Raw genomic sequence first — 121896 nt, 5'->3', positions numbered from 1 at the left:
TGTAAAAACCCAAAAATATCTTGAAATCAAAGAAGAGTTGAGGGTAATGCAAACTTCTGTCAAGACCTGATGAATTTTAAGATCACAAGTCTAAAACGGGTACATTTTTAGAGGCATTGAAGGCAGGTGGCAAGTCAGGTTGATTCAGAGATTGTGCCCCCGGGCAGAATGACGTCGGGTAGTGGCAAGATCGATGAGCGATCGCACAGACTGATAGACCAAAGGCGAAACCCAGATAGTTGGATATTAAACTTGGATTTTATTGTAATTCTTTAAGAGTGTGATCGGTTGTGGTCGGATGGGAGATGGCTTACAGAGACAGTTAGAGATACAGATATTGATGGGCATACAGCGAGCGTTAGAGATACGGGTACGGCTACGAAGTAACATGGAACACACTGGATAGGATAACCTGGGGGATGAGGGTTAACATTATCGTTTAACAGTTAGACATAGATTTGATTGGGCTTCGTTGCCGTTTTGCTGTTGTTCCTCTCACTTGGCTTTCACATTGTTAGTCGGCTAGATTTATTTCCCGTATAGTTTTGCTCTGGTCAAAATAACACAAATAACATCTGGACCTGGACTCTTTCAACATATTCGACATTTTCTTATTATTTCTTACGTTTGTTTTAGCACAGTTTGTGGGAGTTTTCTTTGTTTGTTGCTTGCGGTTTGTGGACATACACACATATATAGATCTTTAACTTGATCAATATCTTTAGCAATATACATGAATATATATATCTAGAACTCTATAATTAAATGAGACTTTCTGTCTGGGCTTAGTTAGGTTTTCAATGGATTTTGTGGTCCGTTTCTGCCTGCAGCTAAGTTCGGTTTGCGATTCACTTTTTGAGATGATGGTTCATCGTTGATCGTTAATCGTTCCAGGTACTTTCGTAGCGCATGTTGTGTTTAAGTTCTTTGTTTTCGTTAAACAAACGTTGTGTTGCCTACAACTAAAAGCTAAAAATGATGCGTCCGGGTTCAGGTTAAGGTCAGAGGTCAGAGGTTGAAATGTAAAAATGTGAAAATGCAGATGCGCCACTAACGAATGGATGAGTCCTGCGTGGATGAGAGCGATGGAGGCTTTCCGATGATGTTGATCTACTTTTATGATGTTCTATTAATAAGATATCTCCGCCCTTTAGCTGCAGGCAAAATCGAACCCACAAAGCCAATACTTAAACTCAAACGTGACTCCTTAAGGTCATATTTTGTGTAGAGAATATATATATATTAGAGAATATTAATCGAAAACAAACAAACAAATCGAGAAATAATACAAAAATAAACGAAATTTACAAGCGAAGACTTTCCTTTCGTCCCCCGATTGGTTTTTGGGGGTTAACATAATGGACTTGATTGCATTTTGCCATTTACAATTAGGGCTTACAGGTAACATTTATGGTTACGAATTACATTTAACATCGAATGTGGCAACCCTGGTAGCTTCTTCACTCGCCTGACCTGAGTGGTTGAAACTTGTTTAAGTTTTTCGTTTTTGTTAATTTTTTTGAGTTTTTTTTTTTGGTTGGAAGCTAAACGTAATATCAATTGTCGGCGAGTGAAGTCCTTACCATAAAATCCTTAAGGGTTACTTTTTTGCGTGTGCAAGGGTTTTGTGTGTGTGTGTGTGTGTGTGTGTGTGTGTGAGGTAAACTTCGCTTAAGGTATGGTCAATACAATTTTTGATTTCAAGTGAAAAGGCTTCTTTCTGGTTACAATGCTTAACAATCATATTGGGGATTTTGGGGTAACATAACATTATGGTAGACTTGGTTCAACTAGAGAGAAATGTGGTGCTCAAGAATCTTGAAGAGCTCATCGGGTTCGTTTACATGTACATGGGTGTTATAAATAGTTGGTATTCCGTATTTTAAATAGATTTTATTCATTGATTATCGTTTTTCGGTATCGTTGGCTAATTCTTTAGTACAAATCGAGGCGTTTGCGATAACGAAACAATTTCAAAGCACTTGTTGTGAAGGAATTTGTATTTGTTTTGATTTTCATTTGGGTTTGATGTTCCTTAGGCCACTTTTTGGTGTTCACAGCTGTTTGTACACACACTTTTGTATATATATAATTCTTATATCCGTGTATAGGTATCTATATATATATAAAACCTCTGATTCAAATCGTTAATAAAGCAATAGACACACACAAATATATATGTTTTGCTTTGTTTTAGTACACACTTGTATATATATTCTTCAACTTCTACCATATGTATATAATATAAATTACAAAAGTTTTTCTTCGTTAAACTGTAATAAGGCGCAAGTTATAAGGAGTTTGCAAAGTTTAAATTTTAACAGCACTTTAAGGTTTCGATTCCACCAATTCATACATCATACATTTTTCTTTTCATTTTTACATATCTTGTATATATATACACATATAAATTATTTAATTATTTTGTTGTTCTTGTATATGTAGATTAGTTTTGAAAAAGAGTTAATTGTAATTTAGTTTTCAATTGAAAGTTATTTTTTTGTCGTTTTAATTTTTGATAAAGGCAACAGCTTACACAATTTTTCGGTCATCGTTAAACATAGCTTACAAAGTACGGACACAAAAAAAAAAAAACAAAAATGCATACATGTATTTTGTTTAAATAGTATTTATATAGGGTTTATCACTGACTATGCCTAGGTTTTAGAAAAAAATATCAAACGTCATTATATATCGCATGGGCTTCCCATTTCTTCTGCTGCTTTTGAAATCTTAACATGAATTTCCATCCTTTCTAATCTCTACCGATTGTTTACACATATATAAGCATAGTTAATATAATTTTTGAGGCTTCGTTGGGAGCAAAGAGCAAACAAAAATACGATTGGAAAAAGAGTTGAACAAATTAAAATTAATAATTACTGATGCGGATGTGACTGCTCGCAGTTGATCACTGCTCTACTTTTCTCGATTTTCCGTTTCTTCTTGACTTTTCGCATGCTTGCAATGGAATGTTATCGATATACCTAGTTATCGTATCAAAAGTTTGGTTATGTACAGTTGTGCAAGTGCTACTTCTCGCTGCGCGTGTGTTTGTGTGCTCTGATTCTTCTGCCTTTTTGTCCATCATCCTACGTTCTTTACTCGTTACTTCTTAAAACTCTTTAATGATAGTTACTTGTTAATTGTTTCTGCTTCTTGCTTCATGAGGTAGTCAAGCCACAGGCTGGATGCCGCTCCAGGCGGACTTGGGATCAAAGGATCAGGGTTTTTTATTGGGCGAGGATGGTCTGGGGTTGGGGATGATATTCGAGTGGTCCTTGAATGGATCGTGGGCTCGGGTCCCACTGCTATTGGAAGAACTTGGATTCCGGGGGTTTTTAATATAAATGAACATTTTCTTTTTTAAAATTGTAAGCTAGATTTTCAAAATATTAATGAAATCGTTTTAGTAAGTGCAAAAGAATACGAAAATCTGAACCAAACGGTAAATGTAAAATATGATGAAATAAAAATAATTTGGACTGTTTGAAAATACATTTTCGAACATATCCAGTATTAAGTAGAAATGTTTTAGAGCTTTGGGTAAAGTATTGAAGGCATACATTTGGACCGGATTGGATGGGAACTTGGTTATGGGGGTTTAGGGGACTGCGGCTTCTTCAGCTTCTTGTTCTGTTCTCCTGCTTTTACTTTCGCTTAGTCAATGAGTGGCGGTTAAGATTAACATTAGTATGGGGATGATGGTCTAGCACCAGTAGTCTACATGGGCCCAGGCCGGATCCTGCTCCTCTCCGAGTTGCAGCTCCATTTCGAGTTCGAGTTCCACCTGCCGATCAAGTTGTGGACTAGCTGGTGGATCCTCTTTCTCCAAAGGATCTTGCTGTTGCTGCTGATGTTGCTCCTGTTGCTGATGACCGCTGGACTGGTCGAAGGCCAGGAGCAGCAGGTCGCGGTCTCGATCCCGCTCCCTGTCCGGCGCCCTTCCTCACGCCAGGCAACTGCCGTTGCTCATAAAGGCGGTGGCCGTGTCCAAGTCCACATACTCCCCGCCGTCCTCTACGAACTGGGAAAGCAGATCGGTCGAAAAGCAGCCGTTCTTCAGCAGCACCAGTTCTTCGGCAGCATCGTAGGGCGTCACTCCCACACCAACGCCCACTCCAACACCAATGTTGCCGTGCTGCAGGCCCTGGTGGAAGTCCATGAGGTGGTTGTTGTTATTATTATTATGCCCGGTGTTCCCATTCGTGTGCACCACGCTGGCCATGTTGATGCCATTGATGCCCCCGCAAGGCGAGGGCAAAACACAGGCGTGCTTGATGTCCGGGAATCCATCGCTGGGCTCAAACAGGAACCTCTCTGCACTTAATGCGGTGGTATAGGGACTCTGCGAATCCACAAGCTCGTTCTTCACAAACTCAATGGCGCTGCTGGTGGCGTTGGTGGGCGTTGTACTGGTGTTTCTTGAGGCATTACTGCTGCTGATGTTGCTGGCGTTGCAGCTGACGTTGCTGCTCATGTTGCTGCTGGTGTTGCTGCTGCTGTTGTGGCTCGGATTATTGCTGCTGCTCAGGCCATCGCAGTTGGGCACGTAGTCGGACATCAGGCTGGGACTGGGATTGACCTGTTGCTGCTCCACGACGCTGTTGCCGGCGGGATTTAGGGCCTGCTGGTAGCCGGCGTGCTCCAACTCCTGGGCGCTGGGCGAGGGCTTGCAGTAGCCAGTGGGCAGTTGCTGGGCCATGGCCGCCGCTGTTTTGGAGCTGAACTTGAAGGTTGCCATAGAGGGTATGCTCTGCAGCCGCTGGTTGTTGCCGGAATTGGCCACCTCACTGCTCACCGTGTCCAGGTCCAGTTCGCTGAGATATTTCTGGGCCGGCGATTGGAGTAGTTGGTTGGGCAATTGGCAGCTTTCGGCTCGCTGGCAACAGTGCGATTGCAGCATGTCCAACAGCTTTCGGCGTTCGGTTTCCAGCAGGCGCACTTGGTTCTTAAGCTCAACATTCTGGGTGTCCAGGAACTCCGACTCCTTGATCAGATTCTGGGTCCGTTCGCGCTTCTTCATCCGGCACTTGGTGGCGGCGATCTTGTTCCGCTCGCGACGCCTCCGCCGGCGGTCCTCGTCCTCGGGTGTCAGCCCCTTGGGCTGCGATTTGGTCTCGCTATCCTCGTCGCTCGACTCCTCGCAGTCGTCGTCCAAGTCGTTCGCGTTGCTCATGTTGCCGCTGTAGTTGTTGCTGCTGCCGCTGTGCCCGTTGTGGGTGCTGCTGCGCCGCGAGTACTTGGAATGCGGCTGCTCCGATCCGGAGCTGGAGTCGCAGGTGGAGAGCTTGCGCTTGCTCTGGATGGAGAGTTTCAGGCCCTCCTTGATCAGGCGAGAGCAGGTCTGCAAAGGCAGGAAATAAGAGGAAAGCGGGCGGTTAGAGGGATTTATCTACTTGATTTAAGAATTTAAGCATTTATGTTACTACTTATTTTTTGTTTTACAAATTCTTGTACTTTTGTTTTTAGTCTGTGAACATCCATAGCGAACTTGTTAACCCGAAAAGTGGCTTGTAACCAATTACCAAGTAGTTGCCACAGAAGCTCTCCAAAGAAGGCAGTCCAAGTTGCTCAAGACAGGCAGACAAAATCGGATTCGGATCTTAACTCGCTGACATTACGAACAGATTTTGAGCACTAGATCGGTGGTGGCTTTGGTTTGAGTCTTGAGTTTATCAATATAAATTTTTTCGATATACGTCCTAAAAAGTATAACTATTTGTATTACTTTTAATGAGCTTTTGTTTTGCAATACGGGATCTTCGATCTAAACTAAATTAAACTTCAACTCCGCCATCCGAAATATGACACTAATCTTATCTGGGGGTCTGGAATCTGCAATAATCTTTTATCACCTGGTCAGTTTTCCCTGTGAAAAGGTGAGAAGTTGGGAAGTGAGAGCTCGACACAGTTTCTCAAGAGTTGGACGACCTTCGGGGGCAGGTAGGTATAGATATGACGAATCGCGGACGAATTTCTTGGGACAAGACGAGGAGTAGATTATCTCCAGCGGCATTCGCGGCTGTTTGTTTGTTTATTTGCCCGGTGATTTACTCCATCTACCTTGATTACGCTTTGGCGTAGGGCTTGGCACCTGGATCTGGGCTTGGGCACACTCGATTGGTACATGAATTATAAATATTAAAGCGATCAGATAAAATCTGCGACGGTCGCCACGCCCAAAAAATCTCCACTCTCTCTGCCCCGACAAGTGCATGCGGCGCTTGATGAAATCCGCGAGATCGGTGGGTGGGCAGCCCAAAAACACAAGTAACCTCGATAGCCTGCACTGGGCCATTTCCATTTATGGAGCTCAAAACCCGAGACCGCGACAGATGGTCATCACACTGTAAACTTTCGTTCAACGCTCACTGATTGACTTCACTCTGCAGACTGCAGACTGCAGTCTGCATTAAGCTGCATAAGTTAATGAAATGCCCTAAGTGGACTCAAAATGGTCACTAAAAGTGGTTTCACTATTGAAAATCAATTACAAGCAGGTCTTTAAAATAAAGGCCAGACTGCATTGTAAAGGGAGTTGGTACAAAATCAAATTTAAATCACAACCAATAACCAATTATGTGCTAATATATTTGCTAAAAAATAAGGTCAATAAGGAGTCTAAGTTTTCATTTAAATGAGATTTTTAAAGTTTTAAAAATGTTACAATTTTCAAGCTATCGAAAAATGATTATATATTGCTGAACTGATCTTCATATATACATTTATAATATACTTCAGTGCTATACATTTTCTCGATTTATTAAATCCATTAATGGGGCTGTCAAAACTGTGCCTTCAATTAGTCCTTTTAATTCGCAGCTCATTGAAATGTCGACCAGACCGACGGTCTTTTTTTGTCCCTTGTTGTTGCAGTTTTTTTTGCGGATTTTGTTTGTTTTCGAGAAATTGTTCGGATGCCACTGATTGAACGCGCCCTTTTTTTCAATTTTGCCTTTGCGCTTCTGTTAATTTTTTGGGCATCAGGTTCCATTTGAATTTTAGGCACGCTACGCTTTATTTATTGACCCAGAAATCAGATAAATAAATTTTGTGTTTGAAAAGCGACAAGTAAAGAATGCCGAAATCCAAACAACAAAAAAACCAAATCATAATAATCGCATGCGCCGTATTCCCCCAAAAAATCCAAGTCGCTGGCAAATCGGAGCCGATACATGACCATATGGTCAGCGTCGCCTCGAAAAGTCGGGCAAAAGTCTGGTGGAAAATTGTGAAACTGCGTCGGGGGAAATGGTGCTGGAGATGATGTGAATGGAAATGGGAACGGACGGTTCATGTTGCGGCTTCGGCCAAAGTGTCTGTATCTTTGTATCTGTATTTTCGTATCTTTGTTTCTATATTTGGCTGACTTTGCGGAACGGCCGAGCCTTTCTTTGCACTTCGCATCGCTGCAACTTTAGTCGTAAAATTCGCCCGAAAACGTATTAAAGAGCCAATTTTTGGGCTGGCAAATTTGCATTTTGTTTGGCTTATTTGCACTTTTGCACATTTTTCACTCGTTTTGTTTGCCGTTCTTATAATTTCTCCTTATTTTACATTCTCCCCTCCCCATTCAATTTGCGTTCTTTCGTTTTCGGCAACATTTGTGCAAATATTTGGCGTGCAAAGAAAGAAGCACAGGGCAGGAAACCTTTGGACGAATCCGGGTACGATTTTCAGGGTTCAACTAGGGGTCAAATTACCTGCTAAATTCATTCTTAAATCACAATGAATCAAACTTCGCTCTTATACAATTGGTAATAAACCGCCAACACTGTTAGCCAGACTTTTATGTCATAGTAAAAATTAAAATGAATATAATTATAATAAAATTTGAGTAAAGACTTTAAAACCTTTAAGCTTTTTTTTCGTAAGCGAAAATCAATTCATTAAGTTGGAAAGAAAAAAAACACAATTTTGGCAACATTGAAACGTGTCTGCTTATTTTGTTTATATGTTTTTTCTAATGATTGATCTCTCTTGTCTTAATGATTAACTGATATTTCGTAAAAAGCTGCGTAAACCTAATGGCGTTTGTTTTCTAAATTTAAGAAAGTTATTTCCGAAAATGTAGTTCTAAATATCCCATAACTTGATCTGCGTACACATAGAAAGTCTCAAGTCTCTAGATTTTTGACGAAATGGAAACTGACGACCGTAGAACTGGAGTCCTCATTAAGTACACTTACAATTTAGTCGCTTAAATTTATTTTACTTATTCGTATTTCACCGACTCATGCACTTGCAGTTTTAATCTGGCTTCAATCTGGTCGCTTCAATTTGGCAAGTTTCATTCATTCATTTATTCGATGACTGTTTCGCCCACGCAGCACACGCCGCCGTGCAAAATCGACCCACGCACTCTCCACTGACCATTGGTCTGTCCGTCTGTCTGTATGTACATTTGTCCGTAAGTCTGTCCGCCCGCAAGTCTGACCGTCTGTCCGTCCGTCCGCCTGTCACCGACGTGAGTTTCGTGGGCGTCAATTGGGAGACGCGGCGAGAATTGATTTCACTTTTGCGGTACTGCGTTCGAGTATCTGCATCTGCATCCGAATCCGAGTCTAAATCGGGCTCTGAAATGGTGTGCGGTGGGGAGAATCACTCTTGACTGGTTGGCTGACTGACATTGGCCTTAATGAGGCACGTAACTACAGCTGCCGGTGGTGTCAACTTCAGCGATTAATTCCACATACGAGCGAGCTGCAGCCGATCTCTGTGTTCTGGGTTGTGCAACGAACGCATCCCTAGTAATCCCCCGCTCCCAGTAATAATTGGCAGGTGTCTATGTGTACCCGGTCTCTCTATCCGTGTGTGTGCAAATGTGATTTACGATTATTACTTGAAACTAATTTATTGGCGTTGGGTCGGCGTAGCTTTTAATTGCACCAAGTAGAGAGAGGGTCATCATATTTTGTTTTTCAACAAATTTCTCGTAAACTAAACCCGGTGCATTTTTCCCTTCTACTTTGGTGGATGACCAGCACCATTAAAGCGTAGTTAAGTGAAAAAGGTTGAGATATTTTAAAAACACACAAAAGTTGGAATAAACTGACATTATAGCTAGCTAGTACTGGTGAATTGCTTCAAAGGAAAACCGATTTAAGCCCATCATTACTTAAGCTCTCGCAGTCTATGATTGGATTAGGGATTAGGGACTCCAATTACCTGTTGGACACTGGGCGTGGTGGCCGTGCCCGCTGGCGATTCGAGCGGCGATCCGGAGCAACTGGAATGACTGCTGTCCTGCGAGTGCGACTGCAAAAAAATAAGTATACGGACATTGAGTATACGCCGCATGGTACATCCACCTGGGTATAAAGTCTCACCTGCCCGTTGGGATGTCCGTTGAAGTGGCGTACGGAGACCACCGGCGTGGAGGCGGCACTGCAAGAAGCCGACGAGACGGCGGATGCAGAAAGGCGACCGAAAGGGAAGTTGTCCAGCGGATTGGTCATGGCAATCAGCGAGTTCAGGATCTCGGGTGTCTTGGGTGTGTGGCCGCCCATCAGGAGGCCGTTGCCGTCGACGCTGAGCAGCGAAGAGGCCGGTATGTTGGAGTTGAACATGGCTGACTAAGCGGCTAGCAGTTGCACACACGGGAAATTAAACAAAAACTAAGGCGAACTAAAGTTAAACGTAACGAACTGGCTCTATCTTAAGGTGTTTTCTTTTCTTTTGTTATGTATTTTTAAATCACAGATGAAGGCCTTCGCGTTGCATTGGTTGGTTGGTTGTACTACCCAACAAGTTTTCTTCTATATCTTTTCCTTTTCTATATATATTTTATTCAGAGAGGGTTTTCTGGAGGCACACACTTGGGCTTAACTCTTGCGCTTATCACAAGTTCAACTCCCTTTGTAAACTCTTGAGTTTTTCTTTCGGTTTATTCGGGTTCTTTAGGGGCAGGAGGAGTATGGCCGGTCCATTGGTTCCATCGGTGCAGATCCCCGACTTTTGTTGTTGCTCAGAGCGCAAAGGCCGAGCGAATGCGTTGAACGTCAAAAAGCCGGCACCTCACTTCACATCGGCAGCGAATCTGCAAAATTCACAGAGACAAAACAGAAAAAGAGAGTGAGAAGAGCGCCAGATATGCACTTAGATATATAGATATAAAGATATTTAGAGGGGGAGAATGAGAGAAAGAAACGGAGAGACTTACGAACGTAAGTGCACCATGTCACCGTAAACAAAGGCAATTAAATTATAAAATAAACTCGGCTAAATTGATTTATGTAAGTCTTGGCGGCTTGGAGACTCTCGTGCTCGTGTCACGTGATCTAGCTTACAAATCAAGACATCGTGCCCAATCACGCACGGAGGAAAACCCCACCGACCCTCTCGCACATATTCAACGTGCTTCAATTAAGCCATTCATGGCTAATTAAGACCGGGCACACTTTTCATACAGCGCTAAAAATCGGGTGGGAGGGTGTCAATATTTGCAACTATAGATGCAATATATGAAGGGGCTTTCTCAAGAGGGTTTTTCAGGGAGCGCAAAACATTAATAACATTAATAACGGGTTCTGCGAGGTGAAGGTGAGCAGAAGGAGAAAATGCAACGAAATTCCTCCGCGGCAATTGAAACGGAATTGAAATGCAATTGAAGGCAATCATCCATGAATTCGCTTGACTCCCGAGAACCCCTAAAAAATGAATGGAAAGGGGGAAGACTGCGACGCGGGGCTGGACATACCGATAAATGTGTGGGGTTTTACAATCTAAAATTTGAATTGAAGCATTACTGGAAGCCATTTGAAATTGAAATTAGTTATTTAAATGTTATAAGCGCAGATAAATAAGGTATCTTTACCAATTTTTAGTAAATTAGAATTGCTCAAAAAAGCTTAACATAAATATGAAAGTACATTTGGGAGTGTTCAAATTTAATTTTTAAATTAAAATCAAATTAAAGGCCAAGATAATTTTAATTGAAATGCTGGCCAAATATTAAAATTGAGTAGAGAACATTAAATAATGAGTTTGATCACACGGTATTTCCCAGTTTATCATTCTCTTTTCTGCCCCAAACTCCACTTCACTTAAATGGAATTTTTTTAGAGCTGTTTCCCCCGAAGTTTTGTGGCATTTTGAAGATTAACTATCTGACAAGGGGCAAGGGATGGTTAATGTGGTGGTGGTGCGAAAGGGGGTGGGTCAGTGGCATGGGAGGGGAAGGGGAAGGGGCATGAGGGAACTAGTGGACGGGCGCAATTTCCCTCAAAATGCAAATTGAGCCTGTCAGACTTCAAAAGCCGAAAAACAGAACACAAAAATCTTATTTCGGTTTTGTTCGCGATTTCTGCTGCTGTTGCCTTTTGGCCATTTATCATATGGCCAGAAGCGTTTGCACTTGTGGTGGTGAGTGTGCTCATGTGTGTTGTATGACATGCTCTATAAGTTTTAGAGCCCCCAACCCCCATCACCCCTTTTTCGCCGACCCGTTTCAAACCGAAAGTCAGTGAGTAGCGAACAGCAAAACGAAGGCAGAATAAAGAATTATGATTTATGACTTTCGCATGTTTCTTTTTTGGGGGGCTTGGGGTATGTTGTTTTGTTTGTGAGAGCTTTTAATGCCTTGCTGCCTTTGAAGAGGCTCTTTCCTCCGTTTCCACTGCAACAAAAGTCACTTTTGACATTCGCCTCGCACAAATCGCGCACCACATCGCTTTTAGCCTGGCTCTTGTTTTTCACTTGGAGCCCGGCTTTGATGCCAAAGCTTATTTTGACCAAATGCGGCGAACGTCAACGTCAAAATACGCATGCGTGGCCTCCCCGAGAGAACATTTGGGGTCAGGGCAGCCCAAAGCCAATTGAAAACTTCAACTCTCAAAAGAGAGCTGTTTCCCAAAAAGGATGGCAAAAAGTAAATTTGACAATGAACTTTAATATTATCTTTATCCATTCATTTAGTATTTAACTACTCGAAATCCCCTATTGTTCGACCTTTTTTGTGGCTTAGTGCTATCTTACTAATGAGTTATCTTTTGGTAATGTCGCCCATAAAATATGTATAATTAAAGCCTCCAATACGATCTTAGGTTGCCCATGTTCAGCTGGCTCAAGATTGCGCATACGTCGTGTTGATCGGTCCAGCACTTTTTAAACTCACTAACTTTGACAAACACCCAGAAGGATTTATCAGCACCTCTCCCCGGTTGCTTTTAGTAGCACTTGCCACATTGACATTCCTCAGTTGTTTCACTGCTACTTGAAAATAAAGCCATTTGCGGCTGATTTGTGGCTGGCATGTGAATTGTTCACAAGTGTGCGAGTTTTTGCTGCCGGTCGAACCGATTGATGGCCACCAGATCGAACAGATTGAACAGCAAATGGCAAAAAGAGAGACAGAGAACAGAAGCTTGCGCAACGATCGATGAAGATATATGGAAACATCGTGTGGAGATCGGATCACTGCGGTGTCCCACCACCATCATGAATATGTGATAGAGCGGTGCTTGCGAAAAAAATGCCACAAAATTCCTGTCACTATTTAACTAATCAGTGCGTACTCAAGAATTTATCGATCGGGTAAAAAAAAATTCCTTATTTTATAACACTAATAAATAGTATTGTAAGCATAAGCATAAATTATATAAGTGCACTACTAAACAAGTTGTTTAACAATCTAATTATATGAGCATTAAAAGTTATCGATTTAATCGGCATTTATCGTTGTGGTTTAACCTATCGATAACCTACATTTGATTCACCAGCCATATGTAGCCAAAAAGGATCGAATTATTTGCGACTAATTTAAAGTCTTATCGATTGGCATGCAGTTTGATTCATCAACCATTGTTGGGCGATGTCACAACTGATCGGTGCACGTCGCTATCCGAAATATCCCAAAAGTGTGGCCGATAGGTGACTCAGACACCATTTTGGATTCCCGTCCCATTTGCATAAGATTAATACAAATGAATGAATTGCGAACCGGTGCGATTGCACAACGAGCATTATAATAACAACGCTTCATAATTGCGATACATAATACTTCGATCGAGGAGCACGGACCTGCATTTATCATCGGGGCGTGCGATGTGAAAACGCTGCAAAAGTACATTAACCATTTGAGTTATAATATATGGAAAATATAAATTATGTCCGTACATCTGCAACCACGAACGTTTATCGGGGTTTGTTTGGTTTGTTTCACTACGTGCCTCGGTCGCACTCCACATTTCACACGAGCCAATAAGTTGAAGACAGGGGCAAGGGCAGCGAAAACAATGCCATGCGACTTAGAAACATGTTGACTTTTTCAATAACTTTTTACTTGGAACAGATCAATTGAAAATAAGGCAGAGTCGGGCCAAAAAACTTTATAAAATGTGATTTTAATGAAATTTTGGAATCATTTTGATAAAGGTCATTCAAACAAGGAGGAAAGTTTCTTACAAATGGTAGATATTTTCAAAAATAACATAAAATAAGAGAACATATCTGGAATAAAGCACCGCGATAATCCAATAATGTGCAACCAATTGAAGCATCCACAATCGGGTGTCTCAGGTTCCTTGGAATCGTACAGGGTTCTCTTCTGGTTTTCTAGTTTTCTGGTTTCCTCTGCGTCATCGGATTCCATTTTAATGTTGTGGGGGAGGATTGCTCTCCGCGTTGTAATATAATGAAAACTTTGCCAACTTTGTTGTTTCTCATCTATTTTGTGTTCTGTTTCTGGTTTCGATTTTCTTATTCATATTCCGAAATGGATTTGAGCAGAAAGTTGCTGGCCATTATGTCATGTGGGTGTTTGTGTGGCGGTATCTGTATGTGGCCATAAAAATAAACTTTCATTGTTGGAAGACAATCGCTGCTGCTGTTGTTGTTGTGCCTTCTTCTTGTTCTTTTTTTTGCTGTCTTGGTCGAGCTTAATTAAAAGCATTGCTAAGGCGAAACACAGAAAGGCCAAAGGCAAACACGCAGCGTGTGGCGGCGAGTGTACGTATCTGATAGATACGAAAAATGGTACGGTGCCATTGTCAGCTGTTTTCCAATTAAGTGCCACTGCAGCCAGGGGGCTGCAAATCTGCTCGAGAATGGCACGAAATTTACACTTTAATTAGGCATTTTGATAGTGTATCTATCTGCCTTTGATTAGTTTGCTAAAAGGTGGAGGGGTGGTGGCTTCGTAATGTGGGCAGGGGCGTCGGGGTCGGGGGTCGGGGTATACCTATAAACCCCAGTTCGGCCATTAACATAAAAGTTTTCGAATGGCCAATGGACATACAAGATTGGGAGGGGTGTATTTCTCTCCCCACCCGAAAATTGGCCGCGTGGCGATTCAATTAATTTATTATTCACTTAAGAGCGCCACGGGCAAACAAAAAGGGCAGGGGACGGTGATGGCATAAAAATGTTATAAAAATTAAGCCCACACTGGGAAGAAGTAGAATCCAACTGGCTAAGAAGTTTTCGCACATTCCAAATGCGTCCCACTGTCGTGCCAAAAACGTCCTGTTGGGGGTGGTGCAAATGGTGGGTAGATGGGTGGGTGGGTGGTTGTATGGGGGTTTGGTAGTGCACATTAACTTATGGAGAACGCGTGGCGCAAATTTTATAGTTATAAACATTTCCGTGCACGTTCCGAGCGTTAAATTTGAGAGACAAGACAGACACGCAAAAATATAAATATGAAAATTGTTCGAGAAAAGAAAAGGAACAAAACGAAACCGAAGTCGGGAGTACCCTGAGAATTCGGAATTTAAGAGTTATAGATAGCACTTCATGCTTAAAATACTATATTATTACACCTAAAAACTACATAATTATTAAAATTTTTTGGAAAAACTTGTATAGTACTTGAGTGATTTGTCAACAAATCCATCCTAAAACTGGTCATAGTTCCTGATGAAGAGTTCTACACTTATGTTTATATTTATGCCCCATAAGCATATACTCGCATAGCCATCGAGGGTATGGCAGGCCATAAAACTCAAACTGTCAGCAGCGGAGAGAATGAAATGCCTTGAAAATGGAAAATTATGGAAATGAATTGGTTGACAGAAGGATTTGAAGAAGGGAAGCTGGAGCTGCTCAAAAACGCAAATGAACGGGGGTAAGAAACCTTACAAACTCGGGGTGGAATTGGAGTAATGGCACACAAAAACTTGGATGCACAGTATAAGTTTATCGCTTGGAATGCGGATTGTGTAATCGCGAATGGGAACTTGCCGTATATGTGTATCTTGTGCATCCACCTGCAGACGACTGTTCCGTGTATCAGAGGCATCGTTAGTCACTGGCCTCTAGATAAGCGAAAGAAAAACGAATTGTTTGCGTCCAGGGGAAATACGATTTTACGCGGTGTGCGTGCAAGGACGTTTGCAATCGGAACATTCATTAAACTTTGTGTTTTTTATCAGGCTTATCAGAACGCTGCGTGTCAACTACGTCTTATCGGTGGAAAACACGGGCGAATCTTATCTGCAGGCTGTGTTGCTGCTACCCTCTTCACTCGCTTTTCTCCGGCTCTCTTGTTCTCCTGTTCGATTTGGCGGAATCTAATTAATTTCCAGAGCTAATTCCCTTTGTGACATCGTAGCGATTTATGCTGATTAAGGTGACATTATCGCCGCTGCTCGCCGTTTGCGTGTTCTTTTATTTATTGTTATTTATGGCCACTCTTAGCTCTCTTTGTGTGTAGAATTTTATCAGAAAGCGCGTTTACTTTGTTTGCTGTGTGGTTTTTCGGTGTCTTTTCGTCTCTAAAGTCATTAAGAGCACTTTTCGCACCTCGAAATGGCCGTAAAAAATATGTATTCATAACATTTGTACTAGTATGTATCTGCCAGATGCTCTCGGCCATGCGACAGCTGTCAGTGCGAAAGCAAAAGATCTCTGCCACGGAATTTTCATCATCATAGCAGCGATCATCGTCGTCAACTTGCTGATTTTCATGGAGGAATTCGCATTTAAAGTCTTTATTGTGTTTACTTATTGCGAACGGGAATTGAGAACGACCAAAATGGAAACTCAGATATACAAATATTCAAACAGCTGCAAAGAAGATCTAATAGAAAATTCTGTGCTGGCGACGCTGTAAATACAAAAGACACAGGCGTCCGACAAGGGGATGGCGGAGGGGGCAGTTCGTGGCCAATTCTTGGACTGCAACAGCGGTCAGCTGTTGGGAGTTCGGGGAAATCCCCAGATCGGAGTATAAACAGCATGCAATTCATTTCTTTGTGCATTACGGGGAAATAGCAAATTCAAATACCACTTGATTGTAGTTAATGTATTGCTACATAAATTTAAATCGTAAACCTTAACAACGAACTAAATAGACTAAATTACAATTTACCATGATTCTGTATTCAAATTTTATTTGACATATATTCATATTTGAAGTCATATTTTTTTATACTTTTCACTTTTACAATTAAGTTTTCTGATTTCTGGAATTCACGCCTAATTTCAAAGATTGCCTGAAAGCCTATTGAAAGCTATATATAGACGAACTCTTTGCTTTTCTGCCCAATGAATGGACTCGGGGAGTGCCAAAAAAAGGCAGTGAAAAGGGAATTGGCAGAATTATATGATAAGGACAGGGAAGAGCGAGCGACATCAATTAGCGGACAACGAATGTGTCCCAAATGTATTCTCTAGCCCAGCCCAAGAGGCCACGCCCAGAGCACCTAGCGTGGGGCAGCTGAAGGACAACACACACTCATCCACATTATTGGAAACCCCCACACACTCGGATGGCTGGCATGTCCTTGACACATATCCTGCCATTTACTCAGCACGCACATCCTGTTCGAGTGTGTGAGTGTGTGAGTGGGCCAGCGGTCGCCTTGCGGGGCTTCACCAAAACTTGGCCCTAATCCATTTGAACTATCCCCGTTCTCCGTTTTGTAGCCAACTCGCTCCCCTGCCTTCAAGGATAATAACACGAAGTCTCCTACTTTGTGGGCCAAGCGCAAGTTCTGCGGCTTCGGCTTCGGCTTCTTTTGGCGCATGTGAGTGTGTGTGTGTGGAGTGCCGTAATATAATCCTAATGGAATTTACACTCAAACTTTACAAAAGCAGGCAACAATAGCGAGGACACTGCGTGTCCTTTATCATTTGAGGGGCGAAGGGATAGGGATCTTCTTGCAGGAGGAAGCAACCGAAATAGTGGAAGGCAAACTGGCACAGAGTTAAAATTACATCCGAATTGGGCTTAAGCATGGAAATAAAAAACAACAACACAGGGCAATTTCAATGAAAAGTTCTTAATAAAAAGTTGAATAGAATAGAAATTGTTTTATCCAATTTCGAATATGGATTGGAAAATATAATAGTTACTCAAGTGAGATGAAAATTCAACTGATCTTATTGTTTGAAATAGGCAGCAGTTTATAAAATAGGGAATTATAATAAAATGTTAAATTAATTAAAAAAGGTTAACAAGAATTTTGTTGTTTAAAACACTTCTAACAATTAATTTTATTCCATAAACCCATAAACTAAATTGTTCAAAACTTTAAACTTGAAGCCAAGCACGAACATATTGTAACCAATTGTTGTCTCGCTTGAGTTGCTTGGGGTTTTGAATCAGATTTAAATTTGAATTTAAGATACGAAGGTTAAGTGCATTAAGGCGCAACGGAAACGAGACCAAATGTTGACCCACAGCGAAAAACAAATAGAAAAATACGAATTTTCTTATTTTTTCAATTTTTTATTTGGCTTCTCAGTAAAAAGACAAATTGATATATACTTTGAGAGAGAGGGATGCGTGTCTAGGCGTAGAAAATTGTGATTTTATTTGATTTGATTTTGAAAACAAAGCCAAGCAGTATCCTTGGACTAACTTGTTCTTAATTCTGCGTATCAGGCTGCCACAAAGCCGCGACATGGACATGTCCTTTTTCTTTTGGGTGTGTTTCACCAGGACCAGCAGTCGGCAATCCAAAGACCAGAGGTCGTTAATAGGAGCGGAAATGCTGGCGCCGACATAATCATTTAGGCCTCCACCCTCTTACGGTACAATTATGATAATTGAGTGGACAGAAATACGAAAATACGGTGCAGACAGGTTAAATTACGCTTAACTCGCCAATAAATGTGGCAGATTCCTGTCCTGGGCACTAGCTCTTTTTTTTTTTTGATTGATTTGCACGCGAATGCATCAAAAAGTGGGGTAGCCCCCACAAAACTCTACAAACGACTCGACTGTGGCGCCCAATTGTCTCGAGGTCCCCGAACCCCCTTAAATTGCCATCGTCCTTTTTCCCCATGTAATCCACGATGTTTTCCTTTTTTCGCCGCACCTAGTGACGCAAATAGTTCAGTCCACCTCCTTTTGAGAAATAAATTGATTGCGTGCTAAAAATTTGTTGTCTTTGATTGATTTTGATTCACTTGGCTGTGCGTGTCGCCAGTGCGTATGCGTAATATTTTATTTAATCTTTCTTTTTATACCCATACCTTTGCAACGCAGTTAAGAGCACATTTCCGACAAAATGTATATATTCTTGATCAGCATCACTAGGGGACTATAACTATATCAAATAGCCAATTTTTAAATTGGTTTGTATTTTTTGGTCGATTTTTCGTCCACTTGAAAAGTGGCATATTTCTAAAGGATCTTGGTTTAATTCTCAAAAAATCTGTGTTCAAATCTTGTGTTGTATCTTTGGATCGATTTTTTCGACATTTCTAAAATGTTACCCCTTTCTTAATTTTCGAAAATGGCTTTGCTGAAAAGTGGCCTAAAACCTGCACTTCTAAGTTTTCTAAAAATCTATGTTTGTATTTTTGGAAAATTTAAGCCGGATTTTAGCAGCCTGCAAATCAATAGAGAGCCATTTTTGCTCGACCTTACTTACCATTAAATGCACAAATCGCCGGGCCGAGCTGAGCTGAAATGAAGAGCAGAGAAGAGGAACTGTTAGCAGTGATTAGCGTTTATTGTACAAACACGATGTGCACGGCATGGATTTAAAGCGGTACTGAAACCGAAACTGGGTTCAGACTGAATCGCCGGGCCCATCAATAATTGCGGCTTACTGCCATCTATTATGTGTGTTTACTGTGTGTAAAGACGATTGATGGTTATTGATTAGGAAAACGACCCCCGCTCTGTCGCATGCTGGATATATGGTTTTTATTTTGTTGTAATGGATATGGACTTTAATGCGACTGTGTGGTTATATGGATATGCCATGAATCATCGCGAAAACAAAAGAGGAATCAACGCTTAAAACACAACTTGCGTAGGTAGCGCCAAATCAAGCTAAAACAAAAATTAAGTAACTCAAATAAGTTAGACGACTAAAATCGGACAAAAAATTTAAAAATGAATAGGAAAACCGATATAGTTTCGTGGGTTCTCAAAATATTCACATTTGTTGTACAACTCCAAGGTTATATGGCTTGTCGATGTTTTCATCCTTTCTTGTTATATAAGGATTTGTAATAAGGATTAAACATTTTAAAGTGTTATGAACTGCAAACAGATTATGGCTTAGGAATTCACCCATATACTCTGCTCACAAGTAAAGGGTGCGAAAAGCAAACCAAAGCTCGAAAGCAACTAAGCGGAGACCAGGCAGTCGACTGTCCATTAATTTGGCTAACATCTTGGAGGCGATTTGTTTGCTTTGTTTGGTGGCTGGCAGAAATTCTCTCTGAGATGAAACTTTGTGTTTGTTTTTGCCTTCCAAAATCGCCTTCGGAACAGCTACTTCATTTGCATCAATGGTGTGTTATTTACACTGAATATTGCATCTTATGTTTGCGCTCTTTAATGTAATTAATTTGTTTTGGTTTCGAGTCGGACAAAGGGATGGGGGACAGATATATCTGGCAACGGCCGCCGTTTCGGGATTTTAATTTTTGTTATTTTGTGCGAATTTTCGCGTTGAGTTCGCATTGAAATGTACAAAAAGCCCAATTAGGTGCAATTAACAGCAATTTTGTTGCGCTTCTGGCCAAAAAGGAGTGCGCCGAAGCGATTTTAAATGCTGTTGAAAGCCTGGTCGAAGAGAAAAGTTTAATTGAGCCTTTGGTGAACGAAAAAGTAATGCGTGAATTGAATGAGGCGTAAAGGATCATTTAGGAACGGGCTCATTAAAACAGTTTGGTATTCACGCAGAGTATTTTTTGGAGGAGGAAACCTTAATAGTGCTGATTACTTTCAACTATATGCTGATTAAGTGAACTGCTGAAAGTAACTCAATTTGTGTGTTCAAAGAAAGGGGAATTCAATTTGGAGGAGGAATATTACATGTCTCATTTAAGAAAATATAAAAATATAGAACATTTAGAATTTGAAGATATGAACTAGAGACTAAGAAAACAATCTAAATGAAAGGAAGTTCGCTCAAAGTCAGACTAAATGGTTAAAATCCTGTTTAACCTGAATTGGTTTTATATTGTTTGGAAAGTATATATTGGCAGCTTGCACAAAAGGTGAAGCAATAAATATCGGATTTTGGTGTGGAACCATTTAAACTCTAGCATTGAGTTAAGTCTGATATTGAACAAACTTTGAAACATGTGTACCCAACTCGTTTGGCATTTTTTCCCTGACCAGCAGGCTGTTAATTTGCAGTAATTGCCGGACCCAGCTGGGTGCGATCCATCAGATGGAGAACCGGGGGAAATGGGAATGTGGATGTGTTTTATGGCCTCGTCAGCGGTAATATTCAATTCAAACCCGTAATATCGAACATCAAATGGGAATCGGAATGGAAATGGAAATGGAGATGCGATGCCGTGACCTTGACTGCATCCCAAGTCGACGTTCGGGGCTCTCCTAATGAACGGATAATAAAGCTAGAGATAGAGTCTCGAAATGGAGAGCAATTTGTGTTGCTTTAATGTACATTCGGGGCAATTAACCAACAATGACAGCTGCTCCACAACACACCGACTGCTGTAGTAAAATTTCAATTTTCGGCTGCATGCTGTAGGAGCGATAGAGACGGCACGGCGGCACACATTAAAAATTATTTAATTAAGTGATTTTAATTTCGCTTATTTCGCCGTTCGCCGTTTTCTGCTTCCAACCACTTAGACGCCGATGCTGATTGTCTAATTTCATTACTGTAGGCAAAGGGGGAACTGTTTCGTTTCGGGGACTTGGAGCTCTCAAAGTAAATGAATCGATGAATGGCAGTGTGCCAGGCGAACGTTCGTTTTGACCCACTGTGCGCGCTTCATGTCAATTAGAATTTAGAATTTGACCTCTGCGCACTAGTTGCGCGGAAGGGAAGAGTCTGGGGCAGGGACCGAATCGAAATCGGTTCATTGCGTGGGACTGTCCGACATAAATCACACTTGAGTGCCGCCAACATTCGAACCTGAACAGAAATAATCGCTTAATTTGCCACCGGGCAAAGTCCACTTGAAATTGCATTTTCATTTATAATTAGCGTTCGACTGGCGCCAAAGGAAAATCGTAAAATTGTCAAAAAAAACAAGATACAGCTTAACAAAGTAACATACATATGTGTAAATATATGGATAGAGAATATTCTAATTTTTCAAATATTCAATTCGATGGGCCCTTTTTTATAAGCATAAATCATACTTTTGTATGCTTAATCTTTAAAACTTTTTTTTTATTATCGACTATCCGTTAATTAGGGTAAATGGGAAGTTTGATTTACACCTTAAGTATATGTGATTCAACCCGCACAATTATTTTTTAGTACAAATTTGCTTTTTTATTTAACTGTATAGACTGTACCATATCCGAACCCTTGGGGGGCATCACCCCTTCCCGCTACTCCCCAAATCTACCTTGATTTATCGGCCACGCCGGAGCCCACCGTCATTATCAGAAAACGGGGCGTGGCCGGGGCTTAAAGGCCCTCGACTGGACGACCTTCGTTCGGCGACTTACAAAAAGCGTTTTACACTTCGGATTTTTGTGTTTTGTTTCTGGCTGTCGTGGGCTTTTGTTTTGTCGGATTCTAATGCTTCCGGTTCCACTCCTCAAACTCAGATGTGTGCTGTAAGTTGAAGGCCTTGCCGGCGATAAGATATGGCCATAACGCGGTGGAGCTCGCATTGATTACCTGACTTGGCCTGACCAATTCGGTGAAAAAGTGCGATGGCAGTGGCGACCATTAAAAAGTCATTACAAAAGCACAGCACACATGCAAGTTGTTTTAGAGAGGGCTATTTGGGGGCAGACTACGGCAAGTACCTGGCATAATTGCAGAGGGGCATTCAAAAGGTTTGCACCGCACACGGGAAGTTTCATGCCCAAGCTGAGTTTTGGATTTCCGCTGAGAGTCGTCGACATGTCTGCCCCCCTTTTCGGGGGAACCCCCTTTATAGAGCCCCCGTGTTCCAGTGATGATCACTTAAAGGGCTTTGGATTGACTTGTACTCGTATTTGCCCATTGATAATGAACGTCAATTATCGTGTGCCTGTTTGTTTGCTTTGCCTCGGTTTCGGGCCAAACTTATTTTTTGCTTTTTTTTTCGTTCCCGGTGCCCCTTTTTTTTTGCCCGGTTTCTTAAGCCCAAGACAGCGCCAACAACTCGGAAAACCCGTGATGTACATATGTAGTAACTCGTCTAGGTCGACCGTGACTCAGTTTGGTGAACAATTTGTCAAATATTTGCCAACCTGATGCATTTTTCCCTGTCTTCCACCTCGGATAACTGTAGCTAGAAAAGAAATCGATAGATAAAAGATTTCCAACCTGGGCTAATATTAAATAAGTAATTTGCCATTGTGAATTATATTTTCTCAATACCCTTAAACAAATTAATACAAAATCGCAAAATTTCATATATTTAAAAACACACTTGAGACATATTATGGCATTAGTTGCTACTAACTACTCTAAAATGTACTGTAATTTATTTTTTCTGTCAATGTAAACATTCAAATTAATCGCCAACCACACCATAAATTGTGGATGCTTTGTGACTTCTTTGATCTTTCACCAAAAGAAACTAAATGAAATTTATTTGACACCTGAGAAGAGAATCATCAGATCACATAAGAACTAGTGGCACTTGGAAAGCCATTAAATGCCAGCGAACTATGTAAATATCCGACAATAAATTCGGCGAAACATTGGACGATCTTGGCTCGCTTTGAGCATAAATCTTGAGACATAGAATCGGTATACATATATCCAAATATCTATCCAAAGGCGGAGGGTGGAATGTAGATGCATCTCGTTGGGTGCCGCCTTTTTGTGTTGTCGCGGCTTAAATCGTCCAGCATTATTACAGTATTTGATTGATTGATTAACTTGCAGTCGGTAATTGAATTGAAAAATGACCGCCGGGCATGTGCCGTTGACGTGGGCGTGGCACTTGACGATCGGTCGTGTCGACGCAGTGTTTTTTTTTTGTTTTTGTGCTTTTGTCGTTACAACAGTTGTTGCTTCAATGTCGCCGCTTTTCAGTTGCAAATTAAAGCTGACAATGCAGCAGAAATAGATACGGCCAGAGCGTCGGAATTATGTTTAGCACTAGCTACATACATATATGTGCACATCCGATCTTGATGTGATCTATTCGTAACAAAATAGAACAATCGAATGTCCCAGAGGTGAGCTGAAAAAAAACAGCGAGTATATTCGCGAACACATCCACACACATTCAACAAAAGCCATAAAACAATCGTAAAAATGAGACAAGGGAATTGGAGAACGGGGCTCGTAGAGAGTCATACAAAGCAACCACAAATTGACAAGACAATCAGTCTAAAGTCAAATCAGTCAACGAGTTTGGAATGGTGGTAGATACATAATAAAATTGGTTTAAAACCAAAAGTTGCGTAAGGGTTTGTTTAGTACTGAGAAATGTAAATAAAAAAACATCAATAGTAACCAAAATTCATACACGATCTACAACAAAATACGTTAGCGAAGTATTCTTAAGAGTTGTCCAAAAATCTTTTCACGTAATTTCTGTACGATACGAATTTATTCTCACCGCCATCAATTAACGAATGAAGGTAGACCTTTCATAAGACTTTTGGGTTGGGGGTATTTGTTATGTTGGGTACCGCCGCCTCGCCATGGTTATGATTATCATTATGATTATGAGACAACAAATATTTGACTCTAGTGTGCGTTTTGCTGGTTCGAGCTTTTTTCGTTGGCTTTATGATATTTTAATTTATTTTGAATTCCAAATGAATTGCTTATTGTTTTTAATGGAGGTTCGGATGGGCTTGTTTCGATTGTTAATTAGCATAGTAGACACAAGTTGAACAAAGCTAGGAAATACAAACTAAAATAAATAGAGGTAGAAGTAGAAATATCCGACTGTGCGAGGGAAACAATCAAAAGAGCAGGGGAAAATGAAAAAATACTAAAGAGAAACTAGTTTCGACTAATGAATGGCGGTGTGCGTGAATGGGAAGTTGCAGATAGAGATGGAAAAATATATAAAAGAAGTATAGAGAATATGGCAAATGAAATGCCAATGAACCAAAGAGGCCAAATGGATATTTTTCTTTTATTTCTCTGCCGCTCATTTGATTTGGTTTGCATAATTTATAAATGCTTTTGGCGTTTGCCATTTGCCAAATGCAAAAAGGAGGAAAACGATTCCGCACCGAAGACTTATGGCCACTGGCCATTCGAAAGTCGCTGGTCGGAAATGGAAATGAAAATGGGAATAGGAATGGGAATGGGAATGGGTATGGGCGGCGAATCGGGCGTGGACTTGCAATTTGGAGTGAAATTGGGTTTAGGATCGGGTTGTAATACCGGACTTCCAAATAGGACAGTATTTCAGCAGGGAAGCTTGTGTGACTAATAAAAAAAACTTGCTGGCGAATTTTTCTTGGTCGAGCTTATACAAAAATATCGACGTCTCCCACACACAACCACACACACACTGAGCTAGTGCCAGAAACATATACACCCACAAACATATACACTCAGAGCAGCAAAGTGTAACGAAGTTAGAAATCCACACACCGAAATAAAAAGCTTTTAACGCCCACGCCAAGGCCAGAGCTAATTTGCATATCTCGACGCGCATACACGAAACCCGAAACAAAAACCTAAAACGCCAAACAAACAGCGAGAAAACGGCGAGTCTCGGTTCTGCATGCTCGTAAGAATATAGATACGTACATACTAAAATACTAAACTGGAGACAGCTCAATAAAGTCCTCGAGTGGATGGAAGGCGCCAGCTGGTCAGGAACTCGGTCTGCTGAGCTGTTGATAAATCCGAGGCATTTGTTAGGGTCACCAAACGGACTTAGCGTATATTTTTTAAATGTTCATCTAACCTTTAAATATATATTTAACCTTAACCTTATATTTGTATTTGTGTTGACTTGAAATGTCAACGACCTATTGGCTTTAGATACTTTTGGATCTATTGGTATCCGTTAAAAGAAACTCGTATGTGAATATTTATTAGTTTGAATAAAATATGAGGGTCACTAATTGGTCTAAAATGAGTTAGAATTCTATACAGGCACAATCGAATTCAGTTAGAAGTGGAATAAAAAAAATAAGTACAAATAAAAATAAAAATTGTATTCGGAGTCACCAGCTGTACGATAATAAACCTCTTTCTACGGAACAACCCTCTCTAGGAGTGATCGCGGCAGAACCCAGCCCCGAATCGGAATCCCCAACTGGACTTGACTGAATTTCGGCGCCTATGCTGCGGATGTCCATGCTAATGTGTCCGCTAGATACCCTAGGGTCGACCATGTGCGTGTGTAACTAAATACAATGCAAATTTCTTTCGACTCAATTACTCAAAAGCAAGAACAACAGCCGTCGAAAAACATTATTACACAAACACACACACGACCACAGCGGCACATGCAAATTATATATATATTACACCCCCATGACGTTGCAGGGGCATAATTAATTAGTTGAACGGGGCACGGGACTTGCACCGACTGGACTGCTCGGGTTCTCGGATTCTCGGATTCTCTGGTTCGAGTCGCCCTGTTTTCGGGTCTTGTGCTATTAGGTCCATATTGTGCGGAAAAGCCAGTGACTGCGGGGCAGCAAACAAACATCGCACAATAAAAACGAGACGTGGCCAAAAAGAGGCGAACAGTGTTGCCGAATACAGTTGTGGAAAGTTCTAAAATAGCCATAGCAAATTGTCTATTTTGGAGTAACACAGAATTTCCGGAATCTATTTTTATTTGGGTCTATATTCTAATTGTGTATAACTTGTTGAACACTTTTTAGAAACTTACCAAAAATGTATTTTTTCATTTAGAAAGCACCTAAGCATATATTTATTATTTTTTATGTCTGAAAATAATTCATAAGTTTGTGTATTTAAGTGGCTTCAGTTCGTTCTTCAGTTGCCTGCCTTGCCAGAGGTTTTCTGTTCTAGATTTTGAAAACAGAAGACCAGCGACCAGCTGGGAGTGACAGCTCTGGTAGAGGCAGCTAATAAAATGGATTCTCGCCGGACTTCCTGGCCATATCATATTACCAGCTCTCTCTCGCCTTTCATTTGTGTCTGTACCCCTCTTTGCCTGATGGACATGACCCAAAAAACAACAACGGGGCAAGTGACCCATAAAGCGCGATATGCAGCAGCGAAAGTGATGGGACGGAGAAAGAAAAAGAGAGCGGACGCGGACAAGAAGCCAAACCTTCGGGCCAAGCCCTCGCCTCGCGCACACTGCATTAATATGATTAGCAGGAAGATATGGCAGGCTACAAGCAGGCGGTAAAAATGAACCTGGGCAGGAGCCAATGCCATTTCCTGGAACGCGCCCAATGTCGGTGGAAGGTCATTCTCGGGCACCGTGGGACGGCGGTTGACCTACCATATGGCCAAACTGCCATACCACCGAAAAACACACACGATACCGAAAAAACAAATAAAATTCATTCACCAGCTTTGAAAGAATATCTCGGAGTGCAGCCCACGTGCATTAAGCCAAAATATGGAGGGGCTGCCAAGAGGTGTACATACAAACATACATCTCGTTGTGTGGGCCGACTTCAAAAACACCAGCTACGGAAGTGCAGCCACCAACGTAACCGTGAGAGTGGCTGGAAGTACAGTGAGCTCTGAACAATAATGGATTTAATATCTCATGCAAGAGAGAGAAGCTAAACATTAGTTTTAAACTAAAACCTCTTCCAGCTTTCGAGAAATCGGGTCTAAATAGAAAATACTAATACTAATCGCACATTTAATTTTTTTAATTATTAACATATTTTTAACAAAAATACTCAAAAGCTTATCTTATTTATAATTCTATAATTATTTCCAAATTTAATATTTCAATTTCTTGGTCGATTCCAATACATTTGTGCGAACTCAGAGTGAGAATTTTTTATTTAATTACTAAAATACTCAGATTGAGTGCACTGTAAATAGATAATTCTCCTCGTCATCCGTTTAACCCATGACCAACCGGTTCGAAGGTCTTTCTTTCCTTAAATTCTGATTAGTTGAGCTTTATTAGCTTGATTCCCGATTAACCCACACCTAATACGTTGGGTCTTCCTGTCAAACTATTTTTAAGGAAGTTTATTAAACCTGATGGTCATTTATCACCCGTTCCGTCCAACAGATTGCTTGAACATTCAATTTCCCTATGCAAATTAACAGCAGAACATTTTCGGACTGGTATTTTGTGCTGCTTTTCGTTGTCATTTTGGCTTTTTGTACTTTTCGTGCTTGGACCTTGAACAAGGTGAAGTTGATTACTGAGTTATTGTTGCTAATGCTGATCGCAGCTATTGTTGCCGACATTTTGTTGTTGTTTTGAAGTTCAAAGTTAACGAAACGAGTCGAAAATGGGAGACGCGGTTAAAGAGGAAAAGAAAACGAAAAAATTCACACCTCCGAAAAGCAGTAAGATGAACAAAATAAAAGAAAACACGGCGTATAGCACAAAGATGCAGCAATCAATCAATGATCGTGAATGGCCAAAAAATTAGTAAAAAGAGAGAAGAATGGGGTAATGGGGAAGCAAAGCAGAGGAAGTTTTCATCAGAAATGGGAAGTTATTGATGCACCCTGTCAAGTTTAAAGGCTTGGAGAAATTTGCACCGTGGTCCTAATGTCGTTTTTTTGGATTTTATTGTGTACTACAAATTTTGAATACCTTTGCAGAGGGTTACATCATTTCAATCAAAACTTTGCAACACAGTTAAACAGAAAATCGAGTTGCATTTTTCTGGATTTTGGATATTAAAAACACGTTCTTTTTAAAACTATGTTTTTAAGTGTTTTTTGTTGTAACTATACAATCAATTTCTGGTGGATTTGGAATATTTAATTTGTAATTTTGTAACGAATTCAACGAGGTACGACATTCCAAGATCTGACCACTATTTCCGAGGGTTTTGACCAAGAAACCAAAATTTTAGTGGTTTTTTTTTGGAACGATCGAAAAATATGTCGGAAAATTTACATAGCTTCATTGTTTTTAAGCAGAGTATATGCTTAAAAACAATGAAGCTTGGATTAGTTTTGACTGTTTTACTAAAACCATCTCCAGCTCAATTTAAATTTAAATTCACAGCGCTCTCTTCCATTCACTGAGAATCCATTTAAATTTTTGTGCAATTTTCATTTTGTTTTTGTAGCTGCTTACTTTTATATTGCGCAATGAATTTGTGCCGCATTTAGATACAAATACGTATACATACGGCTACAGATACAGATACATTTGAACCCGAGCACGAGGTGACAAATTGCCTTTTGATGTTGGCAACGCAATCGGGCGACCTTGAAGCTGCATCTAACCCCGGTTATCTGCCCCACTCCCCCAATCATTTTTCAGCAAGCAATTTGTTTTGTCAAATTTTTCTTTGTTTCAAATAAATTACGAATAATTTGAGAGTTTTTTTTTCGTTTTCGCCGACAATCCATAAAAAAATTACTTTAAAAGTCAGGAAAAATAAAAAACGAGCAACAAAATGCTTGAGTTTTCCCATATTAAAGCAACCTTCAACCTATACTTCTCCTCTTCGTGCTCTTTTAATTATCATTTATTCAAAATGCAAACTGTTATTATATTCTATTATAAAGAACAATCGTTCGTGTATTTTTGGAACAAACTACTGTGTTTCATCTCGTCAGTTTTTTGGGCATTTTATTTTGTCTGTATTTGCTGTCTGATTTTATGGATCAAAAAGCGTAACACCGACAAATCATAAACATTCGACAAAAGCGCCCCCTTCTTGGCCATTCCCCCTTTTTCCAGTTCTGCCCATCGCAGCGGAAAGTCATTAACAGTGAGCTCCGATTTGGATTCGGATTCGAACTTGGATATGGATTCGGGCTTCTAATGAGTTCGTTAGCCATTTGTCTTGCGGATGGAGAGGGAATATATAGTCGCGAAGCAAACTTTTTTTTTTTATTTAGAGATATTTATACATATGCACATGTAAAGAAGTTATAGATAGGGGTGCTCAAGAGGAATGTTCAGTTAATGTTCATCATCTTGACCTTGAAAACCCTTTTGAAAGAAAAGTCTTAGAAGTGCAAACCCTTATTCATATCTGGAAAGCTGTATATTACTTTCCTTGTTAACATGTCAAATGAAGGATCTTACAATAAAAATTTGTATTATTATCTTTGAAATATCAAGAGCTATTCATTTTTTTCTGTGTACTTCTCAAAAAACCTCTTGAAATCTCCCATTTATTTTCATTTCGATGCCTTAGGAACTTGAAGACGATCTGCCTTTGCGGCATTGAGGGCAAACATTTCCAAACATAACCACGCCCACAACTTTACAAGCTCTATAGTCGCAGTTAATTTTTTGGGTATTTAGGTTTTAATAGCCCACGCTTTTCGATTTTTCGATTTTTTGGGCTTTTTGCTCTTCTACTTGAGGGCTAGAAAACATGTTTTTGTTGCTGTTTCTCTGCCTTCCTTGCTTGCAATCGTGAGAAGCAAATAACTTATGGTTGGAACTTGGTCCCTGAGCACAGTTTCCTAACGCTGTAAACATTTTAAGTTTAAATCGAAATTAAATTTGTCGTTCTCGTGCTACGTGCAATGAAAGCAAAAGTTGGGGTAGATCCCTGATCATCCCCTCTAGCGACGCCTCTGTCCGTATTTTGGGCCATTAAAGCGCAGCAAAGCGTGTCGCCGACTGCAAATGAAACGACGAAAAAAAGACAGAGAAAAATATAAGCAGTAAAAACCTTTGTTTTTACTTTAATAATGGAAATAATTAATTATTTTTTTTTTACTTTTGCTTTGTAAAATATTTTGGAAGGTAGCTTTCGGAGCATTTGCAAAAACATATCAGCATGTACTCAATTTGTATGATAGAAATTTTTTCTTATTCTCATTTTCAAATTTTATGTAGTTTTTTTTATAAATTCAATCCATCGAGCGGGTCCTGTTAATGGCGAGGGTGATACAAAGAGTCGGGGAGTGCGTATGTTTCAAAGGGGGTGTCAAAAAGGGGGTGGATGTAAACGGACGTAATTTATTGATCAGCATATACATACAAAAAAAAACTAAAGAATATAACAAGAAAACGGCTAAGTAAAATGGAAAAAAATAAAAGCCAGCGCATAAATAAATAAATAAAAGCGACAGCGCATAAAACAGAAAAGAAAGAGAGAGAACTTGGCGTTCGTTTCGGGTCCCCTCATTATTTTTTGGCAAAAATAAATTAGAATTAGATACACACATTCAGATACAAAGACACAGATACTGTCCGCCAAGAAATGCGTAGATACAAAACACAAAACCAACGACAACACATTTCCAGTTTAGCCAAAAATCGGGGAACTTGGGGGCCGGGGATACGGTCTCACATATGGCTGCAATTAAGTAATTTTTGGAGCAACAAAAACGTAAAATAATATTTAGACGATACATAGAAAACGAGAAACTTCCCGAGCAGCTAAAAAAAATAAAGAAATACGAAATTTAATCTAAAACGAAACGAAAAGTCGACAATTAAACCGAAAAATCTTAAAGAAAAAAAACAGTGGGGAGGCAAAAACCGACCCCACATCAAATTTTGTGTATTTTACTTCCCAGTGCCTCCATTATTATACCCCAAACAGATGTGTTCAGCTTGCTAGCACTACAATTTTACAAGACTTAAAGAACGCAGCACAAAGTGTAAATGCAAATTGGACTAGTTCTGAAAGAACTCATCAAAATTGTTTAAAACCCATTTGGGTTTTTTTTAGACATAGCTTAAGTTTGGATACCAAATTGTTAATAAAAAAAAAAAACAATTGATATCAGCGATAGTAGAGGTCTTCCTCGTAACTTCAAAACTGTCGTATGCATCATTTAAAGGGGCTATAAACCACTACAATATCTGTTGCTTTGAGGTTTATGATGTTATTATCAGCATTATTGTAGCTTTAAAAATTAATTAATATTCTAATTAGAACGTATATTAATTTTATCAAATTTTTAAGATCAAAAGCCTAAGCTGAGTTCATAGTTATATTATTTAAAAACCTATAAAAAAGAGAAAATACACATTTTGTTGAGATATGTAGAAAGCAATCAGAAAATCTATTAGTGTGACCGCAACTATATTTTCCCCTTTGGAACGTTGTTCGCTAACAAGAGTATTACATACGGTTGGTAACACAGATATACATAAATACACAGTCAGATTCCCACTTCTTCTTCTTTTTACTTAGCTGTTTTCACTCCAAAAATTGCTGGTCCTATTGTTGTTATTACTTTTTACTTTTAATACTGCCGAAAAATAAGCAGCTACAGCACCAACAACATCAGAAAGAGAAACAGAACAGCCGTAAAGCCAAAAACAAATTTAATGTGCTTCAAGGTTAGCCGACAAGCAGCGACGTCGACGTCGAAAGCAACGCGCACGAAACGAAAAAAAAAAATTAACAAAAAAAAAACATGGTACAAAAAAGGAACAACAAAATTTACGCCAAAAAAGAACGCACAACAAAATAAAATTCGTGATGAATTTTAAACAATAAAAACAAACAACAAACAAATGATCAGATAGGGATGTGGTGGGGATAAGTGGTGGATGGCTAGCTGAGGGGAGGTGGGTAGAGGGGGAAAGGTCCAAGGAGAGGTTAAGGCAAAGGTTATACGTAAATATTTTGGGGAAGAAAAAGAAGCGATTACGACTACGAATCGAAATTGGAATATGCCAACAACAGTCTTTAAAAACCATCGGTAATCAATCCTAACTCATGTCGATACCGTTGTAGTGGTACTTGAAAGGAGATTCCCTGTGATTATTCGTAAAGTTAACAGGATACTAACTCACTAAACTCTAGGATATGCACTGTGCGTATGGATTCTTCTTTCGCTTCTACAGCTGGTTCTTCTTTTAAGATTCAGTTGAGGAGAGTTGTTGTTTGCGAAGCATTTTCGACTGTCGACAAGTTGACAAATGGCAAACCGGCTTGGATTTTAGCCAAGCTCAAACCACTGACAACCCCCCTCTCAAAAAGCAACCAACACTCATTCTGAATGTAGTAAATATATAAATAAAATACTCGTTAGCAAATCGAAATGCATACGAAATTTTAATAAATTTCGGCTGACCAAACGGGAAAAGAAAGCGCGTGGGCGAGCCGGCATCGAATCGGGAGTTGCGAGGGATCGACGCATCGAGGGATAGGCTATAGGGTATGTACAAACATCAATTGGTTAATCAATTTGCCCAAAAATGAATTGAACGAATTAAGCTGATTACCAGCCGACGAATGCGGGCGTGGAAGTTTACCCTTCCACTGGGTATCACAAATATTGCCCAGTGTTTCCTTTGCCTTTATTCCATTCAATGTTTCACTCCATCAGCTTGAGTTGATTCACAATTACTTAAACTGCAAATTATATATACAAAAATTGTAATTTCTTCAATTTACTATAATTACCCACCTCCATTTCTTAATTGATTAAAAAATATTGAATATAAGTTTAACGCATTAAACAGTTTTATGGCTTACTTCCTTTTTATTGGTTCTATAGCTATATCCTTAGGTTTAGTCGTCTAATAGACATCCTTGGCGTTCTCGATGCAATGTTCACAAGTGTTTTGAGGTGGTAGTCGTATGCCGATTCCAGTTGTTTGTGTTGCATCAGTCCCTGGGGTTTACTTGCTAATGCATGGCCCACAACTCTGGCCACCCAATGTCTACTCATCCCCCTAGTTAGCTATCGCATATGTAGTATTGGTCAAATCTGTTGAAATGTTTACATTTACCGCATGCATTGCACACTGACAAACAGAGGGCTAGGGGCTTTGTGTTTGTTTGCGGTGACAATTTTCATTGCTTTAGGAGCACACATGTGCTTGCAATTCATATGTCGCACATATTTTTGTGGAAATTATTCACAAAAATGCCCGACAGTTTTGTGTCGTTCGACACAACTTGTGACAGCCATCTCCTCCGCATAGCATCAAATGGGTTTCGTATTCGTATTCGTATTCGGGGATGGCAGCGACCGAATAGCTGAATGTTGGATTTGGGATTGGGATGGTTACGCTATATGGTTCGCTGCTCGACTGAGGGGTCGGGGTCTCAGTCGCCTGTCAAGGCCATAAACTAAGCCCAACTCCCAGACTTTCAGCTCTAGTCCGGGCTCATTAATGCGCACTATGTATGTGCTTAAAACGCCATTTGGGCGTTAGCGGAGTGTCTTTCCAGCTGTCTCTCTTTTTGAGCACAGAAGTGGATCTCAAACACTCGAAAAAACAGCTCAGATTCCTTAGTCCTGTTACACCCCATCCTACAGCAAAATATTGAAAAATAACTATTGCAAATATTTTTAAAATAAAACATAGTAGTAGCTTATCTTCGGGTTACTTTTCCAAATTTAGAATTGCATTAGAAAATATTAAAAATGCCCTCTGATGGGCATTGGTTTTTTTCGCAGTGTGCACACATTTTCAAAACATCTTAGTGTTTTTGTTTTTTGGAACACTAGACCTCTTCTTGGAGCCCCTGGAAGTGCCTCCCCCTTTGACGGTGACTGTAAATACTGCGTATGTTGTGGACTGCCAACAATGGCCATCATTCATCGCTCATTCACTGGCAGTCGCAAAAAGCTTTGGGGCACAGAGCGTGTACATTGTACACACTGTACACAGGGGCAGCCCCCCTCCCCCATGGAAAAGGGAAAGGGGCTGGGGTGGGTTGGCCTGGATAGGGGTGTGGCATTTTCCGCAATTCTCTGGCATAAATTTGCTGGCGATAAAATGCGCAACGGGCAACACGAATCGGGATAAGTCCTTTGGCCTCCGAGGCCTGAACTCCAAGGGGGTTGCTAGTCCGCAGTTGTGATAGTTGTTGCTGTTGTTGTTGTAGTGCGCGGGGTTGAACATAAAAACATTTGTTAATGAATGCATTGCAAGAGAGACCCGAGAACAGCGAAAATTGTCCATAAATCCAATTGGCAATGGTGTTTTGCGAATCCGTATCTATGGCATTTAGTATCTGTGAGTGTTGGGGCCTTTGCGAATGTCTGTGTGCCTGCAGCAGCTGATTAATAAAGCCAGCGAGCGAGTGAAAGAAGCAAAACACCTGTTAACCCCGTGTCTGTGTTCCTTCTTCAACGATGAGTTGGCACTAGGCGTGCGAATGTATCCGTATCTATGTGTCTCGGAGAGTATTTATGTATCCAATGTTTCACTCAGAATAAAAACGATTCTTCGGGGGGAATTAATACTTCAATACCGAACCAAACTAGATTATATACTTTTTTTTACAGTCCTAAACCCCTATCTTACCCCTTCAGTCATTCATTACTAGCATTTCTTGTGAATTCAATCTGTGAGTGTGCTTATTAAAGAACAAGTGATTCCACTATTACTTTGTCTATCGATAGAACTTTGGATGGAAGCGCTTTCTATAATGAAGAACTGCGAAATCCATAATAATATAGGGGTACTTCAATATTCCTCAAGGAATTCTTGACATTGGGTTTGTAAAGATTTTTCATATTGGTGTTACGAAAGTTGCACCCTGACCCGCGTGAGACCTTTGGTCGCTGCTCCTTGAATTGGGGGAACCTCCCCAGACTTTCCCAGTTACGAGGGATGGTAATATCGTTTAGGGGATAGGAGGCATTGTTTATTCGCGGTCACTTTGCGATAATGTGCAGCAACGTGTGCGGAAAGTCACGTACTTGAGAGACGGTCTAGAACTGGGATGGGATGGGATGGGTTTTCGGAAGTATCTCACCTGTTGTACAACCTCCTTCTCCAAAGGTGGAGCTCTGCCCTTCTACTGTTGATTGTCTCCGGTGTGTTTCGTTGGCCCTTCGGCAGACGGACACCTGTTTGGGTCTCCTTTGGTTTCAGTTTCAAATGGGTATTTAGCACAGGGGTGGGGGCTAACACTTGTGACACTAAAGCGTGACGCTGTTGTAAGGCATTTTGGTAGTAGTAGTAGTAGTTGTTGTTGTTGTTGTTTAAAGCACTTTGTGGATTCAAAACTTCAAAAAAATATTGTTAAATCTTTTCGATTTTTGATTTTTATGGAATTCATATACTTTTTTCATAAATATCGTAATTAGCACTTGCGTATCGCGAATTTTTGGGGCTTAGTTTGTATTTTGAAGGGGGTTTTGTGTTTTCGGTTTGTGTGTTTTTACAGTTTTCTGTTTCCGCAGCGAATATGTAGCGTTTCAGAGTTGCTTACACGATGGAACCAACACGTTGAATAAAAGTTCGAGCGACGTTCAAATTCGCTTAAAGCCAATAAGTCAGCCAGTGGCAGCGACGCCAGCTGCGGCAGCGGCAGCGTGCGATTCTAACGGCGAGAGAACGAAACGAGTGGCAAAGGGCCGAGAAACAAGGCGAAATGAAACGTTGTTTTAGTTGTTGTTTTGTGTTCTAAGTCGGAGCCGCCATAAAATCTAATAAGAACGCCAGTGGTTGTAGTCGGTCGAGTGAATGAAGGAGGCGTGGGGCGGAGCGGAACGGGGTGGGTTGGTTGGTTTGAGCGGCGCAGTCGGCGGCGGCGTTCCGTTCGAGTCCGGTACACGCAAGGCACTAAAGTGTAGTCTGCTGCCAACCGACCGACTTACCGTCGCGTCGTTACGACTGCCGGACCGCCCGGCGGAACGATTGACAACGGGCCGCGCCAAACAAATAAACAAACGCACCACAAACATCGCACAGGGGCGTCCTTACATCCAGATACACTGTTAATATTTGCAGGGGGTACATATAGAGATAAAACGGACGATATAAAAAGCTCTCTTCTAAAAAAGGGTACAGATTGGAAAAATCGATATCAGTATCCATTTACAAAAACAAATGTATCGTATAACTTTGTTATGTAAAAATTGATAAGCCAACATAAATAAGTTTAGATAAATATAAACTTAAATCGAAACTGTGACATTATAATGAGGTTGCGGGTTGAATTTAGGCTGACCAATAAAGTCGGAGAAGTCTAAACCGAACTGCTAAAGACGTTTACGAAAATACTATGCCGAATTAACAAAAATGAGTTGGCGAGTTTACCAACGGAAATTTAAACCTCTGCATGATCAGCCTTATTAGAATCATGGAACGGAGACATGCGTAAACTTGCATGCTGTACCGGACAATAAAATATTCGCATCAAAATACTAAATATGCCATCCAATACACAAGGCAAGGTTAATGAAAGACAAGTATATAGTAGACTGTGTATTAGTTTAAATCTTATATTAGTTAAATGGACAATCCTAAAGACCCTGCAAATTAAGTTTAACTGTAACCTAATCCCCATTTTGAGACGCCACTGACGCATGGAAGTAGATGTGGAATTGGAACGGCAGCGTAGATATCCGAAAATCGAATGTGTGTGTGTTTGGCTGTTCTTCGTTTTTTGGCTTTTCAGCTTTCTGGTTGGAGCCGAGTCGACAGCAAAAGCCAAAAAATCTTAGTTGAGAAAGCATTTGAATTATACCAACCTGAAAAATTCTCATAACAAGAAGAGGACACAAGATTTCGATATAAGTCTAATCTTTTTAGTGTAAAATCATTTTGACTGATTAATTTTCAAAATTTTTGGTTTGGCTTTTGAATTTGGCCGCTATTTGTGAGACCCACCACCTCCCACGCCAATCAATTTGGGCGTTCCACTTGCTTTCAGCACTTTTGGCAGTGTCCACTTTTCTGGCGGAACGCCTGGAATGGGACACGCATTCGCATTTCAAATGCAGCAGCGTCAACTGACGAAGTGACCTTGAAATTATTATTTTTTTTTTATGCTCCTTCCCTCTTGCTCGCTCTCCCTCAATTCAGCCCACTGAATTGCAGTAACAAAAAGTGCGTTTATTCGATTTTTATTGTGGATAAGTCCTTCATATAATTTATTAATTCTTTAAAAGAGTAAATTTATTATTAGCTATCATTATCAATTATCGATAGCAGTAAGTTTATAGGCAGGAAGAGTCTTTAAATGCATAAGTGTTTCTGGACCTTTAAAGACTTAAAACTGATTTAAACATTGAATAGTGGATTTCTTCAAGTAAAAGAAGGCAAAATTTCTATTAGATTACATACAGTGGATCGCAGCTTATTTCGTGCAGTTACCTAAAAAAAGTTCAAGTCGTTATTCCAGCTAAACTAAGAAAGATAACAGAAAAATTTAAATGCAGTTTTTTAAAAGGGAATATTAACTTGTTTATTAAATTAAAACGATTTCCTTAATCGTAAAAACAAAATAGTTATTAAATAAAAACAAAATGTGCAGGCTTTTTTCATGCCGCAGCTTATTTCGTGCAGTTCATTCTTCTTAACTTATTATTTGTAATTTAAAAGCTAATATTTGGTATGTCCTCATTTCTGGTTCAGGACAGCTTTAAGACGATTTCCCAAGGAAGAAACTAACTTTTAAGTGGTTTCCACTGGAATTTTTGGCCATTCTTCCATAAGAACACTTTACATGTCGTTTTTGTTCGAAATCTTCCTCTTCCTTATAGCGATGTCCAATATTTCCCATAAATTTTTGATCACATTTAAGTCTGGAGACTGTGCTGGCGTTAAGACGGCATGAGGGCAGTTCCAGACAAGATAAACCTCCACAATTCCTGCTGAATGCTTCGGATCGTTGTCCTGGTAAAATCGAAATCGGTCGCGAATGCCCAGTTTTTCAGCAGTTTGGAGCAGGTTTTCCTTATGAATCTGTAGGAACATCTTGGCCATCCATGATAACTTCAAAAAAAATCGAGGTTGCCCCGCCAGAAGCTGCCATACAGGCCCAAACTATAACATGACCCCCGCCATGCTTGACCGTAGCTTATAGGTGTTTGCTTTCCAGCTCTGTATTAGGAACAAGGGAGCATATTCTTCTTCCGATTTCATTTTGGAATGACGTGTTATTTGCAGACGAGTCAAAATGTAAACTTTTTGGTTTAATATGTTTGGCGGCGACCTAATACAGAGCTCGAAAACAAACTCTTAAAAGCTACAGTCAAGCATGGCGGGGGTCATGTTATAGTTTGGGCCTGTATGGCAGCTTCTGGCGGGGCAACCTCGATTTTTTTTGAAGTTATCATGGATGGCCAAGATGTTCCTACAGATTCATAAGGAAAACCTGCTCCAAACTGCTGAAAAACTGGGCATTCGCGATCGATTTCGATTTTACCAGGACAACGATCCGAAGCATTCAGCAGGAATTGTGGAGGTTTATCTTGTCTGGAACTGCCCTCATGCCGTCTTAACGCCAGCACAGTCTCCAGACTTAAATGTGATCAAAAATTTATGGGAAATATTGGACATCGCTATAAGGAAGAGGAAGATTTCGAACAAAAACGACATGTAAAGTGTTCTTATGGAAGAATGGCCAAAAATTCCAGTGGAAACCACTTAAAAGTTAGTTTCTTCCTTGGGAAATCGTCTTAAAGCTGTCCTGAACCAGAAATGAGGACATACCAAATATTAGCTTTTAAATTACAAATAATAAGTTAAGAAGAATGAACTGCACGAAATAAGCTGCGGCATGAAAAAAGCCTGCACATTTTGTTTTTATTTAATAACTATTTTGTTTTTACGATTAAGGAAATCGTTTTAATTTAATAAACAAGTTAATATTCCCTTTTAAAATACTGCATTTAAATTTTTCTGTTATCTTTCTTAGTTTAGCTGGAATAACGACTTGAACTTTTTTTAGGTAACTGCACGAAATAAGCTGCGATCCACTGTACATATGAAATTTTCTTGAGGGGCTCAAAAAGACCCTCCGCATACGTATGTTTGCAAGTTTATTCCATGTTTTTTAACTTAAAGCCCATTTGTTGCACAAACTTCAAGTGAATCGGCGATAAAGCCTATGAATACACATAATTATTGCATAAATGGCAAGAACAAAAAAAACATCACGGAACTCATGGTCTGTGATAAGCAAGCTACTGTTATCGGTTATCGGTAATCAGTTATCAGTTAACGGTGCATGAAAAAGACGGCGAATGGCAGACGCAGAGGCAGCGTGGACGTGACAAAGCTCAACTAGGGCAGTTGCAAGGAGTTTGAAAAGGAGTTTCTTATCAGCGATCGCTGAAGGGTTTGCTGAGTGTGTGGGTTGTGCCTGCGGATGTGGTGAGGGGCGTTGTAAAGTGGTATCAAAACACCGGCAAAAAGAAACGCCGGCTACAAAGACGCACAAAAACAATAACAAATGGTCAATGAGGTGGGGGAAAGAGAAAGAGAGGGAGAGCTCATTTCCAACCGGCTGTGTTCCATTGCCATTTCGTATCAGTCCGCACACAGTTTGTTTGTCCCACTCACGTTTTCACGCGACAGCCGAAAGAGCGGCGAAAAGCGAAAGCTTCGTATCGAATCGTGCGTCTTCGGGCCCCAGTGAATGTACAGTGGGGTCTAAAAATAGACCCTAGTTCGCATCATGCACAGCCCCCATTTGCTGGTGATCACGTCATCCGTACGCTGATTGGCCAGCGCGCTCCATTAGAAGCAAGCACAACAAGAAAAGCAATAACAAAACCCACTGGGGCAGCAACAACAACTTCGAGAAAATACAAGTATTCCAACACAGAAAAGTTCTGTGTCGCCGTCGTCGCTGTTGGCATCTAATAGCGAATTTATAAAGGAATAAAATAAGCATTAAAACGCGCTAACCGGCGCAGGCGAGCACATGGGTGGCGGGAGGAGGGTTCGCAAGGGGGGCACTGGCAGTGGCATATGGAAATTGTTGCAGCAGACGCGACTCCCGAAGTGTGCCAAAAAGTGCCCCTTAGAAAGTGCACATACTCGGGCATGCTAGAGCACATACGGACACAGTGGAGGTCAAGCAAATAGAACTGTCAATAAATGTTCCTTAAAATTTTTTTGCGCTTCGCATTTTGTCAAATCAATTTTTCAAAAATTAATTTAAAAACCATAATTAATTAATGGCCATTTTTTATATTTGTTAAGCTAATCCGTGTTGACCTTGACCTTTAGGCCATTTTTTAAAATTTGAAATAAAGAGAATTTTTTTAACAAATATTTTTTGAATGTGTGCGTGTATGGGTGTGTGGCAGCACCCTCACCTCCACCCCTTTACCCAGCATCCACCCACACATCCACCTCACCCCTTGTTAGTAAATTGGAATTGTCAGCTTTTGTTGCTGCCGTCGCATTCATAGCTAAAATTTTGCTTTAATGAAATGCTAAAACTTGTTATGTAAAGCAAAAACAAATTGTGCTTACGATGGGGTCGACCTGTGGAATACCCCATTAAATCATACATAAGTAAGCCCACCGAGCTGTCTTATGTATCTTTTAGAGAAAACCTACAGGGTAAGTAACGCAATTTCAATAGCAATTGCAGTTCGCTCTCTGCATATGTATGTATGTATATGCAAATAAAAATTAATCATTGCAAATAACGAAACCCATAAAAAATCAACTTAACAACAATTTAAAGTGTCTAGGTGGCAGGGTCGCCTTGTTGATACCCAGCAGCTGCCGCACACCCATACGACATCCGTCTCTACGCATACTAGTGACTTGGTTTAAAAGCTATCCCAGTCCGCATTTTATATAGCCGAAACAGCGAATGCATATACTATATAAACATTTTTTACAATGTTAAAAATACGTTCCAAATTTTAATAAAAACGAACGACTATATCATATAAATGTCATAAGAAAGATCAGAAAATGAATAAGAAGATCGGAATAACTTCAATGATCAACTATATCGACTACATCAATTAACTTAAAAATACGATAAGTAGTCGATTTGCAAATATGTTTTTTTTTTGTATTTCTTTTACGGTTAATTTTTTAACAGCTTTTTTACAGTAAGACCGTAGCAAACTCAGTTTGGATGAACTCTGAAAAATTGGGTTACACTGGAAATTGAACAATTAACAATCAAATTTTTAAAGCCCCCAAATCGGAAAACTTTGTAGGGACATGGTAGATGCATTGGACGGTATATACCCGAAAAGCTTCTCAAATCTAACCATACACGCTGCAATAAAACAAGCAAGGGTATAAAAATCCGAAAACTTTATCATTTCATTTATAATTGGAAAATAATATGAAAATGATCATAAATTCGTTGTTTTTCTAAATATATGATTTTGAAAATACATGTGCAATATTGCAGTGTGTTTTAGCCGGTTCGAGGTCAGGGATAAGAACAATTAAAACTCATTAAAGTGTTAGTATTTTCAATATATTTCTGTTGCACATCGGCAATCGACTATAGGGAGAATTTGAAAGCACGTCTGCCCCGATCGACGTGGTGTGTGAAAATGAAACCTCTAAAATGTTGATAAAAAAAACAGAAAAATGTACATTTTTCCGGATTTTGGCAATCAAAAACATATTTGAACACACATTTTTGAAGGGTTTTTTGTTGTAACTTTTTTTTTACTGTTTTGTGCAAACCTTACAATCAATTCCAGGTTGTTTTGGTAAAATTTATTTTTTCATCGATTTTTGCATTTTTCATAAGGTAAAACTTGATTTTTTTGCGAAAATTGGTCCAAAATAAACCTTTTTAGCTGAGATTACCAATGGATTGAAAATTTTGTACCGAGTCCAACGAGGTATGACATTCCAAGATCTGATCATTATATCCAATCGTTTTGATCAAAAAACGCATTAAAAACTTGGTCGATTTACTAAGAAAGTTATAACTGCAAGGGTATTTAAACTGGCCAAAGTTTGATTTGGTTATTGATTTCTTCAAATTTGGCACCGCAATTATCCAATGCTTATAATATTTTAGAGGCATTAGGGTAAAAGTTGTATTCAGAGTAACTCTTATATTTAACAAAACGGAGATGGATTTTAATTAATTTATCCTTAGATTTAATAGTTGTCCTTTGGTACTATTGAAGTTTCCAATATAGAACATATCCAAACGTCAAAGTTCAAGGAGATTTAAATACACCCATGTATAGCTAAAAAAAGGTTGAATAATATTTCACGAATAGCTCGCCATTCAGGACGTATATTATTAATTTTACGACTCTTCTCAGTTAGTCACTGGCGTCCAGCCCCCTTCAAAGCCTCAAAGCCGTGGGCAAAAATGGCGAATGAGTCTGTGTCAGTAATTAGACATAGCTTAAAATAGTGTCGCATAAGGCGGAGAAGCGGGGTGCGCGAAGCGAAAAAGCGAAATTAAAGGCGAATTTGCATACTGATCAATCGGCCGATCGACGGGATCACAGTGGGAGATCTCCGGGGAATTCAGGGAGACGGGTTCGCACAATTGCGACTCATAATGTAATGAATGCACTCCGGGCGTCGAGAAGCGGAAATGCCGGATGATCTAATGTGATGTGTTGGGCCAGATCAGGGCCAGGAGATAATCACCGGCCAGAAGCCATCGATCAGCCCTCGCATTGTCTTACGGCTTATAGCTTATGGCTCATAGCCCATAGCTCAGACCGCTTCCAGTCACTTGATTTATCTACCGTGTAAGTGTCCAATGCCAAGCCCAAAACCGAGTTAGAACACACACGACGACAATGGCAGTGACAACTACAAGTTCCCCTGTGGGCAGGGGCGGGGGTTCCCGGGAGCCCGAAATGGGGGTTCAATGGGAGCTGAGCTGCCGAAATACCTGACTGATCACCGATTGTCACTCCCCACTGGTTTTACAGCCGGACTTGTTTACGGACGAGGCTTTTGGTGGTCCACGGTCTACGGTTTGTGGCTTACACAGTCTATATCTTGATAGACCGCTAGTGGCTTCTGGATTTCGATTCTATTGTTTTCCTCTTTGCTGTCGAGAAGTTGTCCAACTTCCAAAAAAGGTTTGCCATAGTGCAAAGTTAATTAGATATTTTTTACGAAATAATATTTGCTGACTTGTTAATATTGACAACAATATTCGTAGTGAACGATTGATGGTTTCTATCTGGTAAGAAATTTTCCAAGATAAATTGTAATACTTCAATCTCAGCATTACGAAGTTTAAATATCACCTGAATTACTATATGAAGTCAATGGCTTATTGATTAGTTATCTTTCGAAAGAGTACAATTAAACTGATCAAAATATTTCACATGTCTAACAATAAACCAAACTAGTGAATTGTTTAAATATATCGTTTCTTGATAAGATTTAAGAAACTCTGCAGGATTGAATGACACAATCTTACGGTTGCAAGACAAAAAACCTTCACAAAGTTGATTACTATCAAGCTTGGCAAGAACACTCTGGTATTTCTTATCAGCTCGTATCGATTTGAGCTTTGAACGCAATAAAATCAAAGTCAGTATACAAAAATGTTTCTTATCAAATCAATGACGTATGGCAGCTAATTATTCACTTAAAGTTCGTAGCAATCAAATGTTTTCAATTGTAAATAGTATATAAACTAACGGAACACTCAGAAACGCACGATGTTAATTTCGTATTGGCCGCTAATGTCGAGGGTGATTCTTCGTCGGTCTGAAGATCTAGAATCTCTCTACTGGCCTAACTCTTTTTGTCCTTTGTCTGTGAATTTCGATTAGAGAATCTTGTTTTTCCGCCGCAGATATGTATATATCGACATATATATCGCTGGCGAAGCGATCGGTGTAGAAATCGGAGATCAGTGCGACGGAGATTAACACGTCGAGGCGTAGCCATTGTCGCGCCGGGTTAAATGACACGATCGATGGCCAACCTGTCCCCAAGTTCGAGCCACTAAGCGGCGGTTATTGATTAGTGCGCCTTGGCAGCCTCTTAATGCCCAGCGATTCGGGCACATTAATCAAGAGACTGCCTGTCAGCGGACGAATCGGAATATATCATAACAAATATAGGCACCACCGAACGGAGTGGTATGGAAAAGTCATACTGCCTCTGCCTTCTGTCTTGGTGGGCAGCTGTGGCACAATGTGGCACATTGTTTGCTGCGTGCATCCTCTCGCTTCATGGCGCTTTGTTTATGGCTCACGCAAGACCATAAAAAATTCTTGGCCCAGTTGGGAGCGGGATTCCGAAAAAGCTGGAGAGAGCCAACGAGGCGTATGACTAACGTCAAGGAATACAAAGTAGCTGAGAAATATAGTTGAAAGTGATTGAAAAACTCGCTGCACTTTCGCTTACAGAGGCCTGCATTCTAGCAAGTAAGACTCTTAAGACGTTACTGACTAATTAGCACTATTAATTAATAGTTAGTGAACCTTTCAAAATAATTTTTTTTATAAAACGTATGAAATGTGCTTTTTTTTTGTCGGAAAGGATATAAAATATTAGTCACACGGCTCATCTTTCTGCTATACCCTTGCAGAGGATTATAATTTTGGTTGGATGTTTCTATCGCATTCAAGGTATTTATCTCAATGTTTTGAAGTGGGCAAGTGAATTTTGATCTTGGAACCTATAGGCAGATGACTGTCGACGGATCTTTCCCTGTTTAATCAGTGCATGAGTATAGTGGGCATAATAAACAAGCACTAGTCATAAAATCATAGTCAGCGTTTGAAGGCAACCAATGACGAATGGAAATGATATCGAGTACGGACCACCTGATGGAGGAAGTACGCAAACGAAGTCGACGATACCTCGGACCGGACTTCTGCTTGGATTCCGGGAAATCCGCTGAGTCGATGCAGCGATATCGCTAACTGATTCTTCACTTCCTCGAACTCCTTGCGGAACTGCAGCCTGGGATGCACTATCCTAAACTGCAAAAGGAGAGGGTCTGAGGCAAGGCAAACACTATTGTCTGTGGGCAGCAGCACGCGAGAAAAGCTTCCAGCCATTCCTTTCTAATTTTCGACTCTGTGTGGGTTGACAGTTTCCTGGAAAACCGGATCAATAACATAGGGCGGCCACACGACAGGCAACGCGTCACCCTGCAGCTAGTTCTTCAGTCGGTCAATCCCTCCGTTAACCAGTCCCCACGGCCACCCATGTCGCCCCTTATAAACTTCAATTATAATTTAAGCAAGCAGACATTAAGAACAGCAACCATTTCAAGTGAGAAGGTGGGACTCATCGATTCAGAGATACCCTATAGTTTGTTGTGGTTCTTTGGGTTTCGAAACGCCCTTCTTTGAAGTATTTTAGCTAATATTTTTGCCCACTTTTAACCGTATACCAAAACTATGCCATCTTCTAAAAAAAAAGCTAGAAAAAAAGAATCATCCACCTTTAAGCTTATACTTATGATCTCATTTGATGGGTTTCTTGGTTTACAATATGGTTTTTCGTTGTGACAGCTTATCAAATAGTTCCACAAATTGAGCCTGCTAGTCGTATTTTAGCAACATTTTAAGAGTACCATTAAAGCACCTAATCTGGGAATCCCAGCCTTTGACTGTTACAAACTTGTATCATATCTCTGAAGAACTGGCAACAATGACAGTTGGCAACTGGTGACCCATTTCTGTGGTCAAGACTGCCACACCCGAAAGCTCTTCCAAGCATACCTTGAAAGCGAAACTCTGCATTGTTTTGGATCTACTTCGTATCGATTGACGGGGCTGCCCCACGCTCCGAAAACTCCAACCACTATTCCGAAAAAAAAGAACCATGGGGCGAGGTCCTGCACGCAACACGAAAACTTTCTTTCACATTTTTTCGACGCCCGCTTTTACGATACCAAATTACGATTGTATAATAAAGCGAATGGCGGGGAGGGAAACAACGCCGCCGATGGAGACATTGCCGGAGCTCGGTCCTGGGACCTTCCGGATGGTTGGTGGTGGTACCGTGGGTGGCCCTCAGTCCAGGTCCTGGCCAAGTGGGCCGCCATTTTGTGTGCAGACTTCTGGCGCCAGTTTTATGTACTCGGCGAGCAACACGCGTTCGCGAACAGGCGGACATCGACGAACGGACAACGGACAGGGATATGCAGGGTGTCAGCAGTGCTGCTCTGTCTAGCAATTCCAATAGCTAGGATATTTTTAAGTAACAATTTTAAATTCAAATTCAAACCGAACAAGTGTCTCCTTGTTCCTTAACAATACCTCGTGATTGTAAGGACTTTTATAGTGGGTGTATGTATGAGCAGTATACACTTCTTAATTCTTCCTACTATAACAATAATTTGTCATACTTAAGTAGTGTTCCTTAAAATTATCCGAAAAACTTTTTAATAGAATTTTTCTTATAATTTCCAACTTTCATTATTATTGTGATATACACATTTTTTGAAACTACTTCTTGGTTTGGCTTTATGTTCCAAATACCAGGGAACAGTTTTCTTTGATGGACCAAAAACAAAGAAAACGAATTAAAGAAATGTAAATATTTTAACTTTAAATATTTGCACTCTTACATATTACAACAATCTAATGTCAATAGGTTAAGGGCTCTTCAAAACTGGGAAATGGTGTCATTGGAACGCCAGCTTATAAAGTCAGCTTATACTTTCGAAAAAAAAAGGAGTTTAATTGTTAAGGCCATAAGGCCACCAAATATCCTTGACCGACTCCCACTTACAATAAACAACTATTTAGTCCAATGAATACCTATTTCATCATTAGTATCAGTTAGTATGTTTAAATAATTATTAAAGCTTGGACTGTGAACTATATAATGTAGTGTTTGGCTTTACTAAATTTAGTTGTGAATTTTCAAAATTTGTTTTTAAGATTATTGTTTATAAATATGAATCTTTTTTAGCATTAGCAAAAAATAGCCAAATGCTGCTACACTGATGTAGGACTTAAAACTGGGAACGAAGGACCTCAAACTGGGACTGAATGTGCGGGACGGCCGGCGTCACCGGTGGACTAGGGCATAAACTCATTTATTGTGTGGGCCGAGGTGCACAAGAACTCCCACCGCCCACCGCCCACAACCCACAACCCATCTGCGATGGCCACCAGTGGTCGCCAGGCAGGCGTGCGCTACGCAATTAATTCAACCACTCCAAGGACACTGGTCACAGGTTTCCCCAATCTTTTCCAACGGACAGCCGCTGCCTTTTTTTTAAGTGAAGGGGAAACGGCCACTTCAGAGGGGGTGTAAGGGATGTAAGGGGTGGCCCAGCATATTTGCGTATGTGATTTGGCTCGGCGTGTGGTTAATGGCGTCAACGAACGATTGCTAGAACCCAGACCCAGACCCAGTCCCACCAGATCCCGACTTTTCCCTTTTGATCTCAGATATACGGTGTCTGTTGCGTGGACTGGGCACAACCCTAAAAATGTCATGTGTATGTTCAATTGAGGATTTGGTGGGGTTGCACGAGAATTATGGAATTTTTCTGTTGAAATGGTTTTGTGCAGATGTATTTTAAGTCTTCAACTACAGAAAATCCATGTCAATAGGAAAATTGGAAACTATAGTAACTAGTTTCTGATAAATAGTATTAATAATATTTAATCATAAAGCTGAAAAGTCTTTATTTCAGATTTACCTTAGATCTAAAAAAATAAGTATAGAAACTTAAACTACAACTTTGTAGGGCAGAACGCTTAAACGAGAATATGTGTCGGACCGAAGACCTATATCATTTCGTCGGGGTTAAGCGGTTGGCCCGCTCAAGTTCTGAGACAGAAGAGGAGGGGCTGGGGAAGTCGGCAGAAGCTCAAGGGGACTCAGTCCCAGTATAGATGGAACCGTTTGATATTTACCGGCGGAGGCCAAGAGGAAGTAGAGCGGACGAAGCGGACTCAACGGACACACCGCCGCTGCTAAGAACACCGAAGCTTGGAGTAGTTTTCCACTGATAAGGCTCAGGCCTCAGATGCGTCGGTTGCGTGGGAAAACGGGGGGCTGGGTAGTCGAACCCCTGCGCAACGCCCCTGGCTGATAGCGACCGTTAACCACTGGAATGTTCTCAATTGAAGTGAATCATATCCCCAACCTACAAGTGAACTCTGAGTGAAATATAATTGGAATGGAGATTACAATATTTAATTCATTTGGCCGTGTAGTGGTTTTTTAATTTGGCAGTGTACATGCTTATTTATTTGTATTTAGTAGCGACCGATGTAGTATCAACCGAGTAAACATTTTTGTGAACTGACCTTAATCAAGAAGTGTCGTGGTTTTGGTAACGTACATCTAAAATAAATATAGGACTACGAGTTCTTCAGCTGAAAAAGTAAAGTAGGAAGTAAGAGGCAATATAAAACAAAACTCATAACTTGATTACTACGTTTTTAGTAACAACTATAGTAATTTTAATATAATTAAAAAATGTCAACAGTCATTTGTAGATTACAACTTCCGAAGTTTATTTACCTACTATTCCATAGAATGAATCAATTTTCATTTTTATGCACATATGTACATTTTTCGACCCTTCTATTGACAGCTATATCGCCCGCTTTTTACAAAAATAAAATCTTAATTTCCAAATTTAAAAAACCACTATATCCCGGAATATATTTCTTTTATTTTTTGTCCCCATTTTTTCATTGGCAGTAGTCTGATTTTCGAATGATATTTTTGTATTATTTATCTTCGTCGTACCTGAAGAGGAATATACCCTTTTATTAAAGTGTTTACCCATAAATGAAAAGTCACGCTCTCTGATAAAGAATGCAATAAGTGATGACAATAAAATAACCACGGAAATCCTCTTCGGAAAGTAACCGAAAAAGTTGCGAGCGATCGCGATCGCGATCGTGCCCCCATATAGAGCATGACTTAATGTGGCAATCTAATCGGGTGTTTAGGCCCCAAACCCTTCCACCCTTCCACCCCTAGTGCCGCGTATCAATCAGTCCGGCGATTGGCGGGCGATAACCCGTCTCAGCCGGCCAATCCGCGGCCCCCAGTTCCGATCGCGATTTCGTCGGTCCTCGCTCCTCGGACCTCGGTTATTATTAGCAATTACAACTCTTTACCAACGATTCGTCCGGCCGCCGATCGATCTGCCGACCCAGGTCTTTATCAGCCGGCGGGCTTATAATTTATTGCCAATAGTTGCCTGCTTGAATTTATTAATTGCATTAAGTAATTGTCGCTATTTTCGCCAAATGATTTCACGATCGTCCGCTATCTGCGAGGGTGTACGGCCATAGGCCATAGCCAACCGGAGTGGCAAGGGGAGGGGCTTCTGTCTGTGTCTCGTAGGTGTGCAGCACCATCTTGGGTTTTCCGCTTCACTCCCCTTGGCTTCCATCTCAAGTATTTGTACTCCAATTTTCACACACATTGTAACAAGTTGTGTAGTGACTAACTTTTTAGCAAAGAGCTTTAGTGTTTGACAGTCGACTACTATTTGTTAGACTAAAAGTTGTTTTCCAATATTTTTAAAACTCAATAACTTTCTCAAATTAAATGGCCAATTTAAGGCCAATATAGGTAATTTTTTAATTTGGCGGTCATTAAAACTTGAAACAATAACTTTAAAAATAAAATTGTATAAAAGAAACAAAAGGAAATAGTTTCCAAAATATCAATGTGTTTTAGGTCGAGCTTTCAATGATTTTAAAAGTGTTCATGACCTTTTTTACAAATCCAAAGCTAAGTTAAAGTCAAGCTTTTTCACGACACCTTTAGTTTTGTAAGTAAATGAGTCCCAACCCATAGTTCCTTTTTCTAAATTAACTTAAACACATTGATATTGGAAATAATACATTTTTGAAATGCGATTGTTCAAGTTATGGCCGAAAGTCTAGGCCATTTTTCTTCTGAGCCATTTTCTAGAAATATAGAAAAAAAATAATTCAAATTTAAAAAATTACTTTAAGTAAACGCATATTTAATAGCACTTTGTGTTAAACCCAATCCCAATCCTTTATTTCTCAAACCACCTTTTGCCGGTGTTGAAACTGGGCGCTGAAGTTCGAAAAAAATTATAAATAAGCTGATTAGAGCCTTTGACCAAGTTTGCAGTGGATTGTCCACTTTGATATTGCTAAGAAAACACACACACAAATTCACAATTATAATAATTTATATGCAAATCAAATATATTTTGTGATTAAACCGTTTTGCTGTTTTCATTAACACCCTAGCACGACGGACCCCTGCCCGAAGTCCCGCTGAGGTGCCAACTTGTCAACCGACCCGGCGATTGTCTTCTTTTCAAAAGGGAGATGTTCGTAAATCACGAGTCGTGAGGCAAAGATATCGTGGAGGTTGTTAGAAAAATATATTTCAATTTAAGCGAATGTTTTACCTTTCGTTTGGATTGCTACACCGTTCGATTTTTCCTTCAAAAGCTTTCCAAGTATGTAAATGGTGAATCAGTCGCCAAATATAGTTATTGAGATATCATTTTATTTTTTTTTAGGTCTTACCAAGATAAAGGTACGGGAGATCTTGAGAGAAAGACATTGAAAATGTTATACAAAATGATGGTAAGTCAGGTAAAATGATGCTATCGGTTGGAGAACTTGTGTACGATTTAAAAGGTTTTGAATGTGATCGATGGACAATCGTTTGCATTTTCAAAAGCGCCCATCGTGAAAAGGAAATATTAAAGTGCGCATCACTAGCTGGCACTTTGGGCCTGGCCAAAAAGCCGGAGCGTCTGAGCGGTCAGCTCTGCTTTTGATTAAGCTCATTTGCATTTGAATGGCAGCGTTGGACGGTGGTTTTATGTTACTCCACAGGCGAGTCGCGATGGGGGAGGAAGGAGTGGTGTGGTGGTGTGCTGGCTTTGAATTTTTAATGAGCCAAGTTATTTGCGCATGACTCAACGGCGGTGCGACGTCGATAATATTCATAATACTCAGATCGTTGGACGGATCGTTGGGTTAGTTGGGCAAATATTTATAGAAGCGCTCGCCCAAGTCGCCTATCTAATAAATTTACCTTCCCCATTGCTCGTAGTTTCAAGCGCAGGCCAAGACAACTATTTTTAGCCGCTGAATCTCCAGCCAATCAGTCTGCGGCAAAGCTCGTAACCATCTGCCGAGCAGCGAAAGCGATGATTCGATAGCCGTCCGACATTAACACGAGAACACCCGAGTCAACTAATGGTAATTGTCAAATTTGTCATTTTCGCCAAAGTCATCATCGCCAAATTTACAAATAGTGTTTGATAGAAATTTGTAACGCAGTGAAGAAGAAATTTCCGAGCTTATAAAGCATAAATTCTTAATCAGGACCAATAACCGAGATGATCCAGCCACGCCCGACTATCTGCCCGTATGTCCTTATGTCCTTATGTCCGTCTGTCCAAATTAGGCCCCCAATTTAAAAGCTATTTGGATGAAACATATTCCTCTTTCTGTTGTAGGTGGTATATATCATATATCTCCCATAGGAATTGTGAAAAAAGGAAAATAAAATTATAATTTCGTTGTGTCTTAACATATACTCCGAGATATAAAATTATAGAAAATCGAGTTGCATTTTCCGTAAATTGACCATCAAAAACACATATTTAAACACACATTTTTTAAGGGTTTTTTGTTGTAACTTTGCCAAAATAAGACGATTGGAAATTTTGTAACGAATTCAACGAGATATGACATTCTGACAAGATCTGACCATTATTTCCAAGGGTTTTGATTAAAAAACGGAAAAAAGGTGCTGTTTTTTTCTGGATTTTGGCTATCAAAAACATATATTTAAATCACCTTTTTTAAGGGTTTTTTGTTGCAACTTTGCCAAAATAAGACGCACAGTCAAATGAATGACTGTTTTGTGCAGCTGGTGACCTACACAATCGATTCCAGGTGGATTTGGTAAATTTTATTTTTTGACCGATTTTCGCATTTTTGATAAGGGGTAACACTTGATTTTTTTCCAAATATGGCCAAAAATACAAATTTTGAGCTGAGAATACCAATCGATTGGAAATTTTGTAACGAATTCAACGAGGTATGACATTCCAAAATCTGACCATTATTTATAAGGGTTTTGGTCGAAAAACCGAAAAAAGAGTTCAATTTTTTCCGAATTCTATTCTATTGCTATTGCATTTATAATGACTTATTTTCTTTTATTCAAGTTATTAGTAAAAAACCAGCATACCTAACTTATTTAGTGCATTTTCCATCTGCTTTTGAGTTTGCTGCACTGCTCTAATAAAGAATTTTTCGCAACCCCAAAAAGCAAAACGCAATCATTTCCAATTATTCGCAATTACTTTCGTTTCATCGCGGTCCCGCTGCCCTGTCTCCACCCAGTCCCCCTCCGCATCTCCACGTTCTCTTTTTTTTGGCACATTTGCTGCGGCTCCAGCGAGTCGCGCATTGTGGATGAATTAGTCAGGAAATTAATTAATCAAAACTAACGCTAAATCAACAACACAAGAACAACAAAGGCGAAAAAGCGGAGGGGGTAAAGAACGCAAGCAAAATGTAAAAAATAGCGTCGCTCTACAAATTGTTGTCTGTCATTTGCTTATTTTGTGTGGCGCTACCCCCACCTTCCTCGCCCTTCCACTTTTTGTTATTGTTAAATTTGTGTCGCCGCTTTTGTTGTTGCAACAGGGCATTCGCCATTCTACTACCAACACTCCCCCGAACCCCAAACCCCAAACCCAAAACATCCGAACACTACGATACTTGTTTGCCAGTGGACAACCTTGAGAGGCGCTTAAAATGTTTTGATTATTATATTATTGTTTTTTCTGCTTTCGTCCAAAGAATCGTAGGTTGGGGTGGTAGCACATAAAAGCAATGCAAAGGTGTAGAAATCTTGTACTTTATAGAGTTTATCCTAGCTTCTATTAGGAAAACAAAATAATTGTTCAATGTTTTTCAAAAGCCAATTCGCTGGCGGTGACTGTATTTTGTATAATGTTTGTATGCAATATTGGTTAAAAGAACTACTTATGTGCCTTAAATCAAGTTTGACCCTTTGCACTTGCAAAGTAACATGAATATATCTTAGTAGGGATTGGATTTTGGTAATAGCACCTTTTTTTGTATACAAATCTGATACCAATTTTTATTTTTAAAAAACAAAAAAGAAAGCCAAATTTCATATTCCGAAGTTTATACATATGTGAATCCTTGCAGCTAATACAAAAACATCGATTTTATCCGTAAATGTTTAAAAACAATGAAGCTATTCCGATTTTCCGTAAAATTGTTCGATCGGTACCAGTTTCATCATCTCTCACCAAAAACTTTATTTTGAAGTCGTATTATATTTTGCATGAGTCCATTAGCCTTTCGATGACAGATTAGCACCGGAGGACAAGGGGCCTTGGAGCGTCTAGGTTGCGGGAGTGCCATATGGAAAGCGTCGCCCCTCAGGGCTGCACTCCCAGATTCGTCCGCTAATCGAGTTAATTTAAATGCATTAAACTTGTCTCATTATACCGCTGCAGTAATGGCATCAGCAAGTCGAATCCAATCCATCGCCCGCCTGCCTGACTCACTAGAATTCGAACATCGGGCCTCGGACATATGGCAGCAGTGGGCCGCAAATTGTTGGACCAACAAAAAACATTTTATGCAATTCGTGCGCGCCAAAGGAAAGCGATGAATTCTGCGGACGGTGATGGTGGAAATGATAGCGTCAAGATGTTTATAACCAAGCAGATCGGGATTGAATCAGGAACTTGAAAACCAAGCCCATATTCCGAACGTAATATGGTAATATGGTAAGCTGCTGTCAAGACACCAACTGACAAGGACGAAACGCAAGGACTACGCAGCATCGACAGTAGAAAGGAGCTAATCTTGCGACCCCGAACGTGAGTATTTAATGACGACCCACCCATATTATTGCTGTTGTTGTCTAGTGTGGCCAATTTATCGTTGCATTTGGCAACTGGCTGGTGAAATTTTGTGCTCGCTTTGATCTTGACGCGTTTTTGACACTCGCCGGGCATTTCGTCGATTTTACTCTCAGCCTCGGGAAAGAAATACAACGGATGAGGTAGCGGACAGCCGGCGGCATGTGCATGTGCCTCGCATATTTCATTATTTTTTTCCTCATATACGAGTTATATTTATACCCTTGCAGAGGGTATTATAATTTTGGTCAAAAGTGTGCAACGCAGTGAAGGAGACATCTCCGACCCTATAAAGTATATATATTCTTGATCAGGATCACCTCCTGAGTTGATATAGCCATGTCCGTCTGTCCGTCTGTCCGTCTGTCCGTCTGTCTGTTTCTACGCAAACTAGTCTCTCAGTTTTAAAGCTATCGAGTTGAAACTTTGCACACACCCTTCTTTCCTTTGCACGCAGTATATAAGTCGGAACGGCCGGGATCGGCCGACTATATCCTATAGCTGCCATATAACTGATTGATCGGAAATGCCATAACTCTGCTGTTTGTTAAGTTAGGAAGTTGTGACTTTCTGTGGGTTCTATATTTGGCCAATCAATCCGACGTACCAAATTTCATAAGGATCGGCCGACTATATCCTATAGCTGCTATATAACTGATTGATCGGAAATGCCATAACTTTGGTGTTTGTAAAGTTAGGAAGTTGGAATTTTCTATGGGTTTTATATTTGGCCAATCAATCCGACCTACCAAATTTCATAAGGATCGGCCGACTATATCTTATAGCTTCCATATAACTGATTGATCGGAAATGCCATAACTTTGGTGTTTGTAAAGTTAGGAAGTTGGGATTTTCTATGGGTTTTATTTGTGCCCAATCAATTCGACATATTAAATTTCATAAGGATCGGCCGACTATATCCTATAGCTGCCATATAACTGATTGATCGGAAATGAAATAACTTTGGTGTTTTTAAAGTTAGGAAGGTGGGATTTTTTATGAGTATTAAAAATGCATCATATGAATAATTTTGGAGAATATAATTTGCAGAATATTCTGCAAGGGTATTTCAACTTCGGCTCCGCCCGAAGTTAGCTTTCCTTTCTTGTTTTCCTTCAAAATGTTGAGAAGAAAAACGCTTCTCATACACATTTCTGCGCATTACTCAGCTGCAAGTGGAATCGGTGATCGTCAAATGTAAGAGTTTTTCTGTACGTATTTTTAGAATCGTTTGGATCGCGCGATTCTATATGCAAAGCATATTCGTAATTTGTATGCTCGATCACAGCCACAGAGGTCGGGCCAATTGCAATGGCCATAGCCATTTGTTTGTCATTAGGCCGCAGGGGTAGCGTATGGGATCTGAATCATCGTGGCTTACGTTGGGTGCTTTCACGGCTTAAAGCTGTGAGTGGTTGCTACATTATATGGGGCATTATGTCAATAATGGAAGTACTCTTCGGCAAACCGAAGTCTATACACCCTTGCCGCCATACGAGAATTGACTATTATGTATGCAGTATTTGAGATATTTTATTATGGTACAATCGAAAAGAGACTTCAATAAAATCAATTCAAACTGAAGGAACAGCATTGAAATTATGAAACTGAAAACTTTCAAAAATTGTAGAGGTAGAATTATATTTGAGTTGTTGCGTAGAACGGGGTCGAAGCTTTTCCGAAATTAAAATGTTTGTCTAGTTTGTTTGTTTAACAAAACGACTATCTGAACTAAATCGCGGTTTATGAGTCCTGGAATGTATTTTATTTTATTTTATGTATTATATCGAGTTTCTACCACTTACCGTTAAAAAACACCCTAACATAAAAATAGCTAGGATATATAGTTCCGAATCGAAATCAATTTTTGTGACGAAAAATGATTATACATTGGATCAATCAATACTATATTTTTACGACTTATGTTATTAACCCGTTTAAAAGTGCTTATGCTTCATAGCAGTAATCAGTAATTTAAGAATATTATTAAGTTTAAAATAGTTATTTTATTTTCGGGAGAAGTTTCTCTAAAGGCGCTTTAAACTTGTTATGCGCGGTCTCTTTTTTATTTTTGATTGTACAATAAACACTTCACCTTGCCCTCCAGCCTTGCCAGCGGACAAAATCGCATCGAAAGCAGGCCAATTACGTTGCGGGGACATCGGGGAGGCAGGCGAGGGGCAACTGGCAGCCGGCCAAGGCGCACGCACCGTGGCGTCTTCGCCGCCCCTGGGATGGAGTGGGGTGGTGTGTTGTGGGGGGCATCAGGTGGCGTGGGCGGCTGAAGAGCGGTCTGAAGATATAGCACTCTCGATGTAGTGATAGTGCGTCAAAGGCGACGATGGCGCGGAAGTGGCTGTGCCTCTCCCTGGCCGACCTGCGGCCTTGACAGCGCCCGTTTTGATTTATGCGGTATTTTGCAAAAGTCAGCAAATGAAAATGACACAGAAATAATGCCAAGAGAGTTCTCTTATTTCGATTTCGTTTTCCCCAAGGTCGGACGCACAAATATATTTCCCACTGCCACCAGCTGGATCTCCGACCTGAGACTTAAACAAATACAAACTACATATAAATCTGCTTACGATTCACTTTTAACCCGTTAAATGTTTCGAGTTCTTTTTACCTTTCAGATTATTGAACGTACCATGGCACCAATAGCATATACGAATGAATGCCCTGCTTCGATATTACTATTTTTGGAACCCCCAATCCGGATGTCGTTAGTTATCCTCGTATTTGCTGTTAGGTCAGTACGACATTTCAACTCAACTACTTTATCAGGTTTCCTGTATGTCCCAGAACTGGAGCAACTCAAGCCACTGTAACCAGATCGGTATGGGAGCTTTGGGAAGTCGCCAGCTGAATCCCGCCCAATTGGGTGACCACCAGCAGGCCACGGGCCTGTCCTCCGACCAGCTGGAGCAGCTGCACACGCGGTTCCGCAGTTTGGATCGCCATCAGCGCGGCTACCTGACGCCCACCGATCTGCTGCGCATTCCCCAGCTCTCACTCAATCCGCTCCACCGCCAGATCGTGGACGGCTTCTTTCCCAGCCGCGAGGCCGGCGCTCGCCTTGGGTTCACCCAGTTCGTGGAGACCTGCGCCACCTTCCTGGTGCCCCAGTTCGGCCGCGGCTCGCTTGGACGCCGTGACGGGCGCGCCCAGAAGCTGCGCCTCCTCTCCAAGATGTTCGACACCCGACGCAGCGGCCGAATCACGCGCGATGACTTCCGCCAGATCATGCGCAGCCTACTCGATCCCGTCTGCAATCAGCAGCAGGATCAGGAGCGCGAGGGCGAACCACCTGAGCGGGCCGAGGACCACAAGCCCGAGGTGGAGGCCGAACTGCAGCTCCTGGAGCAGCAGGCCTTCGGGCTCTATGGCTGCGACCAAATCTCGTATGGCGAGTTCGAGCAGCGTCTGTGCAGCGCCAACGTCGACGGACGGCTGTCGATCGCCAAGTGGCTGGTGGACGATGACGAGGCCAGGATGGGGCTGCCCTAAGTAACAGGCACGTAGGAGGACCAGCAAAGTGGCTTTCCTCATCGTATTTTAATTGTGCTTACCATATTCCCTAATAATGGCAAAAATAAAAAATGGAGCATTTATGTGTATGCCAGTTTTGCCAAACGAGGGCACGCACAAGAGCGAGCAATCTAAGGAACATTTTTTGCACAATGGTTTTTGGAAAATAAGTGTACAATCTTTTCAATCGCCACAGTCTCAGTTTTTAAGTTAAGTTAACTCTCAGTTCTCAGATGTACCACATTTTACAATTATTACAATTATTTATTTATCTGTTATTTGGAATTTAATAAACATTTATTTATGTTGAATTGGATAGTTTTGTTTTAAGTTGCTTCAAAGCTGCTTTTGACGTGTTGCTGTTGGATTCACAGGCTTTTGCTGAAAATGGAATCCCACACTTTTGGGCAGGCGATCCTTGTGCCTACTGACAGAAGCTCGCTGAATTCACTTATATCTCAAACATAGATGGCGCTTTTCCGCAATGGCATATTGTATTTGAGTTGCCCACTTTTGGGCAGGCCGTCCTGAATAACTTTGCAGGAGCGCTCGTAAAGGACGATCGTGGCGCTCTGGAATTTTAATTTTGTGTTGCGTGCATTTGGGCGCAGTCGTACCCAATTGCAGGGATTTGGGAGTCAAACATCCCCAAAAAGCGATTTAAAAGCAAAATGGCAAAATGGGCTATGACATACCCAGATCTGACCAAATAATGGTTTTTATCAAAAAACCGAAAAATCAAGCTGATTTTTTCCGGATCTTGGCCATCAAAAACATGTATTTAAATCTCATTTTTTTAGGGTTCTTTTGTTGTAGCTTTACCGAAAAGAATGACTGTTCTGTGTAGCTGACAACCTACACAATCGATTCCAGGTGGATTTGGTAAATTTTATTTTTTGACCGATTTTCGCATTTTTGATACTTGATTTTTTTCCAAATTTGGCCCAAAATTAAATTTTTTAGCTGAGAATACCAATCGATTGGAAATTTTGTAACGAATTCAACGAGGTATGACTTTCCAAAATCGGACCATTAGTTCCAAGGGTTTTAATCAAAAAAACGAAAATTTAGGTGCATTTTTCCTGATTTAAAACCCCATTTCTAAGGGTTTTTTGTTGTAGCTTTGCTGGTTAACGCAGAAAACTGATATTACGTATCCACTAATTTTTATGCTCGTCTAGTGTTGCAAAGCGATAAATCTAAATTTGGTCGTCAACTTGGACCGGCAAAACCAAATATTTCCCATGCAAACTGGGCAACTTCCTATTTTGAAGCACCAGGCGAACATAAATGATCAGCAAGTAGACAGCGCCCCAAACGAGTGTTGTGCGATCAGCTGTTTTTATCATGATGGCTGCCATACAAATCGGCCATCATTAAAAATCTCTGGAATAAAACCGTTGCTTCTAAGCTAAGTGCAGCCTAGAGATGGGCAACCACGTTGTTTCTTTGTGCGTCTCACGAGTTTGGCACGAAAAGCACGAGAAAACACAAAAGCCCCTTGTGTTTGTTGTTGGCGCTCTGAAATAAATAGGCACGCGTACATCTCTAGGATAAACGAAAAAAACCAAACGCTGGGACCTACTGCTGATTTATGTTTGCCTGGTGTTGCAAGCCGATAAATCTAAATTTGCCCGTCGAAATGGACCGGCCAAACCAAATTTTTCCCATGCAAACTGGGCAACTTACCATTTTGAAGTACTAAGCGAACAGAAATGCACAGCAAGTAGCCAGCGTCCAAAGCAAGTGTTGTGCGATCAGCTGTTTTTTCCATGATGGCTGCCAGACAAATCGGCCATCATTAAAAATCTCTGGAATAAAACCGTTGGTTCTAAGCTAAGCGCAGGCTAGAGATGGGAAACCACGTTGTTTCTTTGTGCATCTCACGAGTTTGGCACGAAAAGCACGAGAAAACACGAAAGCCCCTTGTGTTTGTTGTTGGCGCTCCGAAATAAATAGGCACGCGTACATCTCTAAGATAAACGAAAAACCAAACGTTGGATACCTACCGCTGATTTCTGTTGGCCTGGTGTTTGGGTTCAAAAAATCATCCATTTTTCGCAGCGAAAATACTGGTGGCAGCTGAAGGATCTGAGATTTACGCTTTCTCGCCGCTTCTAATTTTTTAATAATGCTTTTATTATTCTGGCTCTTGGTTTGGCCAATGTGTTAGGCGATGAGTGATGCTTCTGCGGATCCAGCTGGATCGTTTTCTGCCGAGTAGTCGCAACTGCCTTAAGGCGCTGCATCAGCGGCGGCGACTGATTGGAAACATGCGGAACATCACAGGCCGTCAGAACCTTAGCTTTTAAGCGGATTGCTAAAAGTACAGTGGACACAGGAAGGATCCATGGACGGGGGACATACAGATTCTCATCCTCCAAACAAACATCCTCGCACGTAAAATTTAAGCCGCAGAGTCAAAAGCGAGCGGGACAAGGAGATCTGAGGGACGGATACAAGGACGGGCCTAGTTAAAGTGCGGCGGCGAGCAGCAGCGAAAGTCGCTGCGGTACACCTCCTGGGCGGGCCGGAAACTGCGCCAATAGTTGGGAGCGCAACAGATAATCCTGGCCAGGTACTCCTTGAACACGTCGTAGGTCGGGTAAACGAATCGCTCGCAATGGCGCTTGTGGTGGTGGCGGCATTCAGTATCTGCGATCCAGTCGCGGGCCAGGTGTGCCTCCTCTTTGGCCTGTGGATGGCCTGTGGTGGGTCGTCCTGCGGCAGCGCTGAAGCGTTTCTTACTCTTGAGGGTCACGGCATCCCTGGGGGAAAGCAAGAAAAAGGTTTGGTTAAACAATTAAGCCCCAAAAATGGTACCTACTCTAGGCCCTGGGTTATCATGCGCTGCACTCCGGTGATGTGGATCACCCGGGAAAAGTGACGGCAGCGGTTGGCCCTGTCCAATGTGCACAGGTACCAGGTGGGCATCAGGGCAAAGCGCACCTCTGCCATAATGCGTTCAGCGCAGTCACCCCGTTCAAACCAGTTGTGCTCCAGCCAGAGCACCACAGAGAGGAATATCTGCAGAGAAGGATTGATGTCAATCCCAGTGTAACAGAGGGTTACTGATTTTACGATCTCACCTCGATCTCCGAGTTAACGCTGAGGTAGCAGTTTCGCAGAATGTGCGTAAGCTCATGCTCAGTGAAGTCCAGGAAGAATGTGGAGCTGACAATGCAAAGGAAGACGCGAGAGATCCGAGTGAGCATGAGTTCGCACAGGATGCGTGCTTGCGGGTTGCGCCGGGCCTCCAGATAGGCCTTAAACGCGGTATCCTCGTTGAAGAACTCCATCTTTTCCAGCGACGACCAGAGCTGGCGCAGCAGCTCCGGTATCTGCAGCACCTCTTCTGCCATGACGCGGGCCAGCAGCTCCTGCTCTACATCCGCGTCCTGGCCAAGCTGACCTAGCTGCGGCAGTTGCTCCATGAAGCGACGCGCCGCGTAGATCTTGGCATAGTTCTGCAATACACACTTGAAGCAGCGGTGCCGTTCGTTGCCGGTGGCGATGCCTGCCTCTAACAGCGTCTGCTCCCGCAGCACTCGAAGCAGCTGCTCGGAAACGCGTTCTATGGCCGAAGGCGGCGGCCGGGGCGGGGAATCGTCTCGGCTACCGAGCAGCTCCATCACGATCTGGTTGGCCTCGCCATCACCCTCTGCGCCGTCGCCGAGACGGGTGAGCAGCCTGGCGATCTGCTGTCGCCCGGCCAGCGCCTTTAGCCGGGCAGGATCGCCCACATCGGGCTGCCCCTCGCTGGTATGGATAGGCGCTGAGGGGGAGGGCCCCGCCTCATTGTCTGACTGCTCGTTGTCGCCCTGGGCGCCGCTCTCGAGAACTTCTGGCTCCAGCTCCCTGTCTTGCTCATTGTCCTGCTGTTGATTCTGCGGCTGAGATTCTGGCTCTACCTGCCGCGCAGGCTGTTCCTGCCGCGCCTCCCTTTGATGCAGCGACGAGACGGTGGCCACAGACAGGAAGACCTCTATACGGCTTTGGTCTTCATTTTGGGTCAGCATGTGAGCCTGCGCCTGGGCCTTCTGCTCATCAGAAACAGGCCGCCGGGACAACCGCTTCATGCTCGGATGGAGAAATGCTCGAAACATGCGCAGATTCAACGCTTTTATAAAATAGGAACTAAAATTTGGATCAGGATTTGCAGTCGGCTAGTGTTTGCTACTTGCTTTAAAACTTTATGTATATATTATCAGGTTAAAGTTGACAGCCGTGTTTTGACGGCAGGCTGAAATTCCTCCGGAAATCAAGGCCTACTTCAGCCCAATTTTTAAAATTTCTCTTCTAGATATTAGTTCCTGCGAGCACGCAATCGCCGGAGAATGCGCCCCCCTGGTTACGGCACACGAGGCACCAGGAAGCCGAATGCAGATCCATGTAGTTCAGTGCGGACTGCACCCGCCTGGCTGCGATTCCCGGACGTTGAATGCCTGCCGTTTTCAGCGAACGGATGAGCCAGTCACGCAGCCGGAGCACGTCCATCGGCTGGATGCGGAAGTACATCGATGAGTAGCCATAGCGGTGGAACTCTGTCAGATCCGAACAGCACAACTGACGGTGCAACAGAGCAGCCACGCTCTCCAGCAGCTCCTCGAAGTTGATCTTCCCAAGGTCCTCCACGGGCACCAGATACAGCAAAGGGAAGAGCTCGCTTAGCTAGAAATAGATCACAGTTAACCAGAGAGGCTGATCCAAGAAGATTAAGCTGCTCACATCGTGGTACTGATGGATGATAGGGTTCACATTGGCCGCGTTGAAAATCAAGCTCCAGAGCAGGCACACGGATACTGCTCGGCCCACGCCGCCCGTGTTGGCGAGCAGGTGGGACAGATTAAGCAGGAGGTTACCCCTGGACGGTGGCGTATTATTGGTCCCTAAGCGCTTTACTAGCCTTTCCGTAAAGTAGTGCACAAGCGACGGCTCCAGCGTGGGCACCACACTAAAGCTGCGCTGCAATAGCGACGCGCGCATTTGGCTGCAACTTGTTGAAGGCGATGGCATCAGGTACACGATATATGACATGAGCTGCAAGTCAGCCAGCTCGCTAACATCCAGATTCTCGGAACACAGTTTCCACAGCTATTGGTAGGCCTAAAATGTCACGAGGCTGAAAACTGGGCCAAACAGTCGCAGGAACTCACCTGCATCAGCGTTATAGTCTTCAGTTCTTTGGGGAAATGTTTTTTTAGCTTCGAGTGCGTCAAGACGTATTTGAAGAAGCACCTTAAGAAGCGCGGCGAAATCATTACGTCGCGTCTGATATATGTAAGTTTAATTAAATTCCTGAGAAAACGGGGCGCATGAGCAGCACCATGAACGACAGAAACTATTCATCTCAAAATGGCGGAATGCAAGAAATGGCGGCGCAGTAGACACACAAGATAACTGTCAAACCGACTTTAGAGTTGCCAGACAGCTGAGCTTGACATGTGCCAAAAAAACGCTTTTTTAAATGGTTTTAAATCAGTGGTCATCACACATAATATGTCATGTGTCTGTGCTAACTGCGGTTTTATACTCTACGTGTCGGCCTCTTTAGATTTACAAATTAAATAATGAAAATAGTCCTTGACTATAAATATGGCCTTTTTTATTGAATAAAAGTAAACATTTTGCAATATTGTTTTTATAATTATAGTTTTATTTGACAATTATACTTGTAATCAGTATTGAGACCCGTATAAAAATGAATGGCTTGGCGATTGTATAAATATGGGGGGAACTCGAGTGAATATTCAAGGCCATACCAAATATTGGAGATTTACAGAACCACACATATGAATGTACATATGTACTGGTCTTCTTCTCACTTTTACTGAGTCAATTTATATACAAAATAAGTCACTAAATAAACAGCAGAGCAGCGATCCTATGACCCGGCTATCTAATATGGGCGCGTAACGCGATACCGCTGGGAATCTCCACACGGTTCACCTGCAGCAGCTGCACGAGGTTGCGCAGAAACTCTTGGGACACCTTTAGTTCGTCGTCGGCCTCCAGGCGCTCGAAGAGATCAAGCGCCGCCTCGTAGTCGTTGCTGCGACAGAACTGGGCCAGCAAGATGTCGTAGATCTTTTGCTCGTCGATGGACCGCTGAACACCTCTTACTCCGCGCGCCAGCCGCAGGAGCGTCCGCACCGCGCCCTCCTGTCCCAAATGCTCGCAGTTTTTTACCAGCAGCTCGTGGTTGATGCGGAACTCTGGGTTGATAATCAGCCGCCGCAGTTGCGCCTCCTTTCCGGACTCCGCCAGGGCGAGAAGCAGGGCGCTATTCATGTTGGCCGCCCCATGGACGCGGCTCACCGTAGCCGTAACCGCAGCCAAGTTCTGTTGGGCGGACTCGGCTGTGGTGGCAGGGAAGCGGGCCAGCTCCTGCTCATCCCCATTGCCGAGGCGCACCAGCAGCGACAGCAGCTCGAACTGCAGGGGCGTGTGTTTGTGGTTGTTGGCCAGTCGCTGGAACTCGCCCACTGCCGCGTCCAAGTCACCCCTTAGCAGCCACTCGCGCACCACGGGTCCCAACAAAGCATTGTGCGACTGGCAGTAGCCTAGTTCACGAAGAAAGTCCAGCGTTTCGCGGGTCAGGTTTCTTGGCTTGGATCCCTCCGCACCTTCGCTGGTAGAGTTACTTGGAGGTTGGGAGGCGGCCAGCTGGGCCACGTTGGTAAGCAGCTGCCATACGTTTTTGATCACGTAGTCGCCGCCGACGACCTTGTGCTGTTCAGCGCGGCGCTGAAGCAGCTGCTTGGCGGCCTCCAGCTGCTGTCCCTGTACCAAGAGGCCGGCGAAGTCGATGACCTTGTGCTCGTCAATCTGGAAGGCTGAAAGGCATAAGGATTGAATAAGAAACTTATAAACAGAAAGGACGGACACGTTTAAGATCGGACAACAATATATTTATACCTGGGTAGGTGCTTCTGAGCCGCTGCAAGGCCTCCTGGGCGCGTGGCAGGTCACGCAACTTGATGTGTAAGTCCAGGATGGAGGCCATCATCCCTGCGCTCGTCTGCACCTTTAAGGCCTGGCACTTGGCCAATAGTTGCTGAGCGCGCTCCAAACGGCCGCTCCGTACCGAGAGCTGCAGCAAACGACGCAGTACGCCGCGTGGATTCAGCTGTTTGGACTCCAGCTCCACCAAATGGCACTCTAGTTCGTCCAGACTCATGTCGCGGGGGTGCTTGATAAATCCTCCGTGCAGCGAAGCCGTATCTGCTGGCAGGGTCAGCTCTGTATTGCGCATTTTCTGCAAGGCCTTGGCCAGGTCCTGAATCAGCTCGGTGTCCTGGGTAGCCTGCCTGGCCAAAGAAAGTAGAACCTCGGACGCCGCAGGCGAGAGCTGCAGCTCAAGGCGACTCAGCTCGTGCAGGAAACGGGACAGGGAGGCGGCATCCTGGCGTAGACGCGTCTGTGGTCCGGTCATTTGTAGCAGCAAGGAGCCAACAAAATCCTCGCCTCGTTGGAGCGCCTTCTGTTGCAGGGCCTGAACTACCTGCGCGAAAAGTTCGAAGCGCTTGGTTGCACGGGCATTCACCGCCAGGGATGACAATGGCTGAAGTAGCATGGAGAGGTCAAGGCGCGTCGGATACCGTTTAAGCAAGTCCAGAGCCTCGTTCATCTGCTGGTTTTGCTGCAGCAGGTGGCTTACAATGGGACACAGGGTTAGCGAGGGCTTCACACCAGCCGATTCCAGGGCCTTGATGGCCTCCAAGGGTTGCGTTAGGGTTTGAGTCAGGTGCGGGAGAAGATACTGCCGCAAGGTTTCATCGTCACACTCAACGCCCATGCGCTGCATCTCAGCCACCAGGCGCAGCAGGCCACTCTCGCCCTCTCGCCGGTGGTGGTGCAGGATTAGGGGCCAGAAGTAGTGCGGACGCAGCTTTTCGCCGGCGGTGGACAGTGCCTGCAGACAGTGGAGCGCGGATGAGGGTAGCCGGCGCAAGGCCAGCTCAACAACCAAATGCAAGGCGCGAGGATTCTGGCTCCGCTGGACCAGTTCACTGGCGAACTGGAGTGTTTGCGCCAGGGGGACGTGGGCGCGGAAAAACTCCTGAAGCAGCAATGCACCGTACTCATCTATGTTTTGGTTTTGGTTCCCGAATTTCGGAGCGGGCAATGCAGACACAAGCTGCATGACCACTTGGGTGCGTCCTTGGTGCACCAGCTGGATGCAGAGACTTCTGATAGCGGGTGGCAGGTCGAGTCCGGTTAGGAACTCCCGTGGCAGTTCCTTGACCAGCTGCTGGGCAAGCTCCGTGTCCACAGCCTTGCCGGCAAGCACTCCCCGCAGCATTTGAAGCAATTGAGGGCCGGTGAAGCCCGCCTCCGTCTGCAGCAGTTCCATGGCCTGCGTCACCTGGCCGTTCTCCACAAGGGCCTCGAACCAGATGGCCTGGCTGTTGCTGCCGGGCTGTATTCCAGCGGCCCGCATGCTGGCCAGGACGGACTCTGCTCCGGCCAGATCACCGTTGCGGGCGTGGCCCAGCAGCAGCGCGTAGAAGTTTCGATCTGTGAGGGCAAAACTGCGTTCGCGCATCTCGGCGAGCAGTTCGGTGGCCTGGCGCATGTTCCCTGCGGATCCGGCCACGTCCAGAAGAGCGCTGTACAAGGATGCGTCGGCGGCTCCGTGGTACACGGCAATCTCTGCCAGCACGGAGCGGTGATCCGAAAGAGGCAGGCGGTTCTGACGAAGCACCTGTAGCCTGGTGTGGTAGTGATCCAGCTTGGGCTGACCCCCCAGTTTAAGAAGTTGTGCCCACAGGCTTTGGAAGAGCTGAAGCCGCTCCTGGCCACTCTGGGCGGGAAGCATCTCGGGCACACAAGATCCCAAGAGAAAGTGCAGTTGCTCGACGCTCACTCCTTGGGGCGATGGCGAGCTCTGCAGGTGGTCCAGCACGCGTTGGCAGTGCTCATAGTTGAGCAGGCTGTGCTGCTGGTAGTACGTCTCCAGTTGCGTCCACACATCCTCAATGCTGACTGGCGGCCTTTCGGAGGCGTGGCGCCGGCTCCTCCGTTCCGCCGCGCTGGCGACGCCGCCCGTGCTCAGGAACCGCAGCTGCAGTGAAGGAGCTGCTGGATAAACCGAAGGCGGCGTCATTGCGTAACGCAATCCGAGGCTGGCGGAGGACGGTCCGCGTCCTGGCGACGGGACCAGGCGCTGCCGGCACAGCCACACACTCTGCAACAGTCGCGCTCGCTGCATTTCGTGCTACTTCATTCAGGTTTCCGCGAAATAAAATTACGAAACCAACGAAGCTTGGTCGCACAACAAATACAAATAAACACGCGCCGGCAAAGCAATCAGCTGAGCATTCCAGTTGGAGATGACACCCTGCTATTAGCAGTTATCGACATCGATAGGTTTTTAGGCCGCTCACACATGGGACTCTGCTAACGGAATTATTTTAATTTTTGTCCGTTGTTCCAGTAATGGATTTAAAAATCTATCAACAAAAAATATTTAGTTTTAAAATTCTGATAAAACTGTCACACAAATCAAAATTTTAAGTTTTTAAATTTAAATATGTTTAAGTTATATATTAAGTCGGTGAAACTTTGACAACTTTTAACCACAAAGTCATTGCGAATGTTCCGTGCTAACTTGAATTTACATGGGTGACCGAAAATATACTTTTAAACATAGATCATTTGTCGCGGCTGATGTTCAAAAGCCAGTTGAATGGAATATAAATAAATCTGCGCATTATGTTACAAAATCATCTCGTCAGGAGGTAAAAAAGAGAAATGTGAATGTCCGTGTGTCACTTGGTCGCTTTCCACTGTGACTGCCTGCGGAGCAGTGGGTCGAAGTCCAGATCGAGGACCAGAGACTTTCCGTGGTCCGCCGGCCCCTTGCCGACCCAATCCGTCTGGATGCTGGCGACGTAGTCGCCGAAGTCAGAGGCGGTGAAGCGGTGCTGGTACGGAAAGGCAAGGCTACGCAAGTGGTAAGGACACTTTGGGTGGTATACCCAGTGGCGTGGGAAGACCACGCCAATGCGGTGGTTCGCGCAGACAGCGAGGAACTCGTCGGTGTCATCGTACTGGCAGCGCACGCCGATGAAGGACATTGCATGCTCCAGCATGGTCATCGCCTCCGGGTCCGAATTGAAGGCCAGCAGCACGGGATCCGGCCTAAAGAGCTCCTCCTTGTCCGGACGGTTGATGGACTCACGCAGACTGAACAGGAAGGTCATGGGCAGGTGGTGGAAGCGGACGCAGGACATCAGGCGACGCATGAGTGGCAGACGCGTCGGCTCGTCGGGAGACGAGTGCCCCAGCCAACGTAGCACTGCGAAGAAAACCTCCATCTCGGAGTTAACACCGATGGAATCCCGCCGCAGTATTAGCTCCAGCGCGTCCACTTCCAGATCCAAAAACTCGCGGCTGCCCACCAGTGCCAGGAAGAAGTAGCGGATTCGGCTGAGCATCACCTCACACACGTCCTGGAGCGCAGGCATCCGTTTGGCATCCAAGTATACGATGAAGGCCAACTTTTCGCGAGCCGAGTCGGTGGAAAGTACATCCCAGCAGTCCTTCTCCAGCAGGTGGACCTGCAGGTGGCGCGCGGCTTGCAGCAAGGGCACCGCCACCTTGAAGTGTGGCACCTTCTCGGTGCGCATCCATTCGTAAAGCGCCGCAAAGCCTCTGGCAGGCACCTGCCGCTCCTTGAACTGAAATCGGGTCATCCGCCAATCACGGTTGGCGAACCACACCGAGTAGCACTTGAGCAGGTTGGGGATGCATCGGAACTTGTGCTTTCCGATCCTAATGCGAGTGTAGGCACCGTGATTGCCTTTCACCATCTCGGCCAGCACTTTCGGCACAGATTTCTTGTGCGGCACATTGCCGACGATCACTGGGCAGGGTTTGACCTCCAAGTAGGAGAACACCGAACGCAGCGGCACCTTGTAGTTGCTGCATCTGAAAGCTTTCCAGTCAGCGTATTCCTCATCCGTGAAACACTTCCAGGTGAGCTCGGCCTCCTGCTGCTTTATAAACTCCTGGGACCGCCTCTTGAGCCTTGCCTGCTTTTCGATTTCAGACTTCGTCGTGTCTTCGGAGTTTGCCGGGCTGCTCTCGGTCTTGGGGTTCGCGGTCAGGCTGTTCTCAGTCTGGCTCCCAGTCTTGCTGCTGCTCGTCAAGCTTATTGACTGCGATTTCTCCTGCGAAACGAGAGTTTTAATGGAAGTCGAGCTCCCTGACTGACTGAACGCGTCGAGCTCCATAGTGGTAATCTGAGAAATGAACTAGACTGAAAGGCGGACAAATCATTTGACAGCTTTCGGCACGGCTAGCTACATAGACGCTGGCCTATAATCCTAAAGGGCCTACTGTTGCTTATAGACATTCGTAACCTAAACTTAAATAACTAAATTCAATACAGAACTTATAGCTGCGATGGACATGTATGCACGTACCTCTATTCATATAGCTTTGTCTTTATTATAGTCGCTTTTAATCGTACCAAATTCCCAACAGAACCCATCCTACAGCCTGGATCTGGCCAGGCGTCTTCGCTGTGCAGCCAGAGGCGTGCCCTCCTCGTGCAGCTCCGTGAACAGCAAGTCCCGCCAGGGCCGAAGCAGGAGGCGCTTTGTCGCCAGCAGAGAGGAAGAGGGCATTCGTGAGTACAGGTCAATGCGATGCCAGAACTCCTGCGGATCGCTTACCACGCCAGCCACAAGACCGCAGTAGAGGGCAGTGTTGGCATCCGCCCGATCTCCCAAGTGAAGCAGCCAGTGGATGTGTGGCACAGTCCAAATAGGGCCCACTTTGGTGCACGGATCCAGGTGCGAAAAGGCGGGCACAAAGGCAGAAGACTTCATAGCGAAGACCAGATCGCACATACTGATCACGCTGAGCCCCAGGCCCACGCACTGGGTCTCGACAAAAGCCACCAGAAGCTTACGGTGTGCCAGCACCTTCTTCGCCAGCGAGCGCATCACAAAGTTTGCGGCTTTTTCGTGTATGTACATGTCCTCGGCGTCATTGCCGTCCACAGCTTTCCTTTTCTGTTGGCCTCCCAGCAGCCGACTCCTGTTTTCCTGACCTTGCTTTAGAGCCAGCGGTTCCGTTTCGCCGCCGCATCCCGCAGAAAACTCGCCTGAGAGCACAACCAACTGGACCGTGGAGTCTGTATTGGCCAGGTCCAGCGCGCGCATCAGCTCGTAGATGGTGCGGCGGAGCCATCGCCGCTGAAAGTATATGTGGAGCAACCCAGAGCGGCGCCTGATGTCCAGCTCCCTGAAGTGCCTGCAACTCTCGTCCGTGGCCATAGGAGCTAGAATTAAAACTGGCAGCGGCCAAGAGATCACAAAAGACACGAGACGTAATCGTCCGAGCTTATCAGTTGGTCAAAGTGCAGCTTCGGCCTCAGCGAAGTAAATAGCTTCCTCAGTTGAGTGCGGCATTCAATCCATTCGGTGTGGCATATTTCCATTAGCCTGTGTACTAGATATATGCAAACTTTGCGGTACTGAGGCATGTTTATCTGGGTAATCTTTACGACGTCTAAATCTTTTATAGACCTTCCTATTTGCAATTCACCGGTTCATGCTTTAGATTGTACATGTAGAGCTGTCTGGATTCTTCAGGTTTAATTTCTATGTAATTCTAATGCTAATAATATACAAGTGCCTCATAGACACGCCCTTCGAAATAAATTACTAATGGATTTAAATCAATGCTCGTCTAGGTGGGAGAACTTTTTGCGCAGCTTCTCCCGCCTCTCTTTCTTGACATGACGCCAGGGCTTGGCCGCCGGATCATTGCCGGCCACCAGGGAGCCGTCGTTAGCTAGACGCACGTTCGGGAAGTTGGTGCGTCCCTTTACATGGGCGTGGGTGGGCTTGTCGGAGAAAAACTGCTTGTCCAGCTCCTTGGACGTGCTCTTGTCAATCTGCAGGAGACATTCAGAGGATCAGTAAGGGATCTAGTCGAGCCTCAGTGCGAATCTCACCCGCATAGCTCGCTGTTGCTGACTTGGCAGCTGGGATTCCTCGATGACCTTGCGCTGGCGTTCGGGAAAAGTATGGTATTCGGCCTGGGGCAGCGAAGGCGGGCCCATAGCGTAAAGCAGTCTGCCGTTGACATAGTCTTTAAGGACATATCTGGCGGAGCGCGCCTGATCCGGTTGTCCGTTAGAGGTCATAAAGCCGCGATTGTCTGAGCCATACAAAAAAAAAACCGAGAGAACGATTAATAAAATATTGAAAAAGGTAAAACATACAAACTTACATCCATAGGCCAGCAGCAGTTCCTCGGAATGCGGGGGCCGCTCCATGTCCTCGCCTTCCAGGGGCTTGGCTATTACAATACCGTATTTATACTCCAGGACATGGCGCGGAATTCGTTCGCACAGCAAATTCACGGCTGGCACGTGGTCGCGCATCTGGTCGATGGGAAGGATGCCGTTGAGCAACATGTCCGCCTTGGTCAGAACGAAACTGGGCATCACCAGACCAGGACAATCGCAGAGCAAGATGTCCTGGTCCAAGAAAAGCGTCTGAAAGCGTTTGGTTTTGCCGGGCGTGGCAGAAACAGAAACCTTCTTGACAGTCATTAGCGAGTTTATGGTGCTGCTCTTTCCCACGTTGGGATAGCCGACCATGCCGATGGTCACGTGCTGCTCTGTGTGCCGTGGACCGTTGTAAATGTGGCGCAGAAACTCGATGAGCTCCAGGCGGGACAGCAGTCGGGGACTGTTCTTGTCCTCCGGCATTCGCGGAAGCTGATCGTGCTCCCCCTCTTTATTCACCTTGAGCTTCTCCTCGATGGCGTTCAGTGTGCCCTCTACCTTATCCAGCGACTGGTGAATCTCCTCGGCGGCCTTGCGCAGCTCCCGCACCTCGGGAAAGGATTCTTGGCGAGCCGCCTCCGCCTCTTGCTTCAGCTCTTCCTCCACTAGAGTAGCCGAGTAGAAGGCCGTACGAATGCCCTCGCTGTCAAAGTACTCCGCCCAGTGGCGACGTTGTTCCGCTGTGAGCAGGTCCGACTTGTTTACCAGGATCATGTTCATTTTGCTTGGTTCCACCTCCTTCACGTAGCGCTCCAGGTCAATGCTGCGGAACAGCAACGGATTACGGGCGTCGACGATCTGGACAACCACGTCGGAGCGCTCCACCACGCGCCACAACTGGCGCCAGAACTCGAGGTTCTTCTCGTAGGGCGTCATCAGGATCTCCTCGTCCTCCTGCAGCAGCGCCAGATCGCGGCGCCAATCTAGGAAAGCCTCGTTCTCGGCTCGCTCTAGCTCATCGGCGCTGGTCTCCTTGGTCCACTTAGGGCGCCTTGGGATCTTTAGCTGGTCGCGGTGCTCGTCGTGCTTCTGGTGCATGCGCTGCTCCTGCGTCTTGCTGAGCAGTCCCACCCGCTGCTTGGGGTTCACGAACGTAATGTTCAGCTTCTCCGCTTGAAACTCTGTGCCGGCCAGCTCGGCGGTGCGCAAAAAGGCCTGGAACGAGGACTCCTCGGTGACGGATGACAGGTTGAGACGGCCCCAGTCGTAGCCATCCTGTAGCTCGGTAGTGTGCAGCTGGTGGGACAAAGGCACATATGTATTTTGATTTGGGACGCCGCACTCTTCATGCGCACTTACCATCGTGTCGTTGTCCACCTTGCGGCGGGGTGTGTGGCCAAAGCGATCCTTGATCAGCTGGCGACCCAGGTTGGGTGCGGCACCCTTGTTCTTCTTGCCCATGGCGCAGGAGCGGATCAATTTGAATTATATTTTCAATACAAATAAAAACACGTGCAATGGTAGCAGTGTTGGGACTAAATAAGTCATCGATAAGTCAACGTACAAGAGGGTACTCTGTGAATGACATCGATATGCGATAGTGCTAGCTTTGGCGGCAATACATCAGTTTTCAAACATGCTGCCTTGTTAACTTTTTTAAAAACCAAGGGAAGATAAATATTTGCACTATATTATTTTTTTTACCTCTAATGCCAAAAAAAACAATCCTTATTTAGGGACTTTGAAGTACAGAATATTGGCTATTAATTTATTTTTTGGTACACAATCGCAGGTTGTTCGGAATCTCTGTTACTGATCTGACACACATTGGACTTAAAACTAGAATTCGAGCGGTCTCACAATATATATATATATACGGCACAGCAATCGGAGGGTGTTCAGTATGAAACGCTATCGGTGTCCTCCTCGCTTTCGGGGTCGCCATCATCCCACACAATGGGCCAAACGGCGTTGCGGGAGCAGCTTCCTCCCAGGGCCTTGCAGAACGTGTTGAAGGTGCTGGCTTGGCTGAAGCCCAGGATTTCACGCTCCTCGTAGATCCTGTACGTGAAGGTGCTTTCGTAGGTGCCTACGAAGTAGCGGGCGTAGGCGCAGACAAGCTGGTCCACCACAGCCACACCCCCGTCCTTCAGCTCCCGCCGCTGGGCGTTGGACTCCGGCGTAAAGTGCACAAAGCGAAAGCGATAGAAAAGCTCCTTCAACTCCATCAGCTCGTAGGGCGTAGCGTCGCTTGCCAGGAACACGGTGGTCATGTTGAAGGCGCGCAGCAGCTGCTTCACCTGCTGGGCCGCCGCCTTCAGACTGGGCGTGGTCGCCTCCCGCGAGCGCACAAAGTCGCCCCTTCTGAGGTGGGCGCACATGTAATCCCCGCCCCGGGCGTCTCGCTTCGCTCTCTCCAGCTCCCACATCGGTGGCCGCTGAACTCCGGCCGTGGCGTCCGTGGTGGCCAGCACCTGTTGCCGGAAGGCGGCGGCCACCTGGTCGAGGGGGCGGGCGAAGCGCATGGAGCGCCGGGCTCGCCAGAAGTGCTCATCGCCCCAGTGGTCGTGCAGCACGGTCTCAGCGCTGAGCAGGGCGTAGGTGCGCATATCGTCGGCGTCCTCCGGCCCGGTCGTGTCCTCGGCAATCGCCACGCGGAGTAGCTGCTCCAGCAACCCGGCGCTGCCCTGGAACCGGACGCAGTGGAACCGGCCGACTCGCAGCTCAGGTTGCTGCAAAAGAAGTCCGCCCGAAAGTGATCCCTCGCTGCACGGCTTGTCGGTGACGCGTTCGAACTTGTCCCTGAAGATGCCTTGCTCCAGCATAACCTCGTAGTGCTGGAGTCGGAACGCGTGCGCCACGTGCACCAGGGGGGCTCCCGGATTGCCGAAGAGCCGCTGCTCGGCCAGGAACTCCTCGTAGTCCAGCACAGGTGCGTAACGGGCCAAGCTGGCCAGGTCGAAGAAGTGACCCCAGGGCAGTCCAGCCTGCTGCAGGCCCTGCGAGTGCCAGTGGTACAGGCGGGGCCATGGAGGCAGGACCAACCGCACCTTGCGAAACCTCTTCCTCCTCTGCAGCCGGCGCACAAACACCGCCATGCGAATGTAGACGTCCCGGCGCAGGTTGAAGCCCTCGGATATGTTCACGTCATAGAGGATGTACACGGTGCCCCTTAGACCGAGCACTTCGGGTGGACAACTCTCTGGCAGTGGCAGGATTTCCGACAGGACTCTTCTGGCACAGGTAGCGTTGCTTCGCCGAGAACTGCCACTCCAGCGACTTGCGGTCCCATTACGGAACGCGGCCTCAGTGGCGGGGAGCAGGTGGATTAGCAGGAGCAGGATCAGATAGAGCAGCGCCAGCGCCGGGGGCCAAAGCCTCGGCCAGCTCTCTCGCATTTTGAGTTTTAAGTAACTGGGCAGCGGTCAGAATAAAGCCCTAACGCGCAGGTTTTTGGTATTTTCTCACAGAAACAAAACAAGAAACAACAACAATTTAATAACATTGTAACGCATGTTATTTGAAAATAACTAATTGGTCAAGTTATGGGCTCTAAAAGTATATATTTTTGTATCAATTTTGTTAAAATGATATCTAAAATACAATATTAAATAAAAAATTTAAGCCTACAAGTGCTTTTATCTTAAACTTTTCTGCAAAGCCATTTTTGAAAACTAAGAAAGGGTTTTACAGAATTACTAAAAATCCACCCCAAAATACAAACCAAGTTAAAAACACAGCTTTTTAGAGACTTAAACTATAATAATTTAGAAATATGCCTTTTTAAAATCGGATATCTGTAAGACAAGTTACATGCGGGTATTATGGGCTTAGAAGTACAGGTTTTATTTAGGTGACTTATCTGCAAAGCCATTTTTCGGTAATATGAAAATGACAAAAAATAGACCCCAAAAAAAAAAGTAAACTAAAAACACAGTTTTTTTGGGAATTAAACCACAATCATTTTAAGATATGCCACTTTGAATTAGGATGGCTGTAAGAAAAGTTATGTGCTTAGAAGTGCAGGTTTTAGGTCACTTTTCTGCAAACCCATTTTTCCAAAATTTGGAAAGGGTCATTGAAAATGACTAAAAATCGACCAAAAAATATAAAATAAACTGAGAACGCAGTTTTTTAGATAATTAAACTACAATCATTTAGAGATATGCCACCTTAAAATCGGATGTCTGTACGAAAAGTTATGGGCTTAGAAGTGCAGTTTTTTGGTACTTTTCTGCAAACCCATTTTTCGAGAATTTGGAAGAGGTAACCCCTTATAGAAATGATGAAAAATCGACCAAAAATTAAAAAATAAACTGAGAACGCAGTTTTTTAGAGAATTAAACTACAATTATTTAGAGATGTGCCACTTTAAATCGGATGTCTGTACGAAAAGTTATGAGCCTAGAAGTGCAGTTTTTGGACACTTTTCCGCAAACCCATTTTTCGAAAATTTGCAAATGACGAAAAATCAACCATAAAATAAAAACTAAACTGAATACACAGTTTTTTAAAGAATTAAACCACGAACATTTAGAGGTAAGCCACTTTCAAATCGGAAGTCTTTAGGAAAAGTTATGGGCTTAGAAGTGCAGATTTTGGTCACCTTTCTCCAAAGCCATTTTTCGAGAATTTGGAAAGGGGTTTTATCTGCAGTCGTATGGATTGGACTTATATCAATAGTGGCACAATTGCCGTGTATCGATAGCGCTAACTCGATAGAAAAAGTAATCATTATTAAGTTCTGGTATATTTTAAGAACGATATTGTATTTGGTATGTTTGGTGCAAGGTATTTGAGTGCACTTCCACTACAGTCATATTGAACCTGTAATTTCGAAAAACGTGCGGATTTATTTTGACATTTTTCGAATTTTATCCTTTTGATATATCCAATACTCCACAAAATGGGTGGCCAAGGAAAGGCGATTAACCGGAAGAGGAAATTCGTTGGCCGCAAGGCGGATGATCCGGAATTCGATTTGGACAAGAAACAGTTCAAGGTGCTCCATTTGAATGCCAGCGAAAAGCGGCTGATTATCGTTTTGGAGGGTGCCCAACTGGAGACCGTGAAGGTGGGTTACCACAACTTATGTAGGAAGAAGTCCCAATCATATTCTTTTATATATTTCCCTTCCAAAAGGTACACAGCACCTTCGAGCTGCTGAACTGCGATGATCATGCGGGTATTATGCGCAAAAATCAAAGGGACCCGGGATCCTGTCGTCCGGATATCACCCACCAGTGCCTGTTAATGCTCTTCGATTCTCCACTTAATCGGGCCGGTCTTCTCCAGGTTTTCGTGCGCACGGAGCACAATGTCCTGATCGAAATCAACCCACAGACCCGTATTCCGCGTACCTTTAAACGCTTTGCGGGATTAATGGTCCAACTGCTGCACAAGTTTCAGATCAGAGCGAATGACTCCTCGCGTCGATTGATGAGTGTAATCAAGAATCCAATCACGGACCATGTGCCGGTTGGATGCAAAAAGTACGCCATGAGCTTCTCCGGCAAATTGGTGGCCAACTGCAGGGACTTGGTGCCACATGGCGAGGAGGGCAGTGCCAGCTATGACGAACCGGTTGTCATTGTCATCGGAGCCTTTGCCCACGGAGTCCTAAAGACGGACTACACGGAGGAGCTCTTCTCCATCAGCAACTATCCCCTTTCGGCGGCCATCGCCTGCTCCAAACTCTGCTCCGCCTTCGAGGAGGTCTGGGGCGTGGTCTAGCCCAGATGCTAATTGTTTACTTAGTTTAGTCATAGCTAGTATTTAGTGTACATCTATACTTCATTGTAATAACCAATACATTTTTGGTGGAACTTCAATTTTATTTTTTTATATCCACAAAGTTATTGACCATGTGATTACATTAACATTGATTTGTGACCTGGATTATTTTCACTATATAGTTATCTACAACTCTGATTTTCTATAAAATTTAAAAAACTTCGCAAGATTAAATTGCAATATAGAATGCACAATATATACCCCTTGAAAACATCCAAGATTACGCCTGGATTATCTCTTTCCAGATTCTGAGTTCACCACCCCAGTCTCTCGTTTATAATAAGTCGGTTTATTATTAAATGTTTTTTTTGTATAGTTTGCAGTTACAAAAGACAGGCTTAGAAAACTTGAAGAATTTTGAATGTGTGTTTACGTTACATTGGTTAATTTACGCTTAACTAATTGCCATTTAGCCCTGTTTGTTGTGTTTGTTGTTTCGGGATTGAGAGCTCTGTTATTCTGGAGGGGATGGAGGAGGACACTATTACTTGGCACCTGGCTTCTTGGTGCCCACATCGGCTGCCTTCTTCTCCGCCTCCCTCTTGGCGGCCGCCTCCTCGCGCTGCTGCCGGATTAATGCCAGCCTGGCCAAATCAGCCTTAGCCTCGATGGTCTTTCCAGCGGCATGGAGTTTCTCGTAACGCTGGCGGGCTTTTTGTTTTTCGATCTGCTCTCGTTCCCGGCGGGAGAGTTCCGGCTTGGGGGCACCCTTGCCGGGCTCCGCTCCAGGACCGTTGTCCAGTTTGATCGCCGACAGCTTCTGGGTGGCCTTCTTGGTCACCCGGTTGGGGTTCTCGATCTCGATGAGTGAGGCCACGCCCTTCTTGGCGTCGCGTGCTTCCAGATCGGAATCATCTTCCGAGTCCTCCTCGGATTCCGACTCCGAGCTGCTGGCTGCTCCTGCTCCTGCGGAAGATCTTGGTTTCTGTCGGTTTGCTGGCGGCTTCCTGGGCGCCGGAACCTTCGGCTTGGACCCACTGGCGCCCTCTTTGTCCTCGGACTCGGAGCCCGAGCCGCTGGTCTGGTCGCTGTCCTCCTCCGATTCCTGCTGCAGTTCCTCGGGAGATGTGAAATGGCGACTGCGGCCCTTGTGATTGACGAACTTTCCTCGTGGCATGGTGATCTATGGGGCGATCCTCGGCGTGCTCCGGGTTTTTGCGAAAGTCCCTCTCTGGTATTTCCTATAAATTGTTTCTATATATACAACCTTTTCGGTCGTTAATTCCCACGAAAATAGGCTAAATTTAATCACGTTGGCTATAAATTTCCTACTGCGAAATTTTGCACTTATAATACAGTGTTGCACAGTGCCGGTGGCGGCAGTGTTGTAAAAGTATGCGCGGGAAGAACCGATAAGCGATATTTGATAATATAACTGCGGCGTTCTCCAACACAGCAGAACTTGCTTTAGTCAGCGGTTTACCGCTTTCATAACCGTTTAAAGTAGAGCGGGAAAATTTAAAAAGGTAAACGAAAAGACACAAGAATTTATTTGATTATTTTTAGGTTAATATTTTTCTTAGCTTATTTCAGTTGATATATGTTTGTGGTTCTGACAAGCCTACCTATGTATTTAATAATTTGAAACTTCAGTTTTTGCAAAACCTTTGATTGAATTTTTAAACTAATTTTCAGATATACATAAAAAATTATACATAAAAATTTGCTTTTATGAAATATGTACATTTTTTATGTTATCGTTCAGTATAAAATTATTTCTTTATTTAAATGATGCGTTATTATATAATTTTTGTATCTATACATTAACATTTTATTCTTCTATTAGAAGAATATATTATTTTTCAACAATGCTTAGTTCACCCAAAAATGAAAGTTTTAGATTTAAATACTGTAATTTGTGCAAATCTCAACCGGTTTTTAAGTTGGTTTGGGTGTTGTCAGAAAAACAGCCTAAAATTAAAATAAATAAGACACACGTGTTGAGAATACTTACTTAAGCGGTGACAATGTTAAATTGATGATAAATTCTGGCACTTCTTTTTTATTAGGTCACCTCGAAAGGAGAAACAATCGAGTTTTCCTCACCTGAAGGTGATTTTATTTAGTCTCCGCCATTTTGTTGATTCACTGCAACTGCAACTGCATCTCGAGATACAGAAAAATCTTATGTGCGAGATGCACTCGGATTGGTCTGCTGCTGTGATTTGTGGGAAAACCAGTTCTCTGGACTTTTCGCTGGGCGTTTTTCAAGTTGCAACTAATCAGCAGTAATAATAACCAGAAATTGGTGGGCCCAAAAATCGTTTTGAATATTTGTGTCAGCGCACATTCCTCGATATCATGCATCTCATTAACTGAAACTCTCACAATATTACTTATTGATTTGTGCGGCAAAAGAAAAAAAAAACCAAATATAATATGCTCGAAAATTTAATGCACGAATTAATTATAAATTCCATGGGTGCTCGCCACGAAAGCGGCAGCCAAAAAATAAAAAAAATCCAAAATTCATGGTAAATACAAACTGCTGTTCTTCCCTGCTCTTCATTTCCCCTTTTATTTAGACCCTTTATTTGAATGAAATGTAAATGAAAGTTCTTTATTTATTACTATTACACCGGCGAGATGCTGTTTTTTCGGCACTTATGCACTTAGAAAGTGCGCCATGCAAATGAGAAGAAATTAGTTAATGGAATTCTAATTGCGTATACGCACTTTCTTGCTGCGTGCGTCAATTTTTATACGATCGCTCAGATCGGAGGGGAATATGTATTGCAGGTGGGCCAGAATTGGGGAATTGCGTAGGCGTATTCTGGGTGCGGGATGTTTACACACTGGGGGTGGGAAGTGTTCCACCAACTCACTTATAAAAATATTTTATGAGAAATATGCATAATAAAACCCCTGCTTGAATACATTTTAAAACGATATATATTAAGCTTAAAATGGTGGAATTTAAAATCGTAAGGCAATAACAAATGGTTAAAAAATACAAACTAAAACTCTATGCTTAAATTTAATAAGAAATATATAAAGAAAATCCAACTCCCAAAAACATTGTGAATATTTAAATTTACAAATTTCTTAAAGTAGTCTACAAAATAGTAAAAGTAACAAATTCAGGGTTTTTAAATTTATTATTCATTTATTGCATTTGTTTATTTTTTGAACGTGAATATTTAGAAATACCAATTTGTATTATGTTGTATAAACGGTCTCCTTTGTTTATTGGCATTTAATTAATTTGAATTCTAGGTCCATTAGGTGCCGCATCCACTGTAAGCAATCACGATTCGTGTAGCATTTGGGCAATGGGGAATGGACAATTCTACCGACTGGACTCCACTTTGCTCCGATACGATCGGAACATGTATATATATAGTATATAGAGAAGAGTTGATGTCTCGCCTTAAATGGGTCGATAACAGATTAGGGGCCGTGAGGCTGATTGTGATAAAAATAAAGACTTCAAAATCGAAGCAAATGCCCACCTAATATCGTTTGGTGAACTCGACGACGACTTCTTCTGCCGATTTTGATGTCGTGTTGTTTGGTTTCGTTTGGTTTCTTTTCCGTTTGTCTGGGTGTGTAATCAGCACTTGATATCAGAACAAGAACAAGGTGTGTTGTTACTTGTTACTGCTACTGTTGCTGCTGCTGGTGTTGCCTGTTGATGTTGATGTTGCTGGTTCGTGGTAACGTGCGTCACATACAAATAGAAGCTGCTGCAGGCTCTGCAATTATTATGCACAGGAGCAACACTTATTTATCTTCACAGTTTGTCACATCTCTTTTTTCTGGCAATTGATTTCTGGCCAGGTCTTAATTTATGCTCCACAAAAAGCCATTACTATTAAAAGTCCTGGTCTAAAACGAATAGTTTTGTGGCTTTTTAATTCAAAAGTAAGTTTTAAATATTCACTAGAGTTACACTTTGCTGACATTTATTTTTAATTAGTGAACTCTAATCAATTTTATTTACCTTTGATTGCGATATAGATTTGCTTTACTTTCCTTAGAATAGCAAGCTCAATAGGGTAAGTTCATTAATTCCTAACTCTTCTTTGGAAAGCGTATTCCAACTGCGATCTGCTGACTGATCCATGAGCACACCATCAACCCATCTTGGATTCTTCAGCGAACCTGGATCACACCCAACTATTTTCGCCCGGGGCTCCTCTTGGCCCTGGAAATTTACGATGCTTCATTAGCATTCACACAGAGTGGACAATAAATGGCCGCAGCTCAAAACGTTGTCCCCGTTGAAATTGTGGCTGTATTTGGCTTTTGGCTTAGTCCAACTGAGTTAAGTTTAACTGACTAAAAAAAATCAACGCGGGTCAAACTGTGATTTGGAATGTTTATTAGCTTTTGTTGGCCATTTCGTTGCCTTTCATAAGCACCAATCGCACCAAAAGTGAATTCAATAAATTCATTTCGTTTTTGACTTAGCGTCGTAGAAACTTTAATCCCGCTAAGAAATCTGCTTTTTCCATGGCTCTTTCATTTTTTCGTCAAAGGTCAATTTCGCTTTCTATACTCTTTTTGCTAATTTATGGTATGATTATTTAGTTCTTTATGGGCATAAATTAAATAAGTTGCATACTTTTTTTTTACTTACAGGCCATCAGAAAATTAAAAGTGGACAACACGAAAAATGTATCAATGTTAAAATAAAAAATTTTAATACACTTCCACAAGTCTTAGAAGGTATGCCACTTTAAAATCGGATGTCTGTAAGAAAAGTTATGGGCTTAGAAGTGCAGTTTATTGACACTTTTCGGGAAACCCATTTTTCATTCATCATTGAAAATGACGAAAAATCGACCCAAAAATAAAAAATAAAGTGAGGATACAGAATTTTAGAGAATTTAGCCACAATCATTTAGAAGTATGCCACTTTGAAATCGGATGTCTGTAAGAAAAGTTATGAGCGTAGAATTGCAGTTTTTTAGCACTTTTCTGCAGACCCATTTTTTTTAAATTTGAAAATTCGACCAACAAAAAAAAAATAAAGTGGAAACACAGTTTTTTAGAGAATTTTACCACAATCAATTTAAAGCATGCCACTTTGAAATCGGATGTCCGTAAAAAAGTTATGGGCTAAGAAGTGCAGGTTTTAGGTCACTTTTCTGCAAGCCCATTTTTTTTAAATTTGGAAAGGGGTTACATTGCTGAAAATGATGAAAAATTGACCCAAAAAAAAACTAAAGTAAAAACACAGATTTTTAGGGAATCAAACCACGATCATTTTGAAATATTCCACTTTGAATTCAGATTTCTATAAGAAAAGTTATGAGTCTAGAAGTGCAGTTTTTTGACACTTTTTTGCAAACCCATTTTTTGAAAATTTGGAAACCTTTTTTATAAGAAAATAGGGTGTTCAGCATTCCAGACCTTACCTTTTCCGTAGTGAATCTGAACTTTCGCTCCACGTGTGAGTTTTATTGTGAAATATCTAAAAATCTGAATCTTAACTTCCAAACTTCCTTTGTTCATTCTTTTTTTCTGGATAAATCATCTGTTAGGTAAAATAAATCTTTTAGCGAATCTCAATTGTAAACAGAAATTTCTGGGGCTTAAATTAAGTCAATAGAACAACCAGATCTATTTTTAAAAACGTCGAACTGTATGCGGAATTTAACACGGGCCCATTGTTCAACTTTCCACTCCCAAAAAGGGTTATGATTTATGCACAGAGAAAAAACTATAGCAATATTATTTATATAATAAAATATATGAAAATCATCGAATAGTTTTAATCTGTATAAAAGATGACTGGAAAATAAGTTTTGTTTTTTTAATAACCAATATTTAATCACATTAACATGAATAAACTATCAGCTATAAACAAAGTAGAATTGATGCTGAGTTTTTCTCCGTGCGAATCGATCCCAACCTAGATGACCCACAAAGGGCTCTTTTGGCAGAAACTTTCCTCCGCAATGAAGCGGGGTTATTAATGATCGGTCAATCCATTGACCTCGACAGAAAGCCAAAGCCAAAGCCAACAAAATATTATTAATAAAACGGGTTCTCGGAAGAAAGCCCGAAGAAGCCGTGTTACTAAGATGCTGATGCTGGAGCTGCTGATGAATAATTCAGTGCCCTCGGGTTCGTAGGAAACCGTTTTGGTTTTGGTTTTGGTGAACTGGCAGATCTGACCATATAGACCTTATAACCATCTGTTACTACGTTTCTTTTTGGCAATTAGCTGTGGGTCAATAGGTCCGGCGAGCGAGCTAATATAAGCCGGTTGCCGATCGTCGGCTAGCTCAGTTTTGGCCGAGATGAGGAACCGCTGTGTCTGGGCTTTGCTGGCCTTATGGATGTGCCTGCTGGTCGCCAGGGCCACCAGTGAGTCCATGATCGAGGTGGACGAGAACGGCGATGAGTACGAGCTGAAGCGATTCTATATCCAGGGACGTCAGTTGACGGGAGATGGCAGCCAGTCGCAGTGCGTGATCACGAGGAGGAAGCGTTCGGGTCGTGCCCTCCAGTCTGGAGCAAGTGTATCGGTTAGTTCGCAGCCCCTGAAGGTGGATGGTCTGCCCAAGAAGGAGCATCGTGAAGGAGGAGCCGTTCTGCAGGAGGTGGAGAATAGTAACAAGCGTTATGTGGCCCTGACGGGAGTGCATCTGGAGTCTCCAATTCCCAATGCAGATGTTCAGGGTGACGAAACTCAGGACGACGACGACGAAGAAGATGATGATGAAGAAGAGGATTCGAATTCTCGGTACAACTTTGTGCCAGCTGCCTTGGCTTTACCCTTGGAAATTCACACCAGTGGTGCCCAGTTCATTCAGAATGTCAATGCTGCCTATCTTAATAATGTCAATGCTGCCTATCTTAATAAGAATACCAGTTCTGCCCATCCTAACAAGAATGCCAGTGCTACTCAGCACGATCAGAGGGCCAGTGCTGCCTATCTCAACCAAGGAGTCAGTGTGGTCACCAATTCCGCCAATCATGCCAATGTGGCCGAGGATGCTGGCATTGTGGTGGTCCAGTCACACCAGCCACCCAAAGTTAATCCCGATACGCATGCCGTCTTCGAGCTGAAACCCGTTCAATCGGATGCGGATCACTCGGCGGGCGTTAGCTACTATCCATTTGTGCATCCCTGGGAGGTGATTGATCACAACGACTACGATGAGGATGATTACGACGAGGAGGACTACGATGACTTCTACTATGGTAATGGCTACATTAGGGACCAGCCCGGTGCTTTCCATGGTCTTGACGCTTACGAAGAGGAGATTATCAGCGAGGATCAGCCTGTTTCAACGATTGCCAGTTGGACAACCGGCGAAGATGATAGCGACATTCGTCCTGTCAACTACATCAAGCGACCCAATCGTATCCAGAACAACAGGAACAAGAACAAGAACAAGAAGAACAAGAATCAGAATCAGAGGATCAAGAACCAAAAGAATCAGCAGAAGAAACGTAATCAGCAGAAGAAACGCAAACAGGTGGCGGCTCAGGCAGATGAAGAGCTCTCTACGCAGAAGAAGAAGCCCCAGCAGCAGGATAAGGATCCAAAGAAGAAGCAAGATAAGGATCAAAAGAAGAAGCAGGATAAGGATCAAAAGAAGAAGAAGCCCGAGGAGAATCAGCAGGATATGGAGCAACTTTCCCCCGTGGATGTGATCAAGAAGCCAGTGGCAATGGATTCTGCAGCAGCAGTTGCTCCTGCCGCCTCTTCAAGTGGCAACAGTGCTTCCCTGAGCAATTCTTCGGGCAGCAATTCTACAGTTCAGAAGAAAAAGAAGAAGAAGCCCAGCAGTAGCAGCAGCGGCAGTAGTACTAGTGTCAACCAGCGCAGGACCAAGAAAAAGAAGAAGCAATCTAGCAGCAGCGTTTCCAGCAGCAGCAACAACAAGCGTCGTCGTCCCAGCAGCAATTCTTCTGGCTCATCCAGTGGCTCCTCCATTGGAGGCTACCGACGTCGTCGTCCGCAGCAGCAGCAGTTGCAGCAGTCGCAACGTCGCCGCAAAACGCAGCAGCAGACGCAGCAGCAGAAGCGCCGTCGCCAACAACAACAGCAGAGGAAACGCCAGCAGCAACAGAAACGCCGAAGAATGCGCAACAAGAACCGGCAATTCTACGGCGACGAGCCCATCGTCAATTGCATTTACATCAACAAGGATCCGGTGACCACAACGACGCCTCGTCCCTTCTGGAACATCCTGGGTCGCCAATCCGATGTGGAGCCCTCTGAAGAGCCCGAAGTGGACCCGGTGGCCCAGGAGGCTGTTCTTCAGGCCGTGCGTCGCAACTCTGGCGAATTCGGCGCACGAAAGCGCACCAACTTGCGTTTCGTGTCCTAGATGACCGGGGACTGCCCCTCCCAACCCTCTCTTTAAGTCACCATTTTTTTTGCGTATTTATTTATTAATTTATTGTAATGACTATTCCATTTTTTTTTTGTGTTTGAACACGATGAAAGTTTTATTTTAAACGACTTATTTGGTGGGCGTTGGATTTGGTTTTATTGATTTCCAAGAAAGATGGTGGTGAAAAGTATGCAGAATGGGCCGCAGGACAGGTCAGAAGCGAAATGAACAGGTGTGTAACCTGAATCTGTCGCCCATTGAATACTGTCTGCTACACTGAGAAAAGCAGAGGAAATTCAATGAAGAAAACTTGGAAGAGGATAAGCTCAAATGGTGCTGCTATGAATAATTTCGGAATGTTAAAGAAAAATTGATTGTCAAACTGAATCCAAATGCTTAAGTTACTTGCAAAGACAGCTAACATAATATTTCGGAGTGTTAAATTTACAATCTACCTTTGATTCTTTTATAAAGGTGTGCTTATTTTAATCGTGACAAAATTCAGGAACGTAATTTTGTAGTTCAAAGTATTAGATTCTTTCTTGTTTTGAGAGTAATTTTCCTCCATTTCTCTCAGTGTTAAAGCCTCCTCTTTTGGGCCGTTTTGTCCTGGCCAAAGTTGAAATCACCCCCGAGAGGAGAAACGAGAATCGAGAAGCGGAGCGCAAGTTCTCCGGATATATGCCTCACTGCACAGGCCAAAGAGTTCCGGGGGAAAAAGGGAGGGAGAAAAGGGTTCCTAGCCCCCACACTATCCTACAAAACACACTGAAAAAAAGGTATTTAAGTAGAGAAAAACCCTATTAATCTTCTTCCTTATTTGATGCTTTTAATCGAGGTCGAAGTTACATAAATTTAACAATTGTTTTTGCCTTGACAACATTGGATATTTAATTTTGCAATCAGCATCATATTTTACAATTTTTCAAATTAGTAAAATTTGTTTGTGTTTAAGTAACCAGCATTTAAGCTTTTAAAACATATCAACCTTGATTTAAAGAACAAAATTCGTTTTTTAAACTTTTTCCTAACTTGATGATCGATTTATATAATAAATATGAACCAAATCCATATTTCAGATGGAATTTCCTCGCAGTGCAGAAATGCGAACACTCACAGTGACTCACGGCGATATTTCGGATCGATATTTCCGTGTCCAGCAGCAGCAGCCAGGCAGCTGTGTTCGTTAACACACACACACACACTACACACGGTGGGTTCGTGCAACTGGCGCCCAACGAAAGTATCCACAAGATACAAAAACCCATACTCGCACAGAAGATTACCCGCGATGGTCTGGCTTCCGCCCACTGGGAAAAGTGGAAGGTTGGTTGGAAACTTGCTGCTGTTCATTTGTGTTTGTTTGTTGGACAAATAAAAAGCGTGCGCACACAGGACTTGTCGAGGGAAAATAGTAAAAGTTGGAAAAAATCGGTGGGGGGAGGGATGAGGTTGGAGGGGGAGTTGGGAGGTGAGAGGGCAGGGTCTGACGTGTCAGGATAGAGTAGGATATTGTGGGTGTGGCCGGGAGGTGGACTCGGGTGTCACCACCCCAGGAGCGATTCACTCCGAAACTCCGGACGAATCAACAATGTCCGCTTTTAGCAAGTCATCGTGCGGCAGTTTGGGGATCTGGGGATACTGCAAACGATGGTCATAAAAGGAATACGGGGATGAAAGGCTCTCTAATCTCTTGTATCTATACTATACTATCTGGCAGACATGCAAACTCGTAGGCACATGTAAATATCATGTGCGTAAATGCGATTCTCTGGGGAACCTCAGAGTTTTCAGTCCAAGTAACATTAGTACACTAAGAAATTAACTCACAAATGCGTAGGTGGTTCAGTTTAATTAAGACTGGAACTTAATGTTTTGTAAAGGTTCATTAGTTAAGACTAAGTATATATGAAACATTTATAGGAAACTAAAACTAAATTTTTCGTTTTCAATTGTTAAATTTTTGTTTTCCTGATTTCCCTTAGAATTCCCACGATTCTTTGTTTTCTTGGGAAGGGGAGTTTGTTTGTTTTCCTTGAGGGTTACTGACATCGTGCGACATTCGCAACTCTATTTCATGTTTCTAGTATTTTTTAGAGTAAATGAAACTGATTGGAACTTCTGTTTGATTCTTGAAGAGAAAAAGAGAATAGCAGCTGTGTGTCCACGAGCGTGTGTTGGCCCCACTGATTTATGGACACTTATTGGTCGTTCCTTTCCTAGTCTACATCGCTCACTTTCCCCTCCCCTTATGAATTCATCAAATAAAATGCAGTACACATAAAGAAATAAAGCACCAATGGGTAGGTTTTAAAACCAGTAATGTTTATTCAAACAAAATTAAAAGTGTAAGAATGTCAATTGGATTATTAATAGAACATTTAAATAAAAATCATTAAAACACCTACTATATTAAGAATAGTGTTTGGCTTGTAATATAACAAGCATAATCCCATTTCTTTCAGTGCATAATCCCATTTCTCTTCCCACTCTTGTTTGCCCCGCTTTTGTGACCCCAACCTCTTTAAAGGTGTGATACAACAACAGATTGCCGGGACAGATGTTTTGGCTGATCCTTTTTTTCACCCTGACCGAAGAGTGGAGAGGTCCCGAGACCTAGTTACGCAATGATTTGTCCGATTGTGGGCGTGCTGAGACCCTCCGATTCGAAGTGCCCATAAAACACTCGACCCACGAGGGTCGGAGAAAGGTGCGCCTATTTAGTCATAATTGGTTGCCTAATTGGGCCATTGGCACGAGGCGATGATGAAGTGGAGCCAGACATCCAGACAGCCAGTCGATTTCAGCTGTCTTTTTCGAGGGATGCTGCGGCCAAGCCGATCGTCCAGTTAATTATAAAGCCCGATCTCAGCTGTCCGCACACACAGCGAGAATCACTAGTTATTTTAAAGGCTTAGGGTTATGTCATTCAATACTTAAATATATATCATTAAAAATGTTACCCAAACAAGTCTTATCATTTTATTTAATAAGAGAAAAGTACAAATGCCTATGTACTTTGTCAAAGGCAATGAAACTGGTTATTTTTAATTGAAAAGGAAATGTGTATTTTCCCCAGTGTTGGCCTAAATTGGAGCCAAAGCTGGATTGTTTTTGAGGCCAGGCACGAGCCAAGAAACCGCAGAAATGCAGCTTGCATTGGGAAAAGGACGTCAAAAGGAGGACTTGGGAGAGAGATGGGGGATTGACTACCAAGAACAGGTAGTACCGCATCATCATCATCATCATAATCACCATCGTGATGATCGGAAAAGGGAAGAGGAACAGAGAAAGAATAAGAAACGGATCCTGCAGGAGGGCAATGACGTTGCAGTTGCAGATAGAATTGCCAAAGGGGGAGATCCTTGCACATTGAGCGGCACGTGCCCCTCGGTTTCATTTATTTACGAGTTGCGATCATGTGTGGCAGGGATGCAGCGCGTGCAAGAATCCCCGAGTCCTTCCCTCTCGATCCTGTGATGCACCTGTTGGCCTGCCTGGCCCATTAAACCCGAGGGTCGGGGTTCCGCAGGAACAGGTTCAACGATCGCTACCTGTTAGCCGCCCTGTGCTGCAGCATCAGGATACTGTGGCAGTTGCCAAGGCCAGTTTGCCCGGCAGTTGCAACTGCAGCGGAATGAGCAGCATCATTTGGGGCAGGGGCAAATATCGCAGCTGAAGGATCTTAGGGGTCTGTAGGTATGAGTCACTGCAATTTATACCGTAAAGCAAACGAAGGCAATATCATTTTAATTTAAAATACAAAAGCTACTTCACAAGACCCATCTAAAAATAATAAGATAAAACTAGTATTTTAAAGGAATACCAAAAGCAAATTAAAATACCCCTTGAAATGATTCTCTAAATATTAAACCATCTGAGATAAATTAATAACCTACATTATCAAAATGTAATAAAATCCAATAAGCATGACTTCGAACTTCAAGACATATAAGGAAGTTGCAAAGTTAAGAACATACTTCTTTACTTAATAAAAAACAAAAAACTATTTATAATTAAAATAATAATTATTTGTACAAGAGTTTCAACGAAATCCCATCTTGATAAGTGTTTGTTAAATTAAAACGAAACTGGAGTCCTAAAAGACCCTTTAAATTCTTATATTATATATACCTATTTATAAATAGTTTTAAGAACATTAAACTATTTATAGAAAACTGTAATATTTAAAATCAAAATTACCAGGTCAGTTACCTTATTGACATTTAATATTCCTTCTAAAAACTTTCATAACTCCTGGAAACCACATATTTCCATTCACAGGCCCATCTAAGGATTCCCCAGTCCCCTGCTTCCAAGGCTTCTATCGAGAATCCTTTGCCCCCTCCACAGCTACAACATTAACCGATGTCACTGTCCTACCAAAACCATGTAAGATCCTGCTGTCCGACCCCATCCCCATCCTAGAATCCAAGGGCCTCGCAACTGACGCTCCAGAGGGCAGGAAAATTAAAGGTAAGACATCGCAGGGAGCGGGAAGAAGGGAAGACATGTGCATGACTGCTTAATCTAATTTAACTGCAATGCCGGGGACGTTTTAATAGGAAAAGAACAAAAAAATAAAAGCAGCAGAAGTCAACCCTATATATAACATGTACCAACTACCATTGTAATAAAGAAGAGGGCCCTGAAGAAAATAAGGAAAACCTGCGGGAACGCCAGGACAGTGCAAAAGCAATTAAAGAAAAGATGATCACGATGATCACGATGATGATGATGACGACAATGACGATGGAACAGGGAGAGATATAGCGAAGGTAGAGCACACTCAACCGCAGCGCCGGAAGTGCACACAATGAGATAGAGATAGCTGGATGGGAGGAGATACTCAGATACTCGGATACCCAGATACCCAGATACTCCAGATGAGCGGCAAAAACAGAAGAAGAAAAAAAATAAAGAAAAAAGGGAAGGGCGCCCGAGAAGATCAAGTCCAAAGTCGGGGGCATCTCGCCGTTGCTGCAGTTGCAGTTGCATTTCGCGCTTGAGAGGGCACGTGCCCCTGCTCATTCGAAGGGCGAACCCACATGACATTTTTTACCTCCTAAACCTGAACCCATCATTCCCCCTTTTGGCCCTACTTTTGTACGCCACACATACAGATGGTGGCCAGGTCTTGAGGCACTGGGTCCAGCTGCTGCCCACAGATAAAATTCCCTTTTCAGAATAGGGACTCGTATCTGTGGGGATGGCTTGATAAGTTCACGGCGAACTCTGCCCAAGAATGCTAAGGGATTTCCTAAGTTAAGATATGGATTACTTAAAGTGGACCCATTATTTTGTATTAACTAGATACAATTAAGTATTGGATTGTATACAATCTTAACAGCTTTTTGTTGTATATTTTTTCATTGCCTGAGTTAGTATTTTTTTTATAAAAATTTAAAAATTACTATATTTTTAATACATTTGATTGTGTAGTGCTTACAATGATGCAGATTTAAGGATTTTATAATCTTTATCTCTATTTGCTATCTTAAGCAACGCGAGATACCTTTGTAATTTCATTGTTGGTTAAAATTATATGTAAAATTTCCCCAAGACCAAAAAAGAACTCCTGGAGTTGTGGCCTCTGCCAAAATTGATGGTTTCTGGTGCCGCGAAACAAGGACATGGCTTCTCGTCCTGGTTTAATCAGCTTAGGCAGCCGAAAAAGACCCGAAGCCTCGCCTCGCCTCGAATTAAAGGAGGAAGTTCCACAAATGCCCCTTGGCGGAGTGAAAAGTCGGTGGATGCGACGACCCACAATGTAATGGCCAAGTTCCTAAGTCGACGTTGCACCATCAAGATGGTGACGAATGCGGAATGATGTGTTATGGCAGCTGGTCATTTGGTCAGGGTCCGTAACTTCCTTGGCTTCTTCCGCGGTGGTTCTGGTTCCCCTCGTCCTCGTCCTGTTCCTTCTTCTCCACTTTTCTCCCAGGTTTGTGGGCAACGCTCGAGCGCCTCAGTTGATTTGGCACTCGTCCTCTTAATCTCGCCCGTGCCGCCGTATAACGTCAGCTGGAAGAAATGCTCTAGAGTCTCGAACCTCGACGTGACATTCGGCCAAGACACGGGAAAAAATTCTAATAGTCCTCACTTTTATTTTAAGGAATTAGCCTATTTTTAGTGGCAAAAGGTGGGAAATTTAAGGTGTATTTTTTATAATGATTGAATTTAATTTATGCACATTTGGTAAATTTATTTACTGCAATACAAATTTAAGTTTTATAAACCATTTTACAAAATATGTAAAAAATAGTTTGGTTATATGTTGAAATGTATTTTAAAAAGAAAATACTTGGCAGTTTTGTGTATCTTTTAATTAAGTCGCATCTTAGATATACCTCAGAACTTCTCACAAGGAATGTCATGTAAAAATGTCATAAGAAGATAAAACTAAGGTTTCTTTTCTCCCAGTGTCGCAGCCGTTACAAGACAAACGACAAACGACAATCGGCGACACACGACAATTCCCCGTGGCTTCGCTCCCTAAATATCCACGCCTTATCGGGAGACCTTCTTCTTGTGGCACTCACCATCCACCTGGGACGCAACAACAACTGTCTTCGGTCCGCTGAGCAAATGGCGGGAAAGCAATCCCAACCGAGTCCATTCCATATGGCCATAGCCCATGGGCCTCCTTATCAGAGACCCAAGGAAAGCCACCAGCTCCCATTCGGAACTGCTTGGGAAATGCTTGGGATCTCTGGGGTTTCTTTTCGGTTTTTGGTTTTCGGAGACCCATGCGGGTCCCATGAAAAGCTCCGGCGATAAGCAGTCACTTTGCGTGGGAAAATGCCGGGAAAACCTCGTTATCTGCAGCGTAAGTGTCGTCGTTTGAGTCCACATGCAAATGTGGGTGGATTATCACCTACTATTTGTGTTATTTCAAGGAGATGTTCTCAAATTAAACTTAATTCGAAACAATTAATTCGGCTATTTATTTGGTTCAGAGTTTTTAAGTATACATATGCATTTTAGGGATCCTGAAAAGTATCCACTTAATTTGCAGTTTAAGCCAATTTGAATTAGAGTTTTCAATGTGAAATAACGAAATCTAAGCTTCTTGTCACCACATTTTGAAATCTCAGCAATTAGTTCATTTTTAGCCACTGTTGATCATAGCCTCTTACTTTTGATTTACTTTTGATCCCCTCATCCCCCTTCATCTCCTCAACTGTCGGCCTTTTACTTTGTACCAGTTTCATGGCTTGCACGTGATAATTGCATCGGATTCGTTTTCGGTTTCGTTTTCGATTTCGTTGCTTTGGCTTTTTTTATTTTTCTGATTTTAATTTTTATCTCGTTTTCATTTACACGTAACTGATTCGAGCACACGAATAAAGCCATAAAATGTATATTTTTCTGCATCGAAATCTAAAATACCTTAAAGTAGTCCTTGGCTGCAAAGCTGCAATAAAGTGCATAGACTCAACACTGAGATGTAGGTGTTCAAATTGGCAGACTTTTCGTGTCTGGCATTTAAATTAATACCTATAGTATGTATACTTTGTATGAAATAAATATATTTATGGAGCTGGCCGAAAGTCTGTCTAGCGTAAAGCAAAAAAAAAAGGGGAAAACAAAACTAAAGCATGAAAAGCGGGAAAAGCAGGAAAATCGTTTCCTGGGCGGAAGGAAATACGGATATGTGGTACAAGCCAAGTGCACCTCTCTTTCCTGAGATTTTGTAGCTTATGCAGAGTAAAAAAATTGGATCAAAGATCATTTTTATATTCGAAAAAACCAGAAACTTATAATCTAGTAAAAATTAATTAAAAGATAAATATGAAGCTTAAAGGAAATAATTAACTATCAATATTAAATTAAATAAGTTTGGAGATCATATGTGATTTGAAATTGCCTTAGAAATATATTTGAAGTTATTGCCTTAACAATAACCTATCAGAATTTAAATCTGTTTTTAACACCAAGGAGTAGTATTTAGAGTATAATTGGTTTTACAAACTTTCTTTCTGTGTCAATCTCTTGCAGGATTTTGTGCATTTTTCTCTAGTTTCCTGGCCAAATGTCAAATGTCTCGACGGGAAGGAAAACCAATGTGGATTTGGAGCGTTGAGTGAGCGTGACAAATGCAATTACACGGCGTCTGCCATCCCAAAAAATGTCAGAACCTCTGGGACTGCGATCCCACAAAAAGCATCTGCTTTCCCGCTGGGTGAGGGTGTGGGCGGGGGAGGTAGGGGGGTGGAATAAGGACCACACCCCATAACCTTTGACCTCACCTTGCTGCCCATCCTCTGGATGTGCGTTAAAAGTCACGATTAAGCGCCGCATCAACCCACCGAATCCCAAAACTCCCCGATGATGAGTTGTTGACTCTTCTTTTTTTTGGGTTTTCTGTTTTGTATTTCCAGTTTTCTGAGTTTACTCTCTGTCGAGGGTGGATGTTGGCATGGGCTTGGCTTTCGGGGCATAAACTGCATGAAATTAAGTAATTAACTGGCTGAACTTCGCTCCACAGGTCACCGCAGCAGGCCCAAAAGGTCACATCAATATGCCATCAGTCGTGATGAATGTGTGCAGATTTATCAAATCCCATGATGATTAAAATGATGTTAATGTTAATACATTAATAGGTAATACCACATGATGGCTTATTTAAGGATTCTACTCAAGCCCAAATATTTAGTAATAGCGTCCTTCAAAATACACATAAAAATATGACAAATATTACGTTTAAAGATAAAAAGTACTATAAAAGCATATTAGGTTCACAGTAAAAGAACTATAGGCTAGTAACAACCTTAAATCCTTGGGCTTATTCTAAGTAATTGCTTAGGTAGTAATTGGTTATAATCAATAAACTGATTATATTAAAAATACAACACATTATGTATTACTAGATATATATTTTCGTATTTAACAGAAACTGAACATTTTGTATCTTTTTAGGGGCCTATAATTTCTAAATAAATCACAATTACTGGCAAGTTAATAAGTAAGTAATAGAAAATTAATAAATATCCTTTGGTAAATACATGTATATTTCTAATTGGATACAGTAGCCCTAAAAAAACCACAAGCGACACATATAGCCTTTCACATCTCTGTTAATTTTGTTCCCGCCCAAAAGTTGCTCCCAAATCGAGGCATATAATTAGTGACTTGGTCTCGGGATCGGAATCGGGATTGGAATCGGGGATCACACAGCTGTTAGGTACCGACTGATTGCCGCGAAATATACGTTATATGTCTCACTTGAGCACAAAACGAGTTTGCCCCCTGAGAGAGCTTTGCTGGCCCCTTCGGTTCAGGGTTCCCGAATCCCGATTCCTATATCCTCTAGTCGCATAGTCGCAGTTCTTGTCGGACATGACATAGGAAAACAATAGTCGTGGACAATGGACCACTCTAGCGTCCGTATATAGATATGTGGAACAAAGGGGCCGGGAGTGACCAACGGTCGAGGAAAGTTCCCATCGGCGAACTAAGTAAATGGGAATGTACAAATAAAAGTAAATATGGACGAAGGAGGCGCAGCAAAGCGAGAGATCGCGAGAAATGCAAATTAGGCACTGACCATTGTCCAGTGTTAAGAATTAAGAACAAGGGGTTGTTGCTTTTGCCTTTCCATCGTCCCGATTCCGGAGGTCGTCTTAAGGTGGGATATTGCACTGCAGTTTTATCGCATCCCCGAATTCCAGTTTCCGTTGTGCTCCCATTGTAATGAGTTCGCGCTCGTTATTCACTCACCTTACCTCACCTCACCTCACCTCACCCCGTTCCCGTGGATGTCTCACCCTTCGCCTACATCCCGATCCCGATCCCGATCCCGTACCCGATCCCTCCCCGATCCTCTGACCCTTCCCTGCCCCCTTTGGCCTTGCCAGTTGCAGTTGGTCAGCAGTCATCGTCATCAGGCCTTAATTTACGGGCCCGAGGGCCCCGAAAACGGCGACCTCATTTGAATATTAGTTGGGTTGGTCCTTGGTCAATGATCTTGATTTGGGCCTCGGACCTCTGTGAAATTGCCACCGCCAAGACATTCTCACATCCTTATGCATTACACGCTTGACCAGCCGATCCAACCATCCCCCCTCCCCGCTGAACTCATATTTCATTTGGCTGACCAGTCTTGACCAGCCATCCCGTTTTCGGAGCGGTCAACATGCGTATTACAATTTGATCCGGAATCCCTTGATTAGGAATTTGTTCTATGACGCAGTCACTTTTCTGCGACCCTTGCAATGGGCCGTTAATATTATAATTTATAGATCCGCGGCCAAGGTCCTGCCGCATCCTTTCTGGGTTAATGAGAGTTTGATCTCGCGGCGATTTATCTCTGGTCTCCCAGAGGGCAGGCCATGCCAGGATCTTATTGATGGGATTAGCTGGCAATGGGGTTATCTCACTGCCAGATTTCCCAGGCCAGTTTGGACCTCGGTTAAACATTTTGGAACGAAAATTAACCAAGAGTGCCAATGAATATTTATAGCGAAATATGGCAATTTGTAATTGGGAGTTTGGTCATTAAAAATATGTACTTTCGGTTCACCTTTCTGCAAGCTATTGAAAACTTACAAAATATGTTTTTTTATTGTATTGATTTGTTAGTTTTTAAAACCTTGTGAGGAATAGTAATGTAAGACATACTATATAATAGGGAATATCAACGATTTTCTTCAAGAGGCGTTAAAGCAAAGTGTTTTTCTTTATTTTTCGCAAACTGTCATAATTATTTGTATTTTCCCTTCAATAAACAAGCTGTATGGCTGTTTTTTCGGATATATCCCCATTTTAACACGCTCCATTTTAGCCACCGTTTGATCTTTTCCCTGTTTTTTAGATGTCCTGAAATACTTAGGGTCCTTAATTGCAAGTTGTTTCTGTTTCTGTTTCGGTTTCAGTCACAAGTCCAGCTGAGTTCGGGATATCCTGAGTCGAGGACGAGGACGAAGACGAAGACGAAGGACCTAGCGAACCCGATCGAAATGAGGTCAGTGACTGGCGTTGCAGGCGCGCAAGAAACGAGATCGGGATAGGAAAAGAAAAAGGACAAGCTGGCAGGACCCTTGGGCATTGTGCCAAGGCGTAACGGTTTTCGCTGTTTTCTGAAGCCGCCTTTGTTTTGTTTTTCTTTTTATTTTTATTTCTCTTTTTTTTTTAGTCCAGGACGTGTCTGTTGAATAACAGGCCAAATTAAAGCAGGGCAAGTTTCGGTCAAGGATTAGGTTGACCAACGGTCAGTTGGGAATTTTCGGTATACAGAAAAGTATTATGTTTACTATAAACAGAGCAAATGAACATTATGTATTATTTGCTTAAATATAAAAAAAATCGTATATATACGAATGAAAAACATATGAAAAAGTATTCATTGAATCAATCATTCGAAAGTATAGAAAAACTTTCAGTTTTTTACATTCGTTTCTCAATTAATTTAGTGAATTTTGTAATTTTGTCAGTAAATAATTATCTATACACTTTAAAATAAAGAACCGTTTCCATTGGTCAACGCACTTAAATGCGACCCTTGTACAGCTTCCATAATGGAGTGCAAAAACTGACATTTTCTAACCCAAAAATGGCCCTTGACTTTGGTCTAACCCCCGCAACCCCTAAGAAAATGAAAACGGCCCAACCCTTAGCATCCCGAGAGTTGAAAGTTCAAAGAACATTCTCGGACATTTTTAATGAAATTGACATGGACCCGAGTTTTGGGTCGAAAGTGAGATCACATCGGTGGCAGTAAATTCAATTAGTTTTTGGGCTGAAAAGTTCAAGATCTTCGTGTGCCCAATGGACATTGGTCAGCAGATCAGCGAGGATCAAAAGGGGCAAGGGTAAACCCATCTAGCGTAGCGAAAAAGGATGTTCCGTCCAAGGAAAAAGGGGTTAAGTCGCCAAACTGGTTTCTTGTTGCTCATCAACCGTTGTTGATTTATGGGCTCGCCACCCCAGACATTCCCTAACCCTTTTCCCTGGCAAAGGTGACAGATCAGATCAGATCAGATCCCCGGGGCGTAAGTAGAGCAGCATCCCGAAACGGGATGATGATCTTTCTTTCTGGCCACTCGCCTGCGTGTTAAAATCCCAGACCCTTCTTTCAAACACAACGGGGGGAGGGGGCATTACGTAAGAAATAGATGATCGGCGATCTGCAATCAGCTGCCTGACCAATTAGTCAAATGTCCTCTTCGGGAAAAGAGATTTCTCTTGGGAAAGTGTCAGCTGATCTGAAACCAAGTCCGAAATATGTATTTCAACACACACGACGCACCGCACAGTTCAGGTGAAACAAGTTTGGGATTTTCACAATTTCAGCATCATTTGGCGGCTCGTTCTCAGCACCTTTTGACCCCGAGACGAGTGTCGTTTTAACTGCGCCCAAAAGACAAAACCGAAAAAAACTCTGACTAAGAAACACCAGCAGCAAACAACTCGTAATATGTTTTTATTGCCATAAAGATATGGTGCTGCGACTTAGATGAAAGCTGACCGAACTGACCGCCAACTGGATAAGTGGTCAGCAGTTTCCGTTAGCCCTCCGTTCCCATCTTTCCCCGCTCATTTTTACCTTCAACTAAGGTGACCCAGGTGTACCAACATAGCGCGTCTCGTTTGTCCCAACAAAAGGCGACAAACAGCACTAACTTAATTGCTTATATCTGTCACAACGCCAAGTTCGAGATCTCCTCTTCATGTCATGCTTATTTCCTTGGGAATCTACAAGATTCTTGGTCATTCCTTAGTGGGGTCGTTCTTCCCGAAGTGCCTTACTGTTCAAATAATAAACCTGAATAAAACTTTGCATAGCAACCAATCAAAATTAGTAAACAATCTAAATCTTAAGAACCCACTCCAAATATACATAAGATATCTTGAAGTGAATCAACCCGTTTCTTGGTATCCATATATTTTGGCCATGAAAACATCAATTTATCCAGAAGATACAAATATGTTTTGTAACAATTACAGAGAAATTGCTGTTACAAAACATAGTTAAGAAGACGAATTGTATGGAACAAACGTTATATACAGAAAATTTGGTTATAGGTTTCTAAATCAAAATTATGTGCAAGTGGCTCTTGTATACCCAAGTCATGGTTATTATACAAATAATTTGGAAAAAAGGAATACATTTAAATCGGAGTTATTGGTTCTTTGGAACGTTATTTAACACAAATTCTCTGTTGGGTCGCACACTTTTCGTATCCGGATTGTAAATACCCAGGAAAATGTTGCACTTGGAGCAGTAAAGGTATTCCCGATTATCCGTGGTCGATAAACAGGGCAGTAGGCGCAACGGCCAGCAGTTGGCACACCATCCAGACTGCAATTCAGAGGCGGCCTTAATTACTGGACGTCTCTTGGAACAGCAAGCCGGGCAAAAAATACTGCCATTCGAGGCACACCACTGGTGCACGGAGGACTTAAAGCACTGCTTTCGAGTCGACATGGCCTCATTCTTGCCACATGTACATGGATGGTCCTTTGTGGCGGATACCTTGCAAGTCGCAGTCGGGACTTTCTTGGATTTCTCCGGCTCTCCACTCCAGTGGACAGAGCAATTCTTCCTGGCCATATCTGTTCAAACACACATTTTTATATGTACATAGAATTTTCCTTGTTTTGTTATAGAACTTATAAAACGATTTTTAGCTTTAAAAATCGCTCAGCCAGCATTTAAGTTAGTTCATTGACTTTATATCAGTGGTACAAGCCTTCAATTATTTTTAGAATCAACTTACATCGCTCAGCTTCTTCAGCCATTTGGGACTCCGAGAGACCAGTCATTTTGCTGATTTGCGACAGGCGATCTTCGCTGATTCCGTGATCTGAAGCCAGTTTATGAAGATTCTTGATCCTTGCACTAGCCACGGCGAAAATTTCCGGGTGATCCTGTTCGATGTGACGAACGAGTCCAGTGGTATCGTATCGGGAGCATTTGACCACCTTCATGCAATGCATGCAGCGGAGGCACTGCTCATTGTTCAGTGTGTTTGGGTGGGACATCTGGGTTCTTTTTTATTATTTACTAACAATAATAAGTCGACTCTTATTTTAAGTAGTAGCAGGGTTTGTCGACGGAGAAAGTCGGACTGCCAAATGTGTAGGTTCGACTTTAGGTCATTAAGTCACAGCTTGCTCAAAGCAACTCCAAAAATTTTGTTATTCCAAAAAAGTTCGAACAACATCTTTATATATTAAAAATAATAACTTAAATGCCTTCATAACTAATATATTTTTTAGTATATTAAAATATTGGCTTACTAAAAGCTTGATTGTGTGCAACAACAACATGTTTCGCAGAACTTTTGCAATTAGAACTAAAGATAAGAAAATCGCTCGGCAAGCGATTGGCAAATCCATAAGCAACCGCATCCAGTGGTGCATCATGCAATCTTCCCCTTCAATTTCCATTTGCCGCATTCATAAAACAAACATAAAAAAAGAAGCGAAGAAGCAGCGGCAAAATCATAATAAATATCTCGCGTAAATGCAACAAATTTGTGGCGCATGCGCAACCAGCAACCGGCTGCTGTTGCCGTGTAATTAACAAAAACAACAGAGAGGCCCCGCACCACCCACTGCACCACCTGCACCACCGCCCACTTTGCCACCTTCGATGAGCTAACCTTTTTTTAGTCTCTCTTTTTTTGTTTTGTTTTTTGTGTTTTTTTGTTTTTAACTGGCGGCACGCGCGATGCAATTTTTGGTATCTGCAAGATACATTCGCCGCTTTTATGATTTACGCTCGCCTCGCTTTATATAATCGGATCGGGGGCCTGCACAGCCCAATGAAAAGTTGTGTGTTCAAAAAGAAGCATTTCATAATTGAAAATGTTGCAACTATTTGGTAGCTCCACCATCCATCCATCCATCCATCCATCTGTTTGGTCGGCTGACTCTTGGCTGCGTTGCATGTTTGATTTTCTGCTAATGCAATGCGGCATCTTGTTGCTGTTGTAATTAACAGCCCCGTGTGTGCCTTTTTTTTCGTATCTGCGGGAATAAGAGGCATCCAAAACTGCACTTCAGGAGGAAGTGGCCGCATATCAATTGCCTGGAAATGCGATCAAATCACTGCCGGGTTTCGTTCCGAACACCTCGCACATACGTTGCTTTTAAGAGGCGCCCATAAACACAGTCGATATGGCAGCGATTTTAAGATGGGGCTTTACCAGATTAATGGTAAAAAAGTTATATGGTTTTTCCGAGTGCTACAAGATAAGAGCTTAGAGAAAACTGACAGCTTAACTTGCCTTTTTTTAAAAGGATTTATTTCATTTTTTGGTTATTGGCCTAACCTCTAAAAATTGTTAGCCAATACTTACACTAGTATTTTTAACTCATTTCTATAACATATTTAGAAAAATCTTTGTGTTTATTGTATCTTAAAAATGCACAGGGTTATTGATTATTATTGATATATTCAAATTGCATTGTTAAATTACAAGAATACATATGGGATTTAAAGTTAGTTAACCAGCCCGTTGTTCTTTTAATTTTACTGGATTTTTTTACCTGCAGAAAACTCTAAAATTGCCTCGAAACCCTAAATTCCCAGGAAGCTATCATTAGTCATATTTAAATATGGAAATCGCTTTGATCTCAGTTGACAAGGCCAAAAGCTGCACACTTAGGTCTCAAGTTCTTTGGGGCAAACGGAGAGGCTCTTCTCGCGCGGCGTCTTTCGTGATGGTTAGTTCCCAAACGTATTCGCTTACCATGTCCGTGATCCGCTATCGCATGTCTAGTATCACTTTCGATGGCCTTATCATCGCTATCTCCTCTGGAGGAGCCACTACTCAAGGGGGAGATTCGCGCACGCGCATCCAACACCAAACAGACTCGCACGGATGGATGGCTAAATGGACAGATGGTTGGATGCATGGATGGATCATCCATGGAGGAACTCAGGTTTCGCCATACGAACGCAGACTGCCTCCAGACGGCCATGTCATTCGAGGCCACTTCTTACATAAGGAGGCTGCACCACCCAACCAACAAGTCATCAGACCCGCTTTTAATGGTTCTCAGAGGGTATTATGATTCTTCACAAAATATTGCTTACACAAACAAAATATATAAGGTATAATAATTCTTTGGATATTGCATCTTTAAACGAAAGTAAATTTCAATTTTAACAAAAAGAACAGAAAGTTTATCAAAAGTCTCTATAAATTATTATAACCTTTTGGGAAAATGCAAAATGATTACTTGTAGATATAATTAAAATATCTATATAAGTTAACATTTATATTTCAATTATTATTGGGTATTCATAATAACAAGCAATCTAATAACAATCATTGTTTTTAGATATAAATGTTTAAACAAGTAGAGCCTTAAATGTATTTCGAGAAAATCTTTTAAACTTAAAAAAGAATCAAATCAAATTTAGGGACTACTAAAATTCGATTATATCTTATAAAAGCTAGGGTACAACGCTTCGACAACTAAAAGAATAGATAGATTTGGTTTTTTAGCTCTTTGTGCTGAGCTAAGCGCGGTGTCAAGTGATTTTGGGGAGGGAGAAAGAAAAGAAAAATCGGAAGAAAAAGAAGTTGGAGAATTGGAGAAGGAAAACACTTATTTCATTTTGTCACGCGGCTGGATTTACCGCAATCATCGCGATGATCTTTGTTTCGCTGAAGATCGATAAACGATTGGCAATTGGGTGTCGTCGGCCGATTTCCTGCTTCACACATTAACAGTCGCCCGGCGTCCGTAACCCCATCATCGATTGGTGTATAAAAAAACACAAACCACTCAACTCCCCAAAGAGTTCTCCTCTTTGTTTATGCACTAGTGTGCCATGCGTGTGCGTATCTGTGTGATGGTCTTATTTAGATGTGTGCGAGTATCGGTAGGTTTTTTCGACGGTCACGTCCCCTACATAAATATCCATAAAAAGTAATGCTCACATCCGTCCGGATGAAATGCGTTCGTGTTTGGCGCGAGAGCAAGAGCATTGAGAAGAGTGAAAGAGAGAGGGAGGTATCGTGAGAAGAGAGGGGAGATCATTGGGAGGGGGTTGCAGATTAATATTACACATAGAAAAATATAAATATAGAATATAAACACCTCAAAGGGTTGATAATCCATTTTAATTTAAAAACAAGAGAGAACGCTATAGTCGGGTTCCCCGACTATCAGATACCCGTTACTCAGGTAAAGGGAGTGCGAGGGAGATGGAGATAGAAACTTTGATCACGCATAACTTTTTAACGAATGGTCCGATTTAAAAATTTTCTTCTACATTTCGATAGGTATTGATAAACACAATAAAACTGCATTTTTACTTTTCCGAAATATTTAAATTTTTAAAATCGTATATAAGCGATTGTGGGCGTTAAAGGGGGCGTGGCACCATTTTGAAACAAACTTGCGCTGCGTAGGAACTCCTGGAATCTGCTTGCAAAATGCCAATCTTCTAGCTTTTATAGTTTCCGAGATCTCAGCGTTCATACGGACAGACAGACAGACAGACGGACAGACAGACGGACAGACGGACAGACGGACAGACGGACAGACGGACAGACGGACAGACGGACAGACGGACATGGCTAGATCGACTCGGCTAGTGATCCTGATCAAGAATATATATACTTTATAGGGTCGGAAACGCTTCCTTCTAGCTGTTACATACTTTTGCACGAATACAATATACCCTTTTACTCTACGAGTAACGGGTATAAATATATTCCGTTTTGGGAATAATCCATATATAATAATCCAGAACAACTAAAATGTATATCACCAACATTTATTAGTGTTTTGGGATTTTCAATTCAGTTTGATTTTCATTTTAAATCATCAACAATAACAACTTAAAAATGTATTAAGCCCAATATCGATCCTCAAACTTTTCTCTCTCTGTCGCGTAGTTTAAGAATCTTGCAACACTTTCGTTCATTCTCAAGCCTTCAAGCCTGCTCTATCGTAAATCATGAGCGATAAGATAACACCCGTAAAAATAAGTCAAAACCTTCACACGATCAGAGCGAAATCAAACAAAGATATAGACACTGGCATACCTGAGATGGCGGCATCCCATCCCGACGCACATTCGATGGAGTTATCGGGCGAGACAGGCAGGTGTCCAACACATCGGGGCAAACAAATGGGTCTCATATATATACATAAGTCCATAATATCCATCCCATCCCGAGGGTCCAGGGAGAATACATACAGAGTGTTTTGATTTGTTGCCTCATTGGTTTTGGTTTTTCGGTTTTGTTTGGGTTTATTGCGGTTCAGTTGGTTCAATATTTACCCTGCTTATCGAGCACCCACAATCCGGAACCCAGGGCCCAGAATCGGGATTCGGTGTCAGATTCACAGCGAGTCGACAGGGAGAAATAGGTCAGGGGAGAATCGATTCATTTAAATGTATCCCATGCATTTATTCCGATCAAATATATTTAAAAACTCTTCATCGGATATCCACAAGTATGTGTAATAAAGCGGAACTGACAGATCTTGCCATTGGCAAATCCATGGATATTTTCGGTGAAGGCTCGTGTCGGGGTCACCACTCGTGTGGCGTCAGCAACCTCCACTCGAGTCTCACTTCTAGCCCAGACCTTCCTCGTGGAACGTTCGATCGGAGGCTTCTGTCTAATTAGCCAACTGTTTGGTATCGAGTACCGTGTGGCAAGGTCGCCGGATTCTTCGCCACGTACCGCCTTGAACGCAATTTACCGGTGGCCATTCGAATATTTACAATCCAAGTCCACATCCGCCCACCAGCTGCTGCTGCTTCTGCCACCCAACACCCAACACCCCACAATGTTTCAAGGCCGCTCATGTCGTGCTCAGCGGACCCACATCCTCCCGGCCAATTAGTATTAGTTCTTAACTTGTGCAAATAATTCAATTAGCCAATTATCATAGCTCGATTGAAAATTCAAGTTGATGCGAGTAATACCCTTTGAGATATTAAATTTCAAAGGTTATCATTGGTTTTTTCAGTAAATATACGATAATAATATTATTATCATTAACAAAATAGTACATTAAATAAAACTACATAAGGAAGAAATTCTAGAAAGAAACTCTAAATGTTTAATGAAACAAATATAAATGATTATCTTCAAAATGACGTACAGTATGCTAATTTATTTTCATCGCCATCCTCATAGCGAATATAACCGAATGGAAGTGCCACCAAGGTGCTGAAATCAATGTTGCAGTTATTAGAGTGCAAAAGTAAAACGGAGTCATTGCTAAAGCGCCAAAAGACAAATCAATTAAGCGAGTAATCCAAGTGGCCACGTATCTACATATCCAGTTGGCCATACATACATATCCAGATACATTCAGATATGTGTGTGGTGGGGCCAACAAACCCATTTAACCCACAAGTGGCCAATGTCTTGTGCTGCGTCCGTTTAATTATGGAAAATGATCATGACAGAGAGCATTTCCTGTCCCTGTCTGCGTTATGTGGCCAAAGTGTCTTTCTCTTTTCCATTTTCAAAGTGCCCAGTCTGCAGACCGTCGTACCTGACCACCTCTTAAAGACCCAGGCCCCAAGCCCCAAAACCCCCCCTCCGTTCTTTCACTTTGATAATTTCTCCGCACTTTGGCGGCGACATCGGACATGGCATACATGGTATACATGGTACATCGTACATCCAATATCGTATATCGCACATCGCGGGGACCAATCCAATCCAATACAATCCAATCCGCCGCGTTTTGTCTGGCTTTTATGAGCACATAGTTGGGCCTCCGGGCTGCATCGATATCTGCCCCCAGAATTTTAAGTACTTGCCGATCTTGGCCGGCTGCCCAAAGAGATCCCAGTTTTTCTTGATTTCCAGGGTTTCTTGAACCTAACTGTTGCTCCGCTCTCACAGATCGATCGCTTGATCGGTTCTTGATCGTGGTCAATAAGGATTTCCACAGACATCACCTCAGATCCTCGGCACACGTGATTGCACTGCTAATCAATTTTCAATTGCCCCTAAAGAATTACCCGTACTTAAGTTTAAAGATTTGACTATTTGATTTCTCAAATAGTTGGGTCTTCTAGCACTAGTAATAATATATTAAAAACTCTTGATAAATTTTAAACATTGTTCAAATCCAATGTTCTATATACTCCAGCTCTATTTGATCGCCTCATAGATTATTATGCAATAAAAATATATAATATCATTTACAGCTAAATACCATTAAATCGTAGAAGGGCAAAAGAATCTTTCAGATGATTTTATGATAAGGCAGTCATCAATGGACTGCGGTGCATTCCTAGAGTTTATTATCCTGTGACTTCGATTACGATCAATGCCATGGGCTTTACGACCAGCAACTTGGATTGTTAACTGGTTAACTGAGGAGTCCATTAAACCGAAGGGTAGCCAAGAACTAAGAAGCCAGTAGACGTGTCAGACATAAAACCCGAACTCAGGAGACTCTCCGAGCATCATTCATCCGGAGACACGGGACTGAAACCGCGAATGAGGCATTTCCTCCGCTGGAGTTGGACTCTTGTCGATGGATCCGTTGCTGGAATACTAATACTCCACACGGAGAAAAAGCAGATCTGGCAGCAAGTTGGTATTAAGAGATACAATAAAATTAAAAAATACTTTTAGCCCCTTAATATGTTAAGAGCTTATAATAGGATTTGAAATTGAGTAATTCATTTCATAACTAGAATAATCTGTTAATTATTGCACAACTACGATCTTTATAAAATTTATTTATTTGAATAAAACTATACATTATTAGGATTTTAAAACTAATACAAATTATCAATCATGTTACCAAAAATAAACACATTTTTCGCTGTGCACTTAGAAGGCAAATTTCCAGCAGAGAGCTGCCATTAAATTGGTACTTGATGGGGATGCGATGTGGTCGTTCATGCTGATGTCTCTGTGCTCCACGGCAATGGATTCGGATGGAATGTATCTCCATCTGCAGCTCCAGCTCTCCGTCAGTTTGCCATTTTTGAGGTCGGCGCGTCTCTCGCACATTTTTAATGCCCGATGTTGAGTTGTGCGGTGCATACTAATCGGGAGGACTGAGGATGATCTGGGCATCCGATGATCATGATGTAAGTGAGACGGGCAGTCAGCCAGATGATGTGGCTGCTATATCCAGTATCTGTATCTGTATCTGAGTATCTGTGTATCTGCGTCCGCCCACGCAGTAGCTGCGTTCCTCCGTGGGAATCGTTTAAAAGGCAACTACCACACGGCTACCAAAACAAATTTCGGTCGAAAAGGTATTTTATGGGGAAAACGTGAGGATGCCTCGAGGGGATGTGGCTGGGCTTATTTATATGCCAGCCGGTTCATCATCAATGGCCCTCGCACTCGGACTTGGCCAACTACAAAGCCCGGAGTCGAACTCTGCACTTAGGAAAATCCCTATTTTCAAAGTTTAGTACAATATTGAATATAAAATATACCTGTTTTAATTTCATTTTTATAAAGTTAAATATTTGATTAATGTTGAACTTAAAATACTTATTTCCATAAATAACAGTTTAGAGGGTTAATATACATTTTAACTTCTCTTGGTAATGAAAGATTTGGGTAAGCACTTAACCACTATTTTTACAATCTTTATATGTAGTATATATACATTTTTCAGTGTATGCATTCACATTTGTCCGCTGGTGACATAATCCACTGGCAGCAGCCAGCACTTGAACCTCCAGCAGCAACAACAACATCCTGAAAGAGGTCAAGTGATTGGCCATCTCATTGTGTTTTCCCATCAGGTGCGAGGGCCTGAAGTCCAAAACTCCAAGACTGCGAGTCCGAGTGGCCAAAGTGGTTGGTTGGGCCAAAGAAATATGATACGCATTGTGTATGCATGATCGTCCGTCGCATCACAAATCCACATCACTCTTCGATGATCCATCCTATGGATCCCCATATCCCACATCCCACATCCACATCACATCACATTTTGCATCCACCTGAATGGGAACGTGATCGGTTACAGTCTGCATCCCGTTTCCATTGGCATCCTGAGGAAGTCAGGTGCCTAATTGTTTCCGTCATCTCCAACCCCTGTCTTTATTGATTTCTCCTCTGTTCAGCGGCATTGTGTGGTTAATTTTTGTCACCTGATCTCCACCTGATAAACAGTGAGATTTAGTCTTTGTCTCTTTTTCTTTTTTTTTTTGCTTTTTTAACCTCTTGACATGAGAATCAGCGTCCATAGGGTTTCCCTTCTCGCCTTTTTTTATCGCCCTGGAGTGTGGGATCCATTGTGATCGCAGGATTCTGAGGAAACTCTGGGATAGTTGGGTTTTTGTGGGTCAGCCAGCCAGTCGAATATCAAATATTGAGTAGTTGATAGGTTATTCGGAATTGATTTGGATTTCTTGAGGATATAATTGTGTTAGAACGGCTTCATAATAAATGTGCAAGGGAAGGTAAGGCTATGGGTTTCCCATTACCACCTTTTCTGAATAGTTTACTTAAATTCTATATTTGACTTAGAAAAACACAATAAATGGAATGGATTAATTCTGAACGTTTGTTTAATAAATGCCCAAATATTAAATATATTTATATTACCATTAACGAATCCCCAATTCTCTGATTACATTGATGATCTTCAAGTGGAAAATGCTGAAATCTGTGGCTACAAAAAAGACCTTTCAGTCTTTTCTAGTTAAAATTCAGGCAAGTGCGCATAGCAAGTGGAATGCGCGGAGCGATGATGATATGTATCTTTGGGCAATTGGAGCACAACCGCCCATTGATAACCGAGGGTGGGGGGTGGCAGCTCCAAGTTCCATCCAAGTTTACCTACAAGACGCACTCCATTCGAAACGCCCTGCATGCTAATTGAATAAAACGTGAAGGGGCAAACGCATTTCCACCTAATGAACTCCCTCGAATCGGGTTTCCAACTAATTTGCATTAAATTAACTTAATAATCTCTGTGCCAATTGCGAGGAGGTTGAGCGGCTGCAGTCGGGAGGCAGCGTGGGAAATGGCTAGATTAAATTTATTTTCAATTATTTTATCAGAGAAACGTTTTGCGGCTGCGGTTTTATTACATGACATATTTGTTTTCGTCTTTCCTTTCCTTTTTTTTTTTTTGGTCTGCTCTTTTGTTTATCAACAAAGTTGGTGGGCTTTCGAAGGGGAATCGGAATGGGGGACTCTACGCTCCGCTTCTTGTCACATAATGTGGCGCAGCAATTAAACGAAACGGCCTCACCGTCAACACAAGAAAATTAAGCCAGTCCGCGCACTTTGCATACCAATTGCTCCGATTCCCCATTTGGCCGAGATGATCGAGCCCGGGATTTAGGGCTAAAAAACGAGAGTGCACAATAAAAGTAATGATGACAGTTGGATGATTGCCTCTCTTAAAAAGAAAAAACACGTGATCTCATTAATTTCAGCAATTGTCTCATCCATTTAAGAACTTGTGGAGTAAGTCGTAGGTTTGGCAATCGCATTTAAGCACTCGAAAGCTTAGGGATACATGCAAAGGGATAGAACAAAACATTCCCATTTCAAATAACATGATTCTTTATCTTAGCGAATGCCTTTAAAATATAATAGTTTTCTTAAACAGAGAGAAGTTTTATGATGTGTTGAAATAACGATACAAATGGTAACATTTCTGGGCACTAAGACGGAAAAGGGACCACCGGACTCGAGAATCCCAGGGCCCGAAGCAAGTTCCTAGGATTCGACCCCGTCACTGGGGTAGGTCATAACTTTTAATGATGCGCGGATTTGTCTCTTGATCATCTCGGCCATAAAAACGAGTGGCAAGGGGTAAGGTCAGCAGGGGATTGGCCACCCAAACACCAGACCAAAACTGAGGAAACACAACCCGAGTCGGCTCTTTGAGTGGAGTGTCATAAGCGGAGACTGTTATCGCATCCCGCCTCGATTTCTTGGGCAAATATTAAACATCTTGTGCGGAGCTTTGACGCCGTTTTACCCGGTATCTCTATATCTTGTCCCCGGTATTTGTCTTTGTCGGCCGATGTTTTGATGTGTTTATCTCTGCCCGATGCTCCACATCCATCACCGTGATGATCTTTACGATCGCGATTCCGGGGGGAAGAGGAAAGGGGAAAGAGGGAGTTGGGGCGGCCGGAACTTGTCGCATGCCAAGACGATTGCGTGTCACCACTTCCTCCAACTCAGAAATAACTACTTATGAACCTGGACTTATCTGGTAACTGTTTATCAATAGTAATAGTAAACAGTAATGATAATTATCAGGAAGTCAGAAAATCGAATCCCTATCTAATAAAGGGAATGCTCAGGCTTTAAGAATTCTGATGTAATAAATATTATTTGCGATTTAAGAGAACCTTTTATTGATAAATTTACTCTCAAATTTCTTCTCGTTTATTAAATTATTTTAAAAGCTTTCCATTTAACAGAAGTAAAAGAAAAGCGACGGAACTTAATTATTCTAGGTATACGTATATATAGATTATAAATATCCTTGAAGATCAAAGCTTTCTAACTCAGATAAGTAATCGACTGTTGGAACTTAAACAGGATTATAAAATTATGACACAGTTTGATTGGAATTACAAAATTACAGCTTATTTAAATGGACTTAAGACTAACCTTTTGTTTAACCTATTCGCTTCTTAATCAAAAGAGGATCAGTTGCTAAGCAAGCTGTTCAAAGATTCATTGTTAGCCGTATAAATATTGAAGTTGAAAATTGTAAGCTTCTCGTTAGTCACCTGAAAATCCCGGACCCAAAGAGAGTTTGCAGAAGCGCGGTATATGGATTATGTACACATAGGCATTGCCGTTTTATCCCCACCCCAGACGAGCTACAAAGTAAACAACGGCTCGAGCTTGACGCCCGATCGCAATTCATGGACTACACACTCGGCCGGAGTCAAGTGGGTCAAAATCAGCATAAAAATCCGCAACTGATGTCGCTGATTTGATCGCACTCGCACACCAAATGGTTATGGTATCGTATAGAGTATAGAGTATATCGTATCGGATCGAATCGAATCGGATTGGATCCGATTGGATCGCGCGATGGGATCAAGTAAGTTGCCTGGAACTTATTGCAATTGTAATGCGTTGAATATTGATGAGAGAGCCAGCCTGCTCTTGGGGTTGAGATTCGATCGGATTCGATTCCAACGTGGAAGAAGCCAAACAGAACGAATCACAAAAGACCCATTTAAATTGTTAAACACCAGCGGAATCCATTGAACTAAGTAGACGTATAAATTTCCCACCACACGATCTTTCTTATAGATTAATGAGCTTCAGTTGTCTCGATTATTCCCAACAACATTTAAGTATGCTGATTACTTGGGGGGTTTTAAAGAACTTGAACTTTAAAATGGGTTTCTGTTAAAGGTTGTTTTGGTTTCAAAACAATGAGGATTGTTTTGGTTTAGTTTCTGTGGCAAATGGGACATTCTAGAGACAAAATCTTCAACCTTAAAATACAGTTTTTAAAAGTAAGGACAAGTAAAAGTTATTTAAACTAAGTATGATGTATGATGTAAATGATGATGGAAAATGGGCTAGACGAAGAGGAAAAGGATACAGAATGATACATTTCCCCTTCTCTGAATATCTGTTCGCTACTTCCGTTCCTAATGGAAATATCAGCCAGGGGATATCGGAAATGGGATGACGATGACGATGACTCTTCCTGAACTATCCATGCATAATTGCGACCTTCGGGCGGAGATAACCGCAGGAATTAAGAGCAAATAAATGTCACAACAGAGGCAAAAACAAGGGAAAAACTACCTGAAAGGGGGCCCCTCATTAGGCAATCGAATTGCAGTTCCATTTCAATTTTCACTTCCACATCGATTTCGGTTGACCATTTCCGTTTTGTCCGCCCTGCCATTTGTGATAATTGAAATTTTCGTATCTGAAAAACACAACACACAAAACACAAAAATAAAACAAAACAAGCAGCGTACACGAAACACGACGAGTGGACCCTTAAAAGGCGATCTATATAGCCTGTCTATCTGCGAGGCGAAGAAATGCCAAGGCAGACCAAAACCAAAAATTAGGTATTCAATGGGCAATTAAAACGCGCCGGAGAAGATCTCCTCGATCTCGCCCCGTCCCTTTTCAGCCGGCACGAAGATTTCAAGAAGAAATCAAGCCAGCGGACTGACTGAATGCCGACGTAGAAGCATGGCAAAGCATTTTAATATAGAAATTTTCTTGCGGCCATTATTTTAGGCCAACGGCCTACAACGGCCCGAAGTCGAGGCCCAAGTCAGCAGCATACAGAGAACAAAAATATGTCGAGTTAACTATTATACAAGTTTAGAGCTTGAATTCAAAAACACTTTTAACTAATTTTAATAATTTCAAATTGGAAGTCATGTGATCAGAGCAAATGGACTTACTACAAAGTTAGCGGTTTGAAGTCCTTGAAAATATTAATAGAACACGGAACAACAATATAGAGTTTTTACTATGGTAAATGATCAAAATAAAATATATTGCATTTACCTCTAGTTTCAAATTCATTCTTAAGGATTACAACACCGTTTAGCATTTGAATTATAATAAATAGCAGCAATATTTTTCCAACCATACTTTTTTTTAAGTGCCTCCGCAGAAGAGTCAGAAGCAGAAGACACGGCCAACATCCAAAGTCAATTGAACAGCCATCGCCGGCGATCCAAAGGGCCTATAAGGTGGTGCCCCCATCAGCAACACCCAATCCCAATCCCAAACCGAAACCCCCAATAACCAATCCCCATTCCAGTTCCCTTCCCCGATTTTGGTGGCTGGTCAAAAAGAAAGTCGCCTGCCCATTTGGCGTTGCCTTTTGCTTTGTCTTTTAACTTTGGCTTCCATTGAAGATTGGCGCAGCAGCAGCAGCAGCCACTGTCGATGTCGATGTCGATGCAGTTGGCCATCGACAAAGACAAAAGGAAAACACTCCATGAATCTTTAATGAAGAATCACCAGTTACCAGCTACCAGCTACCAACTTACGAAGCTACCAAGTTACCAAGCCACCAAGTTGGGGCCCATAAACGCGCCAACCACCAATCGTCGCCATCATCGTCGTCGTACATTTTCTTTTATTGAGCCGTGAAGATTCGAATTGTAATTGTTGTTGGACTGTAGTGTTAATACCCCTTATAGGAAAGGGCTTTTGGCACTTAAGGTAATTTGAACATATTTTTAAGGTATATATAACATTTTGAATTGGATTTTAAAAGAACTGGTCGAAAAGAAGACCTTATAATGTAAAACAATAAAATAGGTAAAAAAAAATGATTGAGCTATTTTTAAACAACTTTGTCTGGTTAATCATTATTTTAAAATTTTTTAAATGAAATACTCAATACTTAAATACTCAAAATATCTTTGGGCTTAGTATTCAATTCCTTTCTGCTTTCAGTTTTGTATAGAAACAAATGGATATAATCATTATATTAATCTCATAACCAGGGTATTTTCTATTTCGATCCCCATAAAGAGCCCCTCATCGTTTCTGGTTTTGTGTTGGATGTGATTTCGTATTTGGCGCGGCATTTGAAGACGACGTCGCAAAGCCAGAAAGTCGGAGAAGAGGAGGCAGCAGCCATGGCTGCTATATAGCCACTATAGTCATCAGACATCGGACACCTTGGACATCGGACTTGGATGGCGTGCCGAATGCCCACTGCCCAATGTCCAATGCCCAATGGTCGGAGCTCAAGAGCCCGATGCCCCATCGTGCACCCATCGCAATGTTAATGTATTTGGAAATCGTGCCCGGCTATATGCTCCCCCTCTCGCCATCTCACACACTCTCTCTGGACTTCTCTTTCGCACCTTGTCTCTGGGGGATTTGAGAAAACCAGAATGGAAAGCTTTCTCCAAGCGAAACGAATTTAAAATGCTCTTTGGTTTTAGGAAAGGCTGAATAAACTAGAAGGCTGTATAAACACTTCTCATCCTAATCCTAATAATTGAAAACGTTACTTAGGATATACGGCTACCATGTCCAATTTTATTAAAAACCTTTAAGGTTTACTACATGATGAAGAAATAAAGTGATTAATGGCTAAGGTTTACGTTTGATCAAGAAACAATTAAGAATCTGCTCTGCATATATTAACATAAATATATACATAAAAGCCAAGTAACACAAAATTACCTTCCAAAAAAAAATCCCTCCAATAAAACACAAAATCCAATTGAATAACTGTGTTCAAATAGCTTTCATCACTACTTTCAGTACTCGTAAGACACACGAAAAATTGTCTCTCGATTTGCGTATAGAGTATGAGAATGAAAGAAATTTATGGACAAACTATGCATTATTAAAAAATGATGTGTACATGCGGTGCGTGTCTCGTTTGAGATTTGTTTAATAATCAAAATTCATTAAGCGAGTGCCGGGTGTATCGGTGAAATTAAGCACCCATAGATACATTATATATCGCAGAGATGGTCAACGAACTGAGCTGAGCCAAACGTGGACCGAGAAAGTTTCGAGCCACGATTCTGACCCAAAAAGAGGAGGTTAGGAAAAGTATTGACTTCTCAGATAGTTATGGAAAAGTAAAATATTATCTGTGGACAGTTTTAGTTATGAACTAATAGATACTTAATACTGAATTCGTGTATCCAGTAGAAAAATAAGGTATGATTTTATCAAGGCTTACTAAAATACAAATAATATTATTTTTAAGGTGTTCCTATCTTTAGCTTCCAGTAATAAATTCTGCATCCTTTTGCCATCTACCAAAAGCCAAGTGACATGTGATATGGTGCTTGTAAAGCTTCCTGGCCAGTTGGAAACAGAGGAAACAAACTGGACGAAGGAGCAGGACCAAGTCCACTGGGGCATTACAACGCCTCGTTTCCAGTCGGACTTCCGATTCTCGGGTTACGCCTGAAATGTGATCGAATTTCTAAGGCGAGAGGGAAAAGGATCGTTTGGCGGCGAAAGTTTAACTGCCGCCTTCCACTTGATTAAACCCTTTTAGCCAAAGCAGCCAGACTGACGACTCGGCAGTTTAAGAGCCCAGCAACTGGGAAACTCAGAGTACAGCGGGCAGTCTCCTCGGCGATTCTGTGAACTGTGTGGCGGGGTAACCCGATCCCAGTCAGCGATCCGGCGACTCGGGATCTCTCCTTTTTTGGGCCAGGCTGCCGGCGAGCGCGAAGGGTCACCGCAGTGACAGGTGCACCACCGACACCGCCATCAGTACCACCACCAGTACCACCACCGTTGCCGGGATGATGCAAGGATGCACCTTCGTGCAACTGCAGGGGTTGTTGCTGCCAAGCACTGAACAAAATATAGTTAATTCTTTAAATTCATTTGGAAGTTCTTAGTTAAACAAGGAATGACATTCCATTATGGAAACATTTGCGAAAATGGTTTAAAATCCAATTTTTCACATTTTTCATAAGGGGTAACCCCAAGATTTGTTTCAAAAATTTTACAAAAAAAGTTGTGAATGCAACTTGATTGGAAATTTTGCTACGAGTTTAACAAGGTGTGGCATTCTAATATTGGACAATTATTGGCATTGTTATCTTAATAATACTGATATTTTTGATCGAAAAATGGTTCAAAATCCAGTTTTTCACATTTTTCATAAGGAGTTATAGATCCCAGATATGTTTTACAAAGCATAGATCTTTCTTTCAAAAAGTCATAAAATATTCTGAAGCCTAGCATTTGAAATATCATGTTTAATACATTTTCTTGAATTCAATTAAGATTAATTAAGTTACTATTCTGAGTGTATGTACTTCTGCTGGCACTTTTCCTGCTGTTCTGGCCCAACTGTCAGGATGCAAAGCGTGTGTCTCGGTCAAAACAGCAACAGAAAAGGGCTAAAAGAGCGGGGCATGGGGGATGAAGAAGACAGGTTCTGAGGCACAGGTCAGGGCAAAAGGAAGCTGAGTGCCGGCCACGTTCATTCAACTGCTGTCGGGATACCCGACACAGGACTCAGGACTCAGCACTCAGCATTCGGGACACAGGACACCTGACCAGTTGCCAACGGTCGGAATAGGCCAGGATCCAGGATCAACGCTCGACACGGCCAGTTTATTGAACTATTGTATCATCCCTTTGGACTTTTGGGCTTCAGCTGCCAAGCAGCAGCAGGTTCATCCACTTCCCTTGATAGAGCATTACGGGTTAAAAGTATACCATATATGGTTCTGGAAAACTGTAATTTGGTGCCATGCTAATTTAATGCTATGGTTGTCTTAATATGGGGTTTATTTGATATATACATGAGATAACCTTTTGATATTATAAAATGCTTTAAAATGATGGTGATGGAAATCTGTATTCTATGAATGTGTATAAATCTAAGTAATATATAAAACGAATATTAAACCTTATTTTATTTAAACTCAGTTTAGGCTATGGATTCTAAGAAGTAACATATGTAAAAGAATAAGCTGATAATTTGCGCAAAATAGTGATAAAAATAACTCACTATCTCAATATAAGATTATCCATAAAAATAAATATTATATATTATCTATAATATATATATATTCAATTTTGGTATACCTTAGTCCTTATTTGAGAGGTCAGCTTAGAGATCGTTGGCACTTGACCCTCAGCAGAGACAAACAAAAAAAAATAAGACCAAGGATTCTGCAGAGTGTATGCCCCATCCAAAAAAACCAACATCCCATCCATCGATCCATCTGGTCCGGCACACAGAGGAGCGCTACAGTCAAATATCGATTACCAGACCACAAAAAAAACTGAAAAAAAAATATAGGAATAAGAAAAAAGCATTTGCAACAAGGTGTGTCTGCTCTTCGTGAATGTCTGCTGTCATCACCATAATCATCATCGCCATCAACATCGACCATCCAATATTGGAGTTGCGTCGTCGTCGCTGTGTCAAAAAAATTAATCAGTTCAAATACGAGATACAGATACAGATACAGCGTTTACGGTTACATTTGAATATGCAGCCGTCATCGGAGACAACAGACAATATTCCCTGTACGAGAAAAATATCTGTTAACCACTTCCACCTCCATTTCCATCTCTCCCGATACCAACTTCCTATACCAACTATCCCATCCCATCCCATTTGATCCTGGTTCGTGTGTTTTAGTTTTAGGGTTGTGCGGTTGAGTCAATATTTTCATTGGCTTTGGCTGCTGATAAAAAAGCGAAATCCAAATCGAAATCGAAATGCTCCGGACTGCAGATGCATTTTCCGCGCACGCTCCGCTTGTTTGTCCTGCGGGGGTGGGCGGGAAAATGTGATTGTGGGTGGAGAAATACACAGAAAAAAAAAACCAAAACATAACCCTTTGTAAGGCCTCCAAATAAAATATGCCTATTATAAAAACTAAAAATTTAATATACATTCTTGTAAAAGTATTTTAATTTATTATATATATGAAATTATAATCGATTGTATTAAGAAGCAGGTAAAACAAGATCTCTTAATTATCATTGAAAATGATTCCACAATTCTCCAATTTGACTTGTTGGTAGTGTGCAATATTTTTCTTAGTGTAGAAAAAGATAGTTGCCATAGCTATCGGCCGATTGGGTTGGGCCCAAGTCCCAAGTCTCTCGTCCGGATCGCAATCTGGATGGCAGGGTGGTTCGGAACTCCTGCTCGAATCCAAGCAACCGTTAGGACCAAAAATAAAAAAATAATGGGGCGCGACTGAGCAAACTTCGTGGAGTGAGGGAGGCCGTCAGCAGCTAATGTAAATGAGCAGCTGAAAGTCAAAGGATACGAAGGATACGAAGGAAGCATGAAATTACTGGCTGATTATAAGCACACGTGAGCAAGGATAAGGGTTAAAGTCTCAAGCAGCAGAGCTAAAAAGAATGCACTCTTGCTTTCTTTGCAATTCACATATTTTTTGCAGCATTTATTATTTCCTGATCTAAATTTGGCTAATTATAACATATATCTGCCATAGGAACGATCAAATAATGTATCTCACATACTAAAAAAATTCCATTAACATTCTAAGGCATCCAATCACCAACCACTGCTCTGACTCACTCAACCTCATGCTTAAATCTCAAGTATCTATCTCTGTTTTTCAACTATCCATTTAATCGAACCCATGTCATGTCTTCAGCTAATGCAAAGGCAAATCGAAATCAAACATCAGCAATGGGCCAAAGTCGAAATGGGACAAATATTTCTATATATATATATATATGTATAAAACCTCCCCTCCTCACCTCCAAATATTTATATATACCAATATATTATTATCAGGAAAAAAGATAACGGGTGAGCAAACGCCATTCAGACTCTCAAAGAAAACCACACATGAGAAACGCAGAGTCTCGGTATCATAAAAGTGGTGTTGTTCCAGGTAAATAGAAAAAAGCACCACCACCAAAAGATCCACACCCCCCACCCCCGTCATCCTCTTTGGGTGATTCGGCATTTCCGTGGGCCCCCTTATCGGCTGGCAAATCATCGATCATCTCAAATTCACGATCCATCATCATTAGCCAACGCATTTCGGTTCGTTTTTGGCGATAAGGAATCGAAATGGAGGTTCTTCATTCTCCATTTGACTCGGTTTCTATTTATGATTCTACTCTTCTCTGACAAAAATGGGGGTCTTTTCTTGGATCTATCTGGCGCCATTTTGATTTATATTTTGGACATAGAAAAAGAGAAGCGAGACAAATATTATTATTTGACCTCGATTAATAAATGAATTTACTTTTCCTTGTAAAAATGGTGAAGTAATTTTTTGAAAGAAAAGCCAATCCTCTAATATTCTACATTGAATGTAAAATGACAAGCCCAGAGTTCAAAGATCTTGAAAACGTAAAATCAAATCAACTTCTTAGCTTTCCTAAATGTTTTCCTCTTTATTGACTTGTCTATAATTCGAATAAAAAAAAGTAACTGCAGTAAGAATCCACAAAAGACGAAATTAAATTGGTTAGAATCGAATCAAGTTGATTCCAGTTGAGTGCGTCTTGAATTGTGGTTTTATCTTTATGACTTGGTTGGAAAACCATGTCACGTGCCCGATTATAAATCCACTTGTACATATAGTCGGACGCTGGACGAACGATCCGTCGATCTGGTACCGATTGCACCTTTTATGGAGTCGTGTACCCACCGGGTGATTATCTCTGGGGGCATCTGGGTGTGTGTGTGTGTGTGTGTGTGTGTGTGTGTGTGTGTGTGTGTGTGTGTGTGGGTGAGTGTGTGGGTGAGTGTGTGGGTGAGTGTGTGTTGTAAGAGGCCTCCGAAACTGATAGTGCGACTCATAAACCTATCGATCTATAGCCCCAAAGATAACCGACCCAACTGATACGTCCGGGGGTTTGTCACTTCATTCCTCCCATTTTCAGCGGAGTCTCAAAGTATTTCCGAAATTATCACCCAGCTATATCTGTCGCAAGTCTGTAGAATGTGAAGCCTCTCGCTGTTGTCTCTGGGCTTTGGTTTCAAAGACGCTGGAAGCGATTTTTAAGCCCCCAGAATGGCGCGTGATATGGCGGTCTCCTCTAGCCCCTCGATCGATTCCTAGTCCCTAGTCCCATTCCCATTCCCATTCCGATTCCGATAGATTCGCCGTGATCGCTATCACGCACCCAAACTCCTCCTCCTCCGGTTGACTCAGCTGATTTGGTGTGGTGACTCACCAACCAAATCATCACTCTTGCGACCGATTTCAATTCCCAATAACCGAGGCCATATCTCTCTCGCTTTGTCAAAAACTTATTCACACCTCCGTGAAGCCAAAATGATCCTAGTTGACGTCAGTGACTTGGCCACGGGGATTTTACCAGCAATAGTACCACAAGATCAGGAAAGATATGGCTAGATAACACCCAATACTCTCAGAAAATCAGTTGTGACGTAAATAATGTTTATTAGGTGCTATTTTGTTTTAGTTTCAAGAAAAACAATCCGAGTAATGACAATTTCTGTAAAAAAATATGATGTAGATCCATATCTTAAGTTAAGTAATTCTTATACTTTAAATTATTTATAAAAACTAATATAGGGTTGTTGATCATAAAGTTTTGTTTATTATTATGAACTTTTTACTGTCTTTTGCTTACCAATTAAAACTGTTTAAAAAAGACAAACTGTTACATGTAAATTATGTAAAGTCATTCATATTTTAGGACAAATTTCCTAGCAATCGATGGATGCTTCCTTGCTAAATCGAAAATTGTTTCCACTTAACTGGAAGCGAGTCGTTGCTTTGTAATCGTTTGTCCATTAACCCCAAATCGGAATAGCCGCCATCTCGGACTGTATACAGTATACCGCCCCAAAAGCCCCCATCCCGAATCCAAATCCAAACCCAAACTCAAACTGAAGTCGAAAGGCCGACAATCTACAGTAATCGCCATCCCGTGTAGACCACGTAGATGTTCTGCTGCCGGGGGCGAATCAATAAAAGTCTCACGCATAATTTATAAGGCTAAAATGGCAGTGGAAATGGGTGAGAGGTGAGGTGATATAGTGGGGGGGATAGTGGGTGGTTCGGAAGCGACTGAATGGTTGAGACTGTATCTATTGTCAGAGTATTGATTGCCTAACCACCGCTCAGAGAAACGCAACCTGTCCAACCTGAAGAAGACCCACTCGGGGGGATAAAACATCGCTGGGTGGATAAATGGGTGGGTGTTGGCCCTACACAGCTACAGATACCAGATACTTTAACGGATACAGATACACAGTTGTTGCCTGGTTACCAAAATAAAAAGCCATGAGAATTTGTACATAACAAACCAAAACATTTATAGGGGTTGGCTTTTTCTGGGATATGGGTTCTGTGCTCTGGGTTCTGTACTCCATGGGATGGTATCCCATTTCGGGGGGAAAGGGGAGGGTTAAGATACCTTTGACGGATGTTGCGACCCTGTTCCCATTGGCTAAAACCCGGGGAACCCGCATGATTTCATCACCTTATGTAATCATGGGACCTCGAATTGGATGCAAAGTGGAGGCCCGCGGCAGACAAATCAATAAAATGTTTGTATCTGTAGCTGCTGCTGTTGGTTCTCCCAGTTTTTACCGCATTTTTCCGCTGGTGTATCTGTATCTGCAGCTGTGGCTGCGAATGGCTTTTTTGTGGTTCGTTGACTAAATGCGGGCGCGTGCGTTGATGGCCAGAGAAAAAGAGAGCACAGGTTCAGGTATTGCCACTGCCGTAAACACGTGTACACACATATATAAATATGTATGAACATACAGTATATGTGCTGCATTTTAGACATCCAGATGGATACAGTAGATACAGTGGAAAAGGCTTTAAATGGACTCAAGCTTTGAGTGTGTAAAAAGGCTTTAAATGGAACGTGGCTGTGAAAGTACTTAATTTCAGATTACTAAATGTACTAATTAATGTTTAATGTGGTATACATTAAAGAAAATATCAAGTTGACATTACTTACATATCATATTTAAGTATTTGTGGTGTCATTAAATGGTTAATCATAATATTTCCATTTGTTATTTTGGGGTCTTGAAATAAACTTAATTGAAATCTTACTGATAACTTTCAAGTTTTTTAGAATTCTCGTTCCAAAGGCTTTAATACTCTTAAAATACTCATTTATTTTTTTGAAAATCATGCAAATATAATCAAATGTATTGCTCTAAATTCATGGATAATCGAACAAAGATCCTAGATTTGTCTATGAATTAATCTTCCAAGGCACTACAGATAATGTCCTTGAGATATATCCTTAAGCAATATGATAAGTGACTTTTCTTTGGACTCTCGTTCTTGAATCTTCACCGTACCTTGAGAAGCTTTATGCTGTGTATCGAATCAGAGGAACGCAAGTACATAAGATGTACATAAACATACTCAAACACACACATATGTAAATTGACTGTCCTGCGCAGCAGCAGATACACACACACATGCATACACACAGACACAGACAGAGATAGCAAGCATCCGAGAAATGAGAGCAGGCTGCTGTGGTTGGTTTATACATAATAATATATATACGCACACACAACCATAACAAATCTCAACGAAGGAGGCGCACACACACACACACACGACCCAAAAAAAAACAACACAAACCTGTGAAAACGAAAGCGAGATAGCGAAAGAGAGCAAGAGAGAGGCGCACAAATACATTAACAATAACGAAGCTTAAGCCTCTGCCGGCGTCTCTGCCGACGTCGACTGCGCCCAATTGCCGCCTCGAAATTTATCAGCTAAGATGTTGCTGCTGCTGCGACGTCGACGACGGCAGAGCTCCCTCTCTCTCTCTGCTCTCTCTTTGTATCTGTGTGAGCCAGCCGAGTATCTGGGCGAGCGGGAGTGTGTGTGTGTGTGCTGCTGCGCTCGCAAATACAATTACACCTGAGTTTTTGTTGCTGCTGCTGCTGTTTGGTTTTTCTTCTTCGCTGCCGACGTCGCTGCCGGCGTCGCAGTCGCCACTTCAATTGAATTGTAATGAGGCGGCTCTTTTTCTTCTTCTTTTCGCCTTCTGCGGAATGCACTCAGCGAAATCAATTATATATTTGAATATTTTTGTTAAAATTGTATCTAGTGCATTTAAACTGCCGCATTTGAAAACAAAACCTCCGGAATTTTTATAAATACTAAAAATCCAGATTGGAAACTTGAACAGTCCTAACTGTCAAGAACACATTACAACAATAAATTAGAATGTTTCAAATAAATACTTTTTCCATTAATTTAAAATAGGCTGATATATAAAAAAAATATTTGCCATGGTTGTTTCCATATTTAATTTTAAATGCATTGGTTGACAGGTGGATATTAATTTCATTAATGGGAAATTAAAAAATGAGAAGTCGAAAAGTGACACCTGTTTTTGACAGTGCATTTCTTTTGAACTTCCCTTTCGGCCACTTTTCTTGTCGCTGGTTGTTGGAAAATTTGTTAAATTTTCGTCGCCAGCTTTACGGGTTTTTACATTTTGTCGTTTTTGTTTTTGTGCCTTGCCGCTTACTCCGCCCCTTTTTTCCCCATCCCCGCCTCCCCCTTAACACCCCTTCTTCTTGCCTGTTTTCTGTAGCTTACTGTTAATGCGTTTTACGTTTTTATTTCCATCGCTTATTCGCCGTTGTTGTTGTTGTTGTTGTTGTTGTCTCCATCTGGCTCTATCTTCAACTCTAATTTGTTTAAATTGTTTTTTAATTAACTGTCAGTGACATTTTCTTTTCAT

At 42.2% G+C, this 121896-nt stretch overlaps 12 protein-coding genes across 13 annotated transcripts; 3 read left to right on the top strand and 9 right to left on the bottom strand.

Annotated features, from left to right (window-relative positions):
• Positions 1-239: 239 nt before the first annotated feature.
• LOC108045339 (activating transcription factor 3) lies at positions 240-35891 on the bottom strand. Of its 2 annotated transcripts, XM_017124632.2 has the most exons (5): positions 35099-35891; positions 18825-18857; positions 9333-10042; positions 9172-9261; positions 240-5347 (listed from the first exon to the last, which is right to left on the bottom strand). In XM_017124632.2, the coding sequence occupies exons 3-5, from the start codon at positions 9570-9572 to the stop codon at positions 3950-3952; spliced, it is 1728 nt and encodes a 575-aa protein (XP_016980121.1). In that variant the 5' UTR covers positions 9573-10042; positions 18825-18857; positions 35099-35891; the 3' UTR covers positions 240-3949. The 2 variants fall into 2 exon arrangements, with proteins under 2 accessions (XP_016980121.1, XP_016980122.1); XM_017124633.2 differs by lacking the exons at positions 9172-9261; positions 9333-10042; positions 18825-18857; positions 35099-35891 and adding an exon at positions 5529-5595.
• A 580-nt stretch (positions 35892-36471) lies between these two features.
• Positions 36472-57632, top strand: LOC108045311 (calcineurin B homologous protein 1). Its single transcript, XM_017124596.1, has 6 exons — positions 36472-36524; positions 50232-50446; positions 50510-50576; positions 53507-53875; positions 56551-56639; positions 56702-57632. Exons 5-6 carry the CDS (start codon positions 56592-56594, stop codon positions 57422-57424), a joined length of 771 nt encoding a protein of 256 aa, XP_016980085.1. The 5' UTR covers positions 36472-36524; positions 50232-50446; positions 50510-50576; positions 53507-53875; positions 56551-56591; the 3' UTR covers positions 57425-57632.
• A 1931-nt stretch (positions 57633-59563) lies between these two features.
• LOC108045309 lies at positions 59564-61672 on the bottom strand. Its single transcript, XM_017124594.2, has 3 exons — positions 60535-61672; positions 60273-60472; positions 59564-60213 (listed from the first exon to the last, which is right to left on the bottom strand). The coding sequence occupies exons 1-3, from the start codon at positions 61549-61551 to the stop codon at positions 59916-59918; spliced, it is 1515 nt and encodes a 504-aa protein (XP_016980083.1). The 5' UTR covers positions 61552-61672; the 3' UTR covers positions 59564-59915.
• Positions 61673-63028: 1356 nt separating this feature from the next.
• LOC108045347 (leucine-rich PPR motif-containing protein, mitochondrial) lies at positions 63029-66771 on the bottom strand. Its single transcript, XM_017124646.2, has 2 exons — positions 64364-66771; positions 63029-64281 (listed from the first exon to the last, which is right to left on the bottom strand). Exons 1-2 carry the CDS (start codon positions 66657-66659, stop codon positions 63341-63343), a joined length of 3237 nt encoding a protein of 1078 aa, XP_016980135.1. The 5' UTR covers positions 66660-66771; the 3' UTR covers positions 63029-63340.
• Positions 66772-66984: 213 nt separating this feature from the next.
• Positions 66985-68720, bottom strand: LOC108045349. Its single transcript, XM_017124648.1, has one exon. It carries the CDS (start codon positions 68683-68685, stop codon positions 67219-67221), a length of 1467 nt encoding a protein of 488 aa, XP_016980137.1. The 5' UTR covers positions 68686-68720; the 3' UTR covers positions 66985-67218.
• A 226-nt stretch (positions 68721-68946) lies between these two features.
• On the bottom strand, positions 68947-69914 carry LOC108045350. The gene has a single exon (XM_017124649.2). It carries the CDS (start codon positions 69733-69735, stop codon positions 68947-68949), a length of 789 nt encoding a protein of 262 aa, XP_016980138.1. The 5' UTR covers positions 69736-69914.
• Positions 69915-70031: 117 nt separating this feature from the next.
• Positions 70032-72227, bottom strand: LOC108045348 (large subunit GTPase 1 homolog). Its single transcript, XM_017124647.2, has 4 exons — positions 72057-72227; positions 70697-71993; positions 70419-70624; positions 70032-70358 (listed from the first exon to the last, which is right to left on the bottom strand). Exons 1-4 carry the CDS (start codon positions 72156-72158, stop codon positions 70140-70142), a joined length of 1824 nt encoding a protein of 607 aa, XP_016980136.1. The 5' UTR covers positions 72159-72227; the 3' UTR covers positions 70032-70139.
• A 210-nt stretch (positions 72228-72437) lies between these two features.
• LOC108045380 (GDP-fucose protein O-fucosyltransferase 2) lies at positions 72438-74145 on the bottom strand. Its single transcript, XM_017124695.2, has one exon. The coding sequence runs from the start codon at positions 74093-74095 to the stop codon at positions 72596-72598; it is 1500 nt and encodes a 499-aa protein (XP_016980184.1). The 5' UTR covers positions 74096-74145; the 3' UTR covers positions 72438-72595.
• Positions 74146-75489: 1344 nt separating this feature from the next.
• On the top strand, positions 75490-76528 carry LOC108045371 (ribosomal RNA small subunit methyltransferase NEP1). Its single transcript, XM_017124682.2, has 2 exons — positions 75490-75771; positions 75840-76528. Exons 1-2 carry the CDS (start codon positions 75604-75606, stop codon positions 76428-76430), a joined length of 759 nt encoding a protein of 252 aa, XP_016980171.1. The 5' UTR covers positions 75490-75603; the 3' UTR covers positions 76431-76528.
• Positions 76529-76758: 230 nt separating this feature from the next.
• Positions 76759-77831, bottom strand: LOC108045372 (28 kDa heat- and acid-stable phosphoprotein). Its single transcript, XM_017124683.2, has one exon. It carries the CDS (start codon positions 77605-77607, stop codon positions 76975-76977), a length of 633 nt encoding a protein of 210 aa, XP_016980172.1. The 5' UTR covers positions 77608-77831; the 3' UTR covers positions 76759-76974.
• Positions 77832-82748: 4917 nt separating this feature from the next.
• LOC108045310 (probable serine/threonine-protein kinase kinX) lies at positions 82749-84884 on the top strand. Its single transcript, XM_017124595.2, has one exon. The coding sequence runs from the start codon at positions 82781-82783 to the stop codon at positions 84782-84784; it is 2004 nt and encodes a 667-aa protein (XP_016980084.1). The 5' UTR covers positions 82749-82780; the 3' UTR covers positions 84785-84884.
• A 12755-nt stretch (positions 84885-97639) lies between these two features.
• On the bottom strand, positions 97640-98843 carry LOC108045318. The gene is made up of 2 exons (XM_017124604.1): positions 98512-98843; positions 97640-98347 (listed from the first exon to the last, which is right to left on the bottom strand). The coding sequence occupies exons 1-2, from the start codon at positions 98774-98776 to the stop codon at positions 97914-97916; spliced, it is 699 nt and encodes a 232-aa protein (XP_016980093.1). The 5' UTR covers positions 98777-98843; the 3' UTR covers positions 97640-97913.
• Between the last annotated feature and the right edge of the window lie 23053 nt (positions 98844-121896).

This window comes from Drosophila rhopaloa, unplaced genomic scaffold (genome assembly GCF_018152115.1).
Source record: "Drosophila rhopaloa isolate 14029-0021.01 unplaced genomic scaffold, ASM1815211v1 contig_3, whole genome shotgun sequence".
Classification (NCBI taxonomy): Eukaryota; Metazoa; Arthropoda; class Insecta; order Diptera; family Drosophilidae; genus Drosophila; species Drosophila rhopaloa.
This window is presented reverse-complemented; position numbering and strand designations above follow the sequence as displayed.

Coding starts and splice junctions, on each gene's coding strand:
- LOC108045339 (XM_017124632.2), bottom strand. CDS start 9,572: ATGTTCAACTCCAACATACCGGCCTCTTCGCTGCTCAGCGTCGACGGC. Junction 9,262..9,332: donor ACGGACATCCCAACGGGCAG/GTGAGACTTTAT, acceptor ATTTTTTTGCAG/TCGCACTCGCAGGACAGCAG. Junction 5,348..9,171: donor CCACGCCCAGTGTCCAACAG/GTAATTGGAGTC, acceptor CTGCCTTTGCAG/ACCTGCTCTCGCCTGATCAA.
- LOC108045311 (XM_017124596.1), top strand. CDS start 56,592: ATGCCCTGCTTCGATATTACTATTTTTGGAACCCCCAATCCGGATGTC. Junction 56,640..56,701: donor GAACCCCCAATCCGGATGTC/GTTAGTTATCCT, acceptor CTACTTTATCAG/GTTTCCTGTATGTCCCAGAA.
- LOC108045309 (XM_017124594.2), bottom strand. CDS start 61,551: ATGTTTCGAGCATTTCTCCATCCGAGCATGAAGCGGTTGTCCCGGCGG. Junction 60,473..60,534: donor GCGTTAACTCGGAGATCGAG/GTGAGATCGTAA, acceptor CCTTCTCTGCAG/ATATTCCTCTCTGTGGTGCT. Junction 60,214..60,272: donor ATGATAACCCAGGGCCTAGA/GTAGGTACCATT, acceptor GCTTTCCCCCAG/GGATGCCGTGACCCTCAAGA.
- LOC108045347 (XM_017124646.2), bottom strand. CDS start 66,659: ATGCAGCGAGCGCGACTGTTGCAGAGTGTGTGGCTGTGCCGGCAGCGC. Junction 64,282..64,363: donor GCTCAGAAGCACCTACCCAG/GTATAAATATAT, acceptor TATGCCTTTCAG/CCTTCCAGATTGACGAGCAC.
- LOC108045349 (XM_017124648.1), bottom strand. CDS start 68,685: ATGGAGCTCGACGCGTTCAGTCAGTCAGGGAGCTCGACTTCCATTAAA.
- LOC108045350 (XM_017124649.2), bottom strand. CDS start 69,735: ATGGCCACGGACGAGAGTTGCAGGCACTTCAGGGAGCTGGACATCAGG.
- LOC108045348 (XM_017124647.2), bottom strand. CDS start 72,158: ATGGGCAAGAAGAACAAGGGTGCCGCACCCAACCTGGGTCGCCAGCTG. Junction 71,994..72,056: donor AGGTGGACAACGACACGATG/GTAAGTGCGCAT, acceptor TTGTCCCACCAG/CTGCACACTACCGAGCTACA. Junction 70,625..70,696: donor ACTGCTGCTGGCCTATGGAT/GTAAGTTTGTAT, acceptor TGTATGGCTCAG/ACAATCGCGGCTTTATGACC.
- LOC108045380 (XM_017124695.2), bottom strand. CDS start 74,095: ATGCGAGAGAGCTGGCCGAGGCTTTGGCCCCCGGCGCTGGCGCTGCTC.
- LOC108045371 (XM_017124682.2), top strand. CDS start 75,604: ATGGGTGGCCAAGGAAAGGCGATTAACCGGAAGAGGAAATTCGTTGGC. Junction 75,772..75,839: donor CCCAACTGGAGACCGTGAAG/GTGGGTTACCAC, acceptor CCCTTCCAAAAG/GTACACAGCACCTTCGAGCT.
- LOC108045372 (XM_017124683.2), bottom strand. CDS start 77,607: ATGCCACGAGGAAAGTTCGTCAATCACAAGGGCCGCAGTCGCCATTTC.
- LOC108045310 (XM_017124595.2), top strand. CDS start 82,781: ATGTGCCTGCTGGTCGCCAGGGCCACCAGTGAGTCCATGATCGAGGTG.
- LOC108045318 (XM_017124604.1), bottom strand. CDS start 98,776: ATGTCCCACCCAAACACACTGAACAATGAGCAGTGCCTCCGCTGCATG. Junction 98,348..98,511: donor GGCTGAAGAAGCTGAGCGAT/GTAAGTTGATTC, acceptor GTGTTTGAACAG/ATATGGCCAGGAAGAATTGC.